This window comes from Gracilinanus agilis, chromosome X (genome assembly GCF_016433145.1).
Source record: "Gracilinanus agilis isolate LMUSP501 chromosome X, AgileGrace, whole genome shotgun sequence".
NCBI lineage: Eukaryota > Metazoa > Chordata > Mammalia > Didelphimorphia > Didelphidae > Gracilinanus > Gracilinanus agilis.
Genome location: NC_058136.1, coordinates 52,115,387 through 52,259,565, shown reverse-complemented (window position 1 = coordinate 52,259,565; position 144,179 = coordinate 52,115,387).

The following is a 144,179-nucleotide window of genomic DNA, read 5'->3' as shown; positions in this document are numbered from 1 at the left end:
TCTACCTGCTGCCACCATCTTAATTCAGGACATCCTTGCCTGGTCTACTTTGATGGCCCTCCTAATTGGTCTCCCAGCTTCAGGTCTCTCATCATTGCAATCCATCCTCCATACATCTGACAAAGTTATTTTTTCAGTGTAGGCCTTACCATGTCATCCTTGTACTTGATAAAGCCCAGTGACTCCTTAATGACTCTAGGATAAAATATAACCTCCTCTATTAGACTATTAAAGTCCTTCCCTGCCTCCAGGATTCAATTCAAATGCCATCTTCTGCATGAAGCCTTTCCCGATCCCTCCACCAGTGTCCTTACTACCTTGTACTGATTTTGTATTCATTCTGTTTATACTTCTATGTGTTTGTGTTGTCTCCCCTGTTAGGATGCGTGTTCCTTAAGAACAAGGATAGTTTCATTTTTGTCTTGATTTCTGCAGCATCTTCCACAAAATAAGAACTTAATATTGATCAATTAGCCCAACACAGATAGGAATAGCCTCCAACCTGTCCCACAATGGAACATGATCCCTCAATCTTTCTTTAGATCACAAATGATCAGAAATCACCATATTATAATGCCTAGGAGTCTTTCATTAGATTAATTCTTCTTCCAATAGGGAGATCATAAGAACACACAGTAGTTTATTCATTGAGCTATGCTAAGTCAGTGCTAAGTGACTGGCAGTGCTGTCTCACTCAGTTCTAGTAATTCAAACATTTGAATTCAGCAAACATGCATTAAGTACCTAATATGTTCCAGCAGCCATGTTGGCTCTGGTGATACAGAAACAGAAACCAAACAACCTTCACCGTCAGGGAGATTCCACTCTATTGTTGCAAAATTGCAAATGTACAATAATTACGTAATATCGAAAACCACATACAAACCTGCACATACATACAAAGCAATCAGGAGTAGGAATGCTATCACGTAGGAAATTCTACCCAATCTGTGCCTTGAGAGAAGCTAGAGATGTTATGAGATGGAGATAAGGAAGAAGAGATTTTCAATCTGGGGGACGATATATGCAAAGACATGGATGGAGAGAAGAGTCAGCACCCTGTGTATAAGGAAGGGCTAGCAGGCTAGTTTGACTCAAACGGAGAGTACATAGAGCTCAGATTGTATTTCTTAGCATTGCTACACTTTAATGAGGCTTCTGTCACTCCTCGTTGGTGTCATTAGATTTGCTGTCTGCCATGGCAATAAGCAACAGCTCTGGAGCAGATGTTTCTGAAGTATCATTGATAACAGTGTCACCAAGATTGGTCAAAGTCAAAGGCCAACAAGCTTGACTGATGAGGAGAAGGTTTGGGCAGCTAATATATTGCCCGAGTGAGGAAAGTTTTAAAGTTCTTGTTCCTTACCAACCTCCAATAGCCAAAGCTTTTTAAAACTCAAGCCCGAGTTAAGCAGTCCCGAATTCCTTGGTCTGACCACATTGGCATCATTTATCATCATTCACGTTAGCTGTCTTTAAATGACTTAGTACCGTGACTGCCAAATGTGTGTCCTCCTACATTAGCTTCATTAAAGGTGCTTCTCCACACCTAGGGTTTATGATGCAGAAATTCAAATGGAAGCATCATCTGGACCAGATTCTTTTCTTAGTTATAAGCTGCAAAGTTAGCAGACAACAAGAGAATTTCATCTGCCATTATGAAATTGTTTTCGCCATCACTGTCAATAGGTACGGCATTATATTAGATGCAGTGCCAAGCTAGACTCTCCTACAAACCTATCAACCAAATAAGGGTGTGTGTGTATGTATTTATATGTGTGTATAGAATAGATCTAGAAATGCATGTATGTGTATATGTGGATGTATGTGAATATATACAATCACATGAAGTATACATGTGTAAGTATGTATGTGTATGTAAAGTCATCATGCTGCTTCTACCATCAACTTTGGGGTCAGGCATTAATTGTCAATCCATTCAACTTGCAACAGTCCAAGTAAAGTTGATTTCTACCTCACGGTAGTGCTGAGCTTGGAATAATAAGTCTTGGATGGGAATCCTCACAGTTAAGTAAGTCCCAGCACTCATGTTACTTCTCACCTCAGTTCCCTGATCTATAACGTGGATGTAAAAGAACCTGTATTACTAATTTACAGGTTTATTATGGTAAGTGCTATAGAAGGGTGTATAGAAGAGAAAGAACTTCTCTTTCTAGGGAAACCCCAGACTGGAATGCCAATCTCAGCATTCCCTTGTTTCATGCCCACTGAGAAACGATTTGACATTTCTTACATAAATCTTTTAAATGTATAAATATGTATATTGTTGTTTATATTATTGTCCCCTCCCCGATAGAATAGGAGCTCCCTAATGGCAGGGACTGCTTCATCTTCATATTCCCAGCTCTGAGCATAGTTACGGAAACATCATTGGTACTTAGTGTTTATCGAATTGAATAAATGCAAGGAAAACCAAAGGTCCCTTATTCGTCCAAGTCTCCTGAGGGTTTGGATCTTTAGGAATGTCCCATAATTCTTGGCTCAGACTAATTCTAACTTTAGGATTTGGGCAAGTCACTTTGGCTTTTCATGCCTGAAAATCCAAGCTAGACAATGCTTGCAGCCCTCTATTGATAATGGGAACTCCCTCCCTAGGCATTCTACACCCAGGAAATTACAGGTTTGGGCCTCCCCAAAGCAAAAGCTCATCAGCAAACATGAGCTAGTCTGTTGTGAATAGTCATTGATTTGGGCAGTTACAATCCACTCCCTTGGATAAATGAGGGTGTTAGTAGGCTTGTGGAATTTGGTTTATGTTGATTCTACTTCATGAAATTCATAGAAAGATGTTTAGCTTTAATGGATGTTGACAAAACTCCCTCTCCATGCGCACCCATTCCCCTTCCGAGAATATTATTGGAGGTTCACAGATGTTTTCAGTTTCAAAAGCACCTTTTCTGGAAGCACAAAGATGTCTGCTGGCTTCCTGGAGAAAGGGAAAAATGAAAGCAGAGAGCACCCCTGACCTCCAGGGGCTTCCCTTTTAGGCCGAAGATTCAACCCAGACCCAGACTAATACTGAATGTAACCACATACATAAGACACACTACTATTAGGAGTAGAGCATGCTGTGTAATGCTTTAACATTTTCCAAGCTCTTTCTGCACATTATTTTGTTTGTGCCTCAAAACAATTCTGTGATAATTAATGGATCATTCCAACAATCCTTAAGTTCCTACTCTGGTGGGGCAGCTGGGTAGCTCAGTGGATGGAGAGTCAGGCCTAGAGATGGGAGGTCCTGGGTTCAAATCTGGCCTCAGACACTTCCCAGCTGGGTGACCCTGGGCAAGTCACTTGACCCCCATTGCCCACCCTTACCACTCTTCCACCAAGTAACTAATATACAGAAGTTAAGGGTTTTAAAAAAAAGTTCCTACTCTGGTGAAAGTGAAGCACTATAGTTCAGCTAATTTAAAACCATTTTACAGATGAACAAGGAAAGGGAATAAGCATGCATTAAGCACCCGCTATTTGACAGGTACTGGACTAAGCACTTCATACATACAATTTGAGTGACTTGCCCAGGATCACTCAGCTAGTAAGTGCCTGAGGACTCATTTGAACTCAGGACTCCCTGGTTCCAGGCCCAGTACTATCCAGGGCACCACTTAACTACCTCTGACAAGTACGCTAGTTTCAAAGAGATAAAAGTGACTTGTCCATGGCAAAATCAATCAATTAATTAAAAACATTTTCTCTAAGTCCCTTCTTTCCTTGGAGACTGTGAATATAAAATGTTGCCTATGGCATCAGATATACTTGCTGTATTCGTTTTGCTTAACTGTTTTCATTATAAGGCAGTGGTCACTGGGTGAGTAGATCTATCTAGAAATGATTGCGAGTAGAAAAAGAAGGCACCAGTTACACTTACCCCTTATGTAAATTGTCTTCCATTTGGGAGACATGAAGGCTTCATGGCAGGCATGCAATTTGTGCTGGTACCCAACAAATAGATAAGATTCTTTTAGACCCTCACCTTCCATCTTGGAATCTATACCATGTATTGGCTCCAAGGCAGAAGAGTGGTAAGGGCTAGGCAATGGGGGCCAGGTGACTTGTCCAGGGTCACACAGCTAGGAAGTGTCTGAGGCCAGATTTGAACCCAGGACCTCCCATTTCTAGGCCTGGCTCTCAATTCACTGAGCTACCCAGCTGACCCCCAGATAAGATTTTTAATAGGAATTCGAGACTAGGCAGAGGACTAAGAGTTGTAAGCCAGAAGGCAAGGTTGGCAATTGTCTGGAGGAAAAGAGAAGAGTAGGAGAAAAAGGCTGGAGCAGCATGGGTCGATTTTTAGTTCATAATTCTTGGGTGCTTTTAGAGCTTTGCCTGGGTGCTTTGGAGCTCTGGGCTCCTCTGGGTTCTAAAATGCTACCATCTTCTTGCAATTCTCCTCCTTGTAACAAAAACATTTAAAGAAAGCCAATCAACACAATGAGTCTGACAATGTAGTTGGGTTTTTCCTCTATTTCCCCCAAGCTTCAAACTGAGAGGAATCACATATCTTTCCTCATCAGTTCTCTGAGAATGTGATTTGTCATTATAACTCAGCAGGCTTTGGCGACCAGACTTCAAGAATACCCCTTAACCTCTTACTTCTGACCAAGCTCTTCTTCTGTCATCCCAACCTCATCGACGCCTCTGGCCCTTGTGCCCCTCTTCTGTTTGCTGAGTTCCGGCACAGGACCACTCTCTGATGAAAAGCCCAGCCTTCCGAGCTGCCTCGTTCTGGTTCGGACTCTCGGAACTTTTCCATTTTGCCTTACCCTCTTCTTCCTGGCTCCCCACTTTCTAGATTCCTTCTTATATTGTCCATTCCCATTAGAATATAAAGTCCCTCAGGGTAGGGGTTGTCTGGGGCTGGGCTTGTCTAGGTTTAGGAAACTTCTGGCATACAGTAAGCACTTAAATGCTTTGATCTATCCATCTACCTGTCTATCCCTCTTTATAAATTCTTCTTTTACAGCAAATATTAAGGATTACCCATCAGTAGACCAGGAATTGCCAGGATAATGACATCAACTAGGATTTCTGCAAGACAGTTCTCATTGGGCTCAGACCCTTCCACCTTCCTCAACCACTACAATTACAATTCCGTGAAATGGAGCAGTTCAAAAAAATAGGAAACCCAGATGTCCCAGGTTCCTGAATGTTATTTTGATCTCTTGAGTAAGAAATTTCTGCCTTCACTAACTGCGTGTCCCTAGATATGTCATTTAACCTCTCTGAGGCTCAGTTTCTTCACCTTTAAATGAGGGGTTTAGATCCAGTAGCTTATAAAATTTCTTCCAGCTCTAAATCTGTGACCTATTGACTCTCCCGTAGGCAACTTCCCAGAACTTATCTCTGAATTATAGTTTGGTTGTTATCTATATTGGTGAAAGGAGTTTTCAGTGGGCCTTCTTTGCACTGGCACATTAGACCCTTAATATATTCTTTTTTTTTTTTTTTAACATTTTTAAACCCTTAACTTCTGTGTATTGGTTCCTAGGTGGAAGAGTGGTAAGGGTGGGCAATGGAGGTCAAGTGACTTGCCCAGGGTCACATAGCTGGGAAGTGTCTGAGGCCGGATTTGAACCCAGCCCGTCTCTAGGCCTGACTCTCAATCCACTGAGCTACCCAGCTGCCCCCCTTAGTATATTCTGATTCACGTAGATAGTGTTTTTTGTCCAGTGACTAACGGAGAGATAGACAAACCTAGGCCCTGAAAAGCCCAAGAATTTCACAAAGGGTCTGGTAGAAAACCTATGGTTTATCCAAGAACCAAATGAGAATTGATTCCCAAGGCTCCTAAGAGGCACTCCACAGGCCTCAAATATTCATTGAATTGAAAGAAATGTCTTGCCTTCCACTTTGAAGCTGGTATCCTGCCTCCTGGCCGTTATGTACCCTTTTTTGTTTGCTCTCTTTCCTATAGAGAAATTTCCTACAAACCCTTATTAAAGCTCAGCACAGCTTTCCAGGGAATGTACTTTGTGTCATAGTTAACTCTGAATTTCATTGATTTGTGACCTCGTATGAATTAACAGCATTGTCTGAGAGAGGTATATTGGGGTAAATTGGCATTCTAATTTTATTTGGAAGTGCTTTCCTATGAAAATCAGCCATATAAAGGCATTAGGTTATTGGCACAGTTCCTTCTAAAGTATTTTAGCTGGGTTGGGACTTGGCTGGTAAATGCACTAATTCTGGTGCAATGTTCATTTATTGAGGTTGCTTCTCTTTGCTAGTACAGTAGTTGGCACTAATGAATCTCTCCCCTCTAACCCAGTGCTGAGATTATTCGATTTGGGGACTATAAGCCTACAGCAAGCACATTCATTGACCTAAGAATTCCCTTGGTGGTAATTTGGCACTTTGCTCTGCTTGGAATCTGGGAGGAATGGGGGGAGGAGTTTCGGTGGAAAAAGAAGCCAGAGCCCTGCGAGATCATATGCGTGGCCGGGGCTGTGGATCATGTTCCCTCCTAGGAAACCAGAGGCTGTCTGGAGTCACTGAGGTAACAATCAATATGCATTACTTTCACAAGCAAAGGGTAATGATCTCCTTGAATTGGCAGTCCCTTCCGCTATTCCCATAAAGAGGGGATTAACTGAGGTGATGGTGGTAATAGCAGGCCACCACTGTGGGATAGTTAAGGATGCATTGCCCCAGTGCATAGGCCCAGGAGACAGCGCGAGCCATTCTCTGGAGAGTTTCAAGGGGATCGTAGGTATTGGGAATCAGTGAAACTAGAGAGTTCCCAGTCATTTCTTTCTCTTTTTTTGAACCCTTACTTTCTGTCTCAGTGACGGCTTTAAGTCTGAAGGACAAAAGGCTCGCCAATCTGGGCTAGGCCATTCATAGAAAGGTCACACAGCTTGGAAGTATCTGAGGCCAGATTTGAAGCCTGCACCTCCTGGCTCCAGACCTAGAGCTCTATCCACCATGCCGCCTACCTGCTCCTCAAAGGGTTTTTCAACTTATATTTTGATGCTAAGTGTTATGAACAGGTCTCTGAGAAGCAAGGAGTGAGGTGTCACCATCGAGAAGCCAAGGAAGACCAGTTGGGGCACGAGCTGGAGTTTAGATCAAGTTCCTGTTCAGATCAGTCCAAGGCCAAAGGCATGGACATGGTCTAGAACAGGAATCCTTAACCTCTTCATATGTTCTGAACTTCTGTGGAAATATGGTGAAGTTCTCTGCTCAGAAAAACATTTTTCGATAACCAGTCCAGTTAGTAAAAATAAAGATATTTGGGTTTTGCCCATACAAGTTCCTAAACTCTCTGACATCTCTCCACAAAGTACTTCTGTGGACCCCTTAAGAGAGGGGTCCTCAAGAGGGATAAAAAGAGTGTAATGTATCCTAAGAGATATAGGTGGCTGGTCCCAAGGATAAGTCACCTAAATCAGAACAGAGATGGCCAGTCAGGAAACACTCACAGAAATGTGAGGTTTAGTCAGGAAATCCAAGCTCCTTTCTAAGGGTTTGGGAGACACTGGTGAATGCCATGGCATCTTCTTCCTTCAGATTCATATTCTATTGCTTCCTGGTTTATTACAGGGAGAAGCAAGTGGACTCATTCTAAGACTAGACGTAGAGCCACCAGTCCTTTACGTTTGCTTCTTTTCCCTGAACATGATGTGTGGATCGAGTCCTGTGCATCTTTGGCTTCTTCTGTTTAGATGTAAGAGGCATCATAAGGTCATGTGGCACTGAAAAAGGAGGTAGGATCGCATCTTGCCAGCCATGACCTTATAATGCCTCTTACATCTATTTTAATAACTCAGGAACCTGACCTCATGCTAGCAACTAATAATCTAATTAATTTTTTCAACAAACCAATTCACATATTTTATCAGTGTAGACATTCCATAAAAACATTTGTTTGGGGGTACCTTCTTAGATACACATAAGGCTTAGTTGTAGCAAGTTGTCCCTGCTTTGAACTTGCTGCTGCTTTCTTTGCCTGGGAAATTTCATCCCCCCCATATTTGCATTCCTGATTTGTTTCCAGATCTTGCCTGTCTCTCCTATCTAAAACCTGTCCTTCCCAGGCATTTGACATTTTTAACCGTGGGAAACCATGTAAATATACCTGAGAAAGAAACTTCCTCTTCCTTATAAAACCGAGGGCTCTCAAATGCCATAGAAATCTACCTTGTTGTTATGGCACCCTAACCATCCTGCCTAGAAAGGAGTTAGAGAGAGCTGGTGAAGCTCTTTTATTATTATTGTTCGTCCTTCGTTTTCAAAGAGGGCCAATGACATTATGGGATGATATCTTGAGTTATATTTGAGTAGGATTTAAGTCAGGCAGTTGTAGGACACTACTAGAGATATCTTCTCTAGTAGATGCCGCTGACCCTCCCCACCCTCCTCCTGCCAAAGCCGAGAAGCCGCCATCCTCAATGTTTCTGTGACTTCTCTGTTTGTATCTTTCTTTTGTCCTTTCCCCCAGTCTCCCATTCATGAGTTGCTCATTTTATTTCTTGGGTCTTCCTCTATTTGAATTAAGGCTTATCGGCATAAAAACATATTACTTTATGCATGATTGGCCTGTCTGAATCATTTATTAAAGTATCCAAGGCCCCTAACTGCTAGAGCAGACTAAAGACATTAAGGGAGACATTCAGGCATCGTACATGGATGTAGCTATATTCAGCCCCTTGCCTGTTCAGTCTCAAGACTTTATTATAAGATTTGAAGAATAACGGAGAGGATTTGCTATCTTCTCACCATGGACAACTCCTACTTATTGTGAACTGCAAATATGAAAAAAGTTCTAGAAGACCGAAATTCATCAGCCCTAACCCAAGACTCATAACTGCTCTTCTTCTGAATGGATGGAAGTCATTTATGTTTTTCTGTGCTTGCTACATAAATGATCTGCTTTATTTCAAAAGAATATCCACAAGAACTCTCATGGGTGAAATCTACTGACCTCGCTAGCTTAAAGGCTCCATCCAGGGTCACTCCTGAGTGCCAAGTATTCTGGGCAGTTGTATTAGATTGCCCAGAGAATTGATATGCTTGTCACCAATTAGAGCAATAGCTTAGATTTTTCTAAAGTATTTCTGGCACTACAGTACAGTTAATATCTGTAACAAACCTGGAGACACACTTATAAATCCAATTAAGTCACATTGTATTGAATCTCAATGTTATGTCATTTGCATTGCCCCTTCAGCCACCATCACCCACCCTAGGTCGGCATTAAATGCTAGCAGTTGTTGGCTTTCCGTGGTTGCCTGATTGACTAACAAGCCATGAAGTTGTATGTTGGTGTGCCCTCCCCAGTGTTCGTGACTGTCCAGTAGTCCTATGGAACAGTAGTAACACTGCATCGAAAGTCTCTAGCACAATGATCTGGCATGAACTTCATCGATTGGCGCCTACATAACTTTTGCACATGGTATCCAAGGGAAATGTTAACTTTTTTTTCCTAAAGATGTTTGGAATCTATAAGCAAATGGCTTGTTGAAGGATGACATTTTTATATAGATGTTTCTAAGGGTTTAGAATAGTCACTTTTTATATTGATGGCTTTCTTCTGTCTAACCTCTTACTGTCTAAAGAGATGTCAAGCTGGAGAAAATGAAACACTGTTGTTTGAATGAGAACATCCCAAACTCACTGATTTTCTAAGTGTTCAGAACACCTGCCCCACGAGAACTGCTGAAGTCGACAACGGTATTTATACCGAGATTATAGAATCATCGTATCCTCAATGGCATTTTTGTCTTTAGAGTACGTGAGGGATGCCAGCACTTCTCACTGCTTAATTGGTTTTCTCCCTCGACTTTAATTAAACTCACCCTAAGCTTGCAAAACCCCAAAGCCGATGCTTAAGGGTAAGAAGCCCGAGTGTTTCTCAGCATTGAACACAACATAATGAAGAATCAATTGTACTGTTTGATTAACTGAATATGCTACTTCTTTACATTTTTAGGAAGTGCCTTTGCTACAATGAAAGCAAGACTACGAAAAACTGGTCTTTTAATGGTAAGATGGCCCTTAAAAAACTTACCCACTCAATACTACATTTTTAAAAAAGAGCACTTTGTAAAATACTGTGAAATATCCTTATTCATCAACAAAATGGTTGGCATTTTGGTACCATTTTAAACAAGCCTCCCTTCTGGCATTTTCCTTGATAAAAGTTGAGTTTGGAAGCCTTCTGAAATTCATGGTGGCCTGTAGTTCATCCTCTTTCTTAGAGTGAGGTGGCTTGAATTGATTGAACCAGTATTTGTTTTTCATATCTTCCATGTGCCTAGAGATTGGACAATCAGAACTCAAAGAGATGGAACGAGTTTTCCCATGCTATAAAGTTTTTCCTGATGGAAAATAACTCTATCAACAAACACAAATGAAACCCTTGGTTAACAAGTCAGTGAGCGAATTTATTAAAATCTTTCTATGTGGGGGGCAGCTGGGTAGCTCAGTGGAGTGAGAGTCAGGCCTAGAGACAGGAGGTCCTAGGTTCAAACCTGGCCTCAGCCACTTCCCAGCTGTGTGACCCTGGGCAAGTCACTTGACCCCCATTGCCCACCCTTACCAATCTTCCACCTATGAGACAATACACCGAAGTACAAGGGTTTAAAAAAAAATTAAAATCTTTCTATGTGCCAGGTGTGGCACAAAGTGATGGGATTACAAAGAAATGCAACAGTAGTCAACCCTATCAAGAAGTTAAGGAAGACACATATATTACTAGTTGCATGCAAGATACATAGAGAGTAGGTAGAACTTGTTACCTTAAAGGAGTGGTGTCAAACTCAAATAGAAAAAGATCCCTGCCAAATACAGATTGTCTTGGAAAACCACAAATTTGCATTATCTATTGCTTTAAAATGTTTGTTTAATTTTTGTTAAACATAGATTGCATCTTAATCTGGTTTCCCTCTGATGTGATACCTCTGCCTTAGAGGGCAAGGCTCTAAGAGCTTGGGGAGGGAGGAGTAATGAAGGAAACAAGAGATTCTAAGGGGAAGAAGTAAAGAGAAAGGGTATTCCAGGCCTAGGGGACGGCTCCTCCAAAGGAACTGAGATAGAGGATGTACTGTCATGTGGATGGACAAGCAGTAAGCCAGTATTGCTGAATTGTATTTTTAGTACAAGGGAGTAAGTTTAAGACTGATAAAATAGGAAGGGGCCAAGTTGCAAAGAGATTTAAAAAGCCAGACAAAATAAGTTATGTTTAATCCTGAAAGTAATGAGAAGTTGCTGGAGTTAATTTATTAGAGAGGATATTATGGTCAGACCTAAACTTGAGGAAAATCACTTTGGCAGCCATATAGAACATAAATTGTAGTACAGACTGGCGACCAGAAGATCAGTTAGAAAGCTACTACAACTGTCAGAAGAAGAGATCACAGCCAGAATTTTGTCTTCTCTGTTGAGTTGGGTCTCTAAGATGGCACCTCAGATTTCTACGCATTACCACTTTTTGGCTGCGTAGTTTATTATATAGACTACTGACCTCTAAACATTTTGGATCACATACTCTATCAACATAAAAATACAGTATAACTTTATTAATGTGTGTATGATTCTAAATGATATATGTAATTTATAATATGCACATATTATGTATATTATATAACACTTATAATATATAAAATGCTGTACTGATGTACATTATAAAACATAAAAATAGAAATTAAGGCTCAGATAAAGATGAAATAATGCTTTCAAATAATTGTATTTATGTCAGCATTTCTCAGCTCAGGTTACCTAAGCAAAACACAACCCTTTTTGTCCTCAACAAAATTATTTTTGAAATATTTTGGAATACATATTTGAACCGATACCCTAGTGATGGCGAACCTTTAGAGGGGCAGGTGACGTGAGAAATGTCCTCAGGTACACATGGAGAGGGGAAGGGGAGCGGCCCGGTACCCGTGTCCCTCTGGCTTTCTAGTAATGAACTCTGGAGAATTCTTTGCTGGGACAACAGCTCGTGTGCCCACAGTGAGGGCTCTGAGTGCCCCCTCTGGCACGCGTGCCATAGGTTCTCCATCATGGCCCTAGAGAAAAACAATTAAAAGTGGCTCTGAGGTTGTGTCTCACTCTCATAACCATAAAATAGACAAAGATGACAAAAGAAAACAAATACTGGTATGGTTGTGGCAGAACCTGACACTAATATGGTGTTGATGGAGCTGTTCTGCCTCCAGAGTCTCTGAACTGTGTATATACATTGACTTCATAACACCACTAAGAGACATATATTCTTTTTTTAAATTTTATTGATTATGAAATTTTTTCCATGGTTCCATGATTCATGTTCTTTCCCTCCCCTCCTCCCACCTCCTCCCATAGCCAACACACAATTCCACTGGGTTTTACATGTGTCATCAAACAAGACCTATGTCCATATTATTGATACTTGCACTGGGGTGATCACTTAGAGTCTACATCCCCAGCCATATCCCCTTTGATCCATGTGGTCAAGCAGTTGCTTTTCTTCTCTGTTTCTGCTCCCACAGTTCTTTCTCTGGATGTGATTAGCGTTCTTTCTCATAAGTCCAGGAAGTATATGTTCTAAAGAGGTTTTATATGTTTTATTTTCACAAAAACACACTCACATATTTATTTTTTCACATTTTTTTTTATTTTTTACAAAAAGTCAGTAAGCATTTCTTATGTGTCTACAATGTGCCAGTTACTCTACTAAGTGTGTGATACAAAGAAAGCTTAGAAGATAATACTTAATTTCAAGGACCTCATAGATTCCTATTGGGGCGATGGCTAAACAAATCAGAAGAAAATGGCAGGATGCTTAATTTCAGAAGAAACCAAGAAACACTGTAAGAAATGATAAAGAGTTTAAAGAATAACACTAGATCATCTTAGATCAGTGATGGGCAAACTTTTTAAAGAGGGGCCAAAGGAAAGGAAATGCTCATCTGTCAGTCTGTTTCTAAGGTAACTCTTTTGAAGTTTCATTGTATTGTATCCTACTCATTGTGTTAGTCATATTAGGAATAATGCAGAGTGGCTGGAACATTTCAGGGGGCCACATCTGGCCTGCAGGTAAGTTTGCCCATCACTGACTTAGATAATAGCAACAACACTGCAAAGCAAAACGTCTTTTGTTCTTACATGTAATTTGAGGGGAAATAATTTATAAGAAAAAAAAACAAAAGAAAAATATATTTTGAGGGGACCAGCTAGATGACCGAATAGGATGATAAAGTAGCTCAGGCCCCTCTCCTCCCAGATATTTCACAAAATCCTTGAAAAGTATCAAAGCAAGTCTTAAATGAGAAATGCAAGAAAAAAAATCACAGCAAGTAATTTTCTTCATCCCAGATTAGCAGTAACAGAAAGAGAGGTCTGAAGATGACACCCCATAAACAAAGCTTCAGCCCTGGGCACAAAGAACAACTTTGAAAAAGACCAAGAGCAGAACATCCCACAACAAAGGATCCCTGCATAGCCCCAGGCCATGTGTGTACAGAGGTGAGTTGGTGGATCTTTTCCTAGTGACCTCAAGGCTTCTACTAGGAGAGGTTGTACTGGTCAAATTCATGGATATCAGCCTTGGGAGCTGCCAGCAGAAGGCTGCAGGCTATGCAGAGAATTCTTGGAAGAAGAAGCAACAACAACTACAGAGACCATCTACTTGAAGCCCCCAAAAGGGACTATAACCACACCCCAGCCCAGGATCAAACTTGAGTCAGTCCTTGTTGATGCAGTATTTCTTCTTCAGCAGCTTAAGCTGCTCCTCCTTGGTATCTTCTAGAAAGCCCTGTTGGCATATTCAAGGCAGACGGGAGCCAAAATGACCCTTCTAGCAGAGAGGCTGATATTGTGCCCTAGATCAAGAAGACATTATAGATGCATTTTTAGTAGGACCTGACATTGGGCAAGGAACAGAAACAGATACCAACTTGCAGTTCTGTCCTTTGTATAACAGAGCTGAATTATCATAGATCTAGTGAGGACTTGGGAGTGGCAGAATTGGGTGTAGAGCAGTTGCAGGACTGAGGCTGTGTTCTGGGAAAGGAACAGGAACTGAAGAAGACGTACCTGTGTAGTTCTGACCCTTGAGCAGTCCCAGACCAATCTGAAGCCTTTAACCCAGGAACCAGGACTGGAAGCTTAGAACATTTAGGAGCCTTCACATCTCTCCTTTTGAATCTGAAAAGCCTTCCAGCTAGCTGATGGTGATTGGGACTACCATAAACCTCAAGATCAATCACATAGTGATATTGCTTAAACATGAATCCAGATCAAAAGCTTGAGAAGCTCTGACCAGGAAAGATTCAAAATCAGAGTTTTCCCTGCATCATACAACTATGTAGCCTGAAATCTTGCAGGTCTCCAGCCTGATCTGCTCCTGAGATCTTTGAAGAACATGGCACACAATTCACAGAGAAAACAATATCATATCTCCAAAGATGACAAAATAGCAGGGGAAATCTATTGGAGTTTCTTCCAGAAATGCACAGAGCTTGTCCCTAATCTGGTGATGGTGAACCTATGGCATATGTGCCAGAAAGGACAATCAGAGCCTTCTCTGTGGGCACGCCTGCAGGCACCCACCAGAGTTCATTACTCGAAAGCCAGAGTGACTTGAGATGGAGCTGCTCCCCTCCTACTCTTCATGCACTTCAGGATATTCCTCACTTCCCCACCCCTCTGCCCAGCAGCCCAATGGGAGTGCCTCTTCCCTCCCCTGTCTGGGGTAAGGGGGTGGGGGTTAAGATGGGAATTATAGCACTCAATCTTTAAGGGGTGTGGGGGCATGACATTAGATCTTTGCTGGGGGAAGGCATGGCACTTGGTCTGGGGCAGTCTAGGCGGGGCCTGGCACCCCATTTCTAAAAGGTATGTCATCATCACTGCCCTAATCCAAAATCCAAAACGATGAAGTAAAGTTACAATGTTGAGGTTTTTTAAAAAAATAATCTAACAGAAAACTATTATGGTGATGTGGATATTTAAGACACAAATCCAAAAGAAGAGAATGTCACATGTAAAGAAGTCACAGGTAAAGTCAAAGAAAAATATATCTTGAACACAAGTAAAAACAGAATTCCTAGAAAAAATGAAGCAAGAATTTTTAAATGGAATTTTAAATTATGTGAATTAAATAAGAGTCATAGTGAAAAGAAATCAGAGCTATGGAATAAAGACTTGGAAAAAAATTTAAGAGCTTAGCAGAGAAGTTTCCAAGCCCTTATCCAAGAAACATACACATACTCTTTGAAAATCAAAATGAACCGAAAAGAATTTAATGACTCCACAAAATAAGAAATATTAAAGCAAAGGCAAAGATGGAAAAAAAAGAAAAAGTAAAGTGTTAATATAGCAAATACAACTGAGAGGAAAACAAATCAAGGAAAGATGATTTAAGAATCACTGGATTTTAGGAAATCATGAAAGAAAACTGCCTAAATCACTTAGATTCAGATGGCATAGTAAATAACAGAAAAATTTCATTTGTATCCTCCTATAACTTCCCCACTGGAGTCCTAATTACTGAGGCCTTCCTGGCATTCTCAAGACCAATATTGCATGGTCACCAGTATACCAATCATTGTTCATTCCTTGACCAACTTACTTTTTACCCCTCATTAATTTCATATTTCTGTCTTTACATCACCTTGGAAGTAGTACAGCCTCCTTCTTATATCTGACTTCCAATTATCCATTATCCTTTGAGTAATCTTCAACTTCCTTTCTTTGGAAGAGGTATTATCTATCCCATAAAACATTTCTAGAAGATTATTTAAAAGTTGGCTCCTTGGTTTAAAAAGGAAAAAAAAAACTTGGACATGTCTTTAAAGCATTTTGTAGGTCCTTTCTGAGGCGACAGTCCAACTCTCTCTCTTCTATTGATTTCTGGGCTCAGTGCTTGTCTCACAGATTAGACCGGGTAGATTAGTTAAGCCAAACCTTTGTGACTGCTGTTGTACTTTTGAGAGATGATTATGGACTTTATTTGAGAAGTTATGGATCACAAGCTTGAGAGGATCAGAAATATTATTTCTTGCAGTTCCAAAGCACAATATCATTTACAAACAGACATGTATCTGGAAGCCATTACCCATTTTCCTTAGGAATCTGAACTTTGGCCTAAGAAAGTAAAAGCATGTCATCAGATTTTTCTCCTTAATTATCTCTGTTGCATCTTTTAAGGAACCCCTGTATAATTTTGACATACTTATGATATACACTGGAAGACCCTTAGTGGAAGAGAAGTTTAAAGGGCAGAGATTTGCTCTCCAAAATCAAATGGTTAATCTTAAAATCAGTATTTTGAAAGCCTTTCAACCAATTTCATAATCAGAAAGATGTGATTCCCCATGGGTTGAGGTGGACATGATTGGGGATGTAGACTCGAAACTACCACCCCAATGTAACTATCAACAATTTGGAAATAGGTCTTGATCAATCGATGACACAAGTTAAAACCAGTGGAAATGCACATCGGCTATGGGGGTGGGGAGGAGGTGGGGGGGGGGGTGAAGGGTCATGTAACCATGATAACTTTTCTAAAAAAGTAAAAATTATTTAAAAAAAGAAATATGTGATTCCCATTAGTATTTATCAAGGATGCCCTCAGTCAAAATTCTGTATAGATAAGGAGGTATTATAATAGTATATCAGTTTGGGGTAGGTAACCATAATGAACTTGAGTTCTTTTTTTAAAAAAAGCACCTACCTGGTTCATTTCTGATTTTATTTCTTAGTCCAGTGAATAACCACTCAGTTCCATGAAAGGAGGGCACATTCTCTTCAGTTAAAAACTCAACATAACACAAATTTCTAAATTTCTGTCCTTGGGACTTAGCTCTTTTGAATGAAGAAGTCTCCCCTTTAAGACTTAGCTGGCAAGCATGATTTGCCTCATCAGAGGCAAAAATTCAGCTTTTTCAACACTGTCAATGACAATAGCCCTTTCCAAATATATATATANGTAATTTTGTTTTGATGTTTCCTCTTCTCCTTATCTAATTGCTTGAAGGTTTTTATTTTATTTGAAGCAAAATGAGTTTCTCCAAATAATTTGCAATATGCATAATTAGGAAAACCTCAGCCAGTCAATTAACATGAAGAGTTAACATTATTAAGCACCTGCTTTGAATAAGATATACTAAATGCTGGAAATACAGAGACTAAAAGGCATAATATCATAATGCAATAAATATATAAAGCTGCATCTGTACATATACACTAATATATGAAAATATCTTGAGTTTGAAATTTTTGACTCGAATTATTGACAGCATCCATGGTAAGAGTTTGTGTTGCAATAATTGATGAATTAATTAGGCTTATGGATTCCTCACTTGACTTTTTTTTTAATTTTTTTTAAACCCTTAACTTCTGTGAATTGGTTCCTTGGTGGAAGAGTGGTAAGGGTGGGCAATGGGGGTCAAGTGACTTGCCCAGGGTCACACAGCTAGGAAGTGTCTGAGGCCGGATTTGAATCTAGGACCTCCCATCTCTAGGCCCGGCCCTCAATCCACTGAGCTACCCCCAGCTGCCCCCTCCTCACTTGACTTCTAGTCAGAAACTTGGAAGATCTTTCTGCTGGTTCCAACTTCTTACGCAATTTGACAATTCTTAAATGCTTGCTGTGTGCCAACTTGGATGTTTATAAAAAATAAACCAAGAAATATATGTTGTCCTCATGATAGTAATTTGAGCCCCTCATTGTAACTAGGTTGAGAAATACCAGAGCTTCTTCAAATTTGGAAGGTGCCATACAATGTAGAAACAGCAGACTCTATATTAAGAATATTTATGGTCTTAGCAGCAGAAGAAGGTCAGTCTTAGCACGAAGAAGACAGGAATCCAGTCCCACCTCTCTAAATACTCAATGAGAAAAATAAACTAACCTGTGGAATTAAAGAAATTAACTTTGTAAGTATAGATGGGAAAAGACATGATAAACCAGAGAGTAGAAAATATCAATATAAATAAGAAAGTGGTATGTGTGTGCATGTGAATCAAGTTGGATGAACTTGAAGAACCTAAGCCTCCTGTGAACTTGCTGCTCTCTGGCCCTTTCTCCTTCCCTGGGACTACTTCTGTGGTTTTGCGCACCCCCCCCCCACACACACACACACAAATGTCTAGTTATGGTGCTTAAAGAGCCCCTGGAGATATTTGGGATCCCCTTTTTCCTTTCTCTGTTGAAATACTCTACTAAATTTGTTATGGTTGTATTTTCTTCCTTTCTCATCCTCCTCTTACAGACTAATCACTCACAACAAATTGTTCCTGGTGACGTAAGGACTCCTAGGCTTATATCCTAATATTTCCAGGCTTCTAACCTCAGAGTTATCTTCAAGTGTCTTTCATATCCCTATTCAGTTACCACATCTTGCAATTATATCTCTCCCATGTAATACTTCTCTCTATTCCTCCAGCTATTTTTCTGCCTCATCATCCCCTCTCACTTGATCTCTCTGTCTCTCTCTCTCTAATCCATCTAACTTTCCAAAGGAGGCCCAGGGGGAGAGAGTGATGCAGATCTACCCAGGAGTAATACAAGCATCTAAGAATGAAGTTTTGAGGACCAACACAAAACCAGTTCCAAAAGGGGAATAGATATATATAAAAGACTGGGAACTATCAACCGCCTTGATTTTGTTTTTTGCAAGAACCTTAGAAGATGGAAGAAACAAGATTAATAAAGTGAACAAGATCTTAGTGTATCATTCTTTTGTTCTTTCTTCTATCCTTTCATATTGTTAAATCACAGAAAAATCCATATGATCTTTGTGATGGCTCTCAAAAATGCATCTTTTTTTCTGTCATTCTCAATCTCGGTACTATGACATTATTCCAAGATTTTGTCATCATTTAGACTTCTAAAATGATTATCTTTCTCTAGACTACCTTTCAGTTTTATTCTCTACAATATTCAAAACTCAATGGTTCCCATATTTAAAACACAAATGCAGACAATATATTACTGTTTAAAACCCTTCATAAGTTACTTTCCAGTAGGTTCAGATAGTTTACAAACTCATCTGACTCCAAAAAATTCAATATATTGCCTCCAGAATCCTATCTCAATGCTTGTTTGTCACTCAAGACCTTCATACTTCATAATAACCTTGCCTGCTCCTAATGATTGCAAGTCTTCTTACTTCTTATGCCCATCAATACATGTTCTCTGGTCCAGTGACATTACTGCAGCTTCCTTGCTAATTCCTCAAACTAGATGGATATTCTATTCTTTTGACTCTGGGCATTTTCTTTGGCAGCAGTATCCATACCTGGTATGCTTTCATTCCTGTGCCTACTCCCTTCCCTGGTTTCCTTTAAGTGCTAACTTTAAGCCGTTTCTAACCTCTTTCATTCACTCTTGTTTATTATTTTCTTTTTCTCCTGTATAATCTTGTTTGTTCATAGTTTTGTTTGCTTAGTGTCTCCACCATCAGAGTATGAGCTCCTTAAGGGCAATAAACTCTTTTTTCCCTTTTTGTATTCCCCTCCTCCATTACTTATTGACACAATACCTTGACACATAATTACTAGCATGTAATAAATGTTAATTATTAATTGATTTCAACAAATCTACACCTCCCAAAGTAACATTAGCCCCCTTTATCCATCTCACCAATAAAAAACTGGCATCCACTTGCTGTTCCTCGCACATGACATTCCATCTATGTCTTTGTACTCGCTAGGCATGTCACCCTCTGCCTCTTTGAATCAATAAACTTGCTTATCTCAAGACTCAGCAAGCCTTCTAGCTGGCAAGGGGACTCCCCCAGAAGTGCCTTGTTAAACTGCTTTGTATACTACTCTGGGTGATATGCCCACGTGTGTGTCTTCTCCCCTATTAGGGGTAAAGCTCTTCACCCCTCTAGAGAGTCTAGGTAATGTTTCAATCTTCCCTTATCTCATTATAATTATAGCTTCATTTCACTGGGTCTTAAAATAATTATTCTCGTAGTTACTAGTTTTGGCCCTGCTTTATCTGATTTTTGCATATAAACTTTCCCCCATACTCCTCTGAATTCTTTCTGTTCATTTCTTACAACGCAGAAATAATATATTCCATTGCGGACATATAGTATGTATAATATGTTAAGCCATTCATTCCCCCAGCCAGTGGGAACCTTACTTCCATTTACTTGCTATCACTAAAAGAGGCTATTATGAATATATTGGTGTGCCTGTTCTTTCATTTCCTAGAGGAGTCTCCTTAGCAGCAGGAATTCTGAGTCAAAATGTCCCAGACAATTTAGGCATTATTTTCTTTCACTTAATTCCAAGTTTTTTCCCCAAATGGTTGGAACAGTCACAATTCTAGCAAGAACATTAATGATTTCTATATCCCTTTGTCACCTTTGCTAACTTGGTGGTGGGGGGGGTGTTGCTCACATCCTTTTAAAAGGAGATCATATTCGCAAAGCTTTTATGCAAATGCTAGTTTTAATTATATATTATCTAATTTGTAATTATCATAATTGCATAGTAATGTTATGCAATATATTTTACAATTAGATAATACATAATTATGTGTAATTTAGAATTTATATGTAATTATAAATAATAATTTGATATTAATAATAACAAATGCTCACTTTTAGGACTTTAGTGCATTTTATCAGTATGTTAAAATTTCATTGTTGCTTCAACAAGCTTTTATTGTATTTTCCTCTTGTCTAAATATCAGTACTAGAAAGGATTGTGGTTTGGTTGTCACCTCTTGAGTCTACTTTGGGGGCTTCCTGTTCTCTTTCTTCCAAAGGAAGACTTGCTAGGAATACCCAAATACAACTAGTTAGCCCCCCCCACCCCATTTATTCTAATTGAGCAGACTTCCTGAGAGTTGGGGACGAGGAAGTCAAGGCACTGTTTTTCTGAGTGTTTCTGTTGCTTAAGGAAGTCAGAAAATCCATTCTTTTCTCAACCTCACTCTCCTTTCTGCCCAGTCCAAGTATGTGTGTGTGTGTGTGTGTGTGTGTGTGTTAGTTCTTTAGTAATAATTTTATAAGTATCTACACCTCTATGTATTCATAGTCAGTACTGTCGGGGCTCACATAATTGTATCCTGTTCCTTTTGTTGTTGCAAATATATATATATAATATATGTGATATATAATATATATTACAATACATTATTGCATATTATAATTGTTGTGTATGTTGTACATAATTATATATATGTATGTGTGTATACACATATATAATATATATATATATTATATATGTATGCTTATGGGCAGTTCCTAGGCAGAGTGAAAATGATAGAGGAAGGAAATGGTGAACAAAGCTTTAAAGTTTAGAAAAATTCAGCTTCCCAATATTGATCCAACAGAGTATAAATATATATTTATTTACTACTTACTACACTAATTCAAAGGCATAAATTGCAATATTAACCTCATGCTTAGAGGTTAAAAATGGTGCATCAAATGGCAATTATTTCAATTAAAGGACCATCATGACCCATGTGACAAGGGCTCTTATACATCCTTGAGAAGGATGTATAAGTAGGAAAAGTGGACCCTGTTTGACTCTAGTGGGGATCTCTAACTCTGAAGTCTCAGCCTTCATTGGAAAATTCCAGCCTATGATATCATTAGCTCCTCCAGCAGCCATACCTTACCAATAGTGGTAGTGAAACATACAAGAGCACAACTTCCTGTTTGAGAAGCTTCTGACTGACAAGTAGGATAACTAAAATGTGCTTTGTAGAACATGTAAATATATAATATGTCACACATGTTTATGTACATACTATGAATATATAAATGCTATATTCTGTGTTACTTATCTTTAGGTGGCTTGATTGGTGGGAATTTGAAGCCCAAAGTAAGTGAATCTTCTTAGGGAGCTCCAGAATTTTAAGAATGTTGGTTTCAACTTCCTCTCTACAGTAGGTTTTTGGCAGTTTCTCCAAAGCTACAATAAGAAATTTTAATGTTAAATTCTTGAATCATATAGGAGAAGAGTTTTCAAAGGATAGAGGATAGAGGACAAGATCAAATAGAAATTAAATCTCCTCTGCTGGCCAGGAAAATTGATTTAGAAAACTCTGAATTATATTCTCATAGACATGTCACCTTATATGAATCTGGTTCCTCAGAGTTTTCAGTGAGTCCACATCTGTCTATAATCTAAATATTCTTCTATCAGAAAATTAACCAGCTGTTATTGAGAATTTTAATTTTGAAAGCACACTTTACATATTTGGTTTCTCAACAATCAACAGGAAGGCTTTGTTATAAGAGATATTTGTACAAGCTTTATAAATGAGGTGCCACACAATGATGGCTTTGGAGGCATTAACCCTCCAAAGCCTTTCTCTGTACACATGTGGAGCTATCCCAACAATCTTAGCTAGGGTCAAGCATAGCATTAAGAAAAAATTATGTCACTAATAAAGGAGAGCACTATGTCTCTTGGAACAAGAGAGAAGTGAGACTGAAAGTGATTTTAAGGAAAAAGGGTTCTTAAAACATCATCCCATGAACATTATTTTTTATTATTATTTGTTCTTGTTTTTTGCAATCGGCTTCTCTGACACAATCAAGACACAGCCATTCTGAGCAGCTAGACAGCTCAGTGGATTGAGATCCGTGTCTACTGATGGAAGTCAAATCTTACACTTCAGACACTTCCTAGCTCTGCGACCATGGACAAGTTACTGAACCCCCATTTAGCCCTTATTGCCCTTCTGCCTTCAATATATAGTGTTGATTCTAAGACAGAAGGTAAGGGTTAAAAAAAGACACAACCAGTCATTTGACCCTTAATTGCTTTATTTTAATGGCCTAAATAAAGAAGACCACATTTCTAGCTAGATAGCAGGTATAGTAACAACTTGACTTGAACTAGAAGCTCTTCCATTTCCTGCTTTTCTGAAATTTAGTATTTAGGAGCTTTCCATTGGCCCAATATTGCTAGCACTATAATCTTCATCCCATGCTACTGGGAGGAAATTCATACAGCAGCACCTATTCAGGTTCATTGCGTCCAGGTTTTTGAGATTGAGAGAAGCCATTCTTGGCCACTTTACAATACGGTACTGGGATTCCGTCGCCATCTGGCATTCTTCCAGATGCTGGCATAGACTCCAAGTGGCCTTTGAAAGAAAAAATAAAAATGGTAGTTAAACAAGAGTCTTTGGGAAATGATGCTACATAGGATCACTTTAAAGTAAAGGGACTCACCTTGAAGGTGAAACCTTAGGCCACAGGATGAGCCCACTGATTCCCCCCAACCCCACCCCTGCTGAGGCCTCAGGGGGAGCTGCCTCAGCAAGTGGGGTTTCTCTCTTGGCCCAGGCTTTGGCCTCCTATGGGCCCCGGGCCTCAATTTATACCCTCTAGGACAAGTGACCCAACAATGTGCCTGCTGCATCATCATGCCGTGACATCACCGAAGGCCCTCAAGTGGGGGCAGCATTACCAAAAATGGTAATGAGGGGCCATTTTTGTCCTTAAAAGGCATGCCCTTGGCAATGGTCATATGTGATGTTGTCAGGGCTACCTGTGGGATCTTGAGTAAGCCATGTAAATGAGGGTGGGTTGGATTAGATGAGCTTGAATGACCTTTCTAGCTCAGAATCCAGGAAAGTGGTGCTATTTAACAAGCAGATCTAAGCGACATAAAATTTCAAATGAGACTTGAATAATTTTAGTCAACTTTAGCTGACCATAGGAAATAGGATTTGGAATTAGGATTTATGTGAATAAGTTGAATTCTGAGAGCAATCACTCAATCATTCAATCCAACAATCAGCAAGGCAGGGAGAAATTATTCTGATGATATACAAACATTTGCACAAATAAACTCAGATTTGAAAAATCATTTGCCATCTAAGCCTATACATCTAGCACATGTTACATATAGATTACAGTATGTGTTGTATATTTTTGGCATATATGTACTCCTTAAAATGTGAGTCTCCTACTCACCCACCAAGGAGTATGCTTGTCCAAAAAAGATTGTCTTCAATGGTACGGACAATTTTAGTCCTACATGTAGAGTCAGTGTTGTAAAGGTCTTCATGCATTCCAGTTCTCAGAACTGTGTCCCAGGAGCAGACAGCTTCTAGTTTTACTTACAGGTAAAAGAACTTCTTTCATACTCTGACCATAGGTCACTCTCATTCATCTTTCATGTAAACACTTAATGTAAGAACAAATAATGATAAAAACAATGTTCATGGGATGATGTTTTAAGAACCCTTTTTCCTTAAATTCACTTTCAGTCTCACTTCTCTCTTGTTCCAAGAGACATAGTGATCTCCTTTATTAGTGACATAATTTTTTCTTAATGCTATGCTTGACCCTAGCTAAGATTGTTGGGATAGCTCCACATGTGTACAGAGAAAGGCTTTGGAGGGTTAATGTCATTGCAATTCTTTCAATTTCTCTAAGACAGAGACTAGTCTTATATACATCTGCACTGAAAGAAACCAAACCAAACACACAAAACATAAGACTCTGCCCACCACTTGTGCTCTTGAATTCAAGTTCTTGGAGGTTATTGTGAAGTGTGAATCAAACTTTCTTTGTCTATCTATCAGCAACTTTTAATTTAATCAACCAAAATCTGAAAACACCCTTACTTAATACTAAGTAAGGGAGTTCACAGTAATTTACTTGGAGAGCTCCACCCTGTTAAACCAATCAATCAGAAACTTGTAAATCCTATGATAAGAGTTGACACCTTCAGAGGGTGAGAGGTGAATCCCACAGACACTGCCCCTTGGGCAGTGCTAGGCAATTTGGAAGCTGTGATTGGCCCCTGTGAAGAGGGGAAAGGACAGGAGGTGACTATAAAAAGTCCTGAAGGTCTTTGGCTTTAGGCTTAGGCTTGAAGCTTCAGCTGGTGACTTGCCTCTTAGAGGTGACCTTGGCTTTTGGGACTGTTCCTTTGATCTTCAGCTTGTATCTTCTCCCAGTGGGTCAGCCTGGACTGGGACTTTGGCTCTTGGACTGCTTCTGGGAGGACTGACTGCTCCTGGATATTCTCCTTTGGAGTCCTTCTTGGGTGAGTGAGTAACTGGCCTTCCTTTCCTGGCTTCTGGAACCAGGTCCTCTGTCAAGGGTTAATGAGCCCTGCTAGCCTGATTTGGGCACCGGAGTAACATTTAGTGTTATAGGCTAGACATCTTCTCTACCCTCTTCTTACCTTTCTCTACTTTCACTCTTTCCACCTCTTTGTAAATAAAGCTACTAAAAGTTATTTTTGTCTTGAGCTTTAATATTTTAAATTGGCAACCCAAATATTAATTCGGAATTCTCACATATTTAGTCAAACCTATAAATTTAATTCCTTACAGTATTTTCTTGCATACCATTTATGGTTAATTACTGTCACAAACTGCCCTAGTTGTAAGATGTGTGACTCAGTGTATATTGAGACTAATCCCATTATTTCACCTTATAATGAGGCAGCTGGTAGCCTTATGGACAGGGCACTGGGCCTGCATCTGGAAAGACCTAAGTCCAAATCTGGCCTCAGCTGCTTTACTAGCTGTATGACCCTGGGCAAGTCACTTGATCTCCATAGCCTAGCCCTTACCACTCTTCTGCCTTGGAACCAAATACACAATATTGACTCCAAGATGGAAGTTGATAGTTTAAAAAATAATAAAAAAAAAGAATTCAACTTCTTCAAATAAACCCTAACTCCAATTCCAGTTCTCTAGGGTCAGCTAAAGCTTACTAAAATTATTCAAATCTCATTTGAAATTTTATGTTGCTTAGGGGAAGCTGGGTAGCTCAGTGGATTGAGAATCAGGCTTAGAGACAGGAGGCCCTAGGTTCAAATCTGGCCTCAGACACTTCCCAGCTGTGTGACCCTAGGGAAGTCACTTGATCCTCCTTGCCTAGCCCTTACCACTCTTCTGCCTTGGATCCAAATACACAGTATTGACTCCAAGATGGAAGGTGAGGGTTTTAAAAAATTTTTAAAAAAGAATTCAAATTCTTCAGATAAACCCTAACTCTGATTCCTATTTTTTATGGTCAGCTAAAGCTGACTAAAATTATTCAAGTCTCATTTGAAATTTTATGTCACTTAGATTTGTTTGTTAAGAGCACCACTTTCCTGGATTCTGAGCTAGAATGGTCATCTTATCCAACCTTCCCTCACTTACATGGCTTACTCAAGATCCCACAGGTAGCCCTGACAACATCACATATGACCATTGCCAAGGGCATACCTTTTAAGGACAAAAATGGCCCCTCATTACCATTTTTGGTAATGCTGCCCCCACTTGAGGGCCTTCGGTGATGTCACGGCATGATGAGGCAGCATGCACATTGTTGGATCACCTGCATATCTTCAAAATAATTTCTCTCTGCCTTGCTGTTTGTTTTATTGAATGATTGCCCTCAGAATTCATCTCGTTCAGAGACGGATACACAATCGAATATAATGGACTTCTCTACTAGCAGCAATGCAATGATCCAGGACAATTCTGAGGGACTTATGAGAAAGAATGCTACCCAACACCAGGGAAAGAACTGTGGGAGCAGAAATACAGAATAAAAACAGATGATTGATCATGTGGTTCAAAGGGGATATGATTAGAGATTTTGAGTTTAAATGATCATTCTAGTGCAAATATTAATAATATGGAAATAGGTCTTGATCAATGACATATGTAAAACCCAGTGGAATACTTGTTGGGTATTGGAGGGGGGGAGGAAAGAGAGGAGGGAAAGAACATGATTCATGTAACCATGGAAAAATATTCTAAATCAATTAATTAAATAAATAAACTTAAAAATTAAAAAAAAAAGAATTCAACTTCTTCAGATAAACCCTAACTCCGATTCCAGTTTTCTAGGGTCAGCTGAAGCTTACTAAAATTATTCAAATCTCATTTGAAATTTTATGTTGCTTAGGGGCAGCTGGGTAGCTCAGTGGATTAAGAGTCAGACCTAGAGACAGGAGGCCCTAGGTTCAAATCTGGCCTCAGACACTTCCTAACTGGGTGACCCTGGGCAAGTCACTTGACCCCTCTTGCCTACCCCTTACCACTCTTCCATCTAGGAGCCAATATACAGTATCGACTGCAAGATGGAAGGTGAGGGTTTAAAAAAATTGTTTAAAAAGAATTCAAATTCTTCAGATAAACCCTAACTCCAATTCCTATTTTCTATGGTCAGCTAAAGCTGACTAAAATTATTCAAGTCTCATTTGAAATTTTATGTTGCTTAGATCTGCTTGTTAAGAGCGTCACTTTCCTGGATTTTGAGCTAGAAAGGTCATTCAAGCTCATCTAATCCAACCCCCCCTCATTTACATGGCTTACTCAAGATCCCACAGGTAGCCCTGACAACATCACATATGACCATTGCCAAGGGCATGCCTTTTAAGGACAAAAATGGTCCCTCATTACCATTTTTGGTAATGCTGCCCCAACTTGAGGGCCTTCGGTGATGTCACGGCATGATGATGCAGCAGGCACATTGTTGGGTCACTTGTCCTAGAGGGTATAAATTGGGGACCGGGGCCCATAGGAGACCAAAGCCTGGGCCAAGAGAGAAACCCCACTTGCTGAGGCAGCTCCCCCTGAGGCCTCAGCAGGGGTGGGGTTGGGGGGATGAGTGGACCCATTGCATGGCCCAGTTTTTTCTTCAAGGTTAGCCACTTTATGTTTTTATTTTATTTTTTCTGGGATATATATGCATATATATGCATATACATATATATACTTACATAAAACAAATTTCTATATTATTCATTTTTGAAAATGAAGATTCTTATCTAAACCGCAAACATATACCCAAATAGAAAATGATAAATTATATGTTTTCCTCTGCATTTCTACTCCAATAGTTAGAGGATAGCATGCTTTTTTTTTTTTATAAGTTCCTCAGAATTGTCCTGGATCATTGTATTGCTATTAGTAGCAAAGTCCAACATATTTGATTGTTCTACAATATTGCAATGAATATGTATAAAATTCTCCTGGTTCTGCTTTATTTCACTCTGCATCAGTTCACATAGGTCTTCCCAGCTCTTTCTGAAATTATCCTGTTGATCATTCCTTATAGCACAATAGCATTCCATTTTTGTTTGTTTGTTTGAGCCCCTTTACTTTAGAGTGACCCTATGGAACATCCTTTCCCAAAGACTCTTTACTTAACTGTCATTTTTGTTTTTTCTCTTAAAGGCCACTCAGAGTCTACGCCAGATCTGGAAGAATGCCAGATGGCGACGGAATCGCAATACCGTATTGTAAAGTGGCCAAGGATGTCTTTCTCAGTTTCCATAAATTGGACACAATGGACCTGAGTAGGTTTTGCTACTTGAATTTCCTTCAAGCAGCATGGGGTGAAGCGTCTAGTACTAGTAATTTGGGACCAATGGAAAGCCCCTAAATACCAAATTTCAGAAAAGCAGGAAATGGAAGAGCTTCTAGTTCAAGTCATGTTGTTACTACACTTGCTATATAGATAGAAGATGTGGTCTTTATTTAGGCCATAAAATAAAGCAATTAAGGGTCAAATTATTGGTTGTGTCTTGATTGTGTCAGTGAAGCCTCTTATAGGAAATAAGAACAAATAATGCCAAAGATCCATGGGTTGATGTTTTAAAGAACTCTTTCTCCTTAAATTCCCTTGAGGGTAGCACCCACAAAGATGAGTGAGAAGAAGTCACCTATTTTGTTTTATATATAGCCCAACGATCAGTTTCATTTCTCCTCTTAAATCAGGAGCTAATATGCTGATTTCCTTTCTCAGTGACAGAAATGTCTTATGCCATAGAGGTGATTGATCTCCCTCTTGCTAGTAGAGGGGTAAGGTTGTTGTGAATTGGTGGTACAATATGTTTTTATTTGAAAGGAAGGCCCTGGAGGATTCGCCTCCAAAGACAGCAACACTTTTGACAGCTCACTTAAAGTTAGTGCAATTAATTACCTTCTATAACAAGACATAGATTGTAGAGAAATCAAGCAGGTAATATGGGTGGGCTCTCAACAATGTAATTCATTAGTGTTCCTTATTCTGAAGGAAGAATGCTTTGTACACAGGCAGAAATGTCAAGACTCACTGAAAATTGTATACCACCAAAACTGATTCAAGTGTATTTGGGAAATGTTTTGCACATGTAATATAGTAGTAATTTTCTAAATCATATTTTTTATCTTGTCCTGGACTCCATATTGTCCTCAGAAGTCTTCCCCCATAAGAGTCACTGGCTTTAACAAAATCCAGTTAAGTTCCTCAGCTTTGGAGAAAGCACCAATTGGCTTTTTTTATTCTTCCATTATGTAAACACTTTTATGGATACAATAGAGTAGTCTCTATTTTCTCTTGGAAAAGTGTCTTTATAGGAAATTTAATCTCTTATGTAAAAACTAGGTTGCTTTTCATTTAACAAATTGAAATAATGTAACTTTCATGAGCTGTTGTCCTTCTTCTTAGTATTCCTTCTCTGACCTCCAGTTTCTCTCCTCCATTGCTTTTTAAAAAGTACTGAAGTAGCTTGTTTTGTATCAGTTGCTCTCCCCATCACAAAAAACAAAACCTTTGCTGTATAAAACATCCATGATAGTGAAAATACAAATTCCCCCAATTGATTTTCTGCCCTTTGAAATTGAGTTGGGCCATAGGAGCTATAAGTTTTTTTGCTGTTCATAATATTGGTGTTATTTGTATATATTTTGTTCCCGTTGGATCTGCTCTTCATTCTGTATTTTTTCCTACAAGTCTTTGCTAGGCTTCTCTGAAACCATTCTCCTTCAGTATTCTTTGTAGTGCAATAAATATTATGAACTCATTCCCCAATTTTTGACCACCTTTGTTTTCCAGTGTTTATAAATTTCTATTTTTGTACATGTAACTCTGACTTACATAAAATTTATTATAAATATGTTTATGGATCATATTATGGCCCTTTCTCTGATACTAGAGGTAATCCTAGTTGGTATCAGTATTTGTACACTGCTGGGGATCTATACTACTCATAACTGAAAAAAAAATTTTATTTATTTTTTCTTCTAATTTGTTTATGATTTCAATAAGCCACATATCCATTTAGCCAAATTTATCTTTTGTATATGAGACATCGATTCATACCAAACTTCTACCAGTTAATTTTCTAGTTTTCCCAGCAGTTCTTGTGGATCACTGTTGTATGATCCTTAATTTTACACTAACTTGATGAGTTCATTTGCTTCTGCATGTAAGTTTACCTGATCTATTCTCTAGTTTTCTTCTTTTTGAAGTGTATTATGACCACAAAAGTAGGTTCTCATAGGGTAATGGTAATTTGAGATAACCCCAAGGACTCCTTACTTTATATTTTTTTAGGATTTCTCTTGAAATTCTTGACCTTTGTTCCCATGAAATTTTCTTATTCTGTAAAAAAAAAAATAATCCGGTTATATTTTACATGGCCGCGGAATTAGTAAATTACTTCAAACTCAACATTTTCTATCAGCAGAACTAAGTATTTCGGTCTGTCTTAAAAGAGGCGCAAGTTTTATAATTTTATTCAATATAATTCTTGTGTCTTGCTCCCAGATGTTTTTAATATACATCCTGTGGAAATATTTAGAGTAGAATCTATTTTTGTCTCTTCTGAGTTTTTTGGTAATATAAACAAATGCTGATTATTATATCCTATTTATTTTGGCCTAAAACTGTTCAAGGTTACTGGTCATAATTAATAGTGACTCTTTGAAGTTTTCTAAATAGGTCCAAAGTGATGGAAATTGTTTTATTTTTTCCTTCCATCAATTTCTTTCTCTTGTACGCATCGATGGAGTGGTGACAATGGACTCATCCTCCTTTTACTTCCGATTATATTGGAAAGGCCTCTAGCCTTCGGCCTTTACATGTAATAATAATGTTGGCTTCTGAACTTAAATATATTCCATCATATTAAGGCTAGTGAGCTAAAAGCCATTATTCCTATGCATTCACATGTTTCCAACAGAAATTGGTATTGAATTTCAACAAAAGCTTTTTTCTGCATCTAGATTTAAAAATTATTTTTGTTATTAATATGCATATGCCTCTGCTGATATTCTTCCCTTTCACTGTTTTTGCATCAATATAATTCATTTAAGGTTAACAGCCTAAAACAGTTTTGTAAAAACTTGCTTTTCCTATCTTTAGTTTAGTATCAACCCAAAGTTATTTCTTTTTATATGTTTGGAAAAATCACTTCTTTTCCAATTTTTGTAAGCAGTTCATATAATACAAAAATTAATTTCTCTTTGAGGTTTTATAGAATTCACTTGTTTTTCCCTTCTTTAGGAGTTTTGCTTATTTTTTTTCAGGTGTTATATTTCTTTTTTTTCTAATTAGATTGCTCAGTGGATAGAGAGCACCCTGGGCCTCTAGGAAGACCTGAGTTTGAATTTGGTCTCAGACATTATTCGTTACTAGCTGTGTGATCCAGGGCTTGGCAAGTTACTTTAACACTGTTTTACCTCACTTTGCATCTGTCAGATCTGGAGAAGGAAATGGCTGATCACTCTAGTATTTACCAAGAAAATCCCAAAAGAGGTATCATGAAGAGAGTTGGACATGCGTGAAAAATGCCTAAACAAACAAGACCACGTTTCCTTTCTGAATGTATAAAATCCATTTAATCAAAGTTGTTAGGTTTTGTGCGTGTGTGTGTGTGTGTGTGTGTGTGTGTAATTGGGCAGAGAGTATTTTCTGAAAGTCTCCTTTGCTCATCATTACTTTTTAAAAAAAATTTTTTATATAAATGACTTGATTTATCCTCTTTATTTCAGATGAGCTAACATATATCATTATTTTATTAGCTTCTTTTACAACTATTATCATTTATCACATTGAGATATATATGTATGTGTGTGTGTGTGTGTGTGTGTGTATACATTATCTTTTGCTATAGTTTGATCTTCAATTTTGTTATTCTCCTCTGAATTGCAGAGATTTGGTTATTATGGTGTTTGGTGCTTATTTGGGTTTTAGCCCAAATCATTGATTTGTCTTTTTGTTTTTATTGACCTCAGTCTGAAATGTTAGTCAACCAAACAAAATATATCTGGCCAACCATACTCCTCTTTTCTATTATTCCAGAAAACCTGTTAATTAATTTATTAATTGGAACTAATTAATTACATCTAGTAACATTGATAGAAGTCTAGAGCCACATGCACATTTTACAATTACAGTCTAGACTAATCCAGCTGCTTCTAGAAAAGCAGGGAAAATGGCAGTCAGATGACATCTGATGCAATTTTAATGTTTTTTGTCCTTTGGTCTTGGCCTGTGAGTGTCACCGATGTGGTATCTGAGGAGTAAGAGAAAAAGAAAAGCATTTCCTCATTTGAATCAGCCCATGGCTTTCTAGGACAATGGGTGATGCTTTCTTTCCCATAGCCCCTCCAACAACACCTATTATTTTCCCTTTTTGTCATCTTTGCCAACCTGATAGGTGTGAGGTGGAATATATTAAGTTCCTAATATATCCCAAGTCATGGCAAGCATAGACAATTTATTCCAACTTCATTTGTAAATCTTTATGTAGAGCTCTCTCAAGTCTCATTGACAAAACTTAATAAATGTTATCTGTGTCTTAGAGAGGAAGGCAGAGTGGGATACGGATACCAGTGGCCAGCTTGGAATGAGGAAGACCTGGATTCAAGTCCTGCCAAGGGTCTGAGTCATATTGAATGGGACAAACTTAATTAGCTCTTGTGTATACACACACACACACACACACATACATATATTGTATACATACATACATATATTGAAGCATGGAGGACATCGTATATATATATACATATATATATATATGTATATATATACGATGTCCTCCATGCTTCAAATTCCACCATCTAGCCATCCACCCCTGAAGCCTTCTTTGTCATACCTTTACCTATTCCTACCCCCCAACCTTAATCTACATCTTTTTTTTAAACCCTTAACTTCAGTGTATTGTCTCATAGGTGGAAGATTGGTAAGGGTGGGCAATGGGGGTCAAGTGACTCGCCCAGAGTCACCCAGCTGGGAAGTGTCTGAGGTCGGATTTGAACCTAGGACCTCCCGTCTCTAGGCCTGACTCTCAATCCACTGAGCCACCCAGCTGCCCCAATCTACATCTTTCTTGGTGGATACTCTTCTCCTTCTTGACAACAACAATTATTAAACCACTGCTTATATTAATGATCTTTTTTTTTTTACAATTAACATTCCATAATTACAGATAGGAATAGTTTTTGATATTTGTTTTCTGACATTTTGCTATTCAGATCCTTTTCTCTCCCTACCCCCCTTCCCCACCTCCCAGAAGCTTCAAGTTAAGTTAAACCAATGTTTTTGTGTAATAAATGTATTTCCATAAGTCATGACAACATATCACATATACAATAAAAAACTCATGAAGGAAATAAAGTGAAGGATGGCTTAGAGCTTGGATCTGCAATTAGATTCCAGCAGTTCCTTCTTTTGCTGTGGATTGTATTTTTTATCACGAGTCCCTTGCAGTCGTCTTGGAACATTGTTTTACTGATAATAGTTTAATCCTTCACAGTTACCCATCATTCAATATTTCTGTTACAATATATATATTATTCTCCTGGTTTTTCTCACTTGATGGTACATCATTTTATATGTGTCTTTTCAGATTTATCTCATCTTGTTCTTCATTTCTTATGATGCAACAGTTTTCCATTGCAACCATATTCCATAGCTATCCCCCAATTGATGGACACCCCATCTCAGTTCCCAATTCTTTACCATTACAAAAAGAGCTGCTAAAACATTTTTCTAGAAGAAGTTGGTCCTTTTCCCTTGTCTCCAATCTCTTTGGGATACAGACTTACATTTAATAGTGGTCTTGTTCAGTCAAATGGTTTGAGTAGTTTTAGGGCCCTTTGGGCATTGTCCTGGATCGCTTTCCAGAATAGTTTGGATCAGTTCATAGGTAATAGTGTATCAGTGTCCTCATTTTTTCCCATAATCCACTTCAACATTTATCATTTTACTTTTTGATCATATTAACCATCCTCATCAATGTGACATGGTATCTCAGAGTTGTTTTTATTTGCATTTCTCTAATCAATAGTGACTTGGAGCATTTCTTCATGAAACTTTCTATAGTTGTATGAGTCCAATGCTCCAAACCGGTGCTTCTGAAAAGACTGCTCCAACTGCCCTATGGATTAGTTTGTGCTTACTTGGTCAAGTAACCCCAGGCAATTTTATGTGGATGTCACATCTTCTTCATGTATCTTACTTCTATTGCTCCCCTCTTTTTTAAATCTCTTATGTAACTGTTGAGTAGCTTAGATTACTCTCTTTATGGGTTCTTACTAAACTTCCTTTGGCCTCAGGCAGGCATAATACGCTTCTCTGTTAACATAATATAACAACACTTATATAATATAACAAAATATAAAAAGTTATTTCCTCCGAAGGGATGTGATCAGACAATGAGTTAGTGAAGTTCTCATGTAAATCTTATGCTATAATAATGTAGGTCTTTGGGTTTCCAGGTAGAGTCAATTGAACCAGAGCTGTAATTGAGGCATGTGTTTAAACATCAATTTCCAATTTCCCCTTAGATACTTTAAGAGCTAAAAAATATTTCTGCCTATGGATATCTCTTGAAACTGGGAAACAGCTCTCTAGTTTGGGCCATTATGGATAAATCATTGAATTATATGCTTCCATTTTAACATTTTAAAAATGGACATTTTCACCTAACTTGATGGCCTATCTAATTTACAGAAATGTGTCATGGGAAGATGTAATCAAAGATCAGCCCTTGGGGAAAGTGATCATTTGAAAGATATACCAATAAAAGCCTGGAAAGTTCTCCTGCTCATTTTCTGAAGGAAGGCAGCCCAGTGCAGTGGTAGAGTGCTGAGTATGGAATTAGGAAAACTCCTCTTTTGGTCACCAGTAGCTTTGTAGATGATGGTCATCTACATTTACAAATAGGAATGTGCCTTTCCCATCCTATCTGGACTGTCACTCGATTCATTTACAGGCTAATAAATTTGTTTTAGCCTTAGTATTTCAGATTTTGGCTGTCAGAGGCCCACTGAGAATCACAGATTTTATTGACATAATAGAACATAAACTTCTTGAGAGCAAGAATTTTTATTTTTTCTTTGTCTGTAGAGCATGCACATATTCATGCATCCATGTCCATTCTATCTGCCCTGCTGCTGTGATATTTCTTTCTTTCTTTTCTTTTTTTTTTAAACCCTTGTACTTTCGGTGTATTGTCTCATAGGTAGAAGATTGGTAAGGGTGGGCAATGGGGGCCAAGTGACTTGCCCAGGGTCACACAGCTGGGAAGTGGCTGAGGCCGGGTTTGAACCTAGGACCTCCTGTCTCTAGGCCTGACTCTCACTCCACTGAGCTACCCAGCTGCCCCCTGTGATATTTCTTTAAAATGTTCACTAGTTACTACCCATTCTCCCCAGTGGAGCTGCCACATGACCCATGCAATCCAAATCCCTCCCTGGAGCAATCATTCTAGGGCAGTGATGCACCTTTTAGAGACTGCTTTGCGTGCTGTGCCCCGCCCACCCCACCTCACCCAACACTGAGTGCTGGTTGCACCCTACCTCCCCCCTTACCCCACACAGAGGAGGGAAGAAGTGCTTCTCATTGGGCTGCTGAGCCAGAGGGCAAGTGAAGTGAAAAAAATGTCCTCATCACAGGTAAAAAAGGGGAGGGCAGTGCTCCAAACACTCTGTTCCCCTCCAGCTTTGCCACCTGTGAGTGGCCCACCTTGCCCCTCACTGTGTGTTCCCATTGGGCTGCTGGGAAGAGGGGCAGGGGTTGTGAAAAAATGTCATCAAGCGTGGTGGAGAGGTGGAGGGGGAGCAACTCTGCCCGAGTCCCTCTGCCTTTCTAGTAAGGAACTCTGGGTGGGGGGAAAGAGGTACAGCATGCCCGCAGAGAGTGCTCTGTGTGCCATCATTGGCACTGTACTTAGGTTTGCCATCACTGGTCTGGGACACTGGTCCTGGTATCAGAGGACTGGAGTTTAAATCTAGTCTCAGCCACTATTTACATGCTCCTGGAATTGATTTCTTTCACTGTAAAATGGGAATAATAATAGCACTTTGGCCTTCCTCATCTGGGGTTGTTAAATTTTTTTTAAAGTTGCCAATAGCATAATTTTATCCAACCAAACAGTGCTACCATCTCATCCTCAACCGCAACAGTTCCTTTTTGTTATTTGTTCTTTGGTTCTACCCCTTAATGCAAGTGATTATCCTCTGGATCAATTCATTTCCCCTCAGCAGGTGTTAGGTAAGGTTTTCCTTGCTCCTCCTGATCTACCTTATTAGAAGATAAATTCTTTGACTGTCTCATTTTTTTTATTGTGTCTTTCTTAGCGCAATATTTGACACACTGAACCCTTAATAAATAGTTTCTATTCATTCATATAATATATCTCAGATTTGGTCGGAGATTTCATTCAAAACCTAATTTCTTTAACTTCTCCTATGTGGAAACAAATTGAATACATTCAATTAATGTTAATCAGCAGTTACTACATGTAGAATCTTGTACTCTCTTTCCGACATATCTCCCTCATATGAAATGTAATGAAAAGAGCTCTGTCAGAGGGATAGAACCGCATCCACTCTGTGGGGCAAATGGAGCTGTGCCCCAGGCCACTGACATGAGTGGGCACTGGCCATTTCAATTCAGAGTTTTGAGGATGTTGTAAATATAGAGATCACTTGGGGTTTTTCCATGACTGCTGGTGATTTTATATGAAATTGCCCTCCCCAAAACAAAGGAAACAAAAGCCACTTCTGGAGTGTGTTCCATTTGTGTGTGTGGGGGGGGAGGGGAAATGCATCCACAATACACTTTGAAGTATAATCTGCATTATTAACACTTAAGTGTAAACAATCAACAAAACAATGCATCAAGGGGGCAGCTCAGTGGATTGAGAGTCAGGCCTAGAGAAGGGAGGTCCTAGGTTCAAATCCGGCCTCAGATACTTCCTGGCTGTGTGACCCTGGGCAAGTCACTTGACCCCCATTGCCCACCCTTACCACTCTTCTGCCTTGGAGCCAATGCACAGAAGTTAAGGGTTTAAAAAAAAAAAACCAATGCATCAAGGTCTGATTGGTAGCAGATTTCTGAGGTGTAAATAAAACCTCACACTGAAAATTTAACAGTTGGTCCTCCAGAGCCTGTTTGAGTAAGCCGCAGTCTGCTTCTGCCTGGAATCCTGGTCAACTCCCTCTCTGTGAGGATTCTTTTCATGTTTGGGTTGGACCAAACTGGTGGACATGATACTTCCTAATTCTACGATTTTGAGCCCAAGCGCTGCCACTTAGTTTCAGTTTACTAAAATGAGGAAGTTGAAAGAAGGGATGTTTAAGTTCCCGTTGAGCACTGGATTGATGCTTGTATGTCACCGACCAGATCTGTTCAATATTTATAGATCCCACCATACAATGTGTGTAGGGCCTGATGTCGAAGGACTGAATTTTTCAACCCTGTGACTTTTATGTATGGTCAAAACAAAGGAAATGGATTCATCTTTGGCGTGGTTTTTATTTGTTCATTTGGTATGTTGTTTTTTAGTGGGCCTTAGAAATAGGCACTCTCCTCCGCCCCCAACACATCCCAACAGCAATCTGTGCAATTATGTCTGTCAGTCCTCAGAGTTCCTGCTTGAAGTAATTAGAGGAGAAGTTAGTGATAAGGGCAAGGGAATTGTGTGCTGCTGTCTCGTCTGCCAAACTCTTCTCCCCCTAAACTGGAGGATTGACCCCCAGAGTCAAGGAAGGAATCCAAAAAGCCAATAATGTCTGGAAATTTAACTTGCTTCGATTTCATCTTTTGAATGTTTGCATTCAAAGGTGTTAAGCAGATTTTTTTAAGGTCATAGCTTTGAATAATTATTTCTTATACTATCACAGAAAGGAAGAATATGCATTTCTTCCTATCCTTCCAGTGTCCTAATCTGGATCTGCTCTATTAAATTCTCTTGGTCTTTAAATTCTTAATTTCACTCTTCAACACTGTGATAATTCTTGTTCTCTTGAAGTTATCTAATCCAACATGTACAGTGTCTCTTTAAAATGACTTTTTCTGCAAATTATTACCTTTTAGGCCTAATTTATCTTCCTTTAAACTATGGATCCGACTTCATTTGACAATGAAATGTTCCTGCATTTCACTTCTCGCCAATAAATCTTAGGGATCATCAGTGTGTGACCTGCTTAATTGATTTGTTGCATTTGCACTTGTGCCCCGAATACTCGTTAGGCAAAAGGGAAAAGGAGGGAATACTTGTTCTTCTGATTTTTTCAAACATAAGAATTTGGTGTCATGATCCTCTTCTGATATGGATTCAGTTTGTGTGACATCGGGACATGTCTTCCTCCTCTTTCCTGGACTGGAAAGACCTTTAGTACAAGAGTAAAATCCAATTAAGTTGGCTACTTAATAAATAGTGAGCAGTACCAACCATATTCTAGAGGGAAATAGTGTCAAATACTCTTGTTATTAGGCACAAAAAGCAGTCATGTTTTTTAATATCCAAATGACATGTCAAATATTAAATGAGTAGGTAAAGTACTTTTCATATCCAAATATCTATATCTATCTATCTATCTATAGCTATATCTATATCTATATATGTATATATATGTATATCCAAATCACATGTAAAATACTAAATGAGTAGGCCTCCATGCCATATCTCTTTTGAGGCATGAAGGTTTTATTTTATAATAATGACCACAGTTCCCATTCCCCAGGTTTGTACCAATTACACAATTTCATCTTCTTGCTTTAAGGGCTTCTGCCTATTAGGTCCAACCCATTACAGAACTAGGAAGAAATAAAGTTTGTTTTAGATTGTGGTGTGTAAATGTTACTGTGCCTTAAGAACAGCTTTTCTTTTTGGAAAGAACCATATGAACTTGTGAGAATTTGAATAATAAATCTCTACCCCTTTTTCCTTTTTAAAAGAGAAGTTTTGGGGGCAGCTGGGTAGCTCAGTGGATTGAGAGCCAGGCCTAGAGACGGGAGGTCCTAGGTTCAAATCTGGCCTCAGACACTTCCCAGCTGTGTGACCCTGGGCAAGTCACTTGACCCCCATTGCCCACCCTTACCACTCTTCTGCCTTGGAATCAATGCACAGTAATGACTCCAAGATGGAAGGTGAGGGTTTTAAAAAAATAAATAAAAGGAGAGTTTCATTTTGAATTTGAAAATCCATTTCAATCTCACTCCCACTATTTTATTGGATTAAAAACAAGGCCTGAGTCTTAAAGGGGAGTGTACAATCCTGAGGCCTGGGAGGGGGCACTCCCTGGAAGATGCTTGTCTCTTGTTGGTAGTCTGAAGAAAGATCTCTGACCTAGACTGAGGTCAAGAGTCTAACCAAATTGGGAAACCCAGAAAAAGTGATGTCATGGGGTGTGGGTGTGGAGTATAAGTCATGAATGAAGGAAGTTCATGGGTGTATTCTGACCACGCAGCGGGAGTGAACAGAGATGCAAGGTGACCAGTCATGTGACTTTGTGCCTTTTCTTTCTCAGCCCTGTTTTTTCACCATTTAATCACTAATTATAAATATTTAAAAATATGCAGTCTCCAGAGATTTTTAATTGTAACAAACTGATGATGCAAAGTCAAATCAGAGCCAAATATATATATATATATATGCACATATATACATATGTATATGTTATACATAATATTACACGTTATGTATGTTTATATAAAAAGATAACAGTGTCAAGAGATAGACTATTAAATGGCTTGAAGACCAACAAAGTAGCTGGTGTCATTGCATCATAGGGCACATGACATAAGGTATAAGGAAACTGGAAAGAAAGGAAGGAACAGAACCCTCATTACTAAGAACTTTAAAAACCAAACAGAGGATGTAGTATTTGATCCTAGAAGTAATCGGGATTCCTTGGAGTGTATGCATTAGTGGGCTGATTTAGTCAGGCCTGTGTTTTAAGAAGATCAATTTGACAGCTGAGTAGAGGATGTGTTGGAAGTAGAACCAAGGGAAAGACTGAATGGCTGAAGAATGTCTCTTGCCCAGAATATGACACAAAGTCAAATAGAGAATGTGTGGAAGTTATCTATCTTTCTAGCATATATAGATGTTTGTGTTTATATGTATTTATGGATCACTAATTGGGCTTAGAATTAAACAAGAAGAGGAAATCAGACTAGAGCAGGACATCGAAAGGCTCTTTTAATGACCGCGAGACTTCTTGCAGAAACAAAGACCTACTTTAAAAAATATCATTGGGGACAGCTGGGTAGCTCAGTGGATTGAGAGCCGGGGCCTAGAGATGGGAGGTCCTAGGTTCAAATCTGGCCTCAGACACTTCCCAGCTGTGTGACCCTGGGCAAGTCACTTGACCCCCATTGCCTAAAAAACAAACAAAGAAACAAATAAATAATTAATTTAAAATATCACTGTTCTACTGGCAATATTTCATGGCTATGAGACATTGCACATGGTCTCCCAGGAATTAAGAGTGAATGAATATCATGATGTGAGAGAGAAATACAAAGGAAGCTGCATGGTGGGTATGAGAAGCCTCAAATATAGAAGAAATAAAGAAACAATAAAAGAGAAATAATAGTTACGCCTGTCAACTGGGAAAATTATAACTGAAAGACAAGATGGGTTCATTATGTGGCGAGGGAAAGGGATCATCAGTGGATAGGTCTTCCACTGACATCTTCATAATTGAGAAAGACCTCCTGCACATTTGATCGAACCCCTGTGGCAAACTCAAGGACAAACTCTGGCAAGAGTTGCACAGGATGGACAGGCCTGGGTGGTTTTGGTCTTCATCATTCTCAGGAATGATGATATCCATGACGTCCCGGATCCATTTCAGTTTTGGGGATCATACAGAAACAATTTTAAGTCATGTAAATAAAAGAAACCAATTATAGATTGTTCAAAGATGTATTTCTTTTTTTTTTTTAAACCCTTAACTTCGGTGTATTGTCTCATAGGTGGAACATTGGTAAGGGTGGGCAATGGGGGTCAAGTGACTTGCCCAGGGTCACACAGCTGGGAAGTGGCTGAGGCCGGGTTTGAACCTAGGACCTCCTGTCTCTAGGCCTGACTCTCACTCCACTGAGCTACCCAGCTGCCCCGAAGATGTATTTCTATCTGACTTTGCCAACACTATTTCTGACATCCTAATTTCATACATATGCGTATTGTTAGTGGTATTGAGCATCCTAAGACATTTCACGGGGATCACTATCAAACAGAACTATGGTAACTTGAGAGTAAGGTTGTGTGTTGTTTTGTTGCTTTCAAAGTTCTGGGGATAATAGAGAATGGTGTTTTGTCATGCTCTCAGGGCATATAAAGGTATGCAACTGGAATATCAGACCTCATCAGTGCTAGCAGAAGGCGATAGTAAATGATAAGGGAGGGGGAAATTGAAAATTTAAAGTTAAAATTAGCCTTTCCATTTACTTTAAAATAGTTAATTTCACCACAGTATTTCCTGGCTATCAAGATTAATTGACTTTTAACAATATTTCTTAAATCATTTATGCATTCACTAAGAAAAGTAGTGATGAGGCAATAAATTTGGCAATTTATTGCCTAACATGACTATAGCCAATAAGATCTACATCTTCTAGATTGAATATATTATCACCTGTTGATCTTTAAGATCACTTGGTGCTGGATAGAACTAATTTTGGTTGTTTTTTAATATACTGTTACAGTTATATACAAAAGCAAAGTTCGAGGCATTGGTTTTATTACAGAAAAACCCCTTTCCTCCAATAAATAATGCAGTTTTCTATTTGTTTCTGAGAAAAATACCTAAGGGATAAAATGAAGTACTCCATCTGCATCCCTTTGGTCCAGGTCACCATCGAGGTGACCATCGTGATACTCTCAGCTTGCAAGCGAAACTTTTTAGCCTCATGGACAGTTCTTTATTAGACAAAGGTAGAAAGAAGTGGAAACATAAACAACACAGTGTTATTAAAAGTAAAAACAGCTTTAACGTATGCTGGAGATTCCTTATAGCCACCATTAAAGCCTGATGATGTAAAAGGAAAGGGAGTGTTTCTAAAGGTCTTCTCTCTAGGCAACTTTGAAAGCCGTAATCTTGTATAGCAAAGAATGTAGAATCCACACAGCGTCTCTGAGCTGGATGGATCTCATTGTCCTTCTAGGCCATTCCGTACCTGAACAGATTCCCCTTTTCCACATACCAGACATGTGGTCATGTAGTCTTGGCTGGAGAATCTCCAATGAGAGGGAGTCCACTACATTCTCCATTACACTCTATGCTTAGCAAATCTTATCTGTGTCAAACCCAAATTTGCCTTTTTGTAACTCCCTGAAGGACAGACTTTCTGTTCTGATACCGTGACTCATAGCGGCTCTGGCTCTTCCTTTTTCCCTAGAAAGCCTCTAGTGAATGTTCTTACATCACTCTCACCCGCAATAACCTTTCCTCTAGATTACTTTTCCTGTCGGGTTGGAGTACGTGATATCAAGAGAACTAACTTAATTGTGTTGTTTGGGGTTTGGTGCTTGGAAAAACGACGACAAAATGGCTTGCCGTTGCACCCAAGACTGCCTTGTCTCAGCCTTGCCATAAGGAAAGAAAATTTCCCAGCAGTCAGAGAGGCGGTGGGATCTTCGTCATTGGGAGGTTGTTCTGCAGATGGTAGGTGACCACCTGTCTGGTATGTTGCCAAGAGGTTCATGTTGGGAGTTGAATGACATCCATATTTTGGTCCCCTCTGATTCAGAATCTGTGGCGTTCTCTGCCCACCAGGACATGAGCAGCACCTCCCATACTGGGGAGATTGACTCTCATTAGGATGAACTGACAAGTGATGGAGCATGGGGGAGGTGGAAATGCTGCGCCTCCAAGACTATGTAAGCCATCCATGAGGCTTTGTTCACATAGACTGATGTCTGTACCAGTGCTACAATGACTGTTGCTTAAAAATACTGTCAAGACTGATCTCCGGGGACTCATCCTTTTGAAGCAGTGTTTGCCAATAAATGTGCAGCTGTCAAGTTCGGCAATTTATTATGGGTTTTGATCGCATACAAAATGTTTACAGATAATGCAAGGAAAGGCTTGTTGAGGGGAGAAAGTACAAGGGAAGTAAATGCTTTTATTCTTCCCTTGGCTTTATTTGATTGCGAATAGATTACTTAAGCCTGTGAGGTAGAGTAATAGCTGCCGTTCATGTAGAGCTTTTAGGTTTACTAAACACATTGCCTAATTTGAGACTCCTAACAACCCTGTGAGGCAGCCACTGTCATCCTTCCTTGACAAATGAAGAGACTGAGGCTCAAGGAGACTATTTGCTCAGGTTCCCACAAGGGATGAGAACAGGATTTGAAACCAGGGCCTTGCTGACTAAAGTTCTGTTACTCTTTCTTTCAATGATCCATGCTCCTCTTCTGGTCCCCATCTTTAGCGAAAACCTCTCCGCTAATAACTAATGGTAAATTGCTTTTCATGGTAATAGCTAGGTGATCAGAAGGTGAGTATTAAGGCATGAAATTGTTTTAGAACAAGCAAAGGCCTAGCCAGTACTTACCCTGTCCTCAGTTTCACTCAAATGGCAATCCTACATGCCCTGCCTCCATCTTGAACAATCAGTTTGGCAAGGAATAGTGCCCCTTGCTTTAGTCCACCATCCCATGTTCTGCTCCCCAAAGGTATCATGGGTTCAGTGCCTCCTTAGACCAGGGCCCTATCACCCCTGGCTTTGCCTGTAATGTTACTGTTAGTCATATCCACTGAGGTCAGTGAAGTCTTTGAGTATTTTAATTCATCTTCCCTACCAACCCTATGGCTCTCAACCTTCTACCGTCCATTCCTTCCCTTATCCTTATGTTAACACTGGTCACCTAGAAATAAACAACTTCCAGCTCCCATCTCCAGTTCTCTTATCCTTATCTTTTTCAAACCTATCTGGCCCAGATTCCATGATCGCCTCCAACTCTATTCATCCCTTCCATTATGGACTCTCTAATTTCTGTTCTATATTGAATAAGCTTCCCTTCCTTCTAGACCTATTCTTCTCATGTTCCTTCCTTTGTTTTGTAATTATAGGGAATAAACTTGCCCCAGATGACATGGAATCCGTGGTCATCCTCTCTAGCGATTGGACCTTTCCTCATACTTCTATGAGATACTTAACTCCTTGAGAGAAAAATGGAGAATCACTAGGGGCTTAGAGACAAGAATTTGTAGATGGTGAATGTTTATCGGAGTGAACTCCAAAAGAAGAGAGGTTGCTGAGTGATGTGGCAAGAGGAGAGTCTGGAGATGGCACTGGAGAACAAGATTTACAACTTCTCTCCAGGAATTAAACTTCTACAGGCTCAACATCTTCCTTAATTTCCCAACTTCTCTCCTTGTTCTAGGGGACTCTGACCTTCATGTTGATGCTCACTCAAACCCCTCATGCTGCAAGTCCTGAAACTTATGAAAACCAAATTATATCCTAGAACAAACTATGATATTACTCTGACCATTACTGCCTGTCATTCTGAACTTAAATACCAAATAAAAGCATTCCCACATACATAATAGAAGATAAGAAGATGGTATATGAAAGCATTAATCTCCATTTAATATCATTTAAGTATATTATAAATTCTATATTATTTTTAGAACTACCATGCCCTTTCTTCCTTCTGTGCTTCCTTTTGTTTGCTTCTGCGCATTTAAAAAATGTTTAGGGGGAAGCTAGATGGTTCAATGGCTTGAGTGCTAGGTCTAGAGATGGAAGGTACTGGGTTCAAATTTGACCCCAGACACTTCCTAGCTGTGTGACCCTGGCTAAGAACTTCATCTCTGTTGCCTAGCCCTTTACTGCTGTTCTGCCTTGCAACCAATATACAGTATTGATTCTAAGATTGATGGTAATGTTTTTTTAAATGCTTAAAATGCCCTATTTATTTTCTCTCTTGATAACTCCCTTCCCCCCAGAACTTTCCTTCTAATTTAAAAAAAGTAGGGGTCAGGGAAAGAAGAGGATAAAGAAGAGAGAGACAGAGAGAGAGAGAGAGACAGAGAGAGAGAGAGAGACAGAGAGAGAGAGAGAGACTAAACTTTATAAGAAATGGGCATAATCCAACAAAACAGATCCACACAGTGGTTATGTCCAAAAATGTATTTCCCTCCATCATGAGTTTATCATTTGTGTGTCAGAAGGAGGCTGGTAACATGTTCTGTTCTCAGTCCTATGAAAATAACATTCATCATCGCATTGATCAGAGAGAAGTCTTTCAAAATTTTTTTTCTTTAAGATGTTGTCCTTGTATAAATAGTTCCCCTGGTTCTTCACACTTCACTTTGAATCAATTCCTGCTACCCAAGATTCTTGGGTAAACTGTCTCTTTTGTTATTTCTTATAATACAATATTCTATCCATTCATATGCTAAAATCTCTTTGGCAGTCACTTAGTGCAGTGGTTCCCAAACTATTTTGGCCTGTGGCCCCCTTTCCAAAAAAAATATTCCTTAGTCCCCTGGAAATTAATTTTTTAAAAAATTTAATAGCAATTAATAGGAAAGATAAATACACCTGTGGCCATCACCGCCTCCCTGGATCACTACAGCACCCACCAGGGAGCGGTGGCGCCCACTTTGGGAATCACTGACTTGGTGGGTACTCCCTTCAGTTCTAGTTTTTTCCCCCCTTTTAATTCTCAATTATAAGATCAGGGAGTTTGCTTTGCTTATAATTGTTCTGTCCTTAGTATTAGCCTTCCTCCTTTTTTTTTTTGAAAGAGTAGGTCTCACTATCGCATTCAGGCTGGAAGTACGCTGTACTCACAGGGAAGGTCCTGCTGTGATCACAGAAGCTTTGACTTTTTCCGATCTTGACTGATTCACTCATCCTTAGGTAACCTGGTGGTCCCTCACTCCTGAGGTCTCCTCTCTGCATCATAGAATATCTCATTTCTTTCAGGATGCAGTTCAAGTACGACCTTTTAGATATTGCTTTTCTTGATCTCCTCATCTGCTAATGCCCTCCCTTATTAACGCCTTTGTTTTTAACTATCTTAGATTTATTTTTATATTTCTACTACAGATATTTATTCTGGGCAGATTTATATGGGGTTCAAGTTGTCTTCCCTGATAGGAAACAGGATGTCTCCAAATTCTTTCCTTTAGACCTTTAATAGCCTCAAGAGCTTAAAGTTGCAGTAAGACTTTTGGGACATGCTGTATAAGCTCCTAGACAACAAGGACCAATTCGAATTTTATGCCAGAGTTTAGCACATATTAGGCACTGAGTAAATGTTAGTGTTTTGGTTGATTGATCACTATATTAGGAGGATCCTAATACATAAATCAAACATCAGAACCACCTTATATCAGATCTCCTATTCAAAGTTCCAGTAATAGTTTGGGGTGTTTTTTTTTCCCTTGTTCCTATCTTCCCACAGATCCTACAATATTGACTATTTTCATTCCTTTTCATATCTTCCAGTTTGGCTGGTCAGATTTCAGAGTTCTTTTAATGTGGAAATATCTTATTTTTAGTGATTTTGAGTACTATGTATGGTTATTAATTGTTTTCAACTCTTAAAAACTGTTACTTCATCTCCTTTGAAATATTGCTTTTTCTGAGTAGAATATAAGTTCCTATAGGTCAGGGGTTTGTTCTGCTTTTAATCTTGGTGTCCTCTGTGCCTAGCATAATTCCTTGGAACACAAGTAGTAAACCAAAAATGTTTATGCAATCACATTATATTTGTCCTCTTATCTCTTGAGGAATGGTTCTAGTTTTATATATTTGTGTCAATTCCCTACATATTTCAGATGTCCAACTTATAATAAGTATATATTTATAAGTAAATAGATATACATAATATAAAAATAAAGTTTTATTTCCATATAATATCATTGTTTGCTTTTCTCGTTCTTAAATGAATGACTTGTTTTCTAATTCTGGCAGTATTCATTTTGTTCTTATAAATTTAAAAAATATTTATATAATCAGTTTTTAAATTTTGTCTTTTATGGTCTTTTCTTTATTCTGTTTTGTTATGAAGTTTTACCCCAACCATAAATGTGAAAGGTTTCTTCTTTAATTTAGCTTTTAAAAAATGATTTAACCTTTTACATCCATTTGAAGCTTTTTTGTAGTGATTGATGTAAGACACTTACTTAAATCTATTTTCTGCCTAATTGCAGGCAGGGCTTCCTTGCAAAAATAGGTTTGTTGAATTTGAATTCTTACTTTTAATCTCTAGTAGCTCCCTGAATATTTTTCTTCCTCTTAATTATTGCTAAGCAAATTATTTTAACTGAAGAAAAGGGATCTATGTTTGACAGAAAATGCCCATTTCAAATAGTTTAACAGTTGAAAAGCCTAGCAAATTCCACATGTAATATTTCTCCTGATTCTCTCTACCCACCTACCTCCAGCCCAGCAAAACATTTCTCTGCTCCTTCCATAACTACAAATGGGAAAAAACCAACCACCTCTCCAAATAGGGAGAGCAGCTACAGGTAGGGAGACAGTCTTCCTTTCCCCAAAGTAAAGATGACATGAGGGCTTCTCCCCTGTTTTTTATCCAGTCTAAGATAAAGAAGAGGGATTCTTAATGCTCTCTAAGTGTAAAGTAATTATAAAGCTTATGCAACTTTAGAATAAAATCAATAAGATGTAAAGACTCTTCAGGAGTCTTGAGCCCCAATGTCTCTTCCCGAACACCTCTGAAATGAGCCCTTTTCCCATGAATAAAGGCTAGGGGAATATTCCTCTAGTCAGCACATCCTGTTTCTTTAATAGATTGTCACTCTTAACTGTAATCCTTCCTCATATTCCCTTGTCTCTGACCTTACCATCATAGGTTTTCCTTTGCAGTTAATTCCCCTTTCCTCAGGGCTCTGGAACTCGAGGGATTTATACCACTAGTGAGTTTTAATGAGTCTAAGAACATGAACAGTGTTGTATTCACTTTATTTATTTTTTTTTAAACCCTTAATTTCGGTGTATTGTCTCATAGGTGGAAGAGTGGTAAGGGTGGGCAATGGGGGTCAAGTGACTTGCCCAGGGTCACACAGCTGGGAAGTGGCTGAGGCCGGGTTTGAACCTAGGGCCTCCCGTCTCTAGGCCTGACTCTCACTCCACTGGGCTACCCAGCTGCCCTCTGTATTCACTTTAGATAGCCATTTGAGTCCATCCTCTGCCTAAGTTTTCCAAATAACCCCACTGTGAAGCCATGTCTAGCCATTTAGTCTTGTACAAGGGGACTGCAACAAGCTTATGAGATTGTTGGGAAAAAGGCTCCCAAGTTGACTCTATCTTACCCTTCTCCAAAGTCTAGGAAAATTTTTATTCTTTTTTTTCCTTCTAGTTGCAAAGTGAAGGACTTTCTGTTATATAACCATCTAGCAAACTTTTCAGGGAAAGACTAACAAGATGACATTTTCCAACAAGGCAAAGCATTTTGTCTCTCTGCCTCTTTGAAGTTTCACAGTCTTTACCTAATGTGGATTGTAAGAAGGGCAATGACTACAAAAGCATGATCAGGGAGTCAGGAGCTGAAGAAATGTCTGGCTGTGATGATGCTCGGGCAGCTGCCTAAACTTGTTCAAACCTGCATCGCCAGCTGCCAGAGCCTTTTCTGTCATAAACAACTTTCAGACAAGAGCTTAATAATTGAACCACTAAATATTAAATAAATAGATGAATATGTATGGAAAGAATAAATATGTAAACATGACTCAATAATTCATTGCCAGCGTTTTGGGTTCATGTTTCCCAAGGACAACTTTGGTAAAGGAAAGAGATGTAGCCAAACTGAAGAACATGCATAAAAACCTGAGAAACTGCCTTGACTTGACCTTTGACAAGCATGGCATCACCTCACAGAGAGCTGAAGGATGTCCTCAATATTCAGGGTCCTTCAAAATCTAGTGCCACCTTTCCTTTCTAGCCTCATTATATACTATTGACGATCTGTATATTTTGCTTTTGGATCAACACAGTACTACACTGTCTGCCTAAATGTCCCCGTAGTTAAGGGTTTCCAAACCTTTCTTTACACAATTGCTGTAATGTACTTTTCTGTCTATCTGTTGAGTTCCTACCCATTTCTGAAATGCCATCTTCTCTTGGAAGTATTCCCTGGTTTCCCTTAATTGGTAATGAAGTGTTGCTCATCCTTCCCAAACTTCACTTAGTGCTTTGCTTGCACCTCCTTTGTGTATTTCTCATGGCTTTTTATTATCCCTGGGTGTTTCGTGTCCCCCTATTCAACTGTAAAATCCCTGAAGGATAGTTATGCTATCTTATAAAAATGTTCTTCCCTGGTGACTAATCATTGATTATCCTATAGATGGTGGTTTTTAAATAAGTGATTGCTAAAGTTAATGATGGGCTTTCAAATTCCAGATAGTGTGGGACTATGCCACCCTTTTATTTTTCCTGATTTACCTTCTCTTACTTCCATTTTTTGAACATGCTAAATCTGAGATCATGATGGAGGCACATTGGTCTCTTTCGACCTTTCCACCTTCCTTCATCATTTTAGCAGTAAGTGACTAGAAACATAGTGTTTAATAAATGATTGTTGACTAAGCATTTGAATTTTGTTTTTCGTAGCTTTCCATCCTTTTTGAAGTAACTTTACTTTTAGTCTTAGGACATGGTACCTTATGTTTTCTTTTACTTTTATGATCTGTCCTTCTAAAATTTAGGGAACTTTAGATGATAAAACCAGAGATTTAGAACGAGAAGGGCACTTAGAAATTACATAGTTTAATCCTTCCACTTTGCCTTGTAGGAAACTGAGGCCCAGCAAGACTACTTTGCTCCCTCAAAGTCACACAAATGGAACATGATTTCTATCGGCAGTGCCCAGAATTCGTCTCTCGGAACCGCTTACCACATTTCCTGGCACATGATAAACACTATATAAATGTTATCTGTTGTTGTTGTTGTTGTTGTTGTTGTTGTTGTTGTTGTTGTTGTTGTTGTTGTTGTTGTTGTTGTTGTTAAAAAGTTAAGACTACCAACCAGACAGCAGCCTCGAATGAATCATTCCAGATTAATCTCGTTTCCTTTTTGGACAGGCTTACTACACTGGTGGATCAGAGAAATTCAGTAAATGCTTTTCAGCATGGCATTTAATAAAGTCTCTCACTTTATCTTTGTGAACAGTTGGGCAAGATATGCTCTGAAAGAAAGTAAATTAGGTGAGTTCAAAAGTGATCGAGAGATGACATCCAAAGAACGAGTCGATGTCCAACTGGAGGGAAGGCTGCAGCAGAGTTCTTCAGAGTCCTCTTCTTGTTCTCAGTGGCTCGAATAAAGATACACATGGTATGCTTATTCAATTTGAAGAGGATACAAATGTAGAAAAATAAAGACTATATACCAAATAACAATTGAAAATTTCAAAGTTCTCAATAGGATGTAACAAGGAGCCATTATCAATAATGTAAATTTAATAGGAATAGATGGAAAGTCCTGTGCTTAGTTTTAAAAAATTAACATGTATAAATACGAGATAGTAAAAAGAGAATCATGGCCAGAAACCAGTTCATATAAAAAGAGACCCAGGGGCTTTAGTCAGCTCCAAACTCAATATTCATCAAGAGTGTGGTAGAAACTAATATAATTTTGGCCTACGTTTATGAAACGTAGCATCTTAAATGGGGGATTTGATTCACTATTCTGTCCTTATCATACATCTTTTGGAATATCACGCCCACTAATAGGAATGACATTTATAAGCTAGATTTCACCCATTGTAAAATAAGAGAACTGCCAACCATACCACGTAAGAATTAGCTGAAGGGGATGTGGTAGTTTAGCCAGGAAAAGAGATGATTCAGGAGTAACATTTTTATCTTTGTCTGAAGTATTTTCATATAAAATCCATATTCTGCTATACTCCAGAAAGCAGATTTTGTACCAAATGAGTAAAAGTTTTAGGGAGGCATATTTTGGCTCAAGAAAACTCAAGGAGTATATGCCAAAGTATCGGGCAGGAAAAGTGACATGACTGCTCACAGCACTTGGAAGGGCTGAGAGTCAACAGTTATCACCCATCTGTAAGATGTAGGACCGCTTGGCCTTACTGTCTGCATTGCCACTGTCTCCCATGATCCTCTGGGTCTCAGCCTCTTCCTTGGTACTCTGCACTCCAGATTCCTAAACCTTACTGTGCATCCTATCACGGAACCCTCGTGATTTCTGGTTCTCCCCATGCACATAGAGTAGACATATTGTCTACTCTAAATAAATAAGTGTTAGCTCTTTGACAGCATTATTTTTCCTATTTGCACCTCCATCACGTAGCATATTGCTTGGCACGTCGTGTAGCCAGTCCTCTTATCATTTTACAATTGGCGAAATCTGTAGCTTATAAATGCCATCCTGTGGGCATGATATTCCAGAAGGTGTATGATGAGGACAGAAGAGAGAGTATCACATTCCTCATTTAAGATGCTACCTTAATAAACATGTATTCATTCGTTCATCTGTTCCTCACGGAGTGATAACAATCTAAAAAAATCAATAGGCTACTTTGGCACATACTGAGTCCTTGGTCACCGAAAAGGATTCAAGCATTGGCCAAGCGATCGCTTATTCAGCATATTATTGCCAAGATTCATGGTTAACCCATGGATAACCAGGATAACCACTGCAACCTCTTCCTAGTCTGAGACTGTATAACTCTCTGTGACCTAACTAGGAAATGAATCCTATAAGGGATATGAAAAGTGACCCTGGGGAATATCGTGATGGTCGGAAGGGACCCCAAGCACAAAAACTAGAGAGCCCTGCTTGTTCATGATCAGATGAAATGTTATGTGGTCCTTTAGAGTCGGCTTCCTTTCCTGTTGAGGTTGGTTGGACTAGATGGCCCCTAAGCTCCCTTCTTCCTTTCAGATTCTGTGGAGTATGTCAGGATTCCTTCAGCCTTCTGTCAAAATCCATTTCCAAGGGTCTTAACCCTTGTACCTGGAACCAATGAGGGAAAAGGCACTCAAGATCCCGGGTAGGGGCTTGAGGTAAGAGAGGTTGATTTTCCCACATTGCCAGCCAGCCGTTATGATGATCTGAACTGGCAGTGATGACTTGACTCGGTAGTTAGATCTTTTAAGCATTTGTTGACATAATAGTTCAAACAGCAAGTTGGGCTGTCTCTAACAGCAGAGATGTGTTTCGATGAGAAATAATGAGATCAGGATTGCTGGATGAAATCTGTTCGAGGTAAATACTCCGAGGAAATATTTCCTTGGCAACTAGAGTTTGGACATGAAGCCGCTGCCCCCACCACTGGCCCCACTCTGGGGCCTTGTTTATTATCTCTAAAACCTGCCTCCCCTCATCCTTCCCCACTCGGCTCTCCCACCGCCACATGCATGGCATCAATCAGCTCTCTTCCCTGCACCATGACCTATTAGACCCCCCGGATAAAAGGACATTTGGTTAGCTGCCATGTAGATCCAGTGGAAGCCGGGATCCGAATCAAAAGTGGGCTACATATGCAGAATTTATAGGGAGGCATTTCTTTATCAAAAGCATCTGCCATCATGTGAACAAAACCTTAGGCTTTGTCCCAGCATTGATTAACGGGAGCAGTTAGAAATGGAATGGATTTTTGTCTATTTGAACAGCTCCACAATGTAACTGTAGCTACAAAAAGTTTTTGAGTGTTTTTGTGGCCGAATGCCATGCCTGAAAACTCGGGTGTCCTGAAGGCCTTATTAACTGATAATTGATTTTTCAAAGTTATGAACCACTCTGAAAGTCCTTCAATCCACCATTTCCCAGCAACTGGTAGGAGTAAAAGACCCACTAGGCACAACAGCTTCCTGCCCTGAATATTAGAATGTTGTTTCCGAGCCAGATCATCTCCGCCAGTACATATAGCCTTGACCTTCACCAGTGATAATAGGACTTCAAGGAAAACTAGGTTTTAGTTTTGAGATCTGTCTTAATGCTTTATCGTCTTCTCCTTTTGATATAGCTCTCAGGACACACGGAGGGATTTTTTTTTTCAGCAAAGAAAACCCATTTATCCAAATTATAGCAAAAGAGAAATCAAAGAAAGCCTATATAGGAGAATAAGTACGAGACGATACAGAGTGCAGGGGCTCTCCTATTGGGATCCAGAAAACTCAGTTTAACTAGGAGACGTCATCCCTGGTTTCATCCAAGGGGAAACACCACTGAGTCTTCAGTGGAGCAAGCTGGGGCTAGGAATATGCTAGAGACTTTCACCTCTCCTATCCTCCCAGAGTCTTTTCCTTCAGCAACCTGAAGTGCAGCTAACCTCTTCCATCTTCCCTCTCTAAGCTAGAAGCCAGAAGTGCTTGAAACAAATAAAGAGCCCTGAAGAGAACTTGTAATGTCTCCAAGGGGTCTGGACTGACTAAGAACTGAAGCTTTTGCCTTTCACCAACTCTGACCTGCCCTTCATGCGGTACAAGGCATTCATTTCCACCAGTCGGGAGAGAATCCCAAACCAATGGGCTTTGGGATAGAGGTTACACATAACCGATGACCTTTTCTTTCTTTCGTTGGGGTGCAGTGGTTGCTTGGATTTTTATGGAAAAAAGAAAGGAAAGAGGGACATTGAAATATTTAGAATCCACCTAAGAAAACGAATGGTAACAAGAATCATAGCTAGCATTTATAGGATGCTTTTTTATCATAAATTTGTTTCATTTTTTCTCACACATAAAAAATTATTAACTTTCGTGTTTTTTTTTTTAAATTTTGAGTTCCAAATACTTTCCCTCCCTCCACCTAATCTCCCCACTATGAGAAGGCAAGCACATTGATATTGATTATACATATGGAGTCATGCAAAATATATTTCATATTAAGAAGGTTGCAAATAAAAATAGACCATAGAAAAATGAAGAAAAATAAAGAAAGTAAAAAAAAAGTATGCTTCAATCTTCAGTTAAACTCCATTAGTTCTTTCTCTGGAGTTAGATAAATTTTTCATCATTTTAAGTCCTTTCGAATTATCTTGGATCATTTTATTGCTGAAAATGGCTAAATCATTCACAGTTGACCATCACACAATATTGCTGTTAGTATATAAAATGTTTTTCTGGTCTTCCCATTTTTTTCTGAAAGCATCCTGCTCATCATTTCTTAAAGCATACTAATATTTCATCACAATCATAAACTACAACTTGTTTAGCCATTTCCCAATTGATGGGCATGCTCTCAATTTCTAATTCTTTGCCACCACAAAGAGCTGCTATAAATATTTGTACAAATATGTCCTTTCCCCATTTTTTTTTATCTCTTTGGGACATAGGACTCTAGTAGATCAAAGGGACTACACAGTTTTATAGCCCTATGGGCATAATTCCAAATTGTTCCCCAGAATGACTGGATTAGTTCCCAATTCCACCAACAATGCATTAGTGTCATAATTTTTCCACATCCCATGCAATATTTATCATTTTTCTTGTCTACCATATTCGCTAATCTGATAGGTGTGAGATGGTGCCTCGCAGCTGTTTCAATTTATATTTCCTAATCAATAGTGATTTAGAACATTTTTTCATATAGCTGTTAGCTCTGATTTATTCTTCTAAAATCTACCTATGCTTATCCTTTGACCATTTGTCAATGGGAAATGACTTGTATTATAAATTTGACCTAATTCCATATATATATATATATATATATATATATATGAATGAAAAAAGTGGCCTTTATCAAAGAAAGTTGCTATAATTTTTCACCCAGTTTCCTGCTTTTCTTCTAATCTTGACTGCATTGGTTTGTACCAAATCTTTTAAATTTAATATAATCAAAATTATGAATTGTACATCCCATAATACTCTCTTATCCCTTGTCTGGTTATTAATTCTTCATTATCAATATATCTGATAGGTAAAATTGTCTAGGCTCTTTTTTTCTCTCTTTTTTTTAACCCTTAAATTCTGTGTATTGGCTCCTAGGTGGAAGAGTGGTAAGGTTGGGCAATGGGGGTCAAGTGACTTGTCCAGGGTCACACAACTGGGAAGTGTCTGAGGCCGGATTTGAACCTAGGACCTCCCGTCTCTAGGCCTGACTCTCAATCCACCGAGCTACCCAGCTGTCCCTCTAGGCTCATTTTTGCTTATGGTTTTGCCCTTTATGTCTAAACTATGTACCCGTTTTGGCCTTATCTTGGCATAGGATATAAGATATTGGTCTATATACTTTGTCGTTGTTGTTGTTGTTCAGTCATTTCAGACATGTCACTTGACTCTCAGTGACCTCATTTGGAGTTTTCTTGGCAAAGATACTGACATGGCTTCCCATTTCTTCCTCCAGGTCATTTTTACAGATGAGAAAACTGAGGCAAATAGGGTTAAGTGCCTTGATCAAGGTCACAAGCTGGTAAGTGTCTGAGTCTGGATTTGAGCTCAGGTCCTCCTAACTTTCTGACTCCAGCCCTGGCTCTCTGTCTACTGTGCCACTTAGCTATCCTAGTTTCTAGCAAATTGTTTTCCAATTTTTTCCAGCAATTTTTCTCAAATTGTGAGTTCTTACTGCAAAAGCTACAATCTTTGGGTTTATCAAATACTAGATTACTATGGTCATTTACTACTGTGTATTGTATTCCTAACCTATTCCATTGAACCGCTACTTTATTGCTTAGCCAGTTTGTTTCAGTGATGACTACTTTGTAATAGTGCTGCTAGGGCAGGTGGTGGCACAGTAGATCAAGCACTGGGCTTGGAATTAGGGAGACTCATCTTTATGGATTCAAATCAATTCTCAAAAATTTACTGGCTGGGTGACCTTCGGGGATCCAATTGACTTTCTTTGCCTCAGTTCCTCATTTGTAAAATGAGCTGGAGAAGGAAACAAGCTCCTGGAAACTCCAGTATCTTTGCCAAGAAAAAAAAGAATGTGGTGACAGAAGTGAACCTGACCAAAAGATGACCAAACAACTTTGTAAAATAGTATGAGATCTTAGACTGCTGGCTTACTTTCCTTTATATGTTTTTTTCATTGATTCCTTTGATTTCTTGACCTTTGGTTCTTCCAGATGAATTTTGTTATTATTATTCTGGCTCTATAAAATAAAATTTTGGTAGTTTAGTATGACACTGAATTCGTAAATTCATTTATATAGAATTATCATTTTTATTATATTGGCTTAGCCTCCCCATGAGCAAATAATATTTTCCTAGCTGTAAGATTTGATTTTGTATAAAAACTGTTTTGTAATTGTGTTCATATAGTTCCTGTGTTTGTCATGGCAGGCAGACTCCCAAGTATTTTATATTGTCTGCAATTATTTTGAATAAAATTTCTCTTTTTCCTCTTCCTGCTAGACTATCTTATGTATATTGCAAAATATAATAATATATAATAGAAATAATGCATAGCAATTCTAATAATTTATTTGGGTTTATTTTATATCCTGCAACTGATGAAATTATTATTTCACCTAATTTTTTAGTTGGTTCTCTAGGTTTTTCTAAGTATACTATCAGTGTATGCAAAGTGTAATCGTTTTGTTTCCTCATTGCCTTTTCTAATTCCTTCCACTTTTTCTCTAATTGCTATAGCTGGAATTTCTAATAAGATATTAAATAATAGTGGTGATAATGGACTTCGTTACTTCAGTCCTGATTTTACTGGGATGGCTTCTACCTAATCCCCATTGCATATAATTCTTGCTGATGGTTTTAGATAAATACTACTTATCATTTTAATGAAAGCTCTATTTACTCCTATGCTTTCTAGTGTTTTTAATAGGAATGAGGGTTGTATTTTGTCAAAAGCTTTTTGTGTAATTTTTCAAGATAATCATATGAATTTTGTTGCTTTTTTAAATTGAGGTGAAGAATGGGGGCCTAGCAGTACCAGATCCTAAAGCGTACTCTAAAGCAGCGATCATCAAAACCAAGAGATGGAAGGGCGTTTCAGACATGGGATAAATGACCTCAGCAAGCTAGTGTTCGATAAACCCGAAGATCCCAGCTTTGGGGACAAGAACTCACTATTTGACAAAACTGCTGGGAAAATTGGAAGCCAATATGGGAGAGATTAGGTTGAGATCAACGTCTCACACCCTACACCAAGATAAACTCAGAATGGGTGAATGACTTAAATATCGAGAGTGAAATCACAAATAAATTAGGCGAACATAGAATAAATAGTACACCTGTCAGATCTTTGGGAAAGGAAGGAATTTATGGCCAAGGAAGAGATAAAGAACATTACAAGATGTCAAATTTCATGCTATTCCAGTTTCCCTTGGTTCAGAGGTTGCCTGCATGTCATAATCGTATCATGAAGATATGTTGAACGGAGTTGTTTGTTGAAGCAATCTCATGCTTTTAGTGCATCTCCTTTAGGTGCTTCACCTGGTCTCTTTGGGATCCGAGACGACTAAATGGCTATTTGTATGGCCAATCTGGTAGTATTTTAGTACTTTGTCATACAAGGTATCTCAGCCTTGAAAATGGTCAATCAGCAGTATGGAGAAGTGAATTCGCTTTGCAGCCATTGGAACAGAACAAGAGGCAGACCTCTCAGCCTCAGCTTTATTATTCAGTACAATATGCCTAGGGTGAGGTTAAGCAGAAGATTGATTCAAATTGCATTGCACTCCTAGTTGGCTTGTGCTCAGTCCCCAGTGGATTATTTTGAGTATCACCAATTAGGGGTAAATAGAACTAGCTCCTGAGAGAGTAAAACAGACAACAAACATGAAATTGCTTCATTGTGCTTTTACTGATCTTTCATTTAATGATTTAAGATGTGTAAGGTATAAAATTAGTCATAGTCAGGCTTCCGAAGAGTAACTCCCATAAAAAAATAATCCAAATAAGCAAGATCCCTCTTTCTACATTGGGAGAAGTATTTGTTGTACATCTCCCAATTTGTTATTGGCATGTAATGCCTGCCATTGGAAGACATGTATATCAGCACAATAGAAAGCTATTAAGAACTGAAATTGTGGTAAGGATTACCTGGGTTTCCCAGTAGTGCTGCCTCTCCATGCCTAGAATCCATTGTGCTTCTCACCTCTGATGAGAAGAAGGTCAGCAGAATGTGTTTTCTCACGTTTCAAAAAGCTTCAATCTCCCAAAATAGAGTTCCCTTTCCCCTACTTTGTAGGCGGTAAGTGTGCCGTATGTGCACGTGTGTGCACGAGAGGAGCAGGGGAGGGGAGGAAGAAAGAAAAGAATGGCATGAAAGTTACCTCAAGTCAATATTCTAAATTACGATTAAATGAAAATCTAACAACATCATTCATTTGTTAGTTCAATTTTGATTTATTTCAATTAGGCCAAAAGAAGCTGGGAGGGCGGTTGGGGGAGAGGGAGGGATGTTGGTGGTAGCCAGGCTTCTTTTGAAAAGACGGCAATTCTCAATTCATTGATTTTTAATTTACCCTGTCAGAAAAACTGTTGTGTTTATAGAACTGAAGATCTTGTTAAGGAAAACTTCCCTTGACAACCTTAGCTCTGAGGGTGTGATGCCAGGGCAATGGATTCTGTTGTCATTGTTCAAGTTGTTGTTGTTACAAAAGAGAAAATTGTTCTTTCAGACACTGTCAGAGATGCTTGTCAAAAGGTTCGCGTGCACATTTCTTAAAAGAAGGGGTTCTTCTACCAGCTCTGTACTTGTGCTCCCAAGACATCTATATTCTGCTCCATGCTTTGGTGTATGTCCCCACCCGCTCTGCTCCCCCCATCCTGCCAACAGTCCAACAGTCTGGCTCTTACAGTCGTCCAATTGTGCTGATGCCATCCAGCTAATCAATCATAGAGCTATTCATTAGGATAGCTGCTATCACTGCAGTGTCAAAGTGAACAGCATTCATTTAGGCACTGTGAGAGCAAAATATCAAATTATGGCAAATTAAACTCTTATTGTAATGATGTTATTAAAGTAAATGGGGTGCAATTATTTTTTTTCTCACCATTAGGCTATTTTTTTTTAGCACGGAAGATAGTTAACATGGCCTCTGCTGGCTTTTAGCCTGGAACTTAGAAGAAAGAGAGGAATCGGGAGGCTCAGAGCTCTACACAGTAGGTCCATTACATTGGGTGGATTAATATGTCACCAAACATGACTCTTATTTTGGCACAATAAAAACGAGCCATCACCCCCCATATTGTGTCATTTCTGACCACATGCCACCAGTAAAAAATAGATGACTATAGATTTCTCAAGCATATGTCCTAGGGAGCTAGTACATGAATTGATGATGAGAAATTGTTCCCTATATCCAGAGAATATTATTTCATGGAGTTACCCAATCCTTTACCATGTAAATGAAACCCAAAAGATACTAAGAGCATGACGAGCATTGGGAGGCATTAGCACCGCCCAAACAAGGAATTCCAAAGGCGAAGTACACAATCTAAAGAATATCATCATGCAAACACGTAAGCAAAAAAGAATACAGACTAGTTCTGTGGCCAGATTGAAGGAGAACGAATAGAGAATTCGAATGCTCGCTCCTTTGTTATCAACCCAGATATCGTGAGCATGTGTAGAAGATGCTCACTGGATTGGGAGGACCTCCTGCAGTAAACTTGTGGCAGGACAAGTACAAAAGTTGCAGAGGATGAGCCAGAACACATAGGCTGTGAATTGCCTCATTGGAGGACCAAACCAAATGGATGAGATCACAGGTCCAGGGGTGACATGACATAGCATAGCGACTCTGTTTACCAAGTAGTGCTACTGTCATTTTTTTTTGGTCACTGAAAAACAAAAATTCACTAATTCTCTCTATGGCTTTACCTTTTGTAAAGGATCATTCATGGGGACGGGAAATTGAATTGCTTTTCTATGGAAAATTACTGATTTTTCCTGTTTTTTTTCCCACAGTCAAATGTTAGTTAAAATGGCTGAATCAATATGAGGACAATTTCAAAGAAAATTAAATTTACCCTTTGCAGATGTCCTAGTATTGACTTGCTTCAAAGATGGAACGAAATCTCTCCTATTCAAATCATTAAGGACAGTTTAAAACAGATTTTCACAGTAGGAGGTAGTAACATTTTGGTAAAATTTTAATGGGGAATTTTCACATGAAGCAAAACTGGAGAGAGAATATTTAAAGATAAAACTATTAATTAACCATCAATTTTCTTTATTCATTTTTTTTCTGTTATCGAGTCTTTGTGTCTCTTTCTCAGTGCTCCTCTCTTTCTTCTGTGCTTTGAGAGAAGGTCAAAATAACCCTCCATTTATGTCATCAGATTTTGTCTCTTACAATGTCCCAGTTTCTGAACATTATTTCACTATAGAATAAAGTAGAAAGAGATGGGTTAGACGTTGGAGAAAATTCTGTTTATCAAAATGTAGTTGGGGGTGAGCCAGATTCACAAGTCCTATTTATGAAAAAAATTTGGCATAAACAGCTGAATTCCATTATGAAACAGTTTCCAGTACTTCTCACCACAGTCTTCCTTTAGTCCAGTGCTAAGGTGAATGTGAGAAACCACTAAATTTTCTGAAGGCAGACAAAGACAGCCGATTGTTTTGTTAATCGTGGGCAGCACAAAATCTAGCCCCAATTTCCCCCCGAAACATACAGAATAAATTTTTACAATTTTCCTGATCAATCTCTTGATCACTTGTGATCTCAGTTTAAAGTTGATTATTCCATCCAAAATGGTCCTACTCTTTGTAAAATGTCTATAACCATCTTCTCAGATGCCTCCTTCGAGCGTAGAGGTGACCCTGGGCTCTCAGACTTTATGCCAGAAAAACACAAGCCTTGGAAAATGTTATACTACGAAGGAAAGAATTTGAAGATTGTCTTTGTAGTGTGCTGTGTCTGCCTTCTAGCTAATTCACCAGACTTACCATTGTCAAGGTAGCCACTACTAGGCAGGAATTTTCTTTGGCCGTGGTGGCCCATGACGCATTTATGTAACATGGATCTCAGATCCATGTGGCTCCTTTCCATTTATGCTATGACATGACACATTAGTGGAGAGGATGCCAAAGGGTCCTAAGAATCTCATAGTGTTTTTAGAATGTTTGAATAAAATTCACATTCATGGTACTCTAGCAGAGCATTAACTGAGAGCTGTTTGCCCAGTGGTCAGTGAGTTTATACACTGGTGGAAGAAAGAGCCTCGTCGAATTTGACCTATAGCAGTACAACTTAAACCAGAAGACACAACGTTGTAGATAAATGGGAAGATGGATTATAAAGTCTATTAGAGAGTCAGAAAATGGAATCCTCATATTCGGGTTCATTGGGCAATAGACACACCACTTCTTGGGATACTTGGTTATTTCGCCTTGCAGTATGCATGATGACATAAGCAAAGGGACTGCTAAACAGCATAAAAATAGATGACCCTGATGTTCCGACATCTGTTGCGCAGGATGAAATACAGAAAATTATGTATCCTAGAATCTGAGGATTTGAGAGTTGGAAGGAACTTCTGTCACTATAAAATGAATGGATTCCCCACCCTAACATATTTGAAATGAGGTCACACAACTTCTGTTGGAACACGAAGAAGGGAACTGACCATCTTTTTAGGAAGCCCCTTCCTAAAAGGAAGCCACTTTTGGACAGTGCCAGTTGTTGGGAAGTTTGACATTCAGCCTAAAATGTCCCCTTTGCAACATTGCTACCCACCCCACTTCCTGCTTGTGACCTCTGGCGCCAAAAAGAGCAAAGCTAACTTTCACATGAAGTCTTAAAGTCCTCAACATTTCTATCTGAGCACTGTTCTCTGAGTCTTCTCTTTTCTGTGCTAAACAAACTCTTCTCATCTCCTCGCCCAATTCCTATGCACATGTTTTCCACTTCCTTTAATTTTTTCTTACTCCACTTTCAAGACAGTTTTGTTTATAACTACTCACTCCCTAAAGCTAAGGATTGGCCAATTCATTGATCTGAATTCTGATATTCGGTATTGCTGTGTTCCTTTACATTATTGTGGACATTATATAAACCCTTCTCTTGGTTCTGCTTACTTTGTTCTGGATCAACTCTTCTGAATTCTTTATATCGGCTATATCTTATGGTGCAATGATCTTTCGTTAAGCCGTGCACCATAGTTTGTTTAACCACTACATAATCTGTAAGCATCCTCTTTGCTTAGAATTTCTTGCTACTACAGAAAAGGGCTGCTCCAAAGATTTTGTTTTCTAGGACTATTTCCTCTATTGTTGCCCTCCTTGAGATAAATGCCCAGCAGTAGTAACACTGGGTCAAGGGATATGGACAGATGGCCACATCTCTGCCATAGTTTCACATTATATTCTGGAATATTCCAGAATGATTTGATCAGTTTGCAAGTCCACCAACAGGGTATTATTATGCCTGTCTGCTCACCGTCCATCCAGAATCAATTATTTCAGTGTTAATGATCTTTGCCAAATCTTGGCATGTGAGATGAAACCTAAGAGTTATTTTCATTTGTATTTCTCTGGTTAATGATTCAGAGCACTTTTTCATGTAATTATTTGTGTTTCTCCTGAAAAATATCCATGTCCTTGGACAACTTAACTATTGGAAGATGGCGTCTATATGTTTTGTCAATTCTGTGCCTAGTAATGATAATCACGTTTACATAAAACTTTATGGTTTGCAAAAAGCTTTTCACATGTTGCCTCATTTGATCCTTACAACAATACCGTGTGCAGTTATCATCTTCATTTTACAGATAAAGAAAGAGAGAGATTTAAGTGATTTGCTCAATCACATGAACTAAATATCTGGGACAGAAATTGAACTTAAGCCTTTCTGATTCTAAGTTCGGCACTTAATCTCCTAGCTGCCTTCTACCCATATGCTGTCCTTCTACCCATGATCCTACTATTTTGGACATAAGAATGCAAAATATCATAGATAGAATAGAACTAAATAGCCTCTATTCAAACTTCCCTCTACATTTTGCAGAAAGCAAAACTAAAGTTCAGCAAGTTGAAGGACATGGGTTAGTTTCCTCTTTTACTCCAACCTTGAATAAAATGGTGACTCTACTTCTTGCTAGTTTTCCACCCTTTTTTATACCTTTGAGCCCATTTCCTCCCAGATGTGCCTCTATGGCCTGAATTATTATCTCTACACAGAAAACTTTCAGATCTATATGTGGGTTCCTAGTCTTTCTCCTGCATTATAAATTGGTTATCAGACATTTTTAGCAGAGCTCAATGTCTTTCCCCACCCTTCTTTCACAAGCTCCGTTATGGTCAAGGGTATCACTGTCCCTGCCTATATTCTATGGTCTTTCCATACTGGCCTATTTGTTCTTCTGCCACAAAATTGTCCCTGCCTTTACAGCAGAAGCCCCCCAGACCTAGAATGTCGTGCCTCTTTATACCTACCTCTTAGAGCATGGTTTCCTTGGATCTGTTTGTTAAGGCATTGAATGGAAGTTCCTCCAAGGCAAGGTTGGTTTCTCTTTTGTCTTCCTATCTCTACAGTCTCACTAGATGCCTGGAATGTGATAGGTGCTTAACAAATGCTTGATTGTTCCATTAGCTTATCCAAAGTTGTACTATAAGGAGCCTAGTCAGGTGGCTGAGAAAATTTCCCAGAAGTTATGGTTGAGACAGTTTGGGAAAATAAACTCGTAGTCTTTTGTCATTGGACTCAATGGCCTCATTTTGCCTCTTGCTGGGCAGCATGTTTTAATTTTCTCTTTCAAAGCTTCAAACTTGCCATGTTTTCCCAATCAGAAAAAGGTCACCACTGTGCAGCTTTGGCTTCCGAGCTCATTAGAGCTAATGTGTGCCCTGCCATGTATACCGTGATGCTAGGCTCTCTCCATTTGCTTTGGCTTATCCGATACAGTTTTAATCCTTTCTATCTTCAGAAAATGAAGGCGTGAGTCTGTCCTTTTCCCATAGCTTCTAGTCAGCAACATTGCTTTTATTTAACCACTAAAACGTGAATGGCTGAGGTCGTGAACAATATTGTTATAGTGATTGTGTATACTGTTTCCCTCATTCTACTTAGTTTTGTTCAGTGCTTACCATGAGCCAGGCCCTGTGCTCTGGAGAGTCAAAGAAAATTGAAAAAACACACTCCTTCCCCACAAGGAGCTCACATTCTAACAAGGGATACAATATGCAAAAAACTCAATTATATATAAGTTATATTCAATAAAGTAACTGGAAAGTAACTTCAGGGAGGAAAATGGCCTTCTGTACAATGGGGGATTTGTAGGAAGCTGACTTGACTTTATATTATTTTCTGTGGCTTCCTGTATCTCCCTGTATTCTTCATATTCATTTCTTCTGCATAATAATATTCTTTCCCATTCATATTGCACAATCTGTTTGTTGATTGCCAAATAGATGAGCCTATCTCCTTCCCTTTTTTATAGTATTTTGATAGTAGAAAAAGTAAATGGGGGCATATTTGGAAATTCTTTTTTTTCTTGCATCTGTTTGAGGTTAGCAGTGAGATCTGTTGATTAAAGGGTGTGGCCATTTTAGCCACTTGCTTAACACGTGCTCAAAATGCTTTCTAGAATCAATATATTCGCTTCATTTCCCCAGTCCCTCTAACAATGACTATTCCAATCTTTTCCTCTCTCTTTTCCAGGTTGCCGGGTTTAAAGTCAACTCTTAGAATTGTTTTGAGTTACTTTACTTCCCTTATTAGTGACTTGGAACTACCTTTCACTTGGTTCTGAATAGCCTGCATTTCTTCTTTTGAAATATGCTTCTTCATATCCTTTGATCCCTTTTCTGTTGGGAATTGGCCACTAGCGTTATGAGTTTGGGTCAAGAGGCAAAGTGTCTCGGTATACAGAGACCTGGACTTGATGTTAGGGAGACCTGAGTGTAGGTAGGCCTTTGACCCAGATTGACCAGGCAACTCTGAATAAATCATCTGACCTCTCTCGGTGCTCTAAGCAGCTTTTGTAGACTATAAGAGGTAGAGAACCCACTTTGGCAGAAGATGTTTCTTCATCCGGGTTTTCCCTACAAATCACAGGACCAGCCAGCCCTGATCCCAATCTCATGTTTGTCTCTGTTCCTTCTATATCTTCTAGATCACCAAAAGGTCACATAATAACAACTAATGGGAAAGTAACTGCTTTTTGAAAGAAACTCATCCTGTTGAGGGAGACTCGTAAAAATGTATTAGGAATTATTTCCATCTTCATACGATTTAGTCGCCAAACACGATGTCATTATGTCTCCTATAAAAACTCTCATATCTCTATCCTTAAAAAAAATTGGAACCAAAATGATCTTACCTGTTTAACAATCTTACCAAGAAAATATTTCCTAGGATTTTGAACCCATTTATCAAACACATAAAAATGCAACGCCCTCAGATTAGTTTGCAAAAGTCACTGATTGACAGACAGCAGGGGAGGTAGAAACAGAATAGCTCAATTCAGATAAAAGCAAAATTGTTGGAGGAGATTAGAAAACACGATCACAATGTGTAGGAAGAGCTGCCAATGGTGCACCACCTCCATTCGTGGTGTCCTTTTCAACGATGGCAGCCACTACAACCAAATATTGAAATAAACTGATCTTTGAAATATATGAATGGTTCTAACTTATACATTTGGAATAGTGTGTGCAAATGCATGTGCATATAAACACACATCCAATATTCATATATATATATAATATGCATATATGAATTGTTCCAAAAGTCTTAGTGCAATTTTGAGCTACATAAAACTTTTGAAACTATATACAGTTACCAATGCTTAAAACTGCACCAAGATTCTTTGAGGAAATATAGGGGTGATGGCTGGATGCATGTGCATAACCTGCCTGCGTGTGTAGGTACATATATTGTATACATGAATGTATATGTGTATTTCTACGTATTTTCTTATATACAATTCTGGGTAGAGTCAAAACGAGTTTAAGGGCCACGGATCTAGTTCAGCATACTCAATTTGCAGATGGAGAAATTTAAACCCAGAAAGAGGTTTGATTTGTCCCAGCAATAGTAAGTGACAGTCCTAAGATTTGAAATCAGGTTCTGAAATCAAGCAGTCTGTCCATTATACCAGAGCTGCTACTCATAGTGCCCACAGACGACATTACTCTCTAGTGCAGCCAAAACCTGATGAAAATGTTCATTGGAAAATGTTGAACAAAATAAATAAAACTGCAATAAAACATAGATGATATTAATATGTGGTTTTCTTAGTCAATCCACGGTCCACGGGGGTGTGGTCCCTGCCCCCTCCCCATTTCTTTTTGTCTTTGATCTGCTTTGGAGTTTTATTTGGAAGAACTGAATAGAAAAGTAAACATTTTACAGCCAAAGTTCTGGGGAAAATTATCTCCAGCTCTTTCTTTTTTTCTCCCTTCATGCTCACATCCCAACCTCTTGCAATTTGACTGCTGATATCATCACTCAACAGGAATTGTTCTCTTCAAGGTTACCAGTGACAGTCTTAATTGTCAGATGCAGTGGCCTCTTTTCAATCCCCATTCTTCCTAATTTGTCACCATCCTTTGATATTGTCACCCACCTCTCTCTCCTCCACAGGTTTTTATGACACGGTGCTCTCCTGGTTCTCCTCTTTCCAAGTTCTTTGCCAGTTCCTTTGATGTTTAGTTGTGATATTGGAACAAAACAAGAAACTTAAACCTTCTTTAACAGTTAACAAAAGGAAATGTTCTTAGTCACAATGGGATGAGGACATTCACTAAGGTATTCATTAAGGACACCTCAAGTTGATTCATTTGGTGAAGCTCCCATCCCTCAATCGCCCATCATTTTTCACCAGTCAAAAAAATTAGAGAGTGCTTGGAGCTCCTCTTGGCTAATTTCCACCTAGGTTGTCAGGAACTGACAACAACCAGTTTTTAGTTCTCTGAGCTAATCAGATCTCAAGGATGTTTTTAATGCCTTTTAAGAGAAAAAAATTAACCTAATTTGCATGGGGGCAGGGGGTACTTGATCTTTTCCACTAAAGAAACTCTAGAATACATTATTTTCCAAGAACTTGCTTCTATTACCGAGGAAATGTTCAAATAGAATCATGAATATTTTTTGAGCTGGAAGGTACCTTAGAGATTATCTAGTCTAAGCTCTTTGTTTTATAGATTCAGTCACTGAACTAGCACTTAGTGCACACCTGTCACTTGTCGATTCTATCAAAGATGTTTATTTTACATTTGTTCGTTCAGATAATTTCTACTGTGTCTAGGCTGTAAAGCCACACTGTGGAGGACCACTTTAGAAAGCTCGTTCTATATGTTCAAAATGACCTTGGTAGCCTCATCCTTGTATTAGTCCTTCATGTTTCCAGAGCAGAGAATTTGGGTCAGGGCCAGGCTCTTAGTCTGGCATCCTCTGATATCTAGATGACCTGGTCTAGACCAAAGCTAGGTGGTTCATCATCTCACCACCAACCTGGTGGTTAATCATGTCAGGAAAATAAACAGCAACAGAGTAGTTGTAAATCTCCTGCAGTGGAAAGGCAAGACAGCCTGTCAATCACTGAAGAGATGGTAAATAACAAAAAATAATTCATCTTTCCTCCACTCTATACAACTCCTCTCTTCCCTTTTTTTTCAGTTCCTAAAATTCTAGGTATTTGAACAGGGAAACGTTAACCTTTAGCATTGTTTTCCTGCTTCATTCTCGTCCTTTGACTTTCCTATAAGCACGCAGAGAGTAAAAGGCCTGGCGTGATGACTGGCATACACCAGACAGTTACTACTCGCCAAATTGAAAATGTCAGCTATCAAAATCTATTCCATATCAATACTTGCTATCAGGCCATACGGACCCATTTCCATCGTTACTTTTTTTAGAGGAAGAGGAAGGTGCTGGGCCTGAAATTTCACTGCTACTCTCCATTCCTTAGCTTGTCCTTTACTTGGAGGTACGTTAGTGGAAGAAAGTCAGTTTTAAAATATTTAGTCATTTTTGTTAAGATTAGAGATTGTTAAATAAAGTACAACTATTTGGAAACGCATTAGAAAACATTTTCTCCTGGAGCCACCTATCTCATCGACTGTTCGTCACCCATTAAAACATTCTATTTCTTTTCTGTGTGCCTTTTCCCTTTTGCCCCCTTGAGCAGTGCCCTCCTGAAACCAACTTGGAAATAAAAATATATCCAGATAATTTGTAGCAACACGGGGAAATTTAAGTTTCTCAAATGCCATGAGGCAATGTTTATTTAGGAGAAATACATTAAAAATGATTGTTGTATGTTTTATAGCGGAAAGGAGCCAACAAATTGTTCACACTTTGACAATTTTTTTTTTCCTAGTGGGGTGGTTGCTGTTTTTTTCCCCTTTTATTTACTCTAACAAGACATATTCAATTTTCTCTCCTACTCGAAAGAATATATGCAGCATTATGATTAGTTGAAACATAATCAAGTCATTAGATGGGGAAGGTGTCCAGAATTCTTATAGAGTGTGTCCTTGATCATGTGACCGTGTTCAAGGTTACTTTACATTGGCCAGCATCTGAAACTAGCCAAGTCCATCTCTCCATTGAATTCCAACTAAAAGAGAGAAAGGCCTTCCTTAGGATGTTTGGTAAATATTTTAAACTTTACCATTGGCTAGAACCCCCCATAAACAGGACTAAAATGGCACTTTTGGGGAAGGAATGAGTATTTGAAACTAAGGTGAATGGATTCGATCATCTCTCAATTCTTTGTGTGTTTGATCCAGTGTAGCACATGGTGATCACGCAGTATTCCCCATCCCAAGTCAAAGATAGGCATGAGGAAATGTGGTCTTTTAGCTTGTATGGCCAGAGTCTGAGACATGAATAAGGGATGGCTGTAGCGTGTTTTATTTAACATGGATGTCTCCGGGTGAAAGCTCTTGTAAGCAAAGCCACGGAAGGAGTTGAATTTCCGAGTTCTATTTGGTGTTTGGTATTTGCCGTATGAAACAGGGTAGGGTACGGAGAGCCCCTCAATGTCTCGCTATTGAAGGGAGCCGGTCTTCCCAAACGTGTGCCTTTAGCATTTGCTCCTGAGCACGAATATAGTAGACCAGATGTGACAAAGCGTGCACACAATTCTGCATTTGGATTTCGCACAAGCCACCACCTAGAGATGAATCGCAGGCAGATAGAGGAAGGTTTTTCCAACTGACTAGCAAGTGTAGGATTTGTTTATATTCACAAGTCAGGTAGTGAGCCGTTGAAGTCTATTTCCAGAATGTGTGTAAACTTCATAGAGGCCTTTGGGGGGGGGGCGGGTAGAAGGAGCTTTGAACATGTGACTTCACATTGTATGTAGTAATAAGAGAAAAAGAAAAACCTGTGGAGCTGACAAGCAGTACTCCTGTGTGTTTGTGTAGCCCCTGGATCTTTTCTAAAAGGCACAGGAAATTCTCTGCACCGAGTCCTTACTCTTTTGGTAGTTTCCGTTTCTTCATTTACTCCAAGGCAGAATCAATTTTCTCTTCCACCAAAAAGAATAGACGTAACGTTGTGATTTCTTGAACTCGAAAGGGCCAGAAACCACGTTTTCTCCAACCAAATGCACCCACAAACTCACCCAATCACTAGCAAGATTTCCCAGAAGCCCAGGTTGAGTGGGCCACGGACCATCTGATGTTGCCAAAGGAAAGGGTTCTCCATGCCAAAGTACCACTGCAGACAAATAAGGATCTCTTGAAGGTGAGTAATTCTTCTGATACCCTCTCCCTGTATGGGGCTCCCCTCTTTTGGGGGGACACAGGGTGGGCCTGCATGCATTTTCACACTGGATATTAGACCCAATCTGCCATGGTTCCTGTTTCTCCAGAGGTATTAACATGTGAGAGAGGCTGCCTTTACCCTTATAAAGTAGAAGAAATCTACCAAAGAAAAAGGAAAAATATGAAAATGTATTTCTTTCAATTCAGGCATTGTGGATCATTGAAAACATGTCTTGTAGTCCCCAGAGGTTCTAAAAGTTATCTACAGTTATCTGGCTTTGTGGAACAGATGTGCTCCTGAAAAATTGTGTGCAAATTAATTTTTTTTTTTGGCAATTGAATCCTGTTTAAATGCATCATGGGAGCCTGGTATTTAAAGTAACCTTTTACTGTGATCCTATGATCTATGATCCGATGAATTGTTTTGTAAAGTAGCTAATCACTCCTTAATTTCTCTGTTTTATAAATGAAAATTTTTACAGATCATATTTTCTGTAAGCAGTGTCTCTCTACGGTGCCTGCAAAGAAAGTAGAGCAGAGTCTATATGTCTGTTGTTCAATATAAGTCTCTTTGCCAATACGGGAGGGGGGAAGCCATGTGTAAAATAAATGAATTTATTCCATGTATAAACATGTATTTTGAAACAGCCATGCCACAGATTCTCACAGTTGAAGAGGTATCAAAAATTGAAAGCAGCAAAAATGTGCTTCGAAGGAGGGTTCATGATGTAATCCAAAGGGGACTGGCCTCAGAGTGGGGAATTATGCCGTCTGAGTTAGACCACAGGAATGGGGCCTTGCATGATGTTGGCCAGAGACATAGCTAGCGATTGGGGATTGCCCTCAAGAAGCTCAAATCTGGGGGAAGGGGGTCCTGCTACCCCAGACGGTATGGAACAGAGGAGGATCATAAGCAGCCATTGTGGAGAAGAAGCATACCTATCGACCGAGGCAAACTGTCCGTGGTCTACTTGGCCCTGGCATTGGCCAAAATGGTGGCCCCTGTCTTCCTCAGAGTGACTCACAGTCTCCATATCACCCATATTCTTACCTCAGATTTTCCTCAGGTACCAGAATTCTCAGTCACAGCTTTGTGCAGATTAATGGTGCACAAGGGAACAGTGAGCTGAAAACTGACACGATCTTGTCATTTCTTCACTATTATCATTCCACTCTCAGTTATCGCCTTATTGCCAGGAAGAAGGTTGTATGTTTAGAAGGGAAAAAAGGGGGTGAACACCAAAGATTCAGAGACCTGATTTATGTTCCTGTTTTAGGCAAACAAGTAAAGACGAACCATCCTCTTGTAGGCCTGTCTGAGGAAAAAAAAACATATTTACAGATTTATAAGAGTGACAGAATGAATCCAGTTCCAGTTCATTTGAAATGATTATGCAGCGTGGCGCAAATGGATCTGGAGTCAGAGAACCTGCTCCGAAAACCCCTATTTACACCTGGAGTGATCTGAGAGAGATCACGTCCAGTCCCTCGGCCATGGTTTCCCCGTCTGTAAAATGAGAGAGACCTCCAAGATTCCTTCTGGCTGCAGGTCTGTGAGCTGAGCTTCCTATGATTATTAATTATCAAGACTCCATGGAAACAGAGGAGGAAGAATCTATAATTAGAGGAGATGGCATTACCCTCCACCCCTACCCTCCTTATCCAGAAGTGATCTCTCTTTCCTCCGAACTCCTCCAACACTATTTTAGCCCAACTGACAAGCTAATCAGTACTCAGGTTTGAATTAAGAGCTACAGGAAGTGCCTCTATGAGATATTTATAGTTAGGTTTATAAGAAAGAGACATAAGAGTAGGTATCATTCAGCAGTCCCTTGTGCCAGTGCCATGAAACAACAGTCCCAGAATTGACAGCCTAATCATCTACATGTCACTCCGGACCCTGGATTTCTGATTACTAGGGACATGGTAAGCTCCGTCCGAAAACAAATGGGAATTTATAGGCAGCTGCTGGGACCAGTACCCGGTGCAGTGAGTGACTTGAGTCCCTATGGCACGAGGGGCTTTACACTCGTCCAAAGGAGGGCTGAATGGAAAAATCCTGGTGGCATCCTTCTGACTTCCCCAGAAGCTATTTTGTGCAAAGCATCCAAAAAAAAAAAGGAGGAGGAGGAGGAGGAGGAAGAGGAGGAGGAGGAGGAAGAGGAGGAGGAGGAGAAGGAGAAGGAGAAGGAGAAGGAGAAGGAGAAGGAGAAGGAGAAGGAGAAGGAGAAGAAAGCTAGAAGTCTGCAAGAGGAAAGGCATGATTCATCTCATCTTAGAGCAAAAGAAATGAATGGTTCATAAAAAGAAACTAAAGCCAGACCCCAGGCATGAGTATATGCCTCTCATCCAGGTAGTAAATAGAATTAGCTCCTATAAGACAGCTACTCATCTTCCCCATTGTCTCTGCTCTCCCTCATATTCTCATTCTTTATGAATATGTCTTATGTCTTATGTCTCCTGCCTTCATTAGACTAAAGGATGTGGTGATGTTCCCACTAGAACTATTCCAACAGATTTCCTCTAGAAAAGAATCCATGTATCAAAAGATCAAAAGATCAATGTCCTGTGCTTGGGAGAGGCAGATAAAGAGAGAGGGAGAGGAGAAGAAGGGAGGGGAGAGGAGAGGCTCTTAAGAATTTAGAACTGGAAGGGATCTCTCAGATCATTTAATTTAACCACCTCATTTTATATAAAAAGGAAGCTCAGTCCCATAGATAGATGTTCAATGACCTCCCCAAGACCACACGGTAGATATGCTGGTGGAAATCCTAGTATATCCCAGAAATTTCTGAACTATAGGGGCATTATACAATCTAGCCTACATAGCCCTCGGGCACATGCGGAACCTGTCATTTCCCAAGTTAATTTCCCACTTAAAAGCCCAGGACAGATCTAAGATCCTTCGGTTATTCTTGGGGGTTTGTCAGGACTGATCTAGTCCCGATTATGTGCAATAGGCTGGGGCAAACCTTGAAGATTCATTCTACTTATGGGATGGCTTGTTTTGAAACCCTTACCTTCTGTTTTCTAGTCAATGGCGGTTAAGTGACTTACCCAGAGTCACACAGCTAAGGCGTGTCTGAAGCCAGAATTGTGGGTTGCCTCTTAATCTGTAAAAAATCCTGCACCTGCAAGGGTTCCCAAGTGGGTCTGAATTCTTAGCTTCCCATCAAGCTGAATGAAGTCATGAAAATAGAACACTGGATTTATTACCAGCATAAATCTCAGCTGTCCTAGTTATTCCCTGTTTACTGTTGCCAAGTCATTTTTTTCCTTCTAGGTCTCAGTTTCCCCACGTGTAAAATGAAGGCATTGGTAGAGATGGTCTTTAAAATCTCCTCTAACTGAATTTCCTCTCTCATGAAACTTCTCTCATGAAAGCCCAGGAACCATACTAGCATTGCAGGCTGGCATTTGAGAAGTAGAAAAAGTCTAAAAGTTCCCAGAAGCTGAAAAATGGAAGATAAGGTGCTTTATTTCCAGTCTCTAAATAGGTAGGAGACATTTTGACAATCTAGTCAACTGGTGAACTCTCTGGTGGGTGGGGCAAGGGCCTAAATGTCACCTTTCTGGTTCAAGTGTTTCCCAGACATTCAGCATTTCTGACAAGGCTCATGTTTTCGGCGCCTTCATTCTCTGTGTTGCAGAGACTTGTTAGCCAGACCCCCAGCTAGAAGCTGGTCTCCCACTTGCGTGTTCCTGCCATGTTGCCTTAGTCAGGTCAGCAGTTCTGACAGGATCGGTATTTTTCACTCTGCTGTATATAGATTCACAAAGCGCGGTGTCTGACCGTGGCCAGAAGTCTCCTACGTTGCTCAGATTTTGACAGGTGAACCTTTCGCATCAGGCAGTTGCCGCAGGCCCAGACTGGCTCATGGTCCATACTGTCACCAGGACTGATGCCTCTGAGTGAAACCAGCCTGAGAGCACGGCAGAATTATAGGTGCCATCTTTAAAAAAAAAGAAACCGTCCATACACGGAATGTATTTCCATATCTGTCATCCTAAATGCATATTTGCTGAAAAGCCTGCCAAGGAAAAGACCGTCTCAATGTATGAAAGACTACTTGGTTTTTTCAGTTTCTCATCTCTCATGCAGATGTTACTCGCATTTTTAAAATGCAAAATCGTGTATTGTGTGTAGCGTCATGTTGCCACGTTGGAATCAATATGATTCTCGGTTTAATCGTAATGTGATTCTAGCTACTGGGGTCTCTCCCGCCTCTTGGGGCCCACCTTTATCTACTACGGCTCTACTCCCATTTGCCACCTCTGCCATGGCTCTGGGACTGGGCTACCCTCTCTCTGTGTGCCACTCTACCCAACTGGGGCGGAACATCGCTTCTGTACCATACCTCCCCACTCCACCATGTTCTCTCCTTCTCCTCGTGTGAAAATTCTTGGTTCTGGCTCTGTGCATTCCGCCTCCCTCTCTGACCACTCATCCTTTGGGTAGATGTGTCCCACTCTGGGGTTTGGCTTCTCTTCTGATACTTCACAAGGACATTTTCCTTGTTTACCCTGCTCCAGGGTTTTTGTGACTTTTGTTCCAGTCTAGGATGAAGAAGATAGATAACTTGGGTCTGGATTGGGAGGGGTAGCCAAAACTATCTAGCCCTGACTTTCTTGTGAGCCAGTTTGGAGTCATTATATATTTGAGTGGTGGCCAGGGAACTCTGCCCTTTCCTGCCTCCTCTGTGTGTTTGCCTTCCCTGTACTCTCTGTTCCCCATTTGATCTAGTGTTTTGCTCAGAGCCTAACACAGAGTTAGCACCTAAGAAATGCTTGCTGATTGATTGGACACCATAGTTCCAAACGTACCATTTAGAGGACAATGATTTAAAGAAGTAGAGTTCATAGCAGTGATTCCCAAAGCGGGCTCCACCGCCTCCTGGTGGGTGCTGCAGCGATCCAGGGAGGCGGTGATGGCCACACTTTTTTTTTTTTTTTGTATTACATTCTATTCTGAGTTCAATAAATAGTTTCATAATTTCCAGGGGGCTCTAAGTAATATTTTTTCTGAAAAGGGGGCGGTAGGCCAAAAAAGTTCGGGAACCACTGGTTTGTAGCAACCATGCGCACTCTCTAGTTTTGTACCCAGTTGGCATCTCTTTGGAGTCAGTGTAATATAGTGGAGAGAGTGTTGGATTGAGAGTTCAAGTTACCTTGTACTAGTCACTTCACCTCTCTGGACCTCAACTTCCTCATCTGTAAAATGGGATGTTGGATTAGATAAATGTTAATATACCATGCAGTCTGTGATCTTCCCTTTTAAGCTCTTTGTTTCTGGATCCAGGTAGTATTGTGGCTGAAAAGAGGGCCGCTGGCCCTTGATTATCTTCTGTGACATATTGATATTTCATTAAGAATAATCCTTTACCTGGAGACGCTATGTGTTAGTCCCATAAATACCCCTCACGTTGTGCAACAGAGTGGAATATTTCCTTTTTGAAAATGACTGTAAACATATCAAACTAGGAATGGGCCATCCCATTCGACATCCGGCTAGGGTGCAGGACAGACGAGATAGCCTGAGCTCTCTTCCAACTCTGAGACTCTGTGATACTCCAAAGTATCTTTGAGAAGACAGTAGGAAAATGGAGAGTCTTTCCAAACTCTTGCAGCCCAGTGACAAGAATGAAGAAAATAGCGAAAAATCCGCATTGGCCCCTGAAGGAAGCACTTGACTGTTCTTCTTGGTCTGGTCAAATTCGGATCGTTAGGGGTGGGGGGTTTAACCTCTGCCCACTAGTTTTCTGTTCTGTCCTCTCCACAGCTTGGTAGTGGTTTCCTTAGGTCCTAATTTCAATGCATGGACAGATATTGCCCACATATCATGAGTGACCACTAGGAGGAGTGGATGTGAGGCGAGGAGCCCTTGAGTTCCATGTAATGACAGTTAGCCAGCTGCAGCCTCATGGGCACCCATCCCTCCACTGCCCCCCAGGCCAGGCTTTTTGCTAGGTAGCTTCCTGCAGCAGAGCTGCCAGCCTGGAGGTACCCTTAGGCTAAAACCAGCTGCTTTCTCCTCACAGTGTGGAGGCTTTTCTCAACTCAATCTTTCCTTTCCCCCTTACCCAGGGTTCACAAGGAAAAGAAGTCCAGGGCTTAAGTAACCTTTAATGGGTCCCTAAGAAGTTAGCGATGCTCTTTCTCTCTCCCTTTTTAGCTCTGGCCTCCATCCTTAGTGTGCTCCAAGGGAAAAGTGTCTCTTGTCCTTTGAAACACTTCAGTTCCCCTCTCCCCGCCACCCCATGCATTCGGTGAGCAGACAGCTTGGCTTATCATCCACCAAGTTTTGAAAACAACAGTTTAAGTAGCCCAGAACCAGAAAGTGAGCACTCAGAGGGGACAAAATTGCCTCTTCTCCTCTCCCTCCATCCTCCTTAAAATTAGAAGCGGGGAAGGAAGACATGAACAGTTGACTAGAAAACAGAGAAATAGCTTCACCATTGAAGGAATGGAGTAGGGGAGAAAGATGCCTCTACCTTGGCTTGGTGTTCCATGCCTCGTCCACAATCTGCCAGGTGCCACTTTGCTTCTCCTGCCATATTCGGTTTGTATTCTCCTCCATTTTGCATTTCCCCCCTATCCCTCTCTTCCCCATGCCTCAGAATTTATGACATCTTAGTGATAGACACTGGGCCTTTGCTCAACTTATATAGAGATAAAGCAGGAAAAAGTCCTGGATGGGCCTCCTCCCTCTGGACCTCCAGTTCCTCCAGCTCCTTCTTTGGCCACTCTTTTAGCTTATTATCAGAAATCTGCTCAAGAATTGAGTCAAGTCGTGGCAACCCAGCGAACTCTGAGCAGCTTCTTCTTGGCCAGTAAGCAGATAGTTGAACCATCAGATTTCCATCTGAGACAGGGCAAGCCAGGGTTATCTCCCCTCTCATTTGTCAGCCCTTTTCCCAATTTTGGAGTTTTATTTAACTTACTGATTCATTTTTTCTTTCTTCCTTTTATTATCTGTGACAGATTTATAGAAACTGAAGGCATTTGTCATTATATACAGTAAAATGAGGATAATCAAAGCTCATACTTCAAGGCATAAATGGATTGCCATGGGAGTCAGAATTGTTTGCCCCATTTTCTACATAATTACAGTTTTTTGAAGTCATATTCCCTTTATTTTGGATTCCACAAATTTTCTTTTTTTCTTATAGTATTATTTAAGTTAGTAATTCAAAGGTTCCGGATTAATGTATTACTGTATGCTGTAGCCACAGTATCAGGAAAGATAGCTACCCTCCCTAACAACTGAGTCAAACGGGCCGACCCTCTGACTCCAGACACTTGAAGACTTGGGGTGATATTGACAGCCAACAATCCACATAGTCCTGGAAGTAGAAACCCTCACTTGTCTCATATGTTCTCTCATGGCACAGGGAGTTTTCTATGCCTTCTCCTCAGTCCTTTGTGGACATCCTCCCTTTTCATCACCTGTAGGACCTTCACGGCTTCAGATCATGAAATTATTCATTGCTAATGAGGTCATGTAGCAGTGTAGTTTTAACTTCCTTAATTATGTTCCTCTGTCCTATGTGTTCATCAAAACCTGGTTTGTCAAAGGCTCTATTTATGCTGTATTTTTCTTCGTTAAATGAGCCTTACTCTATCTTCAAGGATTATATGTTTCTCACAGGTTCCTTAAATAAAGCGTTAGGGTACGAAAAGATAGGGAATGTGGTTGGTTTCTTGAGCACAGTAGTATCATGGGAGCAAGAGACTGGATTTGCGTTCTCATGAAGAGTGGCACGATGGCCGACTTCACCTTGTCATGGGGAGAGGAACAATCTTGAAAGTCATCTGCCTCAGATGGTTTATGCTCATCTACTGCAATCTAGTTATGAGAAAGAGCAAGTTCCATCCACTTCTTTCTCTTTCCTACATACATTAATATATTCCTTTTATCCTCCCTCTTCTTTCATCTCTTAAACCTTCCAAATGGAACCGATTCATCCCCTCAACCCCACCCCAAAAACCCCCTGCTATTTCTTATATATCTCTCTCAGTACATTTGGAAGACATTAAAGTTCTACAGAGATGCTTGTTCCTTCTCCCTCTACTGGAATTTCAGCCCACTACCTTTAAGCAGCTCCTTCACATTGCTCAAATAAATTCTTTGTTCTAGATTTCTCCTGATTCTTTTGTTCTAATTTCAGAGTTCCTACTCAGCTCTAGTCCTTTAGCCAAACATGCTACAAGTTCTCGATCCTGTTAAAATTTGTTTACTTTTTCCCATTGTAGGATTATATTCAGCTCTGCATGGAAGGTTGTTCTTGATTGATTATAGGGTTGTATATTTTGCCTTTGGGAATATCGTATTCTAAATCTCCTCTCATTTAGAGTAGAAGCTACCAGCTATTATGTGGTCCCAGTTGTTTCCTTGCTAATTGAACTTTATCTTGCTGCTGCTTATAGGATTTTTTCCCCTATGAAGCTGGAGTTCCAGATTTTAGCTGTTTTATTCCTGGGACTTTTTCTTTTGGGATTCATTTCAGGAGGTGGTCAAAGGATTCTTCCTATCTTTACTTTTTCATTTGGTCCCAATAGACCAGGGTAGTTTTCATTTATTATTTCTTAAAATATAGCTTCTATGTCTTCTTTATATTGATCTATCTTATGTTAGTCTATTTTTATGGATCTCAGTGATTCTTTTTTGCTGTATTTAATTTTTTCCAATTAATGGGAATAATTTTCTCCCTCCTGCTTCCCATCCCAAATGGGGGTGGGAAATAATGAAAAGGAAAAGAAAAAAAACTCCTTCTAACAAATGTGCAATCAAGAAAAGCAAATTCCCACATTGGTCATGTTGGAAAATCTTATTCTGTCCTGTTCTGCATCTTAAGTTCATTACTGCTGTTAGGAGATGGATAATATCCTTTATCAACTGTTTTCTGAGATTATAGTTTGACACTTTATTGATCAGAGTCCTTCATTCTTTTGTGATTTGTCTTAAGAATGTTGTTGTTGTTGAAGATACTGTTCTCCTGTTAACTTCCTTGGGTATCAGTTTATCCAAGTCTTTCCACATTTCTCTGAAACCATCCCTTTAGCACAAGGGATTTGAACCTGGAAACTATGAACTTTTTTTTTTTAAATGATAGCTTGATGATTATATTTCAATGGAATCGGTTTCTTTTATAATCCTATATATTTTATTTTCTGCATTCATAACATTTTTTTTGTTCTTTTTTTTTTATTTTAAACCCTTAACTTCTGTGTATTGACTTATAGGTGGAAGAGTGGTAAGGGTAGGCAATGGGGGTCAAGTGACTTGCCCAGGGTCACACAGCTGGGAAGTGTCTGAGGCCGGATTTGAACCTAGGACCTCCCGTCTCTAGGCCTGGCTCTCAATCCACTGAGCTACCCAGCTGCCCCGAGCATTCATAACATTTTATGAAAGATTCCATAGACTTCACCAGACCACCTAATGGATCTATGACACACACAAAAAAGGTCAAGAACCCTAGATTTAATCACTCCTTATGGCACAGTAGCATTTCATTCCATTAATATGGCATAATTTGTTTAGCCATTCCTTAGTGATTAGCAGCCTCCTGGTTTCCAGGATTTTGCTACCATAAAAGAAGCTGCTATAAAATTTTTTTGAACAAAAAGGTAATTTCCCTCTTTTCGTTATCTGTTTGGAATATAGGGCTGGTAGTAATATCTCTAGGTATGCAAAACTTCGTGCCTTACGGAGCCTACTTTCAAACCATTTTCCAAAATGGCTGAACTAATTCATCCTCCACCATCAGGACACGGATGTTGCTTATTTTCCCACAATCCCTCTTATATTTGTCATATTCCTTTTTGGGTCACTTTTCCATATTTTCAGACATGAGCTGGCTTTTCAGATTTGCTTAAATTTGCTTCTCTAATCATTAGTGATTTGGAACATTTCTTATGCCTTTCGATACATTGGATTTCTTTATTTGAAAATTGCCTATTAAGCCTTTGACCACTTATTATCAGATGGAGGATGGCCCTTATTCTTATAAATTTGAATCACTTTATTATTTATCTTGGAAATGAGACTTTTATCAAATAGACTTGCTCTTTTTTTTCTCCCAGGTTAATTATTTCCCCCTTATTCTTTGCTGGTTTGCTTCTGTTTATATAAAATTAGTTTTCTAATCTAATTAGTTAATGGCATATTTTTGATTATGTATTTTTTCAATATCTAAGTGTCCATTTATAGTTTATCTTCGTATATGCTGTGAAATATTGGTCTAAAATTAATTGTTATGAGAATATATTCCTGTTTTCCTGAAAAGGTTTTTTTTCAAATATGGAGGTATTTTTTCAAATACCACAATATCAGGGGTCTTTGAGTTTATTAAATGCTAGGTTGCTAGCTCGTTATGAATGTTATCATTTCTACCGATCAACCTCTCTAAATTTTAGCCAGTACTAAATGGTTTACTCAATGATTGATGCTTTGTAGTATAGCCTGAGACCTGGTATGGCTAGGTTGCTTCTCACTTTTTTTAGTATAGCCCTTGAAATTCCTCATTATTTGTTCTACTAGATGAATTTCTTTTTTCACTACTTTGAAAAATAAATCTTTTAGTAGTTTGGTACGGCATCGAATATATAAATTCATTTAGCTGGTATCATTTTTGAAGTGGCCTTTTGGTTCCCAAGCTACCTCTGAGCATCATATTCCTTTAATTATTTAGGCATCTCTTCATTTTTTGTGCAGAATATTTTGTATTTGTAATTATGTAGCTCATGTGTGTGTCTTGGTAGATAGACAACTGAGTATTTTATACATCCTTTAGTTATTTTAAATGAAATTTCTATTTTGATACCTTCCTGCTGGGCTTTATTGGTTATATAAAGAGATGCTGATGATTTTCTAATTCATTTTAGATACTGAAACTTGGTTGAGGTTATTGTTTCGGTTTTTTCAAAAACGACTCTAGGTTTCACTAAGTGAAGTCAAAGATGACATTGAGGTCACTCATCACATTGCTATAGAAGTTCAGGGAACGTGTGGATCGAGACCTCAGGGTCTTGTGTGTACATCCTGACTCCCTCTGCTGATTTGGTTGATAGTATATTTTCTCCAACAGAAATGTAAGCCAGTAGTATTCCTTCCTCCCCAAACCCATCCATATTTGACTTCCTTACCATATAGATTCTGTCTCTTTAAAAACAGGAATTCTTGGGGGCAGTTGGGTAGCTCAGTGGATTGAGAGTCAGGCCTAGAGAAGGGAGGTCCTAGGTTCAAATGTGGCCTCAGACACTTCCCAGCTGTGTGACCCTGGGCAAGTCACTTGACCCCCATGGCCCACCCTTACCACTCTTCTGCCTTGGAACCAATACATAGTATTGACTCCAAGATGGAAGGTGAGGGTTTTAAAAATAAATAAATAAAATAAAAACAAGAGTTCTCATCCTAGGGGCTGTGTTCTTAAAAAAAATATTTTGATCACTATAGTTCCAAAGAATTGAATTCCTTTGTAATCATGCCTATCTTATTTTAAGCATATAAAATCCCATTCTGAGAAGGGGTCCCTGGGGTGTCGCTAGACCGATGACTAAAGGGGTCCATGACGTAAAATGTTAGGATGCTTTAAGTGATATCAGATGAGCCTCTGTTCCACCATTTTCTCTCTCTCTCTTTTTTAAGAGTTGCTACTTGGCCCTTCTTCATTATTTTATACCATAATTTCAACTCCCACACATTCCTCCTCATTTGCATTTCCCCAGATCTCAAATGTCAAATAAACTATGTTTCAATCCGGAACCAGCGAGATTTTGCTTTGTTATCTTTAGCATCATTTAGATTTTTAAAAACTGGTAAAGCTTTCTTTCTGCATCTGGCCACTAACACACCCCAGGTTCGGGCCCTCTTGGGCTCCATCACCCATTAGAGAATGAGGCAGGCTTTTTTCTTTCTGAAGCATACTTCAGCCCTTTCAGTAGTATTCAGCCTTAAAAACAGTGTCAAGGCACAGATGCACGTATTCCATTTGCAGGTATGTGATGGTACGGGACTTGACACAGAGCTGAGTGGAGTGAGTCTCTCGTCTTAGGTGCTAACGTGCCCATAGATTCAATATGCATTTGTGTTCCAGAGATGGAAGCATCGCCAAGTCTAGGCTCTTGGATCAAAAGCAGCCAGGCGAGGCTGGGGAAGTTAAAAGTTCCTCTGGCTTCTTTACAAGCCCTTTTTATGTGCTCAAGTCATTGTCCCATTTTGGCTGGTGGCCTATAATGTACAATATTCCAATACCAGGTTTACTGAAATCTGTCCCCAAATGCATCTCACTTCAGGTCTTAATGGCCTTATACTCTCACCAAGTTCCTCTAAATCTGTAATTATTACACCATTAGGTCCCTCTTCTTAGACAAAAAGCTTCTCCCATGGTTTATGTCTTATTACTTGGAAATATAGTGTGCCGATTATTAGGGGTTGAGGAAGGAAGCTCTATATTCATGTCCCTAAGATTTCTGTGTAGACACGTGTTGCTCAGTTCTTTGCTGTCTGCCAGCCAATGGAAGTTGGCGTGGAAGGGTGGGAAAGAGAAGGGGAAGGGAATATATTTTTATATAATACCTACTATGTGCCAGGCACTGTGCTAAGTATTTTGCAGATATTTTCTTCTTTGAGACTTAAAACAGCCTTGCAAGGTAGATTCTATTATTATCCTCATTTTAGAGTTGAAGAAACAGAGACAGCAAGAGGTTGGGTGATTTCTCTCAGGTCACACAGCCAACAAGTGTCTCAAGTCATATTTGAACTCAGGTCTTTCTGATTCCAGTCAAAAATGCGTATTTATGTTGTAGCTGGTTAATAAAATTCTTTAAAAACAGAAAATCTTGGTTTAATGACTTAAGTCATTTTATGCTCTCACCATCCTAGCCCAGACCTTTAGGACACACAAGAATGTTTAAATCTTAAGTCAGAGAATGAGGGTGGGGAAAGTCTTAGCTTTGCCATTTACTACCACTGGGACTTGGAGCAATTCTCTTCTTCTTTTTTGGCCTCAGTTTTCACATCAATCTCTTGAGAGTGGATGACCTCCAAGTTCCCTTCTGCTTCACCAATGTATGTGTGACTCCACATCATCATGCCAGAATTATATGTGTAATGTGTGAGAGTCATTGACATCCTTTCTGGGCCTCAATTTCCTCATTTGTAAAATGGAAGGACTGGAACTAGATAAACTCTATGGTTTAAAAACTCCTTTTTCCTGTCATAAATTCGTGATCTTTGATGTTCTGAATTATTGTAATCAGCAAATACTTAATAAGCAACTACTATGTGCCAGGTGCTTTGCTAGATGCTTAAACACAAGGACAAACATGGTATAACTCCTACCCTCAAGAAACTTACATTCTTTAGGAGAGAGAGCAGGGACATACTGGATTGTGAATTTCATCAGTAGGAGAACCTGGGTACATAGTGACCCACACATTAACATTATCTTTGTTCTATTGTGCTTCTATTTTGGGGGTAAATGTTGCCCAGGGACATTTTATCTGGTTTAGCAATGTTGTGGGTACCTCTGACCTAGACTCCTGAGTACGTGTACATAAAAGATGTACCTAGAACCTAGATCTTCCTGCCTTAGAGACCAACTCTCCACCAACTCTCCACCAACTGCTCTTTAAGTATATCCAGGATAAATAGAAGCTAGTTTGAGAAAGAAAGGGCCAAGAAACTAGAATGTGGAGCTTTGCGATTCTGAATTGAGGAGTAAGTACATTGTCGATGTGGGAGATGGCCTGGGACAAGACATGTAAGTGGACTGTAGAATCATATGACTTGAACAAGGCTGGATTATAGAGTGTGTGGAGGAGAGGAATGTGCCATCGGTCTGGAAAGGGAGGCTGGAGGCAGATTGTGAAGGGTTTTGAAAGGCAAACAGAGGACTTAATATTGTATTCTGGAGAACTTTAGAGGAAGCCATTGAAGTTTCTTGAGCAAGGAAGTCATGTTGTCAGCTTTAGATTTAAGGAAAACCACGTCAGCAGCTGTGTGGAGGACAGACTAGAGGGAGAGAAATTGGCAGACAACATAATAATTCTTATAGAGATGACGATGCTTAGAACTAAGCGTGTGGATATACGAGTGGTGCCAAACGGACAGATTTGAGAGAGAGAGATCATATGCATACATGTACAATAAACATATATTCATAACACAAAGTCATAATCTCCGAGAGTACTCTGTTCTGGTTCCGATCACATCTGAGTGCCACACTGTAGGAAAGACCTTGCTAAACTGAAAAGGGGGGAATCTAGCAAGGTTGCCCTTTTGGTAATGCCATTTGAACCTCGGTTGAAGAAACTGATGTCTAGCTTGAAGAATCGATGACATAGAAAGAAACTGATAGCTGTCTTCATGTCTGAAGAGCTGTACGTGTCTTCAGGGGTAGAAGGAATATTTGGTAGGAGTTGCTAAGAGGGAAATTTCAGTTTTATACAAGGGGGAAAACATTCCTAATAATGAGAGATATATGAAAGCGGAATCAGTCACCTCAGAAGATAGTGGACTTCCCTCTAATTGGAGATCTTCACTAACAGCCTGGATGCCCAGTTTTCTAAAATGGCAAGGGCATTCTTGTTTAGGTCTAAGTTGGACCCGATGCCCTCTTGAGTCCCTTCCAACTTGGAAACTGAGGGCTCTGTTACCATCTACCTGGAGGGCCTATCCAAGATATATGCTCTGAAATATTAACTCAGTGGGTTACCCTCCCCACCCAACTGCATGTCATCATTTGGACAAGAGGCATTCTTCATTTATTTACATTTTCCCATGTGAATTGCATGTCTGGTCATTTTGGGAAGTGCTTATGGGTCTCACTGAACAGGCTCTATAGTATTCTGCAACTCAATGAAATAAGTCCTCAGTGTGGTCCACAGAGGTTAACAGCTCAAGTTTATCATCCCAGTTGAGTCGTTCCTCTTTGAGGCTAGCCTCATTGAAGGTGACAGACTCCTTTGATGAGCATTTGAAATATTTGGTGAGCTAATTGTTTGTGTCTTGCTTGATAGTGATAATAACAGAATTATGGAACATTGTTATATCTCCATGGTTGCATTTAACAAGATACCTTAGATATTCTCCATACATTATATGGATGCGAGACAACTAAATGAAGGAGAGGCTTTAAGGATAGGGAATATTTTTGTTTTAATGAGTTAGATATGTTTGTCTTTCTTTTAAATTTGTTTTGTCTATGTCTCTTTAACAATCAACCAAAAGTAGGTTTTGTATTCCCTATGGCTTTTAGTTAGTTATCTGACTGTAAAGATGTTGTCTGCTGGGGAAAAAAATTACAAAAGCCTGCCTATTCCCTTGTCACATTTTTCTCAAGGAGATCCTTCCTTAAAATGTGACTAGGTAATTGTTATCATGATTTTTTGGAATTGATTGAGAAAGTAGGTAATATGGGTCAATAGTTAACTAAAATTGTCCCAGTAGCTTTTTTTTTTGGAGAGAACATCATTTTCCCCAATTATTTTTTATCTTCCCTTTTAAGATATCTTGAAAATTGATCCTTCACTGTCCTCAAAATTGTGTCTCCTTCTGTGTGCCCTTTGTCTGGTTCAGGTGTTCTTCCCATCTTTATTTTCTTTAGCTCCATTTGTACGTTTTGATATAGCACTTTAGGGACTGAGATATTAGAGTCCAAATGATGAAAACAGATTGCTATAGAATTATTGGCAGATCTGTTCCATTTTTCATTTGTTCATTGTCCTACTTCCAATTCCCTTTATAAATGCTCTTGGGATGTTCTGACTTTGTTAGGTCTCACACTAAGATTTCTGTCTAGTCATTTTCCCTTTTACTCTTAGTAAGACGATATTGCTTACAGTCTCCTACCATCATCCTTTCTGACATCTTAAAAATGAGTTTTGAGCAGTGTAGACCTTAGCTGCCATATCTTTCCATTTGGTAAGATCAAGGATTTGCTGGTTGAGGAGATTTCTAGGCCCATCTGGCTTCCTCACTGGAGCCAATGTTATACATTGGTTAAAGTATAGAAGGAAAATGTTGATAAAAATAATTTCTTGCTCTTGAGCTTTCATTTTCAGTCAATAACTAATGTGAATAGGTCCATGTGTTACTGTAATTGTATCTAGTCTACCATCACTAACCTTTTTTCTGATTTGGCCATAATTTTGATTTTTGCTCTAATTCATTCAAGGTTTGATCTGAATAGATACAGATTCTTCTGAAATGATGACCAAATCAGTAACCAACAATTTTCACTCCATTAAGATAATTACAATTAATAGGTTGTAAACTCTTTGAAAGGCAGAGGTTCTTTTTTATTCGTGTCCCCCCAATGTGCTATGTTCATAGTGCCTGACATATAGTTCATACTCAGATATTTATTGAATTTATTGAATATTGTCAATTATATTTTTTGTGACAGTGTCTAATGCTTACCATAGTTGAGCACATTCTGAGTCATTTCTTGACAAAAATATTTGTGATACAGACTTCTGGAATTTCTGAGTATTGTATTAACTTCTTGACACTAAATCATTTTTTCCAACATAATGTCACCAATTTTGACTAAGCCCACTTTACATTGAAGTCATTGTGTGTGAGTGTGTGTGTGTGTGTGTGTGTGTGTGTGTGTGTATAACCTCACTTTGCAGGATCTTATTGAGGCATCCATGGATTTTTTATCTCTAGCCCAGCGATGCCATTATTGGGCATCAAATAGCTAAAAACAAAAGTTCTACATATGGCAGAATGACAAAACAAATTATGATTTGTGAATATTATATAACATTATTGTACCATGAGCAACGACAAAATGGACAGTTTCAGAGGAAGCTGTATGAATCAACGTAGAATGAAGTGAGAACTAGAACCCAATGATGACAAGATAGCAATGAAAAACAGCATCGAAAAACCATTAAAAGTATTTCATTATAGATAAACAGACTTGCATGAAAATATTTATAGCCACGCTTTTTGTGGTGGCAAAAAACTGGAAAATGAGGGAATGCCCTTCAATTGGGGAATGGTTGAACAAATTGTGGTATATGCTGGTGATGGAATACTATTGTGCTCAAAGGAATAATAAACTGGAGGAATTCCATGTGAACTGGAAAGACCTCCAGGAATTGATGCAGAGAAAAAGGAGCAGAGCCAGAAGAACATTGTACCCAGAGACTGATACACTGTGGTACAATCGAATATAATGGACTTCTGTACTAGCAACAATGCAATGACCCAAGACAGTTCTGAGGGATTTATGGTAAAGAACGCTACCCACATTCAGAGGAAGAACTACAGGAGTGGAAACAGAGGAAAAGCAACTGCTTGAACACATGGGTTGATGAGGACATGATTGGGGATGTAGACTCGAAACGACCACACCAATGCAACTATCAACAATTTGGAAATAGGTCTTGATCAATGACACATGTTAAAACCAGTGGAAATGCATATTGGCCATGGGAGGGGGGAGGTCAGGGGGTGAAGTGGAAAGTAAGAGCATAAATGATGTAACCATGTTAACTTTTCTAAAAAATAAATATTAATAAATGTTAAAAAAAAGTATTTCATTCCATACATTTGTCACAATCATCAGCAGGTAGAAATGAGGGGTTGTTGTGTAAAAAAAAGTCTGTCTCTGGAGCAAGGAAGCTGAATATAATGTTTCCTGTAGGTTCTTATGGTATGCCGAAAAATACATGGTCTTTGTGGCCTTGTGGATAGTTTGTTGTGTTTCAGGGGAGAGGAAAGAGGATCCAACACCTTTCTATTCTTCCAGGCTGCCATTGGCCTCAGGGGTCTAAGAAAGGAGAGTTCATTTTTTAGATTTGTCTTACACACAGAATTGGAGCAAAGGGAGATAAACCAGAAGGGTTGGACATGACTGCTTGTTGAATACCAAAGTGGAGGCTTGATCTAAAATGGCATTACTCTTGTCGAGAAAAGGAAAAATATAGTGCCTGTTTCTCTCTGCCACCATAGTTCCCTGTTGTGCAGTAATTTTAGCTTAATTCAATTGTTTCCATTCCTAATAGCTCCATGTATACAAAATGAACAGTTGGAATGTGTAGAGGAGGACTCAGGTAGTATTAAACAGCCTTGGGATGACAGAGGGCTCAGATTATAGTAAAATAAAAGGACAAAGGAGCCGAAGTCTAAATTTGAGGGATAAAGGGAACATCCAGGATGAGATTCTTAGGTCAAGGGATCTGGGGAACAAGGTCTGGTTCAAGTCTTTAGTTTCTAGACAGTATAGGAGTAATGGATATATATGGTCTAGAGGAGTATTGGTACAGGTTTTCAAGTTCGCATGCCCAGAGGGCAAATTCAAGCTGTCTGTGAGTCTTCCCTCCCAACCTCCCCCCCCCCCCCAATACCTGAGAGAACAGAGGGAGGAAGTGCTTATTTTGGGAGGTTGGACAGAGAGGCGGGACATGCAAAATGTCCTTGGGCACTGGGAAGAGGGAGAATGGAGCAACTGCTCTAGCGCCATCTCTGCATGCATGCCTATACTTCACCTATGCTTGTCTAGAGTAAGGCTGAAGTGTCCATCCTGAGATTCATCTTAAGGAAAATACCCATTAGAGTATAGTTATTCTGAACAGAAGGTAGAAGTGCCTGATTCCTAGGGGGAATGTGTACACATTATGCAGGATAGAGGATAAGGGATGGCAGGCATCCCATTGAAGAGCTTTGTTCCCATGATTGATGTTTTGGGACCTTGCCTGGGGCTCTGATGGTGGAGAGCAAAGCTATTTGGTAATAAGACATGATATAGAGTCCTCCTGTGGAATTAACGGGTGTTTTGTTTGTTTTTATCAAGAATGGATTCCGTTTTCTTGTTGGAAGTTGTAATAAGAAGCTAGGTGGTCAAGAAATAGCTTCTTAATCATTTTGGTGAAAACAATGAATATATTTCATTCGTATTTGTCCTTGGTAAGCTTAGTCTTGTCTTTTAATTAGATACCAGTTGTTATGAGGTCTTATAAAATCTCATATGCTTCCTTCCATCCAAGATAACTGTCTAAATGGAGGTAAAGAGGTCAGCTCCCTCACATCTTCTCTAGCAACGCCTGAACATCATATAAACCAGGATAATGAACAAGAAACCTAGTAAGGGAACAAAGTAAGTGATTTCTTATGTGTGCAAATCTTCAAAAAGTCAACCAGAGACCCAAGGCCAAAATAGAAGTGAAACCACTACTGAATCCTGCCCTGGGATGACACACCAGATAGCTACTTCTCGGCATAGCCAGATACGGGCCAGAAACGTGTAGTCTGCAGGGCTTTATAGCGGGCTGCAACAAGAGGAGGCTCACATTAGTCAGAAATCCATAGCATAGGCCTTGGAAACCTCCAGCAGTGATAGGCAGGGACCAAAGCAGCCATGAGAGCACACAGATGAGGATAACTCAGGGCTCTGAAGGTTTTTAGCAATCTTTCTCGAGATGCTATAGAGGAATCTGTAGATTTGGTACCCTGAATCCCACAAGCTGAAGGGTGCAATAATCCAGGAAGAAAGGGGGCAGTTCAGGATCTCAAGTGACCTAGATTGAGAACAACACACCACCTCCAAGCACAAAAAAGAACAGAGCCTGTCCACAAAGCCTCAATGCAGGAACTAGGGCTGAAGAGACAAATAAGACAACATTCACTAAAGTATTCTTTGGAATCTGTAGATGGAGAGATATAAAACAAAATCCAACTTATTAGAAAGGAGTATCAATATAAAATTTAAGTAGTTGGTATCCTGGGATTTTTTTTCTCCCTTAGTCTTATTGAAATACGACAGTGCAACAACAGACAAAGGTGTTCACATCCTAAAGTGAATGTGTAGACAGTATGTAGAACAGACGGGAGGAAAATGGAAACATTCCAAGGCAGAGACACTTTCTCAATGTGATATTGTAGGTCCATGTCTGCTGCTGTAATGGTGGAAAGCAATGTTGATGGACAGCAGGATAAAGGTTGGACCCCTTCCATGAAGTTGAAGGGAATTTTTCTCACTAATAGGATCAGTTTGCTGGTTAGAAGTTGTGGTGGGAAGTGCCAGGTATTCCAAAGAAAGAATGGATTTTCTATAATGACTACATAAATTATTAGAAAAAAATAAAGAAAAAGATAAAAAAAAAGAAATCAACGCTCTAGAAGAAAGAATTGGAAGGAGAATAAATAACCAAGAATTAAAAATGATTAACCTTTCCCAAGTAATAGACTCCCTGAAAGTTAGAATGGATCATTTAGAAATCAATGATTCCATGAGACAGCAAGAAATATTAGAAAAAATCAAAATATTGAAATTTAAAAAAGAAAAATATATAAGATATAAGCAACAGGCCTAAATAACAGTTCAAAGAGTTATTTTAAAAATGAATCATTGTAATTCTAAAAAGTAGGATAAAAAATTGATACTATATTTCAGGAATCACAAGGGAAAACCTCCCAGATGCATTAGAACCATCAGACAAAGTTAAGGAAGAATCCTCAAATCATCTCTGGAAGCATAAAAACAACAAAATGAAAATTCTCTGGGATGTCATTGATAAAAATCGGAGCTCCCGTATTAAGGGAAAAAAATCCTGCAAGGACTTTAAGAACCAAAAGAATACAGTGAATCCTGAAGTAGAGATCTAAAATCTAAGAGTGTCCCTCAACTGGTCAGTGTCTCAACAAGAACTATGATATGAATGGAATATTATTTTTCATCATGGCAACAACAGTGTAATTAATTTTGCTTGATTTTTTTAACAAGAGTTTTATTCCCCTCCATTTTTAATTAGGAAGGGTATTAATGAGTTATTAATAATTAGGGGAAAAAGTCATTGAATCTTTTTTTTAAATGTACATAAGAAAACAGAAGGAAAATCAAAAAAGTCCAGAGGATAGTAGTTTTTGAATTGATTACATTTTAAATAAATAATATGAAATGGAGACTTACAGTTTTAATTTGCAATAAAATTTTATGAAATTGCTGTACAGTACACAAATTTAACTTTTTCACAAACAAAATTATTGCATCTAAGATAAGAAGGGAAGAAGTTGCCTGGGGGTGAAATTTTGTATCTCAAATTTCTTGAACAAGGCTTTTTCATATGAACAAACAGTTCTAAGAATAATATTAGCTATCATATAAAAGAATACTTCAAAATGACTCATAATAAGAGAAATGCATACTAAATCCTGAGGTTTCTACTCACACCCTAGAAATAGGATAAGATGCCCAGAGATGGCAGTGTCAATGTTGGAAGGGGGTGTGTAGAAAGACAGACTTTTGCATTTAGGTTTTGATAATCCAGTTGTAAACTAATGAATTTATTCTTCCCATTTTATTTCGAACTATCACATATTATTGGTGGAATCAGCATAACCATTTGGGAAAGCAATTTTGAATTAAGGAAATAAAGTTATTAACTGTCCAGTCTGACCCAGAGATCCCACTCGAGTCAAATATAGCAAAGATGTCATTGATGAAAAAAAAAATAATATCCCTTATTCACCAAAAGTTTTATAGCTTCACTTTTGTGTTATTTGTGACATTGTGATAATAAGGCAAAAAAGATAGAGAGATAGATAGATGGATGGATGGATGGATGGATGATAAGGGAAAAGATGAGAAAACTGTAGTACATGAAGAGAGATGAGAAGACATGTCCTCCAACTCCTTTGCCAAGGTGAGAGTTCCTTTGATTAGGATAGTAACATTTCCTATGCTGGGTTTTTTTAATATTTTGGTTGATTTTATTTTTGGTATAATCAGCTTTTTTAAAAATTATTTGGGGCAGCAGCTGGGTAGCTCAGTGGATTGAGAGCCAGGCCTAGAGACGGGAGGTCTTAGGTTCAAATCTGGCCTCAGACACTTCCCAGCTGTGCGACCCTGGGCAAGTCCCTTGACCCCCATTGCCCACCCTTACTACTCTTCTGCCTTGGAGCCAATACATAGTGTTGACTCCAAGACAGAAGGTGAGGATTTAATAAAAAAAATTATTTGATGTATAAGATGGCTCTCTGATAGGAGTAAAGTGAAACATAAGATATCCTTCAACCATATTTTAACAATCAGAATTGGTGTAAGATGGGGACATGATCTGACATGCAGTTGGCTCTTTGGGTACAGTTGTGTATATGGACATGGTCATATTTTGTATGATGTTAAAGTTCTTAATGAAAAAATAAAAGCTTTACTCCCAAAAGCATCTCATAATGTCTGGCCATCCTTTTCAGTGATTGGTGCAGCAAAACTCCCTCATTCCAGTGTCATTTCAAATCTCAGGCATGGGATCCTAGCAAGGATGTCTGCTAATCATTTTGCTGCCCTTGTGGATGCTGGGTGACATGGACAGTGAGAATCAAATCATCGTGTTGTCTATCATCAGGCATTTATTGAGCACTTTGACATTCAGGCGGCGTCCTAGGTAGGTGCTGGTGATACAAAGATCAGGAGTGTAACTGTCCTTCCATGCAAAGAATGTATCGGATCTGCGCAGCCTTGCGCTTTCTTTTATAATTTGTACCATAAACTGAGTGCTTCTGTCACTGCTGGTAGACAGTGGAACATAGCAGATCTGGGACTAGATTTCTTCAAAACCTTGTAGTAACTGGAACAATGTCGGCTTTTTTACAAGGAAAATTGCCATCCGTTCTAATTATCAGCAAGCGTTACAAATAGATGTTCAGAGGAATAGAAGATGGAATTAGATAAAGGAATCTGTGTGTTTTGTAAAGGTCTACACATTGTGGGGAACGAGTAGCTTCCTCTTTCACTTTTGCAGTGAAATTTTCCTGGCAAATAGAACAATTCGAACAGGACCATTGAGGTTAAAAAGGAAGTTTGAAAACAACTGGCTCCTAATTGTTTCATTGATAAGAATCCCCATTCTGCTCCTCCAACCTCTCTTTGCTATTTTGACAGTGGCATGGTATAAAGGTGTCCTGCCTTCACTAGAAGGTATTTGAGTTCTCTGATCTGCTCTATTTCTTTTTTTTAACCCTAAACTTCTGTGTATTGGCTCCTAGGTGGAAGAGTGGTAAGGGTGGGCAATGGGGGTCAAGTGACTTGCCCAGGGTCACACAGCTGGGAAGTGTCTGAGGCCGAACTTGAACCTAGGACCTCCTGTCTCTAGGCCTGACTCTCAATCCACTGAGCTACCCAGCTTCCCTTGCTCTGTTTCTTAATGGGCTCTAAAGCCTGCATCAATAACTTTGCACGTAAGCGATCATTTAAACATTGGTACCTACAACAAATGGGAAAACAGATGATCCTTAAAGCAAAATTATTTCACTTTCACGTTTCCATCATCGGACATATTGGAACCGACTGTGTCATAATGCATTAATTGATCAGATTGAACTGCTCACAATTGCAAAGTGATCTCTCATGAAGTAAATGGAAACAAAAAGTTTTCCAGTTCTCTCTTATACTAGAGAAAGACACAGAAATAATTACCCAAGGAGTGTAAGAACAAGGCCCGTGGCGTCACAGGTAGGAAACTTTCCCATTCAAAAGGGAACAACACAATGGGAGAACTGACTTGAGAGGTTGCTGTCATTACTTTCATAGAACCATCCTCTCCATTTTTCTGACAAACAACAGATACCTGGAACTTGCTGTGACAGCTGGAGGTTCCAGTCATCAGTCCTTTTGGACAGCTGTTGACATTTTTCCTAGCTTGGCGTATTATTGACTCCGTAGCATAAACACTGGTACCTGCATTCCAACAGCGATCAAATCAAAATTGCAATCCCAAGAGGTTCCGCCACCTACAGTAAGTTTTGCTATTTACACTTTAGAACTCGGTGTAGTTGTTACTTGGTTAACATCAATGATATAAGACTTTAAGGTTGTTTTGCAGCTGTAACACAGTATACAACATTGCAAATATCATTTGGGCGCACTAGGTTCATATTAGGTTTTAAATACTTTTCATTCCTCTTTTTTTGATGCTACTGGCACATCCCTTCATTGATATGCAATTATTTTGAAGGCAAACATTCATTCTATAAATTATCATTCACAAAATAAAAACACCGATACGAGATTTTACACAATACAGTGAATTCATGGGATTTCTAGAGAGAAGTGGTAGGGGCTTATTCAGGACATCATGGGTACTCAATAGGGTTGCCTAATTTGGCTTAATGTATCTGAAGCTGTAGGAACTGTATTGTGTTTTTATTGTCCCTTTTCCCAGAGAGGAGCTAGAGGTTGCCAGCACGTTCACTCTGCATGTTGGTTTCTTTGCCAACCTTTGGGGTCTTCTAAAGTGAGATCCTGGATCCCACCGAAGTTCTTAGTCAAAGTACTGTTAGTGATTAGAGCGCATGCGAGTATCATTTCAATAACTTTCCAGGTGATCCCTTTAGGATGACATGGAATGGAGATTCTAGTTTCTGGGGATGAAAACCATTACACAATAACAAGCATAGGCAGAAATTTGAAAATGTGTCCTGCCTAAAACTATTGGAGTGAACTACCATTAATTATCTTTCTTTCTTTCTTTCTTTCTTTCTTTCTTTCTTTCTTTCTTTCTTTCTTTCTTTCTTTCTTTCTTTCTTTCTTTCTTTCTTTCTTTCTTTTCTTTTAACCCCTAACTTCTGTGTATTGGCTCCTTGGTGGAAGAGTGGTAAGGGTGGGGGCAATGGGAGTCAAGTGACTTGCCCAGGGTCACCCAGCTGGGAAGTGTCTGAGGCTGCATTTGAACCTAGGACCTCCCGTCTCTAGGCCTGGCTCTCAATCCACTGAGCTACCCAGCTGCCCCATTAATTATTTTTCAAAGTTATTGCTCAACATTGTATTACAAGCAGCAGTCAAGTAATAGGTTTTGACGTTCAGTAGTGAGTGACAAAGTGTGAAGAAATAATTTTATGAGGCAAAACAAACATCCTAAAATTATCTAGCCATTCTCCAGTGACTTAGTAATAATCCAAACCAATAATTGCAAGAATAAAATAAAGAATATGCAAAGCAGATAACCTACAATGATCATGAATGATGAATGACAAATAATCCACTAGTGGTAACCAACACTGAACAATGATCCATCAGAATCCAATAATTAAGTGAATAACTAAAGTCATAATAATAATAATAATATAATAACCAATAATCCCAAATCAGTAACCAATAGCAGATACTTAGTACATAGCCAAAGATCAGTAACTAACCATCAGTTACAATAACAACCATAGAAATGGCCAGAAATCTTCGCCTTGGTTGCGTGTAATTCTATCACACATGTCAGCAGATAGGTGATTAGTTGGGTGACCAGATAATTACCTCATTTCTCTAGAGAGATGTCTGATTTTATAAATATAATAAGGGCGAAGGAGGAGACAGTGACATTATTTTAAACCTCAATATGCATCATACTTCTTCCATTCCCTCTGACTTTATCTTTAATAATTATGGTATAGATATTAATCAAATTCCAAGAGGTCAAGGCAGGCTATTAAGCCCATAACATTTTAAAAGCAATCAGAATTTACTATTGTAGGTTTCAGTAAGTGCCCTATATCCCTGGGAAGCCCTTTCCTTTTGCTTCATGGACTGTGCTTAATCATGCAGTGCAATTTTTTTCTGCGGAGTTATTTCTACGTTACGATATCAGATTTTGAGTTCAGATTTTTATAATCTAGGGGAATGCTAATCAATGCTAATATTATGCTAATCTAATGAAAAAGAAAAGGAAACAGATAAAGTCCAGGAATTTCTGGGATTTTATCTTAAAGCAGAGGTTCTTATTCTGAGGTCTATGAATTTATTTTAAAAATATTTCGATAACTGCATTTCATTATAATTGGTTTATGTTGCAATCCTTTGTGCTTTATTTTATGCATTTTTGAACATTCTTCTGAGAAGGGATCTATAGGCTTCACCAATTGCCAGAGGAGTCCATGTTAAGAGCCCCTGCCTTAAGTCCTGAAATCGTGGTCTGCCATGGCTCTTGTTTGTAAAGCCCAAGAGAAGGTCAGGGAAAATGGAAGTAAGAGGTGGGAAAAGCCAAAGAAGTCATATCCAGGAAATAGCAACGATAATATTAAATGCACAATGATTTGACTGGGCCATAGCAGAAGGAGTCAGATTTATAGAAGAAAAATAATGAAATTAATTCATTATATATACATGTATATTCTAAGCAATGTCTTCATGAATATATCATCATAATAAGAGTAATAATATTTATTCTTAGCCCTGTTTTCTTTAGCCTTGGTTTATTGCAAACCCCTCTGGTTTGCAAAGTGCTTTCTACAAGATATCTCATTTGATCTTCCCATTAACCTCGAGAGGTGCTACTTTACAGATAGGGAAACTGAGGCGAAGAGAGCTGAAATAACTAGCCAGCCACTCGTTAGACATCTATTTTCAGCAACAGGATTCAGCTTCAAGTCATCCTGTTTTAAGTGTGTGTCCCAAACGGTCAATACGTAGCTTCCTCATATAGAGGGAAATGCTTCAAGCAAAAATCTAAGGATCTTTTTTATTCTGAGATTTTAAAATCTAAAAACAATTTTTGAATTGTCATGTTTTGTGAGAATCAAGAATTTCTGCTAAGCATAAAGGATTTCTATCCTCACTTGATTTTCAGCTAACAGCTTTTTTTTTCTTTGCCAGCAGAGATTGTTTTGGAAATATTCTCATAGATATTGTCTATTTAGCTCAAGGTCTATTAAACAATCAAGGGAAAAAGCCTATGGTTTGGCTACACAATGTCCCTGATGATTCTCTATTGACTATGTCTTAAAAATATAGATTCTAATTAATGAAATAGACTCGCAGGTAATAGAAACAAAAAATAGTAATAACATCTCTCTACAGTGTCTTAAAATTTTACAGTCTCCTATTATTTGAAAAGGCTAAATTCTCAAGGCTGAAACCCGTATCTATCTTTTCAAAGGCAGGGATATTTTTTTTTCCCTTGTGTAGTTTTGATTCTAAATTTAAAGGGCCTTTCCCTCCCCAAAATGATCTCATTCCTTTCTTTTATATAAGAATTTCCTTTTCGAAGATCAATATAGACTCAGAGATCTACTGAGATATGGTCTGAAGCAATCCGCTCACCTTAACGCTGTATTTCGGTGCTCCATGTTATCGTTTTTATTCACAGCATCAGACCCTGCTCTCTCTAATTTGACATTATGACAAGGATTTTTCATCCAGAGCATTCCCACTCTCTCTAAGCAGTCTGTGCCATTTTATATCGTAACAGGGAAAATATTTGCCCAACATGCCTTTTCCCAAACACGTTTGAAACATAATACTGCATATACATCTTTAGGACACACAATAGGATGCTTTTCTTCTAGAATAATAAGCTAGACCTGGGGAACGCGAAGGAAGGGTTAGCTCAAAGAAAAACATTCAAATCATTGCTTTAGCGACATGAGGAGGAGTGAGGAGGATTAACTTGCTTCTAATAATCGCTTGAACATAGAAAAATAATCAAGGGTTATTGCTTTATGTTTTAAAGAACTCTCTGGATATAATTAAGGACATTCTGTTCTACTCCGTACAAAAATACTTGCTCGATCCTAGAGGAACATAATAAAAAATATATGTCTAACACATAGGTGGTAAGTAGAAAACCTCCTTTATTCTGTAATTCCTCGCCCTGTCTGTTCCACTGAAATATGAGAAAAGAACGTCAGGGGAAAATCCTCGTGAAGAACAGCTCTCAATTTTCCACCCCTTTTGTCCTCACATTACCAATCCATGGTAAAATCATGCAGTTGATTGTATATGGAATGATTAAAGCTGATGTGCGTTCGTAAGCCAGATTGCTGTTATTTTCATTTGCTCGGGGTTTTTTTTTTCCTTTTCATACAACATGTATTATTGTTCCCAATAATTCTTGCTTCTCCACATTGTTTGTTTTTCAAGGCAATAATATCTTCGAAGGGCGAGAGACCCCAACTCTTTAACTCTGCTTTTCTCTTCTTCCTACCCTACGTGGCCAAATTCAGAGTGATCAGAAATGATTCAGTCAGCTTGAGATTTCAAACTGAGATACTTGTATGCTTGGAATAACTTCCTTTTAAAGATGTATTTTTGGGGCAGCTGGGTAGCTCAGTGGATTGAGAGTCAGGCCTAGAGACGGGAGGTCCTGGGTTCAAATCTGGCCTCAGACACTTCCCAGCTGTGTGACCTTGGGCAAGTCACTTGACCCCCATGGCCCACCCTGACCACTCTTCCACCTAGGAGCCAATACATAGAAATTAAGGGTTTAAAAAAAATAAAAAATAAAGATGTATTTTTTAATTCAGAAATTAAACAAAAAAGTATTTCCATATGCACAGAATGACACAAAATAAGGCTTCTATATGAAACCATAGTTTGTATTTCATACCACTCACCTTTTTTAAAAGTATGTAATAAGGGGGGCAGCTGGGTAGCTCAGTGGATGGAGAGTCAGGCCTAGAGACGGGAGGTTCTAGGTTCAAATCTGGCCTCAGACACTTCTGGGCAAGTCACTTGACCCCCATTGCCCACCCTTACCACTCTTCCACCAAGGAGCCAATACACAGAAGTTAAGGGTTTAAAAAAAGTGTATCTATGCATAAAAAATATTAATTTAATATTTTTAAAGCCGGTGTTGCTGAATCATAGAGCATTTAAAGGTGAATGAAGGGGGCAGCTGGGTAGCTCAGTGGATTGAGAACCAGGCCTAGAGATGGGAGGTCCTCGGTTCAAATCTGGCCTCAGACACTTCCCAGCTGGGTGACCCTGGGCAAGTCCCTTGACCCCCATTGCCTACCCTTACCACTCCTCTGCCTTAGAGCCAATACACAGTATTGACTCCAAGATGGAAAGTAAGGGTTAAAAAAAAAGGTGAATGAAGTATGGGAACTGGTAACATAAGGAGGAACCAGCTTATGAGGCCCTTTAAAAGCCAAAAGCAGAAGTTTATTTTTGATACTAGAGTTAATAGGCAGCTACTGAAGTTCTTTGAGAAGGATGAGAATAACATGATCAGACCTGGGCTTTAGGAAGATGTGTTGGAAAATGGACTGGAGATGGGAGTGACTTGGGGTCAGAAGACCAACTGGCAGACTACTGGTGAGTCCAGTGGTGAGATAATGGGAACCTGTTACATAGGGGTGGCTGTATGAATGAAAAGAAGAGAACATGTGTAAGAGATTTAATAAAAATAAAAAATAACCAGGCTTGGCAACATATTAGATACGTGGTGAGAGTACGGACTCAAGGATGGGAACTGAAGTTTTGAGTCTTGGTGACCAAGAGGATGGTGGTGTTTGTCCCCTATATTAGGGAAGCTGGGAATGATGGGAGAATTGGGGAGGCAGGAAATGAGTTCTATTTTGATTTATTTTGCTTTATGTGTTTAAAAACATTATTCTGAGAATTAATGGTACAAAGACTTCAAAAAAACTGCCAGAATAATCCAACTTCACACACACACACACACACACACACACACACACACACACACACACACACACAAAGTTAACCCAAGGAGAAGGAAGAGAGAAGAGAAGGATAGTATCATGGATAATGGACGTGATCTGGATGAAAATACAGTAGAAGAGACCGAGAAAGAGCGATCAAATGGATAAGAAGAGAACCAGAAGAATCGGAGTGCCAGGTAAACTTCGAGAGGAAGGCGTCTCCAAGAAGATGCTGCAATCACCATCAAAAGCTGCAGAGATCAAGAAGGATTTGGAGTGAGAAAAGGTTATTAAAATGTGCAATTAAGTGATCAATGCTAACTTTGAAGAGAGAACTTTCAATGGAATAATGAGGTTGGAAGGCTTGTCAAGTGTTTATGACTGAGAAGCAGGCCCCACCTCTCAGTGGTGTCAGCCCCTCTAACTCCTGCTACTGGGGGAAGCGCAGATTTACGAATCTCCAGAAGTAAAGAGTTCCAAGCTTCAGTGAGACTAAGCCTAGTCTAATATCTGCTCTGAGTATGGCAGCAATATAGAGAGCTCCTAAAAAAGGCATGATGTGGAGTGAGGTGGGAACCAGGATACCTCGGAAGGGATGAATCATCCCAGGTTGCAAGCAAAGCAGGTCACATCAGGCAGGAACGTGATCAAGCCGATGAGTAGCCAATGCATTCCAAGCTGAATTAGAGAGACCCAATCTCAAAAAAATAAGTAAGTGAGGGAGAGGAGAAAAGAGCAAGCAGAAGCTCCTAGGGTAGGTAGCATTCTCGAATTCACCAGAAAAGAAGAGGAGAGATATAGAACAGGAACTAATGGGACTGGTCGGAAAAAAGTTAAGGTTTTAAGAGTTCTGGAAGATATTGGAAAGATTATTATACCAGGAAACAGGACACATATTTATTCTTCCAAAATCCTTTCGTCTACTTACTCTCTAGAGCAGGGGTCGACAACCTTTTTGGCCGTGAGAGCCGTAAACGCCACACTTTTTAAAATGTAATTTCATGAGAGCCGTGCAGTGCTCACAGTGCGGCTCCTGTAACAGTGCTTGAAAAAAAATGGACTTTATGGCTCCTGCAGAAAGAGCCAGATATGGCCCTCGAAAGAGCCAGATATGACTCGAGAGCCATACTTTGCTGACCCCTGTTCTAGGCAGTCTTGGACACACAAATCTATTCTGTGCCCCAAGTCTTTAGTCTTCTCATCTCAAATAATAAATGACTCTTTACAACTCTAAAATTCCATGATGTTGTTCCTCCTAGAAATATGACAGACTAAAAACTATAAATTGATTTAAGAGTGATTTATTTATTTGTTTGTTTGTTTGTTTAATTGATTGGTTATTTATTTGTTTTTAAGCCCTTATCTTCCATCTTGAGGCAGAAGAGTGATAAGGGTAGGCAATGGGGGTCAAGTGACTTGCCCAGGGTCACCCAGCTGGGAAGTGGCTGAGGCCGGATTTGAACCTAGGACCTCCTGTTTCTAGGCCTGGCTCTCCATCCCCTGAGCTACCCAGCTGCCCCACTTAAGAGTGATTTAGATCAATGTTTGGATAATAGATGATGATGATATTAATAACTTGCGTTTGCATGGCATGTTGTAGTTTATAAAGCATTTTCACATATGCTAGTTTGTTTGACCCTGTCTCTTCATTGCATCTTTGATTTCATCAATCTTCACATCTCATCCCGTTATACAGATGACAACTCATCTGTATCTGTTCATAGACCCACCTACTGCTACAATAGAACTGGGAGAGGGATGCTCTTCTCATGCCTCTTCTTCGGGACCAAACTCATTTTTTATGCTTTTATAACATTCATTTTTATTGCTTCATGGCATCGCTTCTTTTAAAATATATTTTGTTTTTAATAACAAGCATTTATTTTCTATCGCCCCTCTCTCAGTTGAAAAGAAAAATAAACAAAACCCTTGTAACAAATATGCATAATCACTCCCAAACATATGCTATGTTCTACATTTTGAGTCCATCACCTCTCTTTCAAGATACAGACAACATACTAGCTACCTGCTCTATGGGATCTGTCCTCATCCCACCACCACCGCCCATACCCACTTGCCTATTGGAAAATACTTTGTTTATATTTTGTATTTACATATCAGCGTGTATGTTGTTTCTCTTCAATAAAATGCCTACTTGAGAGCAGAATGTTTCATTTCCTCCTTGTATCCCCAGCATTTAGACAACTCTTCGTTCATAATAAACGTCTGACAAATAATTGGTGACTGAATAAAAAGAGAGGAGAGAAAGACTATAGAGGAAGGAAGACTAGCTAGAAAGTTGCTGCCAGAAGTTCTGTGACAGATGATGAGGCAAGAGAAGTGACCCTGAGGAGAGAGAAGTGATAGATGATAACAAGATCACAAAGAATCAAGAAGACTTATTTACATAAATAACATAAAATATCAGATCATGATATGTACAAAACTTTTCAAAAGTGTTTTGAAATTCTAGTTCTTATATATGTTTTATGAAAATATGAATGAAAGTGGTGAAAGGCTAATTAAACTGAATATCACAGAAGATTTCCAGATCAAAAAATTTAAGCTATTGACTATTACCCCCTAAGGAAAGGGGTTTGAATTTGAGTCATTCCTAATTAAAGTAGACAAAACACTTTAGCACGTTCCTATTGGGAATAATCCTACGGTGGCAGGATGGATGATGTGACCTGGAAGGTCTTTCCCATCTTGAATTGCTTTTACAGTATTGACAGAATGTTTCCCAGCCACAGAAATATGAGGGGCAGGGGTGATTTCCACCTTCTCTCAATCTGGCGATGTTGTCAGATTTGCCAGTATAAATGATTTCTCAAATACTCTGTTTCTATTTTATAAGCTAGTTACACCTCTCTGAAGATATTTTTCCTAAAACCAAACCAAGCAAAAGAAAGCAGCTTCGGTCACCTTCAATTTTCATTATTTGAAAACTTCAATCAGTTCATGATGTCATCCGTATAGGTAGTCTTGCCTTTCTTCAATGCTGATCACAGTCCGGCTTCTCTCTCTTCTCAGCCTTATCAATGATCTTTGAAATTCTTATGGAAAAAAGTCTTTGTTGAATTTGGAATGTCTTTTAAAGTGTTGAATCAGCCATTGCATAAGTCTTCCTTAGAAGATCTCCCCAGTATTTTGAAGGCCTCCTTAGGTTCCTTGGATTACATTATGGATAATCAGTAGAGCATGCAGGTTATCTATCTGCTAGTCTTCATTCTCTTTACATGAGAATGGCTCACTTCCTCTTCTGATTTTAGGAGTTTTTTATTGTGTTGCGTACAGCTATTTACCCTCATCACAGGTATGATTGTACACACCACGACACTAACTCCTGTTGCAATCTGGGTAGTATGGAGCCATTCGCTTTAATGTTCTAGTGCTCACTGCAGTCATCTGCAATTTCATCTGTAAGTAGAATCTCTAGAACCTTCCTGGCATTTGGACTGTCTTAGGGATATCCACCGTGTCACTAACCCACCTTCCTTTGGTAAGCATCTATCTCCCCATTTTATGCCTTATTGGATGTTAACTTTATCTGCTGCCTACTTTCTCGCTGATCAAGTGGAATCAGTCATGTCATGATTTTAACCTAAACATGGGGAAAACTTTGTTTAAAAGCAATCTCTTTTTTTTGGTCTAAAAATGTTGTTTTATTGTATAGAATTTGGAAAACCCTTTTTCTTTTTCTTTTTGTCTCAGTTCCTCTTTCCCTTCTCCACATCACAGAAGATGATAGACAGACAGACATACAGGCAGACACATAGATAGAGACAGATAGATAGACAGACACATAGATAGATAGACATAGATAGATAGATAGATAGATAGATAATATAAAATTGTATCTTTCACATTTCCATTTTTCAATTCATTTTCTGGAGGTAATTCATTAGTTATTTTTCAAGTATTAAATTTGTAGCTGTGTACAATGTTCTCTTGGTTCTATTTACTTCACTATTCATTATCCCATGTAGTTTTTTCCAAGTTTTTATTTTTAAACCCTCACCTTCCATCTTGGAGTCAATGCTGTGTATTGGCTCCAAGGCGGAAGAGTGGTAAGGGCTAGGCAATGGGAGTCAAGTGACTTGCCCAGGGTCACACAGCTGGGAAGTGTCTGAGGCTGGATTTGAACCTAGGACCTCCTGTCTCTATGCCTGACTCTCAATCCACTGAGCTACCCAGCTGCCCCTGCCAAGTTTTGTTTTTTTTTAATTAGCCTGCTCACCATTTCTTATGGCTTGGTAGTATTCCTTCACAATCATATACCTCAATTTGTTTGGCCATTCTCCAACTGATTAGGAATCCTCTCGTTTTCCAGTTCTTTGCTACCACAAAGAGAGCTGCCACAAATATTTTTGAACATATATAGGATCTTTTCCTTTTTCACTGATCTCCTTGGGAAACAGACCTATTAATGGTATTGATGGGTTTAAGGATTTATACAGTTTTATAACTCTCTGGGTATAATTCCAAATTGCTCTCCAAAGTGGTTGGTTCAGGTCACAGCTCCACCAACAGTGTATTAGTGTCCCCATCTTTCCACATCCCTTACAATACTTGTAGTTTTTCCATTTTGTCATTTTAGCCAATCTGCTGGGTGTGAAATGATATCTCAGAATTGTTCTGGTTTGCATTTCCTAATCAGTACTTCTTTAGAGCATTTTTTCATATAACTATATGTGCCTTGGATTTCTTCATTCAATAATTGTCTGTTCATCTTTTGCCCATTTAACAGTTGGGGGATGACTCTAAGGTAATCTTTAAGGCACAAGTTTTATTCCCCTGAATAGCCATCAATGAACATATACCAAGGGTTCTTAGATTCCTTATACCTCTTAGTCCATGATATGATTTGTGAAGACGTGATAAAGACTCTGCTTCCAAGAATCACCTGCAAAACCCTTCCTCATGCTTTTCATCAAAGTTCTCTTTGATGCATGATTAACTAGTCTTACAAAGATTTTAAAGAAATGAGAAAGTAAGAACATGGTGTGTTATTCACTTATGTCTTCTTGGATACCTTTTTACATAAATAAAGCCATCTGTGATTTTATCATTCTTTTGGAATCAGCCTTCTTGTAGGAATATCACGAAAACTGATTCTTGGTTGCCTTTAAAATGATCACTTTAAGCACATACTTCTGTACTTATTTCAAAGACTTTTGGTTGCAAGGGGCTATAGCAACCATGTAGCATAGCCACTTCTTTTTTTTAACCCTTACCTTCCGTCTTAGAATAAATACTGTGTATTGGTTCTAAGGCAGAAGAGTGGTAAGGGCTAGGCAATGGGGGTCAAGTGACTTGTCCAGGCTCACAGAGCTGGGAAGTGTCTGAGGCCAGATTTGAAGCCAGGACCTCCCATCTCTAGGCCTGGCTCTCAATCCACTGAACCACCCAGCTGCCCCCTATAGCCACTACTTGAAAAAAAAAAAAACAACCCTACAACATACCTGACAAGTGGCCCATCTAACCTCTGCCTGAAGACCTCCAGGGTGGAAGGATCATCTCTTCCCTAAGGCTGCCCATTCTAGTTTTCAAAATCTCTTAACTTTTTTTTGTTTCTAGCCAATGATACACATCTCCAGTCCCTTACCCCATCCTCCTGTACTGCGAGTCCCAGGTAGATTTTTTTTTAAATGATCCATTTCCTAGTTTTAACTGCTGTGGCACGTCACGGTTTGCAGTGCTACTGATGTATGAATTTCTACTTGTAAAAATGGGGCTAAGAGATGCATCAAACCTGTATTATTGTATTAGTATTATTGTCGTCCTTGCTGGCAGTATCCTTATTACTTTTTGCCTGCTGAAAATGCAAATGCAGCCTCCATTTGGGGAGCCTCAGTTCTTCAGTGGAAGAAACTTGTATTACATGTGGTTTATTGTAGTCTTTTTTGCTTGCATATTAAGAATCAGTTGTTTTCACTGAAGTGAAGCCACTTTTAGCCTCATAAATTTGCTTGTCAAAAGTGCGACAGGTTTTGTTTTTCTCCTGACTTCTGCCAAAGGCTTTGTACTCCCACCCACCCACCTCCCACCGCAAAAAAAAGATAAGACTAGCTCCTGTCAAGTTCATTGTTAGGATATTTATTACTATACAAGCTGAAGAGACTGGCCATCCTGAGATAACCACCACCTCCCAATGTCACAGACCATATATCATCCTTAGGTTAATTATACGAACCAGTCCATCACAGGTTTCCCCTGGTATGTCTGAGGCCACACAGTGTCAGAGACTAATCGCGAATACAGAAAGGACTCTCAACAAGCTGGGCTTTTCTGCTCTGGCCAATTAGTTCTCAGAAAAAGACTGTCTATTAGTTTAAGCATACACCACATGGACAATTAGTGCATGTAAATTTTCTAGGACACTTGAATGGGCAGGCACCTCAGTGCGAATGCTATGTTGGAAACCGAGCTTCTGCGCCATATAGGCAGAAGTGAAATCTCATTGTTTTCCAAAGATCCCATGACGTCCGTATGGATGGGAGGACTTGCACTGGCACGGATGAAGGAGCCCGGGACCAGAGGAGACCCCAGAGTCCTAGAGAAGTGGGCCCTTCATCTGGGAATGTCCCGCAGATGCTAAAAGCCGCATTCACAATCCAAGCATTCCAGATCCGGTCAGCTGTCACTCAGCTATCAAACAACTCGTACTCCTCTGTAAATCTCACAAGAATTTATCTGGGTTGTGTGTTGGGTTTTGCTTTCACCTTTCGGTAGTGTGGAGTTACTATTAGTATCTATCTATTCATTTGCTGTTAAATGCTGGGAGATTATAAAACAGAGTTTGGTCTCCACTCTGGAAATTAGCCTCTTGGGTGTACGAGGCCCTTTACCATGTTAGTTGCTCTTCTTTCAACCCTGGCTAGTTTATCTGTGTGTTCTCCAAATTGTGGTGCCCAGAACGAAACATCATATTCCTGATGTGGTCTAAGCAGGCCACTATGCAACTAGATTATTCCCTACTAACTCCTAGAAGCTTGTTGGTGAAGGCATGGTACATGTGTCCAGCTCGCACTCGAGCGGCTGCTCCGTTCCCCCTCTTCCCAGTGCCTGAGGACTTTTTCTGCATGCCCCACCCCTCTGTCCAGCTGCCCAATGCAAGCACTTCCCCCCTCAGCTCTCTCTGGTAATGTGTATGTGTGTGTGTTTGGGGGGGGGGCTCTCAGACAGCTTGAATTTGTCCTCTGGGCACGCTAGCTATTAAAGGTTTGCCAGTGCTGTCCTAGAAGCTCTACTTGTCTTAATGCAACCCAAACTTATACTCTTAGCATTTGCATCACAATGCTGACTCATATTCATATTACAGTTCATATACACATCCTCACCCATCTTGTTCCAATCATGTTTTTTTTAAACTCTTAACTTCTGTGTATTGGCTCCTAGGTGGAAGAGTGGTCAGGGTGGGCAATGGGGGTCAAGTGACTTGCCCAGGGTCACCCAGCTGGGAAGTGTCTGAGGTCGGATTTGAACCCAGGACCTCCCGTCTCTAGGCCTGACTCTCAATCCACTGAGCTACCCAGCTGCCCCCTATACCAATGATGTTGATTGAACCCAGGTGTAAGACTTAACATTTATCCCTAGAAGCTCACATCTTCTTGATTCATTTCATTATTCAGCAGTAGGTGGGTCTATGTCGTGCTGGCTCTCCCCCTAGCTTTATGCATCATAAAATTATAAGCCTGTCATCTCTACCTTTATTCAGGCCATGAATAAAAGTGGTACACAGCACACAGCCAAGGACAGATACCTGGAAAACTCCAACTCTTGACAAGTTGAGGTCAAATCTCTAATTGCTATTCTTTGGATCCAGCCATTTAAACAGTTATCAAACCATCTAATTGTATTATCATCTAGGCCAAGTCTCGCCATCTTTTCTGCATAGATAGCACAAGAAACTTTGTCAGTACTCGGAAACTACATGGACAAGACATATCTAGAATATCCCTGGATGCAGGATGCAGGTTAGTAAATGTCAAAAAGAGAAAATAAGTTTAGTCTGACATGACTGGTTTTGGTTTTGGCTTTTGCTTTTGAATTTTGAGCCTAATAACAATAAAATGAGCCTTTCTGTATATAGAACCAAACAGGAAAAAAAAAGGTTCATGAAGGTAACTCTTGCTTTTCTTGTTAAGTACAATAACATGTAGTATATGTTCTATAATGTTTACTAATATATACTAACACATATATATATATTAATCATCTGAGTATGTAATAAATTCACTATGTAACTAAAGAGCTCTTCTCTGTGATTCCTTCTGACTTCTGTTCATTTTAAAGAAATGCCCCAATGAACCTCTTTTCTTTTATTTATTTTTCTGTCTTTTGTTTTGACAATCCTACCTACACTCTCTTTGCTTTCTATTTCCAAATAAAAAAAGAAAACCCGTTTTATATATTTTATGTATGTATGCATGCATGCATATGTGAATGTATATAAATATGTATATAGTGTATGTATATATGTGTACATATATATATATACACACATTCAAAAATAAATTCCAAAATTAAAAAATAAATTCCAAACTGGACTTTTTCTGTAATGTCTGTTGAATTGTACATTTTGTGTCTATCAACCCTCTGTTTGATGATGAGGCAGAAACCTCACCGTCCTTCCTCTGAAACATGGTTGATCATTGATCGCATTGATAAGAGTGCTTATTTAACATGAGCCATTCATGATGAAGCCATGGTATTTCTTTGTGATAATTATTTCCTTTTTTCAATGGTCACTTAACAAAAAGTCTTTTGTAGAATTTGCTCAGAAGTTTATGCCAAGCTCACTGCCTCATAGTGTTCTGACTCTATTCTCTCCCCTTTTCTGAAGCTCAAGACATTTCCTTTCTCCAATCTTGGGATATCTCTTCTGTTCTCCACCATCTTTCCACCATCACTGATAGTGCCTTAGCAGTCATAACCTCCATTTCTATCAGTACCTGCAAATGTCATTTGATCTTGGTCAGGTAACTTGAATTCATCTGATACAGCTAGTGTTCTCTAACTCTTTCATTCCCTGTCTTATTAACCAATTTCAATCCTCATTTCCAGTGCCATATCCATTCTCTGTGGCAGAGAAAACAGAAGTAAAATATTATTGTTGTTTCTATTAATACTATTATGATCATTGCTTAAATTGTTTTCTTGGTCCTACTTAAGTCGTTTTGCATTTATACATCAAGTGTATATATATTCTTACCATTTCTTTGTGTTCATCATTTTTTACAATTATAAGCATATTGATGTACCACAATTTGTTTACATCACCTGATTAATGGGCATCTACTTTTTTTCCCAGTTCTTTGCTTCTTCAAAAAAAATTCTGCTGCAAATATTTTGGCATTTATAGAGCCTTTCTTTTTATTATTGGCTTCTTTAGGTATATCCATAGCAGTACGATTTCTGGGCCATTTAGTTACCTTCTTAAAAGAATTTTAAATTATTTTGCAGAGAGCATGGACCAATTTACAGTTCTACCAATGATGCTTTAATGCAGCTGTTTTCCCACAACCCCTCCACGACTATTTCCATCTCTTGATCCTTTTTTTCTATTTGCTACATAAAAGATAAAACCTTAGAGTTTCTTTTTAAATTTGCATCTTTCTTGTTATTCATGATTTGAAACATTTAATGTCATTAATGATTTATAATTCTTCTTTTGAGACATCTTTGGTGATATTATCTGACAAATCAGTTGAGCCTGCTTTTTAAAATTTCTTGTAAGCACGTATATCCCTTACCTCACCTTCTTTGTATGTCCATAAGATCTTTTATCACATTTAACTTTATTAGTCACATCTAACTTCCTTTCCCTTTTGTTATTTATGTTTTATTTGGTTTTAACAATTTGCATTGATGATGTAACATATCAGTGTGTTTTAATTACCTTTTTAAACTTTCTTTGTCTTCCAAATTACCAGCTTCTTTCCCTTCCTTTTCAACCCTACTCTTCAACTGCTTAGTCCTCAGTCCTTTTCTCCCTTGGGATTACATCCTGCTTTAGTTTGAGCTCATGTCTTCCTGCAGCTCAAGTTGATCTCTTTCAGCTTTTCCACATATTCCCAAATTTATCTTCCACAGATTTAGTCTCTGATCTTCAAAAATATAAATCCACCTAACAACCTTCTTAATTTCCTTCTCTTTTTTATTCAGTTTGAGTCCTTATTTCTTCTCCTCCTCCTCCCACAAAATCTTGAAATAGAAGCTCAGATCTCAAATGTGGAAGAAGGCATTGGAAACCACGGAAGAAAAGGTGGTGGGGTTGGACTGTGATTGCAATGCGTATGGGGAAATCTTTCACCAAGAGAAAAATGATCTCTATACTTTATAAGATAAAAAGTGCTTCTCTGGAAAGATGTCCTGGTTCTCTGGACATTCGCAAGGGAATATTGGCCAAAGAGAAGAGAGACATTCTCCTCTAATAACCTTCTCAACTCAGCCTTGTCCACAATGATAGTAATTTCTCAAGTATTTATTAATCTCCTGCTATGTGAGATAGCGGTCACATGTCTTGCACTTGCATTCATTGATTCCTTCGGGTCTTCCCTATTTCTACATTTATCATGCTTTTCATTCTTTACAACACAGGGACTTAGAATATTTCATATAGACTATGTCTACAGCATTTCCTTGAACTAATGATGTAGTAACCATATCAAATAAAGACAAAAGATCCATTTGAAATGAGTTGCTAACAAAGCCAAATCGAGTTCTAGCGATCACTTCTTCATTTTCTAAGCCTTCGTAAGCTATTTGCTTAATAATCTAATTGCTAATAATTTTTCTCCTCTGCTTGAAAATCCTGGCATCTGCCTGTACTGTTCTACTGCTATCTCACCTTTTCTCTATGATTTCTCAGCGATTACTAATGCAGATTTTGTGATCTGATACTATTCCTGTAGGTTCATGCATTTTTTTAATTGAGCTTTGGTTATGTTCCTCTCCTATCTTTTCAGCCACATTGATTTTATTCGCAGCTACTCCTTTTTTTCTGCTTCACTGGGATTACTCAGGACTTTGTAGTGAGAATTACATTTTTAGAGCTTTGCTTCACATCTCTCCTTTTTAGAGTCTCTGTCTGTGGAATCATATTGATCTTTCCTCCTACCTTTTTGAAATCTGAGTTCCCTAAAGTCTGTGGTTCCTTGCTTTACTCTTATAAATTTAAGAATATGTGCTCACTTTCATACAAGGCTCCATTCACTCTTCTTAGTTTGCCAATGTGAGTACTTCCTCTAACAGTCCAGCTCGATGAGTTGCTTTGGTCTCCGATTTAATTACCTAGTGACCAACTCTCAGATGATGGGCCTCCTCAATCTCTCAGTCTAGCGCCATGACCAAACTCAAAGACTCTCCAGTTGGTGTAGGCCATGCCAAGATTGACATTAAGATCTTCAAAGACCCTACAATCACACCTACTCCACAGTGACGTGTCACAATGGGATATTGGTGGATGAATTCTTCCTTATTGATCAAAATTACCTCCTGAATGATGAAATTGTCAGCAAGGCAAATGGAGAATTTCTTAGTCCCTGATGATGCTGGATAAAGGAGGCATTACTGAATTTTATTCCAGCAGGGCAAAAGTCCTTCAGTTGATGAATTAATCAACATAATTTATCATCCCAACTCAGGGAAAATTCCCATTTATGTCACTTTTAAACTATTTATATTCAAGGGCTACTAATAAATAGCTAAAAGAATGGAGATAACCAAATCTTTCAGTCATGTCCAATTCTACTATGTCAGATAGACATGACCTAAGGGCAAATATACAATACAGCTTGTTGGTTATAGAACTTTTCTCACCAGAACTTTCAGACATACAGTTTGTAGCAGCCCATCACACAGAGCCATGATGGACAAGAGACCTAGAATTACCATTGATTGCTACCGTACCACCATATAACTAGGTCGTTCTGATCTCAAAGGCTTATAGTGCTGACTTTGGAAATCTGAGTTCTCTTCCTGGCTCCAGAAGAAATTAGATTACTCACTTTGTCTTTTTGAGGATACTTCTACTATCTAGCTCATAGTTTAGAGGAAAATGCTCTTTAAATCTTAAAGAAATTGTAGGCTTTTATGATTAGAGCTGGAAGTAGAGGTGGAGACCCATGTACTTCAAACCTCTCCTTTTACAGATGGGGAAACTGAGGTAGTGAGAGTAATGACTTGCCTAAGGCCACATAGTGTAAAGCATTGATAGTGCTAGGAGTAGAGCCCAAGTCTCTTCTTTCCTTTACACTCTGCTGCTATATGATCGTGAGACTTAGGGCTAGATGTAAACCTAGAGACCATCTAATCCAAAGCTTTCATTTTACAAGTAGAGAAGCCAAAGTCTGGAGAGATTGAGTGACTTTGCCAAGATCAATCAGTTGGTAAATACCAAGTCTAGAATTCAAACTAATATCCTCTTATTCCAAATGCAGTTTTAATAGTCTGAAGCAGTTCTCCAAACCATTTTTTACCTCATATGTATAGAATTGACATATTTGGGTCAATGGGTTATTAGGGGGGAAAGTTGAACTTGAAATCAGGAAGATTTGGGCTAAAATGTCATTTCCAATGTTTATTGGCTATGTAGCCAAAGGGCAAGTCATTTACCCATTCTGGCCCTCAGGTATGAAATGAGGATAATAATCTGCATAACACTGTGAAGCCTCTTAGGTCAGTAGGAAGGCTCAATGAGATCATATACAAAGCCCTTTGCAAACCTTAAATTTAGCACTACATAAATTTCAGCTATTATTGTTATCTCTGTGGACCCGGATATCTTTTGAGACATGTATATATGTGTTAAACACATACAAATGCCAATAATCATCTTTTCAAAGGTGCCATTAAAACAGAATCTAAGTGTTTATTGACCTGGGTAGAGGTGAGCTCATATCTTTAAGTCACTGACAAAAGGAGATTAAAGTTCTCTGAAAGTCAAATACTTTTTTTTTAAGAAGGAATAAAAAAATTATATGCCAGTGGGGGGAAAAAAACATGAAACTGTGTAATATATCTTTGAGTTGTTCTAATGTGCATTTATCTGATAATTAGTGAAAGATAAGATGGCATAGTGAATGAGAAACTGGATTTGGAATCAGAAAGAACTGTGTTCTAATCCTGGAGCAGATACTTAATGGCTCTGTAACCATGGACAACTTATTCAAATTCTCTGAACTTCCATTTTCTTATCTGTAAAATGAAATAAATATCTTTTTCTCAGGTTTGTTGTGAAACTCAGAGGACGCGTGATATATGTAAAGCACTTTACACAGCTTAATATTTAATATTACTAATTATTACTATAAATCATTTGATAGTCATTAATTTGAATTTCTTTCTTTAAAAGTGTTTGTTACCTTTTATACCTTAGTGCTTGTCACTTAGTAATTAAATAAATGGATGAATGAAGAAATAAACACGTATACATATGTGCATGTACATCTACATATATTCTATATAGAATCTTTTGATAAATGGTCAATTGCAGTGATGGGCAAACTATGGCCTGCGGGCCAGATGCAGCCCCCTGAAATGTTCTATCCACCCCGTGACATTATTCCTAATCTGACGAATACAACGAGTAGGATACAATACAATGAAACTTTGAAAGAGTTGCCTTAGAAACAGACTGACAGATGAGCATTTTCTTTCCTCTGGCCCCCTCTCTAAAAAGTTTGCCCATCACTGATCTATTGGATAATGTTTTTTATTTGTCATTTTCCCCATAGGTGTTGGATAGCAACAATCTGTAGCATTCAAATTTCAAATTAAGTTCATTTTTATCTTCCTCCAAATATGTCGTGTTGTCTTTTTTCTTTTCTAGACTATTTGTTGATGCAATTTTAATGAGTTTTCAGACATTTCATGATTCATGTTTCCTCCCTTGCACTCTTCCCCCCTTTCCTCTCCCCAATGTGACAGGTAATATGATATAGGTTATACATGTGTTATCATACAACACACATTTATGTTTGTCATGTTGTGAAAGAAGACATATAACACTCACACGAGAGAATAATTCATGGAGAATTTATTAACTCTTTAGAAACAATATACCATCATTAGGTGGTAACATATCAAACCTGCTGTTTGTTATGCTTGAAACAATCCTATCCTTCACCTAGATCAGTGATGGTGAACCTATGGCATGGGTGCCAAAGATGGCACACAGAGCACTTGCTGTGAGCATGCGTGTTGTTCCCCCCCAACCCTAGTTCCTTACTAGAAAGGCAGAGGGACTTGGACAGAACTGCACCCTTCTCCACAGTGCTTGCAGACATTTTTTCACATTACTCACTCCTCTGCCCAATAGCCCAATGGGAGTACACAGGTAAGGTGGGTGGCTACTTGAAAGCAGAGCTAGAGAGGAGCAGAGCTCTTGGGCCACTTCCTTTCCCCTCTTCACCTGTGCTAAGGACATTTTTTCACTTTATTCGCCCTTCACCCAGCGGCCCAATGGGAAAACTGTCTTCCCTACTCTATGTGGAGTAAGGGGGCAGGAGGTGAGGTGGGGGAGTAGGGCACAGCATTTGGTCTCCGGGAGGGATCCAGCATGGCACTCAGTCTGGGGAGGGTGGTGTGGGGGAGGGGCTTGGCACTCTGACTCTAAAAGGTTCACCATCACTAATCTAGATGATCCTACCCTCCATTTTTAGCACACATTCTAGTACCCTTTTTCAATCTCTAAAGGCTTGAAACCTGTTTTACTTAAAATAATCCCCTTTTCCTGGCTCTAATTTCTGAAACAAATACCTTTCCCTGAAATGCCCACCCCAGAAAGTATATCCCCCAAAACAATTAAGCAAAATCACTTTAAAATGTTTCTGTATCTGACAGTACTATCACTTGTCACTTGTATATTTTGCTGATGATTAATGGAAAGAAAGACTCCTTTTTACAACCTAGACCCAGTTCTTGCTCCTCCTTTTATAGATATAGATATCTATAAAATATCTATATCCGTATCTATCTATCTCTATCTCTCTATATAGATATCATATTTTCCTTGCCTAGACCAGATATAAATGTGATTCAGGAGCCTACTTCACCGCCATCCCCCAACCATTTTGTGAGGATGACCTTTACCTGTGGCACCTTAATTTTAAAAGGTTCAGTGATTTCAATAAATATTAAATCACTTCATCCCCCTCTCCTTTCTCTCCTTCCTACAATATTTTTTCTCCTGATAACCCTTCCTGGAATTAGACCATAGTTCTTTCTTTCTATTTTCCCAGTGATACTTATGCAAAGTAGTATGTCTGAGAAGTGTTCTTTCCTGGTATCATGTAAACAGTGAGTCATCACCTGCCCTATTCTTGTTTTATCTACTTCTTTACCTTGATTCAATTTCTTTTGTGCCCTGAGTTTGCATTTTCAAGGACCTGTTCACCTTTGGCTCACCAAAGAGAATTCATTGTGTATAAAGATCCATCTTTTTCATGTATGAAAACATAACATCCAGTATTTTATCTTGGGCTGCAAACAATTTATCTTCACTTTTTAGCATATTACGTTTCAACCTTTTCTTTTATTTCTCAGTTTAGGTGAGGATTTTGGAGTGTTCTATCCCTTGATATGTGAATTGATATCTCCTGACAGCTTGCAAACTGTTTCTTTGACCTTCATGAACTGGAAACTGGCAGCTTCATTTTTTGGTAAGTTAAACTTAGTTTTCCTTTCTTGTAAAATTATCTTGATTGTGTTGATAAATACTTTATTCTCTTCTAATACTTATGGATATTTTTATTTCTGTGATAACCAGACTCTGTTTCATTTTATTTTATTTTTTTGAGATACCAATGATTCTCATACTTTGACACTAAGATCTATCTTAAGGGTCAATTATTTTGGAATCGAAATGCCTTAGGTGGTATTCCAATTTTTTGTGTGTTTTGATTTGGCTTTGATTTGTGTTTTGATTTACTGTAGTATTTATTGTTGTTTTTAAAAACTTGGAGAATGTCATAAGCAGACAGATAATTAAATATGAAGAATGTCTAGAGTAATGAAACGGGGAGAGAGCTCCAACTCTTGAGGGAATCAACCAAAACTTTGTGTAAGAAGTAGGAGCTAACATGTGTTTTACAGGAAATTGATAATTGAATGAGGTCACATGAGAAAAGAGTGTATTCCAGGTATGGACTATGCAAAATATCAATATGGAAGATGGAATGTTGCATATATATATATGGAGAAAAATTAGTAGGTGAAGTTGACTCTAATAGGAAGTGAATGAGGGGGAGTAGTATGAAATACTCATGGTAGAGGCAAGTGGGAGCTTGATTGCAGAGGGAAGGGTAAGTGCCAGGCTAAGAAATTTTCATTTATTATAGAAAACAAGAAGTTGCTGAAGATTTTTAATAGGAAAATGGTACTATCAGATCTGTGTATTTGTATTTTTATTTCCAATTTTCTTTTTTAGAGCATCCACTAATTTGTTAACCTTTTCTGCCTCTTTCCTACACCATCATTTCTTTTATTGTCTTAAAAATCTTCCTAAACAGCTTTTAGTTTCCCACATTATATTTCCTTTTAATTATTTTTTTAAGTTTCTCGACAACTCTGTTCAACATTTGTTCCATTGCATTATTGGGGATGAAGTTTTGGTGTTCTTTTAATCTAGAGATTTTTCCTCACTTTTTTACTCAATATTATTTCTAGAGAAGGAGAAGAATGATGGGCATAACCTGACATCAACCTTAGAGTTTGGTGGATAAGATTTCAAAGAGTTCTGAGAAGATTAGATCCCATCAATTAATGTTATATGTAAGCAGGAATGAGAAATAAGAATAAAACTCCAAATACACAAATAAGGGAGCGCATTTGGAGTTGTCTGAAGAGACTGATGTAGATGCTCAAGGAACTCATAAACCAATTTGGATTTTTAAAAGGAATGCAGAGAAGATCAAATCAAGGACAGATGACTGAGACTGAATAAAAGAGCATGAAACAGCCCTGTAAAAAATAGTTATCAGGATTACTTAAAGTGAAAATGAGTTCACACTGGTGAGGAAAGCTAGGGACAAGAAAAAAAAGAAGTTTATTTTTAAAACTACATTGAAAGAAAAAGCCATCAAAGAAGGTATAGCGCAAGATGGGCAGTAATGGTGATAAATGACAATAGAAGAAAAGTTGATCTGTTCACTTCCTGTTTTGCTTTTGTTTTCTGAAGCAAAGAGAATAACCCATATGCTACAAATTACGTAACAAAGATGGCTAAGGATGCCCCAAACAAGTAAAGCTAGAGTAAGAGAGCATCTAGATGTCTTTGATGACTCTGATAAAGGACATCTTCAGGTAAAGAATGAACAGTAGAGGCAGTACAAAAATGGAGAAGGACAAATGTCTCAACGTAAGTTGAGGGAAGAGAATAGAGTCTTCAAGCTATAGTCCAGTAAGTATGACTTTGATTCCTGGCCAAATTCTAGCATAGATCAAGAAATCATTACAAATATAATTAATGAACATGTAGGAAAGGGCGCAATGATTGCAGAGATGGCAAGGCATACCAGGCTAACTTTATTTTCTTTTGTGACAGGGCTACTAAAGTGGTAGATTAGAAAAGTATTGTACATATGGTTTACACAGATCTTAATAAAGCAGTTGACAAAATATACTATTCTCATATAGAGAGGATATGAAGGAGAAGGAGAAGAGATGATAATACAGACCGATAGATATGGAATTGGTTAATGCTTGATCCAAAGAGTAAAATCCTTAAAGGTTCAATGACAATTTAGGAGGAGATCTGCAGTGGAATGACACTGAGATGATGCTTTGCCCAGGCTACTTAATATTTTAAATAGTGACTGATAAAAAACATAATGTGTTCATCACATATGCAGATGATACAAGCTTGGTGGAGGGGTAGCTCACATGGTAGATAACAGAGTATTGAAAAGAATCTTGACATGTATCAGAATAAATCTGATGAGCTGAAATTTTATAAAGAGAAATGGAAAGTATTTCCTTTGCATTCAGAAAAAAAAAATGAACTTCACAAATGAGGGATGGACAATATCAGTTTGTTTGAAAAAAGACCCGAGTGTCTCAGTGGACTTCAAGCACAGTATGCATCAGCAATATGATGTAGCATCCAAGAAAAGCTAATACTATATCAAGACACGGAGACATATCACACAGGCTTCTAGGAATGAGGAAGTAACAGGAGAGCCATTATGCCATAGTGAATGGAGAGCTGGCGTCTGAGTCAGCAAAGTATAAGTTCAATTCCTGAGCCTTTCACCTATATGTACTATGATATCCTCAGCAAATGATTTAACCTCTTAGTGCTCTAGGATACCAAGAAGTGATAATGCAGAGAATGTGCTCAATTATTTTGGTAGATGGAGTTGACTTACTTTGGATACTGATGAAGTCATCCATCTGGTTCCTCTCCAGGCCTGCTGCTCTCTTCCAAATAGTTTTCTTTTAGAGTTCTAGGTGTCATGGATTAAGAAGGATATTAATAAGCTAGATAGTAACTAGAGAAGAACAGCCGTGATAGGACAGGGACTTGACTCAATATTCTACAAAGATAGGTTGGAGGAAATAGTGGTGTTTAGTCTGGACAAGAGAAAAGTTGAGAAGAGAGTAGATGGTAGCTATCTTCATGTACTTGAAGGACTGTCATGTGGTAGAGGTAAGCCTAGAAGGATTAATGAGCAATGGGTAGAATTTGGAAGAAGCCAGTTTAGGTAGGATGGTAGGAAAAGCAAACAATGAGAACCATGTCAAAGTGGAATGGGCTTTATCTGGGAGGAGGTAGTGAGGTCCTCCACATTGGAGGACGTTGAGTCAAGGATATGTTATAACTACAATTTCCTTTGTGTAAGGCTGGGCTAGATGGCTGCTATGGTTCCTTAGAACTCTTCAATTCTGAGGTACTTCATCATGTCGCGTTTGGTCTTTGTTTTCTCATTTCTTCAGTCATACATATTTTTTTTTCCTGAAAGGCTTTTCCTTTTGAGGATTTTTTCCCTCCAACCCACTTTGGTTGTTACTTTGCTTTATCTGTTATATCTCTTGCTATTTTTTGAGGTGATAAAAGGAAGCTGAATCCAGACATGAGTAGTCATCCAACTATCTTGCTTCGGGCCTCACATTGTTATTTGTGCTAAGCCATTCACTACCTTCCTTGCTTCTTTAGAGACATCTTCTAGCATAACCTTGAGAAGACAGGCAGAGGTCGTGCCAATATACCTCGCGGGAATTCCTGACGACACCTAAATGCCAATGACCCTTCCATTTTGAGTATAGATGCCGAGACACTTCCAAGTTGTCGGAGCTATTACTAAATATATTTAGTGCCTTTTTGAGACAATAAAAGCTTTGTTGCTTTTATTATGGGCAGAAAAAAATGCTTTAAATCTTGAGTTCTGAAGTAATATCTCCTGTCCTAAAGGCAATGAAGCTTTTCAAGAAAAGGGGCTTGGGGGGTTGGGAGTACATTCTCTAAAGCTACTTTATGGGGCTGGAATTTTGTTGCAATTTTGGTCCATATATTTTTACTAAGTGTAACCTTGATATGTAAATTAAATTATTATATAAGCGAGAGCGACGTTTTCATAAAGGGAGGCTAGCTTTTATATCCTAAAAGACAAAAGAGATAAACCAGCAAGGTGGCTCGGCATGTATTTGGTATCTGTGAAATGAGCTGTTTGATTTCCTACTGCACGCCAACAGACAGCATCGTGCGGGCACACCAGACCCATCCTGGTGAGCAATGGGCTTCCATCGGGGAGTCCTGCAGTACCCAGTCCATTGTCATAAATTAGGAGCGTTTAAAATCTTATGTGTAGGCCTGGTGGGGTGGAGGGGGAGAAACAGGGGGTGGAAACCAGTGAAGACAGAAAAAGAAGCTGAGCGTGAGACCATGTAGAATTGTGTAGCCATGTCTCAAAAGCCTGGCCTCCCCTTAATCCGTGCTTGGTGCTGGTCTGATGGGGAAAAAACCCGACTTCCACAAGGTATCGGTGCTCCAAGTACAGAAAATGACAACAAGCAGGAGGCAGGAAGCATCCAGGTTATAGGAGCCTCTGCTAAGGCTTTAATGAAGAGATAAACATTTGTAATAAACACTTTCATTGTTCTTGTGAAAGCTTCCAGTTCACAGCCTGGTAGCCTCTATATTCAGGGTTTTTTTTCCCGAGCTTTGTTAATTCCTTTTGCTTTTGTATATCATCGTTTTTTCCTGGTTTATTCCATCACCACCAGCCAACCTCATTGCACTCTCCCTTGGAATATAAATAAAACAGTTAAGTAAAACCAGCCAGCAGCTGTGGTGTATGACCACTAATGAAACATTCTTTTTTTTTTTTAAAAATTATTTTTGTTCTCTGCTTAACACACAAGAAGAAATTAGCATTTCCGCATAAACAGTGGAACAGAAAAAGATGATTGTATAGGAGCCCATGAATTTCCATTATATAGAGCTCCTTTTGGTTTCTTAAGGCATAGATGTCACCCTGTTCCTTTGAAAGCTCTCCTGCTGTCTGTGGTTCCTTCTGAACTTCCTTCTCTTTTCTTTGGAACGTTTTCTTTTAGATGGTTCAATGGTCCTCTTTTCGTTTCCTTTTTGGGTAACCCCATTATTATGCCCCCAGCTTTAAATAAAAGAGAAACAGAACCCTTAAATATGTATGCTCACCCCCCCAATCAGTCCATATACTAGACATGTTAGAAAAAAAGCATTGTCTAACACAGTAGGTATGTATCGGTAGCTGAGAATGTGTGAAGACGGTGGCCGGGTTCACTACGCTGTTGTCATTACGTATTTATTGGACCACGGCAGCACAGGAGACCCGGTCCTGAACGTCATTTTTCGTGTTACCTTCTTGCTCAGTGTAATGCCACCATAAACAATATAACTCAGAACTTAGCAGAAAGGGAAAAGCTGGATGGCTCAGTGAATGGAGAGTCAGGTCTAGAGATGGGAGGTCCTGGGTTCAAATGTGGCCTCAGATACTTCCTAGTGACCCTGGCCAAGTCACTTCACCCCCATTGCCTAGCCCTTGATGCTCTTCTGCCCTGGAACCCATATACAGTATTGATTCTAAGACAGAAAGTAAGGGTTGAAAAAAAAGGAAAGAAAGAAGATGTACTTCAGAGAGAGGCATATAGGAATAGAAAAGACAATTAAGGAGGCTAAGCAGAGACTAAAGTCAAGACAAGGCCATCACGTACAGTATTGAAAGCCTAGAACGTTCCCCTGCACACTAGAGCTGACAAAGAGAGAGGACCTGATGGAGGCCCTTCTTTATTATGGAGGTTCCTGGAGTCACTGAACAATCCGAGGGACGAGCCATAGAGGTGGGTCCAACACAGGCTCTGAGGGCAGCTGGAGCTTGGTAGAAGGAAAAAAAAGGGGGAGGGAGAGGGACCTGGAGAGGAGGAAAAGAAGAAACAGGGGGGATTTGGTTTTGCTTCTGCCCTTGCTTTAAGGGTGGGATTGCAGAAAGCCAGTATGATTTTCTTTGTTTTTCATCTACAAAATGGGCGGATATCAGTTCTTGCCATTAGATACTTGGATTGAACACAGGCAAAAAACATGAGGATGAAATTTGCTCTTGAAAAGCAAATTAGCCATTTTTCATAATGGTTTCGCTCAATTCAGCTCATTAATTTTAATCACTTTCCTAATACTGCTTATCTCCCTCCCTCTATGCCTCACTTGTGTTTGTGAGGAAACTGCTTTTTAGAGTGTTGGTTTGCTTTGTTTTTTGTTTTTAACGTTGATAGATAGTATCAGACGCGGAACCAGGAAGACCTGGGTTCAAATTCAGTCTCTGACAGTTAAGAGCTATCCGGCCGTAGGAATGTCACTTCATGTCCTTTTTCATGCCATTCTGGAGGATATGACCACTGAGACAGAGACAGGTTGCAATCCACTTTGGTGTTGGATTTCTTACACTAAGTGTTTCTTAAACATTCAGTTCCACTCAGGAGATATTTTTAGGTCCCTATTAAGTGGGGAGCGGAGGAGGTAAGAGAAAAGAAGGGAATAAGTATATGGTGCCTACTATGTGCCAGACAGCGTACTAAGTGCTTTACAAAAATCATCTCATTTGATCTTCCTAACAAAGGTGTTCCCCTTTTACAATTGAGGAAACTAAGGCAAATAGAGGTTAAGCTTGCTAGTGAGTTTATAAGCTCCTTGAGAGCAGGAATTATTTTTTGCCTCTCTCCTAAGGGGAGATGGGGGGGCTACAAAGCAAGTATACAGATAGATAAATATAAACCATGTCCCAAGTAAATGAAACAGCACTAGCACCAAGGAGATGCAGGAAGTGGTTTGTGTGGGTGGTGATACTTGCCCAGAGCCTTGGAAGGAGGGAGAGATCCTAGGACCCAGATGAGGAAAAGAAGAACATTTATGACATGAAGGACAAAGGTGTGGAGGTGGGAGATGCCAGGCCAAGTCTAACGAATAGCAATTTGGCTAAAACATAGAAAATATAAAAAGAAGTAATGGGAAACATGAACGTGTCTGGAAAGGGAGATTATGAAAGGCTTCAAATGCCAAGTGCTGGAGTTAGTATTTTATCATGAGGCAATAGGGAGCTACTGACACTTTGCGAGCAAGGTAGCGATAGTATTTTGACATATATATGGAGGAGGGATTGGAGAGAAGGAATGATTCTGCCCAAGAATTGAAGTAACTTCAGGGGGCAGCTGGGTGGCTCAGTGGATTGAGAGCCAGGCCTAGAGGGGAGGTCCTGGGTTCAAATCTAGCTTCAGACACTTCCCAGCTGTGTGACCCTGGGCAAGTCACTTACCCCCCATTGCCTACCCTTACCGCTCTTCTGCCTTGGAATGCATAATATTGATTCTAAGACAGAAGTAAGGGTTTTAAAAAAAGAATTGACACAACTTTGGCGAGATTTTTATAGCTCTTCTATGAACACTTCGTGGCCTAGCACATGCTGCTTTTTCAGACCTTCTCCTCTCTCCATTGGACCCCAAAGTTTCTCCACACTTGTACCAGATGACACTATCTTCCTTCACTAGAAGGTATCCTACAGGAGTACTCTTAGCTGGTCTTCGCTTCCTCGGGTACCTCCCAGGCATGTCTCTCTCCCTCTCTCCCCTCCCTCTTCTCCCTGTTTCCCTCTCTTCCCCTTAATATCCTTTATCTACTAAGTGAAGTCTAGACAAGGAGTTTCCTAGCTGATGAAAGCACAGTTCCTTGCAGCTGCATATTGTAGTTACCTCTGATATCTTATCCACCCCACTCCAGATTATTATAAACTCCTTCAGGAAAGAAAGGAGGCTGTGGTTAATCCCCCACAAGCGCACACGTGCGCACACACACACACACACACACACACACACATACACACACACGCTCGCACACACAGAATCAGCACAGTATGCTATAGAAAGAGTTTAATAAACATGTGGCCTGGCTCCCAGCATGCAATCTCATGATCTTCTGTGTGCTCTCAACATCCTCTCGAGTTTTACCCTATTTATTCCCATTTCTTGGTCTTGGTTTTTGTTGTCTCTGCTATTTGTAATGCCCTCCCTCTGTCTTCCTCCAATTCTGCCCACTCTGCCAGGCTCCCATCAAGCCCCATCTCCAATTGGAATGGAGGAATGAAACGTCCTTGCTTTTTTGTTATACTCTTCTCTTCTCCTCTCAAGATCACCGTTAAGTTTGTTCTCAGGAGATAGTTGGTAGCAGGAAGTGTGCCCAGAACTGCCCTAAACAGAGGTGAAATGGAACTGGGAGGCCTGGAAAAATCCACCCCCAGAAGGCCTATTGGCCTGCTTTGTACATTGGGTGATTACATTTTCTCCAACATTAACATAGGACGCCCTGTTGAAATGATTTGTAGGTCGTTTAGGGCTTTATAAACAGCTTCATCTCTCAATTCTACATGATGAAAAGCCAAATAATTATTTATTATGTCTCTTCACCACTGGTGTATGGAATTTTTTAGAGATTAATTTTTACTTTGGGGTTCTCTTGAGCTTAGAGGACCAGCAATGGAAAATAACGAAATGGTCTTTGTCTCCTTCGGCCCACTGCGGTCTAAGCTCGGCCAAAGCATTCTGTCAAGGATCTTCCTCTTATCCGAGTGGAGGAAAAGCTTTCTCTTGATTGTCAAACTAAAACAGCCATCATCATTTCATTAAATCATGCTGAACTTCTGAGAATTGCAGAAAGGGAGCCATAATATGCGATATTTGTTCTGCAAACTGACTGAATATTTATAATATTTAGTCTATACCATGCTATTTATTCTAAAAAATGACATATTTGTTTTTTGTTTTCTTAGTAGAGCATAAGGCAAATTATATTAATTAGGCTATTTACATGATTTCCTAACTTAGAGCAGTGAAACTTGCCTTCAGCTAACAAATAATTGGAATTACAATTGCTAGAGATATCACAAGTTTGTTAATTATATCAGGCTTCATCAAGCTCAGATAGGCTGCTAAGTGGTCTTTTTTTCCCCCCTTCCCCCCTTCCTTCTCTCTCATTTCTCCCAGTTCCCCCCACCTTTACCTCTTTTCTCTTTGATGCGGAACCTTTACCTCTTAGCACAAATTCACACACACACACACACACACACACACACACACACACACACACACGTTCTGTCTCACACCAGCAGAGCCTGTGCCCACCGAGAGCATCGTTTCCATTGCCATCTCTATCTATACATGGAATGAATATAGTATGTCTTTAATAGATCTTCTGGAAGAAAGTTAGGCCTATCGTCCAATGTCACGTCCTGGTCTTCCTCTCCCAACTTTGCAAAACTAATGAAGAGAAACAAATAAGAGAAAAGTTAGAGACTACAGTGAGGAGGGCAACATAACGTGGCAGTGAAACGTATCTCCCAAAACAGTGCTGAGTTTTGCCAAATGTCCAAGTTTTCTGTCGTATTTATTAAACTTACTGCAAGGAGAAAGGATTAGAAAAGGTGCTTCTCCGGGTATTTGGAATTAGAGTAAGAAAACGCAGATCTGATAGGAGAGTTAGGCTGAGTGTGGTTTTGTCCAAGACACAAATTGAGAATGTGACTGTGGTTCAAAAAAGCGAAGAGAAAACGATAGCATATTGTTAGGTAGCCAGAACATGTGCCTTTGAAGTAGTGGGGACTCCATTCTCCTATCTGCAAATGGCGCAAAGCTGGAAGAGAGAGCTTCTATTCAGGATGGCAGTCACAATAGGAGAAGGACTCAAGAAGTTAGATTGCTAGATTGAAGGTCATTAAATAAGATAAATCAAAAGTCTTATCATCCAAATACCTGAGGTTCTTTTTTTTAAACCCTTGTACTTCGGTGTATTGTCTTATAGATGGAAGATTGGTAAGGGTGGGCCATGGGGGGCAAGTGACTTGCCCAGGGTCACACAGCTGGGAAGCGTCTGAGGCCAGATTTGAACCTAGGACCTCCTGTCTCTAGGCCTGGCTCTCAATCCACTGAGCTACCCAGCTGCCCCCAAAATACCTGAGGGTTTTAATAGTCTGCAAGCTCCATATCGGGCAACACTGTGACCCAGGAACTGAAAAAATCACTTTAGACTGAATGAAGACAGAAAGAAGGAGACAGTGGCAATGGCTACCTTGTTCTCTGCTCCGGTCAGACCCCCTCTGCAGTGGGAATTTTCTCTAAGGAAGAACTTAGAGGAGGGTGACAAGAATGCAGAGGGAATTGGATACTAGGTGGTAAGATGACCAGTTGCAGTAATGAATCATCTTTAATATGAAGCTCTTCAGGTATTTGAAGGACTTGCCTAGGGAGAATAGATCCAATCTGTTCCACTTGGGCCCCACACAAAGAACTGGGAGCAATGGTTTGAAGTAGGCTTGCTATAACAGGGACAGCTATCTCAGAGGAAAAGAGAGGGGCTGCTGGGAGAGCGTGAGTGTCTCATCAGATTACTATTGCCTTTCCCCTTAGCATAAGTCTTCCAACCTAGGCTGGATGATCATATGTTGGGCATTTTGTTGAGGGGAATCCACTTGCAGTCAGGTCAGACTAGATGGCCTTCAAGGCTTCCTTCAGGTTTGTAGAGAAACAAACCCTGTGCTTGCTACTATCCCTCAGTAAATACAGAGAAAGGATATACTTCCACCATCATAGACTGCCTTCATGGGAAAAGGGAGGAGGATCTATGCAAAGAACCGTGACTCACAAACGTAGCTAAATGTCCTAAGTCATGATGGTGTTCGATTCTAAAGGGAGGTCAGATCCTGGAGTTATTCATTAGTGAGCCAGAATTGAGTAGCTCCCCTTTGGGGGCTGGTGAAGCCCCTTCCAAACACTGGAAACCTTTTCCTAATTGTGTTCAGTGCCAAATCTCGGGTCCAATGCCTAGAAATTGGGAGTATGACTCCAGAAATGGAGTAGGCTGAACAGCTGGTGCAGAAATCAGCATTGCAGCTGGGAAATGTGATGGGAGCACAGGCTGATCTCTTACAGTTTGTCTCCCCGTCTTCCCCTTCCCCTTTCATCTTTTAGGCCCCCATTTTTATTCTGTCCTGACAGCACTAGATACTCTTGATTTCTGTACTGCAGAGAAAACTGTCAGGCACTGCTTATTATGACTAACTTGCCTCAGCTAATAGGATTGGGCCCCCAATATTAACAGTCTGTTCAGTGACACTGTGCTGGCTGCTGTAAGAAGTATGGTAAAAATGGAGACTGGACAGTAGATATAATTCAACAACTTCCTTGCAAATTCATCCAAGCTATTTCCTCATATATGGCAAACTCCTCACCTTGGATGCCTTCAGAGAGAATAAAATCACACCAGCAAGATAAGCTCACTCCCACAGGCCCAGGGCAAATCATCATTTTAATAAAAATTGGAAATATGACCCAGAGTCCTGGAACTGGGCCTCGAAGCAGTCATGCTCACCAGCATCAAATGCATCATTTCCCTGTCACTAGGAAGCCTGGTGAAAGAAGGGCTGGTGAGAATCCGTTATTCAAAGAATATGCTGGCTTGCGCTATCTTGGGGACCTAGCTACAGAGGTGACCCCCTCCACCCAGAGGAAGGAAGGCCCCCACCCCCCAGCTGGGTTGCCTACACCGAATTTGGCAGCTCCAGTCACTGGTAGTTTGATGTTAATTTTGATAATCCAAGAGAAAAAACTAACGCCACCACTCTGGAAACGACTAAAATGATTTTCTACAGAGTATTCAATTTCTTTCAAATGATCCTCCATTTCATCATTTTAAAAAAGAATTTAGTTATTGATTAATATTTTTCCATGTGTCCATGATTCATTTTCTTTCCCTTCCCCCTCCCAGAGCTGACAAGCCATCCCACTGGGTTGTACAATTGTTATCACTTGGTTGGCTCTAAGGCAGAAGAGAGGTAAGAAGAGAGGCGATGGGGGTGAAGTGACTTGCCCAGGGTCACACAGCTGGGAAGTATCTGAGGTCATATTTGAACCCACGACCTCCCGTCTCTAGGCCTGACTCTCCATCCACTGAGCCACCCAGCTGCCCCCTCCACCCAGCCATTTAAAGCCACCTGAGTACCCAGTCCCAGGAGAAGTAGCCCCACCTTCTGCCCTAAAGGGGCAAACATATCACTATATGTCTATATTTTATGTATCCGTGTATAGAGAGACATAGAAATAGGCTTAAATGTCCATAGATGTCTAGATGTCTATATGAGTATATATGACATATATACCATATGAGTATATAAATACATGCGTCTACATATATTCTTATGTGATGGAGGGTAGCTCTGAGTCCCCTCACACAACCCCTTGGATGTAGTCACAGAAATCCCAGAATGGAAGCACAAGATATCGACAAGGTGGTAATCAGATTATAGACTAGTAACGAGCCCCAATTCCCTAGTCTTTTCACTGATCCCACCCATGGTACAGTGAGGCAGAGAGCAAGCAGTTTGCTAGATCCCAGCCTTCCTTTCTGACAGACACTTACTTCTCTTGGGAATGCCAAGATGGCTGCATTTGGGGAAAGTGTTTGTTCCCACCTGTGTGTATTGTAATTATCAGGATAATAGAAAATAGCGTTCCCATGTGCCTTCTTCTCTGTCCTTCTGTACCAGCCTCCCCAGGAAACAGCTGTATTCCTCAGGCCGAATCCCTAGCCCATCTCGTTTCTTGTTCTTGCAAAAATGAATTTAAACAAATAGCCAAAAATAGTTCCTCCTAATGATGTTTTACAGGGACACACCGTAGATCATTTTGAGCACCCCTGAACAGCGCAGTGTTCCCAGAATGTGCTAAATAAATATTAATTGATGTTGATGTGAAAGTTGAATTCTGTTACTTGTCAAATTATCCCACTTCTTCTTCCTGTGTTTTCCTCTGCTTCTCCCTGATTACATCCCCTGATCAGATCACAAACTCTGCCTCTTCCTCCTGCCTAGAAAGTGACACATGTAAACATCGTTAATTTCTTTGGAGTTCTTTGACCAATCTAAACTGCTGTCAAGACAGTCCCTCCTTCTCACCTACCCCCTCCTGTTCTCATCCATCTCCCCCAAAAGGCACTGCAGCATTTGCTTTGGGCGACAAGGCATTTTGCTTGGGAAGGTTGAATCACCTTAATTAGCCTGCAGAATTGATGTTAATGCAAGGCTGGAGGCCCTCCTAAGCAAAACTGGCCATTGTTACTTGGGAGGCTTAACAGACATTAGCAGTGACTTAGTGTAGCCCATTATCCCATCTCTCTCTGCAATCACCTATTATAAACCAAGTACCTGAAGGCTAGGGGAGTGATAGGAGGGAGAGCAGAGATCTGGGGCACTGTCCTGAGCCAGTGGGACGCTGCAGTGGGGGCTGCCCCTGAAAGGAGATGTCCCAGACTAGAGCATGTCCTGAATGGCATCCCCTTCTCAGCTGAGACCAGCCCCACGGCTGGATAGATGAAAAGAGCTTTAACTTTGGAGTCTCTGCAGTGAATCTGCAGATTTTAGGATTTTAAAGAGGATCCTGGAATTTTAGGAGCATAACTCAGTTACACTCATTTGTTAAGTGGGATTGCCCCTAAACAAATGAAGATCCATTCCTCCTAACCTTCTTTAATAGGCAAAGTGTAAGACTACAAGAGTGGGAAGCCTGCCATTGGGGTTTTTTTCTAACCCATTCTATAAAAGACAAAACAAAAAAAAAAAAACAAAAATCAGCCCACAGTCTTTCCAGGGAGCAGAAGAATGGAGTAATAGTAACTCTTTCTTCCCTTTTTGTGGAATTCTGACATGGCATTGCTTAAGGACCCACTTCGGGCAGCTGTGTGGTGCAGTGGATAAAGTACTGGGTCTGGAGTCAGGAAGATGCATCTTCCAGAGATCAAATCTGGCCATAGATGCTTATTAGCTGCGTGATCCTGGGCATATCAATTAATTGCTTTTGCCTCAGTTTCCTCAAATGTAAAATAAACTGGAGAAGAAAATGGGAAACCATTTAAATATATTTGCTGAGAAAATCCTAAGTGAGGTCACAAAGAGTCGATCATAACTGAATAATGACTGAAAAGAGCCTAGAGAGTCATTCCATATAACAAAGAATATTTCTTTTTTTTAATTTATTTTTTAGAAAAATTTTCCATGGTTACATGATTCATGTTCTTACTCTCCCCTCCACCCCCCCCCAAATCCTCCTCCCCATAGCCGATGTGCTTTTCCACTGATTTCTTCATGTGTCATCGATCAAGACCTATTTCCATATCATTGATAATTGCACTAGAATATTTCTTAAAGAAAATGAGTAGAGAAAAAATACCAATTGATATGTTGAAAAAGTATGAAAATACTTGCAAAATTCCATACCTGTCAATCTTCTATTACTTCAAAGTAGTGGGGTAGGGTTGCTTTCTCATATTACTTTGGATTTTGTGTGTGAGGCTGTTCTTATCTTATACATTATAGTCGTTGTGTGCATCGTTTTCTTGGCTCTAATCACTTCACTCTACATCAGATCATGTAAATAAATCTTTCAAAGCTTCTCATCATACTTGTCAGTTCTAAGAATACAGTGATATTCTATTGCATTCATATATGATAATTTGTTTAACCCTTCCCTAGTTGATAGGTATCTATTTTGTTTCTATTTTTGCCACCGACAAAGTCCAACTATTAATAGGTTGGGTTTTATGAGGATTTTCTTATTACCGACTTCCTCATTTTTGTTATTTTATTTTTATAATTCCAAAATGATTTCCAGAATGGTTGTACCAGTTCAAAGTTCCACCAATAATGTGCTAGTGTACCTACCTTTCCAAAAATCCTTCATTTTTAATCTTTGCCAATCTATATATACACACATACAGAGATCACATCCACATATATATGTGAGTGGGTGCCTAAGTGTATTTGTATGCATGTGTAGTCAAAAGCTATTCCCATTAGATAAGTGATGCAATAAAACCCTGAAAAGAATTGCAAACTATTAACAATCTTATGAAAGAACGTAAATCACAAATAATGAGAGAAATGAACATCAAATATTGTAATAATGAGCTTAAATCTACCCTGCCCATCTTTAGATTTAATCACCAAAGGTGAAAACATCTCCCTTTAACTCACAAGTTGGGTGGTCTGTAACCCAAATGTGCTAGAGTGAGTTACAAATTTACTGACTGCCTCCTGGGCAGTCCTAAGAAAAAGCATCTGTTGTGATTGGACACGTAAACTAAGAGGAAGGCACAGGAAGTGATGCAAAAGAGGCTCCTTTAAAAAGAGTTTAGGGAGCTGAGGACTTTCTTCTGGTTCTTGCTTGGATGTGGTAGAGCTCTGGACCTGGGAGCCTGAGACCTTGGTGAGATTGCTCTTAAATTTCTCTCTTAGAACTACATGAAGCCTGACTCCTTTAACCTCCCAGGAGGTACTAGCCTCCAAGGGGCTCCCTTGATTGGGAGAAGCCCTTGTGGCTAAAACCCTTGTTAATTGACTTTTAGGCTCTCTCTGGGCCTCTGGAGCCCTGCTGGAGTAAAGCCCAGACTTGAATACAATTCTCTTATTCTACCCTCTTCTCATCTCTCTACTTCCACTCTCTCCTACATTTTGTAAATAAAATTCCATAAAAGTCATTTTGACTTGAGATTATTCTTTAATTGGGGACTGATAATTATTCAATTCCCTGGCAACCTAGCCTTTTAATATATTTAACCAAAAACTCCCTTTTCCCCCTTACGATATACCTGGTGTATATACAGATACATATGTACATTTGTGTATGTACGTGTAAATCTGCATCTCTATATACAGATATATATAATATATATGCCCACATATACATATACCAAACCTTTATCTGAGAAATTTGATATCAAGATTTTTTTTTGTTTGGCCTCTTTATTTCCTGTAAATGATTCATTCATTTTGTTTCTGTGGAACATTTTCAGATAATCAAAGTTATTGATTTTGTCTTTTCTAAATGCCCCATACCTGGTTTGGTTAAGAATATATCTCTTAGATCAGAGATAAGAGAAAAGGATCTACTTGTACCAAGGTATTTTAGCAGCTCTTTTTGTAGTGGCAAAGAATTGGAAACAGGGGTTGTCCACCACTTGGGGAATGAATGAACAAGTTGTGGTATATAGTTGTAATGGAATACTATTGAGCCATAAGAAATGAAAAACAAGATGAGTTCAGGAAAACCTGGAAAGATTTATATGAAATGATGAAAAGTGAAGTGAACAAAACCAGGAGAACAATGTATGCAATAACAAATATTATACAATGATCAACTGTGAAGAACTAAACCATTATCAGCAAAGTAAGTTCCCAATATGTCCACGAGGGACTCTTGATAAAAATGCCATCCATAGTCAAAGAAGGAACTGTTGGAGTCTGATCAAAGTATGCCGCCTTCCTCGTTATTTCCTTCATGAGTTTTTTAATTGTATGTATAATATGTATCTTCTATCACAACATGAGCAACATAGAAATGTTTTCTATGAAAGCACTGGTATAACCTATATCAAACTATGTATCTCTTCAGGAAGGGGTTGTGGAAGGGATGGAAGGAGAAAATCTGAATCCTAAAATGTCAAAAAGCACTTGTCAAAGATTATTTCTACATGTAACTGAAAAAATAAATACATAATTAAAAAAAGAATATATGTCTTGGCTCTATTCTTGCAGTGAATAGAATGCTGGGCTCAGAGTTTAGAAGACCTGATCTGGCCTCAGACACCGGCCTTACAACTCTAAGGAAGTAATTTAACTTAAGCTTCAGTTTCCTTATCTATAAATGGGAATAACTATAGCACCTACCTTACAGGGTTGTTTTAAGGATTGTGACATAATATTTGTAAAGTGCTTAGCACAGTGTCTTGCACATAGTAGATATTTCATAAATGCTTGTTTCTTTCCTTCCTACCAATACATCCAAAATATATTTCTCTTCTAATTCTATATTATGATTAATTTTAACATTAAACCATTTTAAATTAATTGCAGAATTTGGTATAAAATCTTATCCTAATTTCTGCCAGACAACTTTCTAGCTTTCCCAGTTTTAGTCATATACAGAATTTTCTTAAGTAATTTATGTTTGCAATGTATCAAATACTGTGTTATTGAGTTCCATTGTTGTTTCTGATTATTTGTCTCAGTCATCCCATTGAACTACTTTGCTATTTTTAAAATTCCAAGTAGTCTTTGTTTTTAAACTCTTACTTTTTGTTTTAGAATCAATACTAATTATTGGTTCCAAGTCAGAAGAGCAGTAAGCACTAGACAATTGATGTTAAGTGACTTGCCTAGGATTATAATTACTAATAAGCATCTGAGGTCAGAGTTGAATGCCCAACCTCTCATCTCCAGGCCCGGCTGAGTCACCTACCTGTCTCTAAATTCCAAGTAGTTTTTTTTTTTTATAACTGCTGATATTAATGTAGTCTTAAATCTGGAAGTCCTATTACCCATCGTCCCTTGCTTCCCTTGATTTTTTTTCTTCAAAAGAATTTTGTTATTATTTTATCAAGTATTTTAAAGCATCCCTCTGAAAGTTTGATTGGTGTAGCATAAAAATTAAAATGAACTTTAGTAATATTGCCATTTATATTATATTGATACAACCTAACCATGAGTATTGATCATTCCTCCAGATACTTTAGTTCTTTATTTCTTTTAAAAATTTTTATTAAAAAACAAATCTTAAAACTTTTTGCATATAACTCAAAAAACATAAAATATATTTTTAAAAATAAAAAAATTACTTTAGTTGTGCTCACAGTGAGCGCTCCTGTAACAGTGCCTGAAAAAAATGGACTTAATGGCTCCTGCAGAAAGAGCCATATCTGGCCCTCAAAAGAGCCAGATATGGCTCGAGAGTCATATGTTGCTGACCCCTGTTCTAGTGTATCACCATTGAAAATGAAGCATGCATATAGTTCTTCATCATTACTTTTCATGATACTAAAAAAGGTTCCTCTCTGCCTATAACTTTGTAATCAGATTTTTTAGCATAAATGAGTTTTGTACTTTTTTGAAGGCTTTTTCTGACCTATTAAATTATGTGATTTTTGATGATGTGTTGCCTTATATCTCTGGTATAAATCCAATTTAGTCATAAAGAATTATTTTTAGGATACACGTTTAAAGTCTTTTTTGAGAGAATTTTATTTAAATTTTCTCAGTATTCATTAATGACATTGATCAAGAGTTCTCCTTTGTTTTTATCCTTCCTGGATTTAGATATTGGGACTGAATTTGCTTTACAAAGGATGTTTGCTTTCTTTCTCCATTTTGAGAATAATTTGTATACCATTGGTATTATTGATTCTTTAAAATTTTTAATTGACTTCTCCTGTAAATCTTTCAGGAAGTTGTTTTTCCTTCTCTCCTTTGGTGATTACAGTTCATTGAAGTCTTTTTCTTATTAGGATTATCTAAGATCTCCATTTGGTGTTCTTAGGGGCATTATATATATATGTTAAAGTACTATTTCATTTTTTTGGTATAGTTTCAATTTGTTAGACTATAATTACATAATATGTTCCACTAATTTTTTTATTTCGTCTGGTTGTTATGATTTTATTCTTCATTTTTAACTTTGTTGATTTTTAAATCAGATTGACTAATTTTATTAATGCTATTCAAATAACTACCTGTCAGTTTTATTTGTCATTTCTATATTTTTGGGGGGTTCCAATATATCTATTTCTCCAATATCTTCAAGATTTCCCTTTTGTGTACTGATTTGGAGTTTGTTCATTTGTTGAATTTATATTTTTAAAATATATACAATCAGTTCATTAATCCTTTTCTTTTCTATTTTGTTAGTGTATGCTTCTAAGGCTATAATTTTTCACCATATAACTTGTTTAGCTATATCAAGTAGTTTGGACATGTTGTTTCTTCATAATAATTATCTTTTATATCATCATTATCTCTACAATTTTCCTTTGATCTATTCATTATTTAACATTCTCTTTTAAAGTCACTATTTAGGTCTCTCTCATTTGTTCATGCTCCATGAACTGCTTACTCTTTTTATTGTGTTATGATCTATAAAGGATATGTTCAGCCTTTCTGCCTTTTTATAGTAATTGCACTTTAACTTATTTATTCAATTAATTATTTGCACGCATTTATTATCTGTCACTCCCTCTTCCCCTCCCTACAATTAAACCACAAACAATAATGAAATAAATATAGAACCCTCAGGTCAAGTAGGTTTGAAAAAGCAAAACAAAAAATCCTACATTGACCGTGTATGAAAATATATGTCTCATTTTGCATTTTAACTCTATCATCCTTCTGCTATTGGGGTGATAATGTTCTGCCTCTTTAATTCCCTGGAATCATAATTAAGCATTGCATTAATCATATTTGTAAATTTTATTGTTTTCCTTTTTAATGTTGTTTTCATTGTATAAATTCTTCTCAAGTTCTGCTTAATTCAGTCTTTATCGGTGTATAAAGGTCTTCTTATCCTCTGAAACTGTCCATTTTATCATTTCTTATGGCACAGTAAAATTTAATTACTTTCATATAACATATTTAGTTGAGTGTATGTTTAGTATTTCTATCTTTTTATCTAAACTTTAAATTTCTTTATGCCATAATATGTGATCCATTTTTGTAATGGCATTGTGTAATGCTAAGAACAAATGTATACCTTTTAGTCATCTCTTTCAGGATGTGCTATAAATTATTCATCTTTAACTTTTCCAGCAAATTTTTCAATTCTATATTTTTTCATCATTCCATTAGATTTGTTCAACTCTGAGAGAGGAATTTTAATATTCCTATTATTATAATTATTATGCTACTGTCTGTGTCTTCATGTAATTAACTTAATTTTTTTCTTTATGAATTTATGTCTTAGGGTATCCAGAAAATATAACTTTAATAATTACACTAGGTTGATGCCTTTGGTTCCTTTCAGCAGTATGTAAGGTGTTTTTAAAACTATGTTCTTATTTAGATTTTTGTTTTTGCTTTGTTTTATAGTGTAAGTATAAATCCTATTTTTTACCTGATATATATTAAATTTTGTTTCAGTCCCTTGTTTTCATTCTATATCATTCCATTAGAAATATTTTTCTTTAAAGCAATAGATAATGAAATTTAATTTTCTTCTCTTTTATTCTTTTGACTAGTTCTATCCATTTAAATTGATGGGATAGTTTATATTTTCCTCTCTTTGTTTCTCTTATATGTTTTTCCCCTTGAATTAGTATTTTGTGGTCCCCCCTTGTTCATTTGTCAGTACTTTGTCCTTATAATTAGTTTTTCATAATCTACTTTAAGGCAACCCCACTCCCACAGACTATCTCCCCTTCACCATTAATATTGCCTGCTCTAGTTTGTTTGTATTTCCTTAATTACAGAAATTTACTTGTTGATTTTTTCCCATTCTTCTAGTCATTTAATTCTTCCGCATAATTCTTCTCCCTTTTTTCCTTTCCTATTAGGTGATGCAATCAAAATACCCCTGCTTGTCTCCCTTCCTTTCAACTTCTTCTTTTTGTAACTTTTTTCGTTTTCTTCAATTTTTTCAAACAATTTCTTTACCTCATTTGATTTATTTTTTGTCTACTTATTTATTCTTTCTCTAGCCTCTTTGTATCTTAATGGAAGTGAAGCTTCTGACTTACCATATTTTATTTCTTTATATGGATTGGATTCTAAAAATCCTTTCCTTATCTTATCCTAAGAGTCCTTCCCTTTTTGCCTCACCTTACCCCCCACCCCTATTTCTTGATATGGACTCCCTTCTAGGTTTCCCTCCCTTTTCTTATCATTTTGCCCTCTTTTATTTTAATCTATTCTTCCTTCTCTTAGTCCTTCAGTCTCTTGAAGCAGCTTAGTCCCTCCCTAGTCCTATCCTATCCTTTATTCCATCCCCCTTCCCTTATGTTTCTCTGTAGTCTAAGATGATTTTTACCCTCCTAATTGTGTATGTTGTTTTCTCTTTATCCCAGATCTGTTGAGAGTAGGATTTTAGTAAACTATCCTTCCCCTTCCTCCTTCCCTACTCAGTGACAGTTCCTCCACTCATTCCTTCTCCATATGAAATAGACGTCCCACCCTACCTCTTTATGGTCTACTCCACTATTATTTCTGACTCCTACAATTGCATTCACCCATTCACCTTGACCTTGAATCTTTCATCTATCCAAGGCCCTTCAAAATACCCAGGTAATCATACCATTCCCAGAGACCAGAGGTGACATTTTCCCATATAAGAATCAAGCCATTTGACCTTTGGGATCACATGATTAGTCTTTCATCATCTTTCAATATTTCTTATCAATCATATTTTCTACTGAGTTCTGGGTTTTCCCCAGAAATAATTTTGAAACACATTTAGTCCATTTTTCCCCTTTTATTTATTATTTATTCTCAACTTTACTGGATATTTTATTCTTAGTTTTAGTTCCCTCTTTTAATCAATTTCTATGTTATTGCCTTAGTAGGTTTTTTTCCTCCATTCATCTCTTTTTTTGGAGTGTTCCTCACTCCTAGAAGTATCTGTTCATGAGAGAAATAATGGGAGTACTAACATTGCTCCATGGCAAAAACGTTTGTCTCTTAAATTGTGCAGTCTAGTTCTACCCTTTGCCCTCCCTATAATCATCTTTCTCGTTTGCTGTACAATATCCACTCTAATTTAATTCCCTTCCATTCTTCTAGATGCTGCTCGCTCTCAACAATTTTGATTTTCTTTCTGAAGGAGGATATTTTCCATGGAGGCATAACACTTTTTCAGGGGATGAAGGTTTTTTCTGAGCACATTGAGATCTCACACCCCCTTCTTTCCTCCTGTTTTCCTGTTTAATTCCTATCTTTTAATACCTCGTTCATTATCCTGTAGTGCCTTTTTGTGCTGAGAGGCTCTAAGAGTTAACTTCTCTTTGTTTTTGTTTTTGACCATTGGTCTTATTTAGCATATATGATGCAGTTCTTTTATTTTCTGTGTTGCGTACTTTCTCATTCTTCAATTTATTCTCACAAAAAATTTTGATTCACCTGCATTGGGGAGGAGTGTGTGGTATTTCAGCCCTGCTCCTACACCCTCATTTCTCTGGTTTTTTTTAAAATTTTATGTTTATCTTCATCCTTCAATGTACTTTTTTAGAACAAAGTTTCTTAAGAGTCTCTCTGTTCTTTCTAAAAATTACCCAGTAGATACATTTTAATTTATAGAGTTTTTTCATTTTAATATTTTCTGGGGATGGGGTAATTTATTTCATTATGTGTGCTTTTCTTGGACCCAAGTTTATTCTGATAGATGTATAAGATTCTGGTCTAAATTTAATCCCTACCATAATGTTGTCCAGTTTTTCCAACGATTCTTGTAAAACAGAATTTTCCCCTAATTCATTTATATTCTGGGGTTTTGCCAAACATTAAGTTTTGAGATTAGTTATTTCTTATTCTTCCTTGTCTAATATTTTCCACTGATTATTTTAATAACCAGTACACATTAGTTAGAATGTATGTGGGTTGAACTCTGGAAAGGTTATTCTCCCTCTGGACCTGCTTCTTTTTTTCATTATATTCCTAGTTATTCTGGGTCTTTTTTTTCTCCTTCAAACATAAATGTGTATTATAGTTTGTGAAAGGCTTTTTCTACATCTGTTGGCATAAATGTGATTCTGTCTTAATAGAATTAATTATGCTAATTTCCCCAATTTTGAACCATCCTTGAATCCCTAATATAAATCCAGCTTGATCTTAGTGAATACTTTTTTGAGTAAGTTGCTGTTGTCTTTATGCCAGGAATTTATTTAACAAATTTGAATTGATATTAATTTAATGGTACTATTCTATAGCTCTTTTTCTTTGTTTTATCTTCCCTGGTTAAGATATTAGCATTTTATTTATCTCATAAAAGAAGTTTAGTAGAGTGTTTTCTTTCTCAGTGTTTAAGGATAATTTGTGTAGTAAATGTATTCTTTTTTAAAGTTTGATAGACTTTTTCTTTCCATATGGACCCAGAATTTTTTTCCTTTGATAGTTCTTTTAATTCTCATTCAATTTCATTTTTTTGAGATTAGATTATTTAAGAGCTCCTCTTAGTGCCATGTTAGTCTGGATATTTTATGTTTTTAGATACTCCTCTCTTTCATTTTAATTCTCAATTTTTCTGGCATATAACTGTTTAATAGAGACTAGCAATTCTTTTTATTCCTTCTCTGATGTAGTTTTACCATATTCATAATTTTATCCTTTTATTTTAATGATTAGCCATTTTATTTTTAATCAGGTTATTTTTAAAGTTTGCCTATCTTTGTAGTTTTTACAAAGAACCATCTTTTAATTTTCCTTACTATTTTTTTTAGTATTATTTGGTTTCTAGCATATCTTTGCTTATATTCACAATTTCCTTTTTGTGATTTTTTTTTTACACTTCACTTGTTAGTTTTCTCATTTTTAGTTAACTGATTATGTCCTTTTATATTTTAGTTATATATGTTATCAGTCATATAATTATTTCATTAAGGACTACTTTAGCTATTTAGTATATTGTCTTAGAGTTATCATTAACTTAACTATAATTATTCGTTGTTTTCATGATTTGTGCTTTGACCTACTTATGGTCGACAGGGCAAATTTCTGTTTAATTTCATGTATCATGCTTGTATTTCCAGTATTAATTACTATATTTGTTGCCTTATGTTTTATAAAGGATATTTGTAGTATATATGCTTTTTAATATTTATTTGATGTCTTGGTGGCCTAATACCTGTTTTTTTAAGTGCCATGTAGTACTTTTATAGATTTTTTCTTTAATATTCACATTCAGAAAACATTAGAAGTCTTTTAACTTTAAATTCTCTATTAATTTGTTCAGTCCAGTATTTTCCCTCTTGTTTATCTTTTTGTTAGATCTTTCTCTTTCATAAAGAACTTCAAAATATTCTATTTTTATATTACTGTGTATATATTTTTGCAATTTGGCTAGCTTTTATTTTATGAATTGTTATGCCATTGGCCATCTATATGTTTAGTATTGGTATTTCATTAATTGCCTCTTTAAAGAATAATATAATTTCTTCATGGAAACTATACATTTTGTTGTTGCTTTGACTAACATCATGATTTCAAATCTGGTTTTGGTGGGAAGGGTCATCTAGTAACACATTTTTCTGGGCTCTCATTTTAATTACAATTGGGTCTTTAAAGTATTTCTAGCACCCAAGAAATTGTGAGGCTTCATTTCCTCATCCATTCTGCCATCCCCTTTTTATTTTAATTTATTACTTAGACCATTCACATTTGAAGTTATGAGTAAGGTTTGTCTTTTCCTTCATTTCTTTATTTAATATTGCTTTCTTAATATTTTTATCCCTTAGTCTATTATATCTAACCACAATTATTTTTACTTAAACTATTTTGATGTCACTCTATGCTACAATCTCTCCCTCCTCTATCACAATTGTCATTTATCTACTCTTTCCCTAGTTTGGGGAATATTTTTATAAAATTATTGATCCTTTTATTATTTTAATTAATTAATTGTCCTCCTTTTTTGTATTTTCTCTTATCCCTTTCAGTTAAGTGGCTAGTTAAGAATCCCTCCTTTCCCTTTCTCTTTTTTTCCATTGTGACTTTTTATGAATGTGTTGTTGTCTTCATTAATTCATTCCTCTTCTTGTCTATTCTGAATTTTTATTATATGATTCATGCACTCTGTCCCTTTATATTCCCTCTCTAAACAGGTCGGTTCCCCAACTCCTAGCCAATTTCTTTATTTCCTTTACCGATCTTTCTCCCATAACTCTAGAAGAAAGCAGTGTTGGACAGAAATACAATAGTATAGAAATAACTCTCTGACTTAATTAATATGACTTAGCCCTAGCCCATCTTCTCCCCATCAATGTTCTTCCCCAAAGCTAGGCTAGCTCATCTCTGAATCTACATTCACCTCTACCATCACTCTTCTTGGTACCATCTCCTCTCGTGAGCTCACATGTCCCTTCTGCTGCCCCAATTTTGACACCTTTTAACCTAGAGACTGTAAGAAGTATCCTTTTAGTGTTCAAACACAGTCTTGGCTAGGGCACATTGCCCTTTCCTCTCTGTCCTCTTCCAACTCTCTCTATATGTATATCCTTTCTCTTTAATAACTCTACCTTCAAAAATATACTGATTTACTTCTTAGGGTTTGGGGAAAGATGAGGAAAGCTGAGCTATCACACTATTATTTATATTGGGTAAATATGTTGTTTGCCAGACTAGATCCTAGATCTAAGTCCGCTCTGGGGAGACAGCCATAGCTTCATCTGGATTTCAGTCCCATTTCCTTCACAAATGGTACAACCACACCTGCTGGCCACCTGCTCTGATGTTTCTCTTTGGATACTAATGCTAGAAAGATATTGATTGAGAGTTTTAAGAAATAGAGCTCTCCAGTGTTAATTCATTGGAATTCTACTTCATTGGTATTGTTTTTATTTTGCCTATAAAACTTACCTGGAATTACTTCTGGTATATAGTTAATTTTATTTTCAGAACATTGAAAATTTGAAATGGTATAGAACAAGTAAATAATCCTCCAATGACCTCATAATTGTTAAGTCTCTGAATCACAGAATTTAAAAGTTGGAAGAGATCTCAAGTCATCAAGAGATTTTAGTCATCTAGTTGAACTTATGTGCAAAAGGAATCCCCAGTCTAACATTCCTGACAAGTTGTTACCCACCTTCTGCTTGAAGATCTGCAAGGACAACTTACCACCTCTTGAGAAAGTCCAAGTAAAGACTTTTTTCTCAGCCTTCATCCTTTCTTATCTCACTGCAGCATGAGTTGCTGTTGATCATCTTGATCAACTCTTCCTCGATCATCATCCATCTTGCCTCCTAGCTCTGCATGGGCCCCAAAGTTCTGTTTTGTACTCTCTAATTTCTCTATACGGTATATTACTTGGTGATATCAAGTATAAATGATTCAACGAATATCTCTAGGCAGATGATTCCCAAATCTATAAATCCAACCCTAATCTTTCTCATCAAATCCAGTACAGAATCACCAACTTCTTATTGGGCTTTTTTTTTCTCCAAGATGTACAAATTGAGGTTTATTTTTCTGTTTAATATGATAATTTAGGCATTTCCATATTTTTCTGTGTTCCCTTCTCAACTTTCTTCTGATCTCTTCTGTGTATTTTTTTAACCCTTAACTTCTGTGCATTGGCTCCTAGGTGGAAGAGTGGTAAGGGTGGGCAATGGGGGTCAAGTGACTTGCCCAGGGTCACACAGCTGGGAAGTGTCTGAGCCCAGATTTGAACCTAGGACCTCCCGTCTCTGGGCCTGGCTCTCAATCCACTGAGCTGCCCCTCTTCTGTGTATTTTTAAGTGACTCAATGACACACATTTCTTTCTTGTCTTTTGTTTTCGATCACTGTCACTATCCCTACTCCTCCTCAATTCCTCCTCTCACTCCCACAAAAAAACGTCTTTTCATGTGACCAAACAGATAGTCTTACAAAACAAATCCAAGGCTGTGTTTGTGTGTGTGAAGATGAGCTTCTCATAATGAACTTCTAGTCTATCATCTCTGTTCCAGTAGGTGGGAAGCAATATTTCATTCATCATCATTCTTCTGAGGTCATTAGTGTTCATCACATTGATCATAGGTAATAAATATTTCTGATTAGTTTGCCTTCAGTGGTTGTTTTCATTTACATCATTGCAGTCTTTGTAGAATTATTCTGCTGTTTCTGCTCCTTTCACTGCACCATTTGATATAATTCCTCCTATATTTCACTGAGTCTATCCTTTTACCTCTCTCATTATATAATAATATGATATTCTATTTGTAGCATTATTTGTTTGGTTATTTCCTAATCGTTGGGCCCCTTGTTTATTTCTAGTTTTTTGCTATAACAGAAAAAAATTTAATATAAGCCCTTTTGTCATTTGGTTCCTCATCCTCATCCTTGTCCTTATCCTTGTCATCCTCCTCCTATTATTAGCACAATAGTGTTATCATTGGGCCAAAGAATTTACAGTTTACTGACTTTTGGGATAGGCTTCCAAGTAGCTTTCCAGGATGTTTGAACTACTTCACATCTCCAAAATCAGTCCCCCAGTGTGCTCATCTTTCCCGAGCCTCTTCAACAATTGTCATTTTTCCTTTCTGTCACTTTTACCATTCTAAAGGGCATGCAAAAAAATGAAAATTCAGAGTTGCTATAATTTTGCAATTCTCTTACAATCTTCTTTTCTACTTTGAGTTTCTATGGGAGAGGGAGCAAGAGAAGAGAAAAGTACTTGGGGTGAATAAAAAGGAGAACAGGTTCCTTGAAAGAGTTTAAACTAATGAAGTAAGTAGGTCAGAGGTTGAATTTGGGGAGGAAATATGGAGGAAAATGTAAAGAGCAATCTCCAGGCCTGCCTACTGGTAATGTACTACTGCTGGATTGAAGGAGAAACAGGATCCAAGGGAAGGAGCCTATGAAAGGCTTGATCAGAATCCAAAAAGATTATGAAGTAAAACCTGAAGGGATAGACTTCAGAAAGATAAGGAGATGGTAGTTGCCATTCAAGACAAGGTAAGTATAAAGAAAGAGCTAAGTAGAACAATTAGCAGGTGGTGGGTGGGGCAAATTGGAGAAATAGGAAAAGGAGATTGGTACAAAGGGGCAAGTATGACTGCAGAGTTATCGAGACAAAGGAAGGAAGTTCAAATGGAGTTGTGAAGTTATTAAGAAGTGGCTAGCACCTGTAAAAAGTTTTGTGCTGAGGTATAAACAGCCATAAGTAGTTCCAAGTAATAAAGCTGAAAATTTCAACCATTTTGGAGAGTAGGAGAAAGTGTGCAGTGACTTGAGTCATGTGCATAATATTTCTTTTGCTGCTCCAAAGCCCAGCAAGTATTATCTGTATTCTGGACAGAAACTCATCTTCCTCCTGGAAGAGAAGAGGAATGGACCAAAAGAATAATTCTCCATGTTCCAAGTTGTTAGGGAGAATGAAAAGTTCCTAAGGGAAACAGAAGCAAGTCTTTAATGGGGGGAAGAGCTAGAAAGATGGAAGACTTGTTTTACTCTTGACAGAGTGATGGGATATGAAAGAGTGCTTCTCAGAGGTGAAAGGACAGGAAAAGGACACCTAAACAATCAGTGTTTCAAAAGAAATTCAGGGTTCTTCCAATAGAAGACACTCTGAGGAGAAAGGAGCTCCTTGTCCTCCCAAGAATAAGATAGTAGCATCCTAGGAGTGATCAGGGGAAAAAATCACCCCAGGAGGCATAAAGAGGAAGATGGGAGGAATAGGAAGGGCAGAAGGAGGGAAGGGGGAGCTGGTGATTCTTTCCTCTAGGGTACAGAGGCAGCTATTTGTCAACCTGATAACAACAGTGCTTTCCTAAGGTGTTGTAAGAGACAACCTTGCAAGACTTAGCAAAGCAGATGATAACTTTCCCCTTTGGGTGATTCATACAGACAAAAATGACACTTCCAGAAAGACACAAAGGAAGTATCGCTAATGATTATGAAGTTTTAGGCAGATAACTGAAGACCCTAGGGGTTCCAGTTCTGTTTTCCTCATTGCTACTTATTCAAGGCAAACAATGGAGAAGAGAATTAATTAAGAGAAATTAATTAATTAAGAATTAATTAAGAGAAATTAATTTGGGATATGAACAGCTGGCTAGGATAGTAGTGTCTACAATGATAGGATTTGGATTCCTGAATCATGGCTTAAAATATAGAGAACTGACCAGATATTGTGTATCTCCAACAAAAAGTGAAGTAGAGTAACACCTGAGATACCCAGAAATTCACAGAAGGCAACATAGAAGAAAAGGACCGGGAATAAAATACCTCGTGGCCTCAGGTGTCTGCAAATAAATGTAAATGTTTAGACAATAAACCAGAAGAAAGAAGGGGATGTTTTTGACCTCATGATTATCACTGATATTTGTTAGGATAAAACCCACGACTGTATCATAGCTCTGAATGGACATACTTTACTCAAAATAGACATTGTATATTACAAATGTACACTCATATAAAGAAATCCAGGAATCAATCAGAGGGGAGGACCATGGCATAGAGTATTTGGGTGACAAAGGAGGGAAAAACAGAAGGGATTGTAATCCTGGGATATAGTACAAATAACTTGGTCAAAAAGAATAAAGAGATGAGGAATCAGGGAAACACTACTCGAAAGTGACCAAGAACATTATATGATAATGGTTGGCCATTTCAGTTATCTAGGCATCTGTTGGAATTCTCTGTCTGTCATTCAAAAGATAAAGGAATGAATAAGAGGACATTATATTATGGATATGATTCTCACTAACAATAAGAAATTGATTGCTGGAGTGGAAATGGTAGGAACCCTGATGGGAAATAATTGGCCACTCCATCATGGAGTTTGTGATGGAGGAGATGAAATCTGGTTATAGTCCGAGACATCCTAGATACACCCCCACACATTTGTATAAATATATATATATATGTATATATATATATATATAAAATACATATGTGTGCCTGTGTATGTATATCTGTGTATATACATACATTAAGAATTAATTTACATATATATACATACACAGTTATACATACACAGACACATACATATATATGTATATATCTATATATCTATACTACAGAAGCTAGAAACAGAGCCAGATAATAGTTATATGAATAACTTCAATAATTCAAATAAATTCAATAAATAATTTCAGGAATGCCGAAGTTCTAAATGGATTGAGATTAATGAGGCAAGCTAAGGATACCAGAAAGGATATTTGGGGTTTAATTGTTTTTTAACCACATTGAGAGAAAAAGGAGAATTAGTAAAAAATGCGATCTTTGCCTGG